The 144,179-nt window shown below is 45.0% G+C and overlaps 2 protein-coding genes across 2 annotated transcripts; one reads left to right on the top strand and one right to left on the bottom strand.

Moving 5' to 3' along the window:
• Positions 1–26,354: 26,354 nt before the first annotated feature.
• LOC308038697 (tau-tubulin kinase 1-like) lies at positions 26,355–50,921 on the top strand (the record flags this gene model as incomplete). Its single annotated transcript, XM_080341472.1, has 3 exons — positions 26,355–27,931; positions 49,873–49,947; positions 50,771–50,921. 3 exons carry the CDS (start codon positions 26,355–26,357, stop codon positions 50,919–50,921), a joined length of 1,803 nt encoding a protein of 600 aa, XP_080197598.1.
• Positions 50,922–64,845: 13,924 nt separating this feature from the next.
• Positions 64,846–131,855, bottom strand: SYNDIG1 (synapse differentiation inducing 1; the record flags this gene model as incomplete). Its single annotated transcript, XM_080341200.1, has 3 exons — positions 64,846–65,004; positions 120,854–120,991; positions 131,376–131,855. 3 exons carry the CDS (start codon positions 131,853–131,855, stop codon positions 64,846–64,848), a joined length of 777 nt encoding a protein of 258 aa, XP_080197326.1.
• Positions 131,856–144,179: the final 12,324 nt, after the last annotated feature.

Raw genomic sequence — 144,179 nt, 5'->3', positions numbered from 1 at the left:
GGAGAAATGTTTCCGCGGAAATGATGTAGCGAATGAACGGCAGTGTGCGCGGCAGTCAGGACTGTGCCTGAAAAGTGCCCAAACCAGCAGAGCCTGTGTTCAAAAGCTGGTGGCGATGTGACTGCATTGAGGCACGTTCCCGTGTCTGCGAGAGGTGTTTATAGACTGCTGTTTCATGTTCACACAAAGGCTCACGGTCCGCTTTTTCTTCTGTGCGAGCACACGCGATAACGTTGTCTCTTCCGAACACCGTTACCTCTGTGCATGCAGAAAGACGCGGTCAAACGCGTCTGCCTATGTTTTGGTAAACAATGGAGTGTACGTGTTCACACAGCGGCATCTCCGCAGACGTCTCCACAGACCCAGTTCTGAAAGCCCCGCACCCTTGGACTGAACGTAGAAACAAGCAATTGCATCGGTGTGCGCAACCACGTATTCAAGGCGGACGTCTTTAATCTCACAGAAGCACGAACGTATTTGCGTTCAAGCACGTATCCGAAACGATGTGTGATCAGATGAGCTGCTGGTATTTGCTCTGTTCGGCGTGCTTCGTTGCAGCTCTCTTGACGGTCGCAGGCTTATCGGCTTGCTTTGCACGACTATGTATAGGGATAGCACGAGAAAGCTTGCCTTTTGCCTACTTCAGCGCTGGAACCTCGTTGCTACGCCTTCCGTTTGTCCACGTGCACACACACCATTCGTCACCGAAAACCACGCAGAAACCTTTCCACAATCACCCAGCTGTGTGCACACGTCGCCACGTGCACGCACACGCAGCTGGAGAAAAGCACCTACCGTTTGACACACCGATGGGTAAAGCAAACGCCTGGCCACACACACGCACACTTCCGCAAGTGCGCCCACTCCCATCTCTTGACAGAAAGACGTACGTGAAACGTAGTGACACGCTCGAGGGTATACACGTGTGTTGATGTGTAGCGTAAAGCACACACGCGAGGTGGCTGCACGAGAATACACTTTTGGAGGATATCTGCAGATATGCGCCTGTTCCTGGACCACTCTGTGCGAGAAAGCATCTGTGCCTACGATCGTTTGTCTGTCCACATGCGTGTGCCTTGCTGCAGGCTCCGTTCATGCTTAAAAGCTGGAGGGAGTGCACAGCTGTGCTGTTTCTTGTCAAAGTTCCGCGTGTTGCGCAGTCCTGCATTTCTCATGCGGACAGATGCAAGGGAGCTCTGCTAGGAAAGGAAAAAAGACAGTCGCAGGCAGTACTGAATGCCGCTCCGTGGTACCTCTCCCTCTCCTATGGCAAATGCTTCACTTTCCCCTCAGGAAAGACGCTTAGCAATCGACCCGCAAGAGAAACGAAACAGATCACGCCATGACGCGAAAGAAGAGCACGGCGTCTCTTCCAAGATTACCCCTGATCTATAGCTGAGGGCAAACCCTTGTGTGCTTGTGGGAGATCATCTGTCTTTCCTGTAAGTGTTGGAGAGTTTCGCTTAGGTCTAGTGTGCTCAAGCTCGACAATCTAGGTGTAGGATACCTGCAGACCGGTCCCTGCTTGTGTGGAGACAGTGTGCCTGAAAGTCTGGGTTTCGTTAGCGCCTGCTCTATCTATCCGTCGTTCCATACGCGTGTGAGTCCATGTCTTTCTCTTCAAAAGCATGTGGGCGGATTTCGTCGCACATGTGCATCTTGCGCTAGTTTCGAGCTCAGTTGAGTGTGTCTCTTGACTCTTGGTGTGCGTTGGCTGTGCCTGTGTGTAACACAGCACAGTCATGAGTGCGCGAGTGAACAGAGAAAAGGAAAATCGCCTAGGTAGAAGCAACGAAGCAAAACCCATTCGCGATTGACGTTTGCTCGACAGAGACGGATTCCCCGCACGCTGACATTTCACAGTTACACGAGGAGAAAGCTGAGCGGTACATCAACCGGAGAAATGTTTCCGCGGAAATGATGTAGCGAATGAACGGCAGTGTGCGCGGCAGTCAGGACTGTGCCTGAAAAGTGCCCAAACCAGCAGAGCCTGTGTTCAAAAGCTAGTGGCGATGTGACTGCATTGAGGCACGTTCCCGTGTCTGCGAGAGGTGTTTATAGACAGATGTTTCATGTTCACACAAAGGCTCACGGTCCGCTTTTTCTTCTGTGCGAGCACACGCGATAACGTTGTCTCTTCCGAACACCGTTACCTCTGTGCATGCAGAAAAACGCGGTCAAACGCGTCTGCCTATGTTTTGGTAAACAATGGAGTGTACGTGTTCACACAGCGGCATCTCCGCAGACGTCTCCACAGACCCAGTTCTGAAAGCCCCGCACCCTTGGACTGAACGTAGAAACAAGCAATTGCATCGGTGTGCGCAACCACGTATTCAAGGCGGACGTCTTTAATCTCACAGAAACACGAACGTATTTGCGTTCAAGCACATATCCGAAACGATGTGTGATCAGATGAGCTGCTGGTATTTGCTCTGTTCGGCGTGCTTCGTTGCAGCTCTCTTGACGGTCGCAGGCTTATCGGCTTGCTTTGCACGACTATGTATAGGGATAGCACGAGAAAGCTTGCCTTTTGCCTACTTCAGCGCTGGAACCTCGTTGCTACGCCTTCCGTTTGTCCACGTGCACACACACCATTCGTCACCGAAAACCACGCAGAAACCTTTCCACAATCACCCAGCTGTGTGCACACGTCGCCACGTGCACGCACACGCAGCTGGAGAAAAGCACTTACCGTTTGACACTCCGATGGGTAAAGCAAACGCCTGGCCACACACACGCACACTTCCGCAAGTGCGCCCACTCCCATCTCTTGACAGAAAGACGTACGTGAAACGTAGTGACACGCTCGAGGGTATACACGTGTGTTGATGTGTAGTGTAAAGCACACACGCGAGGTGGCTGCACGAGAATACACTTTTGGAGGATATCTGCAGATATGCGCCTGTTCCTGGACCACTCTGTGCGAGAAAGCATCTGTGCCTACGATCGTTTGTCTGTCCACATGCGTGTGCCTTGCTGCAGGCTCCGTTCATGCTTAAAAGCTGGAGGGAGTGCACAGCTGTGCTGTTTCTTGTCAAAGTTCCGCGTGTTGCGCAGTCCTGCATTTCTCATGCGGACAGATGCAAGGGAGCTCTGCTAGGAAAGGAACAAAGACAGTCGCAGGCAGTACTGAATGCCGCTCCGTGGTACCTCTCCCTCTCCTATGGCAAATGCTTCACTTTCCCCTCAGGAAAGACGCTTAGCAATCGACCCACAAGAGAAACGAAACAGATCACGCAATGACGCGAAAGAACAGCACGGCGTCTCTTCCAAGATTACCCCTGATCTATAGCTGAGGGCAAACCCTTGTGTGCTTGTGGGAGATCATCTGTCTTTCCTGTAAGTGTTGGAGAGATTCGCTCAGGTCTAGTGTGCTCAAGCTCGACAATCTAGGTGTAGGATACCTGCAGACCGGTCCCTGCTTGTGTGGAGACAGTGTGCCTGAAAGTGTGGGTTTCGTTAGCGCCTGCTCTATCTATCCGTCGCTCCATACGCGTGTGAGTCCATGTCTTTGTCTCCAAAAGCATGTGGGTGGATTTCGTCGCACATATGCATCTTGCGCTAGTGTCGAGCTCAGTTGAGTGTGTCTCTTGACTCTTGGTGTGCGTTGGCTGTGCCTGTGTGTAACACAGCACAGTCATGAGTGCGCGAGTGAACAGAGAAAAGGAAAATCGCCTAGGTAGAAGCAACGAAGCAAAACGCATTCGCGATTGACGTTTGCTCGACAGAGACGGATTTCCCGCACGCTGACATTTCACAGTTACACGAGGAGAAAGCTGAGCGGGACATCAACCGGAGAAATGTTTCCGCGGAAATGATGTAGCGAATGAACGGCAGTGTGCGCGGCAGTCAGGACTGTGCCTGAAAAGTGCCCAAACCAGCAGAGCCTGTGTTCAAAAGCTGGTGGCGATGTGACTGCATTGAGGCACGTTCCCGTGTCTGCGAGAGGTGTTTATAGACTGCTGTTTCATGTTCACACAAAGGCTCACGGTCCGCTTTTTCTTCTGTGCGATCACACGCGATAACGTTGTCTCTTCCGAACACCGTTACCTCTGTGCATGCAGAAAGACGCGGTCAAACGCGTCTGCCTATGTTTTGGTAAACAATGGAGTGTACGTGTTCACACAGCGGCATCTCCGCAGACGTCTCCACAGACCCAGTTCTGAAAGCCCCGCACCCTTGGACTGAACGTAGAAACAAGCAATTGCATCGGTGTGCGCAACCACGTATTCAAGGCGGACGTCTTTAATCTCACAGAAGCACGAACGTATTTGCGTTCAAGCACGTATCCGAAACGATGTGTGATCAGATGAGCTGCTGGTATTTGCTCTGTTCGGCGTGCTTCGTTGCAGCTCTCTTGACGGTCGCAGGCTTATCGGCTTGCTTTGCACGACTATGTATAGGGATAGCACGAGAAAGCTTGCCTTTTGCCTACTTCAGCGCTGGAACCTCGTTGCTACGCCTTCCGTTTGTCCACGTGCACACACACCATTCGTCACCGAAAACCACGCAGAAACCTTTCCACAATCACCCAGCTGTGTGCACACGTCGCCACGTGCACGCACACGCAGCTGGAGAAAAGCACCTACCGTTTGACACACCGATGGGTAAAGCAAACGCCTGGCCACACACACGCACACTTCCGCAAGTGCGCCCACTCCCATCTCTTGACAGAAAGACGTACGTGAAACGTAGTGACACGCTCGAGGGTATACACGTGTGTTGATGTGTAGCGTAAAGCACACACGCGAGGTGGCTGCACGAGAATACACTTTTGGAGGATATCTGCAGATATGCGCCTGTTCCTGGACCACTCTGTGCGAGAAAGCATCTGTGCCTACGATCGTTTGTCTGTCCACATGCGTGTGCCTTGCTGCAGGCTCCGTTCATGCTTAAAAGCTGGAGGGAGTGCACAGCTGTGCTGTTTCTTGTCAAAGTTCCGCGTGTTGCGCAGTCCTGCATTTCTCATGCGGACAGATGCAAGGGAGCTCTGCTAGGAAAGGAACAAAGACAGTCGCAGGCAGTACTGAATGCCGCTCCGTGGTACCTCTCCCTCTCCTATGGCAAATGCTTCACTTTCCCCTCAGGAAAGACGCTTAGCAATCGACCCGCAAGAGAAACGAAACAGATCACGCCATGACGCGAAAGAAGAGCACGGCGTCTCTTCCAAGATTACCCCTGATCTATAGCTGAGGGCAAACCCTTGTGTGCTTGTGGGAGATCATCTGTCTTTCCTGTAAGTGTTGGAGAGTTTCGCTTAGGTCTAGTGTGCTCAAGCTCGACAATCTAGGTGTAGGATAACTGCAGACAGGTCCCTGCTTGTGTGGAGACAGTGTGCCTGAAAGTGTGGGTTTCGTTAGCGCCTGCTGTATCTATCCGTCGTTCCATACGCGTGTGAGTCCATGTCTTTCTCTTCAAAAGCATGTGGGCGAATTTCGTCGCACATGTGCATCTTGCGCTAGTTTCGAGCTCAGTTGAGTGTGTCTCTTGACTCTTGGTGTGCGTTGGCTGTGCCTGTGTGTAACACAGCACAGTCATGAGTGCGCGAGTGAACAGAGAAAAGGAAAATCGCCTAGGTAGAAGCAACGAAGCAAACCCCATTCGCGATTGACGTTTGCTCGACAGAGACGGATTTCCCGCACGCTGACATTTCACAGTTACACGAGGAGAAAGCTGAGCGGGACATCAACCGGAGAAATGTTTCCGCGGAAATGATGTAGCGAATGAACGGCAGTGTGCGCGGCAGTCAGGACTGTGCCTGAAAAGTGCCCAAACCAGCAGAGCCTGTGTTCAAAAGCTAGTGGCGATGTGACTGCATTGAGGCACGTTCCCGTGTCTGCGAGAGGTGTTTATAGACAGATGTTTCATGTTCACACAAAGGCTCACGGTCCGCTTTTTCTTCTGTGCGAGCACACGCGATAACGTTGTCTCTTCCGAACACCGTTACCTCTGTGCATGCAGAAAAACGCGGTCAAACGCGTCTGCCTATGTTTTGGTAAACAATGGAGTGTACGTGTTCACACAGCGGCATCTCCGCAGACGTCTCCACAGACCCAGTTCTGAAAGCCCCGCACCCTTGGACTGAACGTAGAAACAAGCAATTGCATCGGTGTGCGCAACCACGTATTCAAGGCGGACGTCTTTAATCTCACAGAAACACGAACGTATTTGCGTTCAAGCACGTATCCGAAACGATGTGTGATCAGATGAGCTGCTGGTATTTACTCTGTTCGGCGTGCTTCGTTGCAGCTCTCTTGACGGTCGCAGGCTTATCGGCTTGCTTTGCACGACTATGTATAGGGATAGCACGAGAAAGCTTGCCTTTTGCCTACTTCAGCGCTGGAACCTCGTTGCTACGCCTTCCGTTTGTCCACGTGCACACACACCATTCGTCACCGAAAACCACGCAGAAACCTTTCCACAATCACCCAGCTGTGTGCACACGTCGCCACGTGCACGCACACGCAGCTGGAGAAAAGCACTTACCGTTTGACACTCCGATGGGTAAAGCAAACGCCTGGCCACACACACGCACACTTCCGCAAGTGCGCCCACTCCCATCTCTTGACAGAAAGACGTACGTGAAACGTAGTGACACGCTCGAGGGTATACACGTGTGTTGATGTGTAGCGTAAAGCACACACGCAAGGTGGCTGCACGAGAATACACTTTTGGAGGATATCTGCAGATATGCGCCTGTTCCTGGACCACTCTGTGCGAGAAAGCATCTGTGCCTACGATCGTTTGTCTGTCCACATGCGTGTGCCTTGCTGCAGGCTCCGTTCATGCTTAAAAGCTGGAGGGAGTGCACAGCTGTGCTGTTTCTTGTCAAAGTTCCGCGTGTTGCGCAGTCCTGCATTTCTCATGCGGACAGATGCAAGGGAGCTCTGCTAGGAAAGGAACAAAGACAGTCGCAGGCAGTACTGAATGCCGCTCCGTGGTACCTCTCCCTCTCCTATGGCAAATGCTTCACTTTCCCCTCAGGAAAGACGCTTAGCAATCGACCCACAAGAGAAACGAAACAGATCACGCAATGACGCGAAAGAACAGCACGGCGTCTCTTCCAAGATTACCCCTGATCTATAGCTGAGGGCAAACCCTTGTGTGCTTGTGGGAGATCATCTGTCTTTCCTGTAAGTGTTGGAGAGATTCGCTCAGGTCTAGTGTGCTCAAGCTCGACAATCTAGGTGTAGGATACCTGCAGACCGGTCCCTGCTTGTGTGGAGACAGTGTGCCTGAAAGTGTGGGTTTCGTTAGCGCCTGCTCTATCTATCCGTCGCTCCATACGCGTGTGAGTCCATGTCTTTGTCTCCAAAAGCATGTGGGTGGATTTCGTCGCACATATGCATCTTGCGCTAGTGTCGAGCTCAGTTGAGTGTGTCTCTTGACTCTTGGTGTGCGTTGGCTGTGCCTGTGTGTAACACAGCACAGTCATGAGTGCGCGAGTGAACAGAGAAAAGGAAAATCGCCTAGGTAGAAGCAACGAAGCAAAACGCATTCGCGATTGACGTTTGCTCGACAGAGACGGATTTCCCGCACGCTGACATTTCACAGTTACACGAGGAGAAAGCTGAGCGGGACATCAACCGGAGAAATGTTTCCGCGGAAATGATGTAGCGAATGAACGGCAGTGTGCGCGGCAGTCAGGACTGTGCCTGAAAAGTGCCCAAACCAGCAGAGCCTGTGTTCAAAAGCTGGTGGCGATGTGACTGCATTGAGGCACGTTCCCGTGTCTGCGAGAGGTGTTTATAGACTGCTGTTTCATGTTCACACAAAGGCTCACGGTCCGCTTTTTCTTCTGTGCGATCACACGCGATAACGTTGTCTCTTCCGAACACCGTTACCTCTGTGCATGCAGAAAGACGCGGTCAAACGCGTCTGCCTATGTTTTGGTAAACAATGGAGTGTACGTGTTCACACAGCGGCATCTCCGCAGACGTCTCCACAGACCCAGTTCTGAAAGCCCCGCACCCTTGGACTGAACGTAGAAACAAGCAATTGCATCGGTGTGCGCAACCACGTATTCAAGGCGGACGTCTTTAATCTCACAGAAGCACGAACGTATTTGCGTTCAAGCACGTATCCGAAACGATGTGTGATCAGATGAGCTGCTGGTATTTGCTCTGTTCGGCGTGCTTCGTTGCAGCTCTCTTGACGGTCGCAGGCTTATCGGCTTGCTTTGCACGACTATGTATAGGGATAGCACGAGAAAGCTTGCCTTTTGCCTACTTCAGCGCTGGAACCTCGTTGCTACGCCTTCCGTTTGTCCACGTGCACACACACCATTCGTCACCGAAAACCACGCAGAAACCTTTCCACAATCACCCAGCTGTGTGCACACGTCGCCACGTGCACGCACACGCAGCTGGAGAAAAGCACCTACCGTTTGACACACCGATGGGTAAAGCAAACGCCTGGCCACACACACGCACACTTCCGCAAGTGCGCCCACTCCCATCTCTTGACAGAAAGACGTACGTGAAACGTAGTGACACGCTCGAGGGTATACACGTTTGTTGATGTGTAGCGTAAAGCACACACGCGAGGTGGCTGCACGAGAATACACTTTTGGAGGATATCTGCAGATATGCGCCTGTTCCTGGACCACTCTGTGCGAGAAAGCATCTGTGCCTACGATCGTTTGTCTGTCCACATGCGTGTGCCTTGCTGCAGGCTCCGTTCATGCTTAAAAGCTGGAGGGAGTGCACAGCTGTGCTGTTTCTTGTCAAAGTTCCGCGTGTTGCGCAGTCCTGCATTTCTCATGCGGACAGATGCAAGGGAGCTCTGCTAGGAAAGGAACAAAGACAGTCGCAGGCAGTACTGAATGCCGCTCCGTGGTACCTCTCCCTCTCCTATGGCAAATGCTTCACTTTCCCCTCAGGAAAGACGCTTAGCAATCGACCCACAAGAGAAACGAAACAGATCACGCAATGACGCGAAAGAAGAGCACGGCGTCTCTTCCAAGATTACCCCTGATCTATAGCTGAGGGCAAACCCTTGTGTGCTTGTGGGAGATCATCTGTCTTTCCTGTAAGTGTTGGAGAGTTTCGCTTAGGTCTAGTGTGCTCAAGCTCGACAATCTAGGTGTAGGATAACTGCAGACAGGTCCCTGCTTGTGTGGAGACAGTGTGCCTGAAAGTGTGGGTTTCGTTAGCGCCTGCTGTATCTATCCGTCGTTCCATACGCGTGTGAGTCCATGTCTTTCTCTTCAAAAGCATGTGGGCGAATTTCGTCGCACATGTGCATCTTGCGCTAGTTTCGAGCTCAGTTGAGTGTGTCTCTTGACTCTTGGTGTGCGTTGGCTGTGCCTGTGTGTAACACAGCACAGTCATGAGTGCGCGAGTGAACAGAGAAAAGGAAAATCGCCTAGGTAGAAGCAACGAAGCAAAACCCATTCGCGATTGACGTTTGCTCGACAGAGACGGATTTCCCGCACGCTGACATTTCACAGTTACACGAGGAGAAAGCTGAGCGGTACATCAACCGGAGAAATGTTTCCGCGGAAATGATGTAGCGAATGAACGGCAGTGTGCGCGGCAGTCAGGACTGTGCCTGAAAAGTGCCCAAACCAGCAGAGCCTGTGTTCAAAAGCTAGTGGCGATGTGACTGCATTGAGGCACGTTCCCGTGTCTGCGAGAGGTGTTTATAGACAGATGTTTCATGTTCACACAAAGGCTCACGGTCCGCTTTTTCTTCTGTGCGAGCACACGCGATAACGTTGTCTCTTCCGAACACCGTTACCTCTGTGCATGCAGAAAAACGCGGTCAAACGCGTCTGCCTATGTTTTGGTAAACAATGGAGTGTACGTGTTCACACAGCGGCATCTCCGCAGACGTCTCCACAGACCCAGTTCTGAAAGCCCCGCACCCTTGGACTGAACGTAGAAACAAGCAATTGCATCGGTGTGCGCAACCACGTATTCAAGGCGGACGTCTTTAATCTCACAGAAACACGAACGTATTTGCGTTCAAGCACGTATCCGAAACGATGTGTGATCAGATGAGCTGCTGGTATTTGCTCTGTTCGGCGTGCTTCGTTGCAGCTCTCTTGACGGTCGCAGGCTTATCGGCTTGCTTTGCACGACTATGTATAGGGATAGCACGAGAAAGCTTGCCTTTTGCCTACTTCAGCGCTGGAACCTCGTTGCTACGCCTTCCGTTTGTCCACGTGCACACACACCATTCGTCACCGAAAACCACGCAGAAACCTTTCCACAATCACCCAGCTGTGTGCACACGTCGCCACGTGCACGCACACGCAGCTGGAGAAAAGCACTTACCGTTTGACACTCCGATGGGTAAAGCAAACGCCTGGCCACACACACACACACTTCCGCAAGTGCGCCCACTCCCATCTCTTGACAGAAAGACGTACGTGAAACGTAGTGACACGCTCGAGGGTATACACGTGTGTTGATGTGTAGCGTAAAGCACACACGCAAGGTGGCTGCACGAGAATACACTTTTGGAGGATATCTGCAGATATGCGCCTGTTCCTGGACCACTCTGTGCGAGAAAGCATCTGTGCCTACGATCGTTTGTCTGTCCACATGCGTGTGCCTTGCTGCAGGCTCCGTTCATGCTTAAAAGCTGGAGGGAGTGCACAGCTGTGCTGTTTCTTGTCAAAGTTCCGCGTGTTGCGCAGTCCTGCATTTCTCATGCGGACAGATGCAAGGGAGCTCTGCTAGGAAAGGAACAAAGACAGTCGCAGGCAGTACTGAATGCCGCTCCGTGGTACCTCTCCCTCTCCTATGGCAAATGCTTCACTTTCCCCTCAGGAAAGACGCTTAGCAATCGACCCACAAGAGAAACGAAACAGATCACGCAATGACGCGAAAGAACAGCACGGCGTCTCTTCCAAGATTACCCCTGATCTATAGCTGAGGGCAAACCCTTGTGTGCTTGTGGGAGATCATCTGTCTTTCCTGTAAGTGTTGGAGAGATTCGCTCAGGTCTAGTGTGCTCAAGCTCGACAATCTAGGTGTAGGATACCTGCAGACCGGTCCCTGCTTGTGTGGAGACAGTGTGCCTGAAAGTGTGGGTTTCGTTAGCGCCTGCGCTATCTATCCGTCGCTCCATACGCGTGTGAGTCCATGTCTTTGTCTCCAAAAGCATGTGGGTGGATTTCGTCGCACATATGCATCTTGCGCTAGTGTCGAGCTCAGTTGAGTGTGTCTCTTGACTCTTGGTGTGCGTTGGCTGTGCCTGTGTGTAACACAGCACAGTCATGAGTGCGCGAGTGAACAGAGAAAAGGAAAATCGCCTAGGTAGAAGCAACGAAGCAAAACGCATTCGCGATTGACGTTTGCTCGACAGAGACGGATTTCCCGCACGCTGACATTTCACAGTTACACGAGGAGAAAGCTGAGCGGGACATCAACCGGAGAAATGTTTCCGCGGAAATGATGTAGCGAATGAACGGCAGTGTGCGCGGCAGTCAGGACTGTGCCTGAAAAGTGCCCAAACCAGCAGAGCCTGTGTTCAAAAGCTGGTGGCGATGTGACTGCATTGAGGCACGTTCCCGTGTCTGCGAGAGGTGTTTATAGACTGCTGTTTCATGTTCACACAAAGGCTCACGGTCCGCTTTTTCTTCTGTGCGAGCACACGCGATAACGTTGTCTCTTCCGAACACCGTTACCTCTGTGCATGGAGAACGACGCGGTCAAACTAGCTTTGCTAGTAGGCCTTGGAAAAAGGAGAAATTGAAAAGTACTAACTAATGCAGGGTCAGCATGCCCTTGAAGAGGTGATAAACAACTTGAGAATGTAGGAGTCAGAAGAGTCCTGAATGGGCATAGTTAGCTAACTGGAAGTAGGTGGAGTGTGTGAATGTAACATTTTAGTGTTTAGCCTTTTATATAGAGACAAGTATGGTTAGTTATGGTATTTGGTATAAATACGCGCTATCTCGGGCAATAAAGTTGAGTCATGCTTTATCACTCACATTGAGTGCTTGCGTCGGTGTGTCGTCTCCGAGGACCTGAACTGAATTTAGGAGTTTGCCGTCTGCGTGGGCTACAGGGCAAGGGCTGCAGGTGGTGCCAGGTTTACAAGGTACCAAGGATTATAGGGTAAGGCACCTTTCTTTTGCCTAAGGGCAGGTATCAGGATATGGATAACGTAACTATGGATTTAGAAGTAGCCCTAAATTTATTGTAGCGCTTTTTAGAAAAGCGGGGAGTTGATTTTATCAAGCATTTAACGGAGTTAGTAATGTTAGGTAAAGTTAAGGGTTGTTTTCAGAATCCGGATTCTCTTTTTGATGTTAGTGAATGGCGAAAATTAAGGGATGTATTATGGGATATGGTGATAGATGATGATAAATCAGCGAAGAACCTCAAAAGACTGTTAATTTGGTGCAGAGGCAATGGGTATCCTGCTGATCTGTCAGGAGTTTTTCAAATAGAGACTTGGGAAAAATGGAAACTGTGTTGTGGAAGGCAATTAGTCACCGTGAAAAATATATTCTCGGCCTTGTAACCACCTGGAAACTGATAATTACTACAGTGAAGCAGTTAAAACCTGAAAAGACTGTTACGAGCATTAGTGACTCAAAACTTAAACTTGAACTTTGGGACGGCATGGAGCAGAAATTGTGGGATGGGGTCAGCGATGGAGATGGGGAAGCTAGGACATTGGTAACTGCATGGAGGCTTGTGGTCGCTACCTTGAAGGATCTTGGGGCTGAGCGGTCTGCTGCTGCCGGAATTTTTGCAGCATTGCAGCCTGATGAGTATCCTGAAAGTTGCTGTGAAGTTTAGCCGGTTTGTGTCTGCAATACCCTCCCTATTCCATCCCCTGCAGTGCATTTGGCACCCCCGATAGTTCAGCAGTCTGGGGCAGGGGGAGGAAAAATGCCGAGCGCGTGGCCTCCTGTACCATCATCTAACCCTGGTGAGAACAGCAAGTCCAGAGGATTGGAGTCAGACAACTTGCTCAAAGAACCTGTGAAAGCTGAGAATGCTAAAGTCATAAACAAGTGTACTATCAGTCCTTTTATCAATTTTGCCAATCTGCTTTTACTGCCTTTTGACCCTCTGGCTTCCACGGGACAACAGAGGAGGTCACTGGATGGGAACTGGACAACAGAACTGTGTGACAGATTAGATCAGCTAACAGCAAGTGAATCCGACAGTCGGCAATACAGTCATGATAATCGTGACGGGAAAGGGGGTGCTCCTGGGGACTCAGGGTATAAAACTTAGAAGTTAAGGAAGCATTGATGTTGAAATTAGCTATCAACGCGTTATTTGCGAGTTTTACAGCACATATTAAATGCTTCTGTGTATTGCCCCTCTGAAAATCAAGCAGCTTGTCAGGAATGTGAGTTAATTGTTTTACTAATTGTGGTTAGAATTGTTTCTTTGTGGTATAAGCGCGCCGTAAAACTTTCTCCTCATTTTTCCCAGTCATCTTCTCAAGGTTTTTACTTGCAAGATGGGGTCAGGAATAATGGTTTTCAGTCGTGTTCATAAAAAATTGGTATTGGGAGTTGTTTAAAAACATAGGAAAGCACTTGGAAATACGAAGAAGGAAGATCTTGTAAAATATTGTTATTAATGGTGGCTGTGGTATAAGTTAAATGATTGGGAAAAGTGTCCGGGGAATAGAATCTTGAAGTATAACACCTTGTTGCAATTAATGTTGGTTTTAGGGTGAGAAGAGTAGGACAAAATAAATCTCTACAAGAAATCATTAAATCATTTCAGACAATTTTACAGGCGGGGCGATTTGAACCTCAACAAGCTGAGAGAGAATTAGTTGATAACACACAGGTCAGAAAACTTGTTAAAGTCTGCAAGATGATTTCCTTATTAACCTGTTTTCTTTGTGGGTATCTGTTTAAGTATGTTGCAATTTTGGTAGGTCTGTGCTATATGGCACAGTAAGTTCACAGACTGTTAAATCATGAGAATCAGTTGACTCAAAAGGTGCGTTTTGTGATAGTACAAAAGATCATGAGTAATTTAGTTCCTTACTGAGTGAACGTGGTGTTAAGATTTTGTGTGTAGTAGCTGGTTTGTTTTTTTTTTTTCCTAGCGTACTAGCTTTATTCCAATATCCAGACTTGCGCAACTCTGTAACAGGCTGTCTCTCATCTCGGTACACTAAATTTGGCGTTTTTGTATGCACATCAAGTAAAGAATCCTGGTTTTAGAATAACAGTTGTAGCGCACCAGATGAGACACTAATAAAAGCTTTGCCCAGTTCAGCTTGCTGCGGCGGTGGGGGGGCAGGTGCCAGTTGGGTTTCAGCGCGCGCTGACCCATTTTGTCAGGGAGACCCAGCGGCACCGCTATCTGGCCGAGTGGTTCAAAGGCGCAATGCAAAAATTGAGATATTGTCTTAAATTGGTGTAACTGTGATCTATCTGCATATTTGACCTTGGTATTTGGTTTTCACATCTGAGCTCAGTATTTTAATTTGCATATTTATAATGGGAAATGGTTCCATTGCTAAAATTCCGCCTTGTTTCCCCTTAGGATGCATCCTTACACGTTAGAGTAACTTTGAGGGGAAATAGTCTGAAAAAAGAAAAACTTGAAATGATACTTTACTTGAATGTGACTTGAATGTAGACTTCTGGGGTTTAGTGATGTATTGCAATTAATGTTGTTATGTAGAACTTTGGAAAAAATTTGGTGAAGTGTGGTACTGTAAGTTAATTTGCCAATTTTGAGACCAGAAAAGAATTTAAATTGTTAAACTCTGCTTTATCAAAAAACAAAAACAAAACAAAAAACAAAACAAAACAAAACAAAACAACAAACAAAAAAACCCCACTAAATGCTATAGTGGATGTGAACTTGGTATTGTATGAAGTTATGAAGTCGTATTTAAAGGTTACTGGAATGCGAACTGATTTGGATCGGGGAAAATGGAATAATGGATTGAATGGATTGACGTTTAATATACTGTATTTTGACATCTGTAAATTGTAAAAGGTAAATGGAGCTAAGGAATGTAACTACTATTTCTGAGCTACTTGAAATTGCATATAAAGTGTAGTTGGAATGAAATGGGAACACAAAAGAGCAAAATATTCCAGGCCTGTGTGCAGCTCATTGTAACTGAAGAGTTTGCCAGAGCCTCCCACTTCGTACCAGCTGCATGGCATGACTATATCTGAACTGTGGCGAGAAGATAAAGAAGAAAGAAAAAAAAAAGGAAAAAACCTGTTTTCCCACTGCTAAGGAGAGAAAGGGGCGGCTTTACTCCCTCCGCTCTGTCTCTTTTTTTTTTTTTTTTTTCCTGGTGTTGTCATCCATTCTTGTTGTGGCACTGTGTTGCTTTTCAGCTTTGAATCAAGGGTTGTTGGTGTTGTTTATTTTTGCTTCTCTCTTGTTTCCTAGGATTTGGCACATCTGGGGAAAGAGCTCATAGTTTTACCTCCTTGCTGAAGTAAGTCTTTTCACACTAATCAGCTTTGGGGGGGGGTCACAGTGTTCAGTGTTTCTCTGGGTCAGACTGGTGCTGATTTGGGTGTGGAGTGGAGCCAGGTTGGTTTGATATGGAGTTCAAACTGATGTCTTTTCATGCTGGGCTGTGCATCTTGCCATCTCAGATGGGGGCGAGAGGGAAGTTTTATTCCCCCCCCGCGCCCCTCCCCCAAGCAATGTTACTGCTAGAGAGCTGTAATACTGCATGAAGGAGTCTGAGGGTGAAATTTAAAGGCATCACCAGTGGATCCATAGTTCTAATTAAACTGGAAAATTAAACCAAATATTTGCTAATAGACTTATTCTATGGTAATTAGTTGTAAGAGACTTCTTAGTAAATTCACCATGCAAGTTTTTGAGGTCATATGAGAGAACGAAAGAAAGGCCATTTTTTGAGACCAATGGAATGCCAAATTTGGTACAAAGTTTTAATACATGAATTCTCGTAGTTGCCGGAAAGTCCTATACCTCTCTTAGGTTAAGATTTGTTAAGTAAATTGTAAGCTCAAATAACGTTTTCTGAGAATTCTGTTTAGTTGCATGTCCTGCAAGAAGATGCTTGGATGGTGCAGATCTGCTTGTGCAAGAGAGAAATCTCCAAGGAAATTTTGAATGCTGTATTTCCACTAGTATTAACAGCCAATGTTTCGATGAAGCAAATAGTGCACTGATAGAACTGAAACAGTACTTCGATCCGGTAAGGGAAAACAATATCCAATAAATATGACAGCCAAAATGGAGTTAGAAACTTTGAGGAATAAATTTATGACAACCTTACAGGCCGGCTGCATTCGATTGGACTTGCAGATTTGTCTATAGCTACAATATAGACACAACCTATGGCTGTTGTGGGATAGTATGATAAGATTGCTAGCAGACTGATATACTAATTGTTACTCTGATCAAGAAAAACAGGGAATGAATTTAAGTTTCAATAGGCCATGATCCTTTTGTCATATATGTACCATTTGTGAAATTTAATTCTGATTTTTTTATTTTATTTGTAATCTATGTCTTTATAAATTGCACTAGCTGGTTTTCTTAACAGCACACATTTTGACACGCCTAAATGTAAATTGATGCAGAACCTGAAAGTCCTTAACATCAGGTCATAGGCCATACTTGTATTTGGTCTGATCCTACATACTTGCAAAGTTTTTGTTGATGGTTCTGGGAAGTCTCATAAAGCTGCAGTGGTTTGGCATGAAGGTAATGATTGGCATCATTCTGTGAAAATTATTGAAGGTTCAACCCAATTAGCAGAACTTGGCACAGCTTTACATTACTTAGAGCTTTTTAAGGAGGAACCTCTAAATTTGATTTGTGATTCTGAGTACGTAGTCAAGGTCCAATGCACATATCTGCTTCTGAACTGTGTTTTTTGTTTTGGTTTTGTTCCTTTTTAAAACAAAAAGGGGGGAGAAGTAGGGAAAACACCATGTCCTGGTTTTGTTAAAAACAAGTTTCTCTTTCAGTGAATTTTGCCTGTCAGCTACAGCCTTCATATTAACTGCATTTTCCTGGAGAACCAGACACATTTTTTAGTAAAACCTAGCAATGGAATGCAAACTTATTGATAAGCATGGATGGACATCTCGCGAGAGGGGAGATGAGAAACAACTGACCAACTGTGTATAACATTCCATTCACGTGAATACTTCATATAAAAGTGGGAGATCACGAGGATTTCGCTCTCTTATTCTTATGGCTGACATTAGGAGAGGACCTTGCTAGTCATCCCTGCAAACTGAGGCCTAGTGAGAGACTGAATCCAGCTCTGGTTGGCTGTGGAGTCTAATCCAGGACTTTGGGTGCTGACTCTGCAGTTGCTGAGACTTTCAAGATTGGTTTTGTATATTTTGTATTATTTTTTCTATTCTTATTAGTAGCATTAGTAAAACATCTTTAATTTTTTCCAACTCTCCTCTCTCTGTTCTTCTTTTCCTCTCAATCGCCTCTCCTTAGTGGAAAGGGGGGAGAGGGAGGGGCAAAAGGGGGAAGTGGGGGGGAAGAGGGGGTTAACAATACATCTGCCAGAGTTTTATTGTCACCCCACAATCTTAACCCTCGACACACCACAAAACCAATTGTCAAAAGCATTGTATGTGATGAAATACTTTGCAAGTGTGACCCAAAACCATGCTAAATCAGAAAGAACCTACATTAGTTATGGCCAAATCACTAGTTAATGGTCAATGGAAAAGGCCACATCAATCAATAACCTGGGGGAGAGGTTATGCTTGTGTCTTTACAGATCAAGGGCCACAATGGTTGCCCGCACGAAATGTGAAACCTTCCTGACAATGATTGCTGCATCTGTTGCATTTTGGATGCCTGCACAGACAAAGACTAACATGTGGATTACTTTAGCCAACATGACTGACCAGGACTCCATACGCCTAGCTATGACATCTCCAGAAAACCCGTTCCACACATGCTTGGTTGGCATCCTCCTTGATGACTACAGCAGCAGCACACAACTGTTTCAAAATAGTGGTCGGTGCAAAGGCATTGCAAGAAACTGTAATAATATCAACATGGCTCTTTGAATTAATTGCCTCCTGAAGCAGATATTGAACCACAGGAACTGGAATTGCTGGCATCTATGTCCATGGATGTTTGTATCCAGACGGTTTGTGAAAAGTGTCAGAACAATATACAAGAACATGAATGGATAAAACTGCAAAATGTTAATACTACCCTTGGTAACTACAGAAATGAAACTCCATGGTGTAATGCCTCACAGAAGAATCCAAGGGATGTCATTGATAATGTGGGACAGCGACCCAAAAACCTCCTGTATGGTGTATTTTTGATCTGTGAAGATAGAGTCTTACCAGGAATTCCTTCTAATGCTGTTGGAGGACTGTGTATTTTGGGACTATTAACTCTCTTAACGCCCAATGTATCTATGATAATAGGTCAGAGAAGAGCAAGACGAGAAAAACACTTTTTGCGTGTATATGAGTCAAAATGTGATGATAATGTAGATTTTTGAGGATCAGGGTTAAGGGTTTTAGGATCTCTTGTATCTGGTGTTGGCACAACTAAAGCTTTAAATACTTTAGAAAAATTAGGATGCTGGCTAGTTAAGCAAACTAACAGAACTTCTAAGGCTTTAAGTGGACTTTTTGTTAGATGTAGATTCGGTAAGACACGCTACACTGCAGAATACAGTTGTAGGAGACTTTTGTTATTAGCTCAAGGATATGGGTGTGAAGGATGTGATGGTCTCTGCTGTATGGACCTAAAAGATAAATAGATTTCAATACATAAGGAAATTCAACAACTTATGGACCACTCCCAAAAGATTCAAAAGGATATGGGGTTTTTCGGCCTAGAAAGTTTAACGAACTGGCTGGGACTGGGAGGATGGGTCAAAGACCTTTTGCAAAGTCTGTTAGGTATTGTGATTATTGCAGTTATTGGGCTTTTGTGTTTAAGTTGTGCTTTATTTTGTATTAAGAGAATATTTGAGCACATGTTGAGACAAACTCTGCCCGTACAAAATGAAAAAGGGGGGAATTGTCAGGAATTGGCTCAAGGAGCATGGAGATGAGTCCACCGAGCAACTGTACGAGCAGAGCCCCTTCTAGTTGACATAAGTAGGCCTTAGATTGCTTTGCTAGTAGGCCGTGGGAAAAGGAGAAATGGAAAAGTATTAATTAAAGCAGGGTCAGTATGCCCTTGAAGAGGTGATAAACAACTTGAGAAAGTAGGAGTCAGAAGAGTGCAGAATGTGCATAGCTAACTGCAAGTAAGTGGAGTAAGTGAATGTAATCTTTTAGTGATTAGCCTATTAGCTAGAGACAAGTATGCATAATTATGGTATTTGGTATAAATACGCGCTATCTCGGGCAATAAAGTTGAATCATGCTTTATCACTCACATTGAGCTGGCCTGCATGTTTTCCTCAGCTGCGAACTAGCAAGTTGCTACGCCTTCCGTTTGTCCACGTGCACACACACGATTCCTCACCGAGAACCACGCAGAAACCTTTCCACAATCACCCAGCTGTGTGCACACATCGCCACGTGCATGCACACGCAACTAGAGAAAAGCACCTCCCTTTTCACACACCGACGTGTAAAGCAAACGCCTGGCCACACACATGCACACTTCCACAAGCGCGCCCACTCCCGTCTCTTGACAGAAAGACGTACGTGAAATGTAGTGACACGCTCGAGGGTATACATGTTTGTTGATGTTTAGCGTACAGCACACACGCATAGGTGGCGGCACGAGAATACACTTTTGGAAGATATCTGCAGATATGCGCCTGTTCCTGGACCACCCTGTGCGTGAAAGCATCTGTGCCTACGATCGTTTGTTTGTCCACATGCGTGTGCCTTGCTGCAGGCTCCATTCATGCTTAAAAGCTGGAGGGAGTGCACAGCTGTGCTGTTTCTTGTCAAAGTTCCGCGTGTTGCGCAGTCCTGCTTTTCTCATGCAGACAGATGCAAGGGAGCTCTGCTTGGAAAGGAATAAAGACAGTCGCAGGCAGTACTGAATGCTGCTCCGTGGTACCTCTCCCTCTCCTATGGCAAATGCTTCACAGTCGTCCCAGGAAAGACGCTTAGCAATCGATCCACAAGAGGAACGAAAGAGATCACGCCATGACGCGAAAGAACAGCACGACGTCTCTTCCAAGATTACCCCTGATCTATAGCTGAGGGCAAACCCTTGTGTGCTCGTGGGAGATCATCTGTCTTTCCTGTAAGTGTTGGAGAGTTTCGCTCAGGTCTAGTGTGCTCAAGCTCGATAATCAATGTCTGGTATACCTGCAGACCGGTCTCTGCTTGTGTGGAGACAGTGTCCCTGAAAGTCTTTCTGCCTTAGTACCTGCTGAATCAATCCGTTTCTCCACACGCATCTGAGTACGTCTTTCTCTCCACATGCACGGGTGCTTATTTCGGCTCCTGTGTGCATCTGCACACAGGTCTTGAGCTCAAGTGTGTGTTTCTCTTGACACTTTGTGTGTGTTGGTTGTGCCTGTGTGCAACAGAACAATCATGACTCCTCAAGCGAACAGAGAAAATGGGAATTATCTAGGTAGAGAAGACAAAGGCAAACCAAGGCAGGATTGAAATGTGTTTGATGTAGACGGTTTCCGTGCGCTGACACTTCAGAGTTATACTAGAAAAAATCTGAGAGGTAGATCTACCCGAGAAACCCTTCCAAAGAGGTCATTTAGCGAAAGAACAGCAGAGCCTGTGTGATATGGCTGCACGTGTAGCCATTCGCATATCAAACGGAGGCTAAGAGCACTTGCTATGGATGTCTTCCGTAGCCCTTTTTACTCCAAGATGAGACTGCATGGACAAGAGTTTCACATCATACTGATTGTTTCCTCACTCCAGCTACTCTTGTCACTCACGTGTGGGCATTGGCACTGCCTTACGCTTGTGCAGTATTCTCTCTGATAGCAGGAAAGTGAGGACTCTGTGCGCTCTAAACGGTGACCATCTCTGTGCCTGCAATACTATGTGTTAAAATGCATCTGCATATGTTTAGGTAAACAATCGAGTGTGTGTGTGTTCAGACAGTGCAATATTTTCAGACATGCCCACAGACATGCTTCTGAAAGCCCCGCACCCAAGCACTGAATATCTGTACAACCACTTGCACCAGTGTACGCAATCACAAATTTAGAGGGAAGTGTTTAAACTCACTGAAGCACCAAAGTGTTTGCCTTCACAAACAAGGGTGTGAACAGATGCTCTGCTATTTTTCCTCTGTGCGCTGTGCTTTGTTGCCTTTCTCTTTCCGATCGCAGGCTTAGCGGTTTTCTTTGTCCTACTAGGTCTACTGAAAGACAGAGATGGCGTAGGAAAATGTACCGTCTGCCTTCTTCAGTGCTGGAACCTGTTTGGTATCCCTTATCTTTTTCCAGGTGCACACATAGGATTCCTCACCTAAAAACACGCAGAAAGCTTTCCTTAAGAATCTAGGTATATGCACCCACCACAAGGTGCACGCCTACGCAGCTAGAGAAAAGCACCTACCTTTTCACACAATGGCATAATGAGCAAACCGCATGCACACTTCACATTTGGAGGGTAAGGGCAGGTATGCTCTGTTTGGGGATGAAACTGTGTGTGAAAGGCTTATAAATGCTTGTCTGTCCACAAGCATGTGCCTTGTTGTGGGTTCCATTTACGTTTAAGCTTGAAGGAGTGTACAGCTGTGGTGTTTGTTGGAACGCTTCAGCGTCTGTCCAGTTGCACAGTCCTGCATTTCTCATGTGGACAGACGCAAGGAAAGATGCTTAGCAATCAATCTACAGGAGAAACCAAACAGAACATGGCATAACATGGCAAGCATTTATAAACCTTTCACACACAGTTTCATCCCCAAACAGGAGAATACCTGCCCTTACCCTCCAAATGTGAAGCCCCGTGTACGTGTGTGTAGTGTCTTAGTCTTAAACCGACGTGTTTACCCTCCAGCATGAAAGTGCATTTGTCTTACATCCTCCTGTAAATAGAAATGAGAGGGCGTGCTTGCAGAAGTGTGCATGCGTGTTGCCATGCGTTTGCTCATCATACTAGTGTGAAAAATGGTAGGTGCTTTTCTCTAGCTGTCTGTGGGCATGTCTGAAAATATTGCACTGTCTGAACACACACACACTCGATTGTTTACCTAAACATATGCAGATGCGTTTTAACACATAGTATTGCAGGCACAGAGATGGTCACCGTTTAGAGCGCACAGAGTCCTCACTTTCCTGCTATCAGAGAGAATACTGCACAAGCGTAGGGCAGTGCCAATGCCCACACGTGAGTGACAAGAGTAGCTGGAGTGAGGAAACAATCAGTATGATGTGAAACTCTTGTCCGTGTAGTCTCATCTTGGAGTAACAAGGGCTATGGAAGATATCCATAGCAAGGGCTCTTAGCCTGCTTTATTATCTGTGTTTCTTGATTTCGGGCTAGGAGTTAGTATGGGTAAGATTTGTTTCATTATCTTGGTGTGCATATGTGCTCTTGGCAGGTCTGTGAGACCTTGGGATTTTGTGGCTATGTCTACATGTATAGCAAACAGTTTGTGTCTAATGGTGTTAGATCACAAGTGTCCATGTGTGTTCAGCTAGATTTGTGATTGCAACTATTGAATGAGCGTGTGTGAAACTTCTTTATACAAGAGCTGTAGCAGGTGCACAAGTGTGAGTATCCCAGGATCTAAGCCCAAGCAGGTTGGAAAAAAATGGTTCACTGCCCAAAACAGGCAAATGTGTCTTCTGAGATAGTGAGGAACATAGGCAGAGATCGGAGCTTGCTATATGTAAAGGCAGTCTTTTTGACTCAGATTTGTCCAGATCCAGGGTAGCTCTGCCCACTCACAGTCTTGGTAGCTTTTTAAAATGGGATGGTTGCCTCAACTCATGGCATAGTTCCTTCTCATAGTGGAGTGAGCCTAGCAGAGGGCCACCGTGATGATTAGGAACTGGAAACATATGACATACAGAGAGGCTGAGAGAGTTGGGTTTGTTCTGCCTTAAAAAGAGAAGGGTTGGGGTGGGATCTTATTTTTTCCTTGAATCACCTGATGGAAGGATGATGCCAGACTCTTCTCAGAGGATCACAATGAAAAAATGAGATGTGATGGACACAAGCTGGGTAAAAGGAAAATTAGACATAGAAATTAGATATAAAGAAAAAGTTTTTCAGCATGAAAAGCCTCAAATTCTAGGACAGGGTCCCAAAGAGGCTGTGAGATCTCTGTCTTTGAAGATACTCAAAACTCAGTTGGAGAGGACCTGGAGCAGACATCTCTGAGTTAGTCCTGCTTTGAGGGGTGGTTGAAGCAGAGACCTCCAGAGATTCCTTACACCTTTTTTTTCTACAATTTTAAGATGCAAGCTAAGACTCTCCACTCTTGATCTTCTGGCATCTTCCCACAGTTCCTCCCCATTGGCACAGCAGAACAGAAAAATTCTTCTCCAGCTTTTGGGAGAAAGTCCTAAAGCAGCTGAGTGACCTGTAGTACAGAAGAAACATGATGACTGCCAAGAGAGGACAAACTGGGAACACCTGGTCCGGCAGGCTGTTTGCTTACAGCTAGCTGCTGATTACATTAACTCAACAGTGAAGCCAATCTCATACTTTGATGCCCTAGGACATTCTTCCTTGTTAACAGCCTCAGGTGATGATAGCAATGAAGGTAATAAAATATGTGTTAAATTAATAATTGATCCAAGCAGCATTTCAACAAAGTTTCTTTTAGTTGAGTTTGTAGGTAACTTCTGTCCTCCATATTTTTTGGCATATTTATGCTCTTCAGATTTTCTCCATGGTGCATTTGCAGCAGCAAAACAACAACAGCTTCCGGCTTCTTTAAGGAAAGCATTCTGACAATTTTGGGGTATTGCATGCAACAGGTTAAGCAGTCCAAGTCTCCCACAGGTAGACAGAAGCCAAACAATCACTGTTGTGCTTAGAGTGCAGTGTCCATGCAGGGAAATAGAAAATACATGGGGAATTACAGACAGAAGGGCAGTTCATTTGCTAAATACCACAAAGAATTTGTACAGCCAGAGGTGGAAGTACATTATGATTAGAAAGGTATCTACTGCACAACTGAATGACAGCAAAGGGGTACCAGAGCAGAAGAAGGAAAGAAGCATTATTTTTATGACAGCAACATCATGATGTCCAGCTCTGTGTCATATCTTACTGCTTCATGTGAATCTCATCTCAGTAAAACTTCTGATGTCTTGCAAGGGTAAGAGCTGTTGAGGAAAGAGGGGTTGCTGGAGACAGGGCTGCTGGTGGGGCAGACTGCAGGACACATAAACCATATCTCTGACCTATAGAGGATGTACACTGCAGGACTGGATTCAGTTCTTCTTGACTAGAAAGTAGATGAGATGACAAGCTCATAGGAGCTGACGGGATGTATGAAAGTTTACATATGCAGAGAAACCAGTGATCACAAAGCTGTACCATCAATCACAGCATCTAGAAAATGGGATGAAGTAGAGCAGCAGGTGAACTGTTATTGGGGATCAGGTACTCCTTCCAGTGGGAGGCTCAGCACAAGGCAAGATGTTGTTCAGGGCTTCTTTAATCAGGTCCCAGTTCCACTGAGGAAGCGTGTCTGGTTAAGACTCCAGGATAGCACTGCAGGTATATGTCCTGCGAAAACCACATCCAGCCAACAGGCAGAAGCCAATTTTAGGCTGCTAATGTCCAAAAAAATGCCTGAGGGAGGAAGTCAAGTGGGTAATTTCCTTTGCAAAGGGTGGTAAGTCCCTCTTACCAGTTCAAGACCCAAATCTGTCATCCTAATAGAAAAGGTAGAGTGGGTCAGTGAAAGACTAAATCAGGCTAATACAGGGTCATCTTCAGCACCAGACTTCAGCTTTAATGAAATAAGAGACAATGATTTGGAGTCCAGAGGCATTGCCAACACCAACCTGTGTTTTAATTTATAAGATGTAAAAAGAAATATTAAATAGATAACAATTTTTCACCATGCATAACAGCTTGATGCTGCCCACTGAGCTATTTGAAATGTCCCTGTTATACATGAGCATAGAGATCTTACATTTTTCAGGCATACTAATAAGACAGTTGCTCTGCACAGAATAACATGCAGATTTACAGCACAATTTGAAATGGTGTCATTGGACTGAAAAGCTATTGAGGGCTTCTTTCCCCTCTCAGAGACAAAACGTTCTGTTCCCATAGCCAGATGAATGTGCTGACTGATGGCAGCTCTGTAGCCCAGGTAGTTAAATGGGTGCTTGTTTAGTCGTAGCCTCTGATACTGTCAAATGCCACTTGCAAACACAGATGTTTGGAGCCCTGCTGTTCATAATTAGGACTGAAAAGTAACGTGATGCATTATTGATTGGTTGAGTTTACAGAGAGGCTTTTGTTTCCCAGCCCTCTTAAAGAAGGGTGACTTAAATGTTTTGGGATTTGGTTTTGGTTTGGTTTGGTTTTTAAATTCATTTTACAGAGTGATGCTTTTGTGGTTTTAATTTCCAACTAATTGTTAATTAGACTAAACTTCAATGGACATTTATTTTGCCATTTTGCCTATTTATTTTGTGATTTTTTTGCTTATTTTGCTTATTTGTTCACGTGTGTGCATGTGTGTGTGAGTTGCTGCTTTTCTGTTGGTATTGTGATCATTTCACAACCTACCCCTGGTGCCTTATGGGCCATCTCTCCATCACAGACTGCTACTCAAGAAAGACCAGCTGTTCTGTCCTCCCATTGCTTTTAATTTTTGGACACCCCAGAGTCTAATAATGATACTTTATATGTCAGCTTTCATGACTTAACTTGCTAATCATTTTAGTGAAAGCTGAAGGAGCCTGTAAGAGTCAGAAGTATGAGTTGCTGGAGGGATGTGAGAGCGGGAGCGAGGCATGAATAGCATAGAGGGGAACGCAGGAGCACTGCAAGGGTATTGCCCCCAAGACAATGGTGGATAATATGGAAAAGTCATCAGCAAATGTAGCTGGCCCTGAGGGGCCTCTTGAGTTCACCATGGCCTAGGTATGAAAGAGAGTTGTTGAATGGTTCCAGTAAGGAAGAAGTGAATATGTAAATATTTAAATATTGCAATAAATATATAAATACTGAAGAAGACTGGTAAACATGAAAAAAATCCTGAGGAATTGCTTGCAAAAATCTCTTTATGTCCAGGTAAAGGCTGCTAACAAAGGAACTCCTTTGGCACATTTTTCTGCCTTCATTTATGAGTATGTGTGAATCTCTCTAAGGTTTGTATGAATTAAATGATTGAGTGATCACTGCTCAGGCATGTATTTTGAAAGTGTCATGGACTAGATCCTTTCGACTGATGCTTCCCACTGCTCTTGATTCTGATGTCTGTGTCCATGCTATGTCTGAATACTAACCCTTTTCTTTTGTCACATGTGTCTTCTTGCAGGCATATATGCTGAAGTCATTTGAAACGAATGGTCTGCCCAAGGCAGTGCCTTTAAGTTTGCCTTATCAAGACTTCAGAAAAGATATGTCGGACTACTGGGAAAAGCCTAAGGTATCCCAGCGGATAAAGAAAGTTGATTTCTCAAATGTTGTTTTGACTGCCCCTTGCAAACCTCTGGAACCTTATCTGGAAATAAATGGAAAAGAGGAGGAGGAGGAAGGAGACAATGAGGAAGAAGACGAGGATGAGGAAGAGGAGGAAGGGGATGAGATTGATATGCACAATGGTTCCAGCAGTGGCCTGAGTCAAAAAAGCACAGAGCGCAGCCAGGAGTGTACACCCTCCACACTCCTGGCTGATGACCAGAAGGGATCCAAAGGTCGCGCTTCCACTGCTGATGGGGACCTGGAGCTGGAGGAAGACTCAAGAACACTAGTGCTATTTTCGCCAGGTGATCTGAAAGAGTCTCCAGTGACCACAGACTTGGCTCCAGAAGTTGATCTGGGCACTCTTGCTGTACTGACTCCTCAGAGTGAGCGGCTACAGCCTATGGGTAGCCAACTGGATGTATCCGAGCCAGGGACCCTCTCTTCAGTCCTTAAATCTGAACCAAAGCCCCCCGTGACAGTGGCTACAGCTTCCTCCCCCTTTACCAAAGTTGAGCGCACATTTGTTCATATTGCTGAAAAGACCCACTTAAATGTCATGTCTTCCAGTGGCGAGCTGATGAGGCATGAGGAGAACTGCCCTCCGGGCCAGTTTGAGGAGGTCATTATTGAAGAAGAGCTGGAGGACAACCTGGTGCAGATAGAGAATGAAAGCATACACTCAGGACTGGAAGGGGCACAGACAGAGAGCTCTGCGCTTTCAGCTAATCACACTGAAACCACCTCAGAAACAGCAGGGGAGCAGCTGGCCCTTCCCAATGGTGAAGCAAAGCCTCTCAAAGACAAGCCAGAGCTCTCTGACAAAGTGTCACTCTCGCTGGATTTGGATGAGCCTGGTAAGGTGGTGACAAGGGACCCTGACCTTGAGAAGTCAGCACTGGTGACAGAACACCAGAAACAAGCAGAGATCCTCTTCAACACACAGCATAAAGGCCCCAGGAGGCCTCTTGGTTCCAGGTGTAGAAGTCGAATACCCATTTTGTTCTCTGAGGAGGACACTGGCTCAGACCTTTCAACATCACTTTCTGCCAAAGAGAGGCTTTATAAGAGAGCAAAGCAACCTGACTTGGCTCGCCTCGTGATGGAGAAGAGGCAAAACCGCCTTCTTCGGCTGGCCTCAGGGGCCTCCTCCTCAGCGTCCTCCAGCGATGAGAGGCAGCGGGCTTCAGAAACCCTCTCAGCCACTGGTTCTGAGGAGGACACACATGACTCTGATGACTCAGTCCCAAGGAAGGCTGGGAAAGAGAAGGCTGCCCCCCTGGGGAAAGAAGAAAGACCCATAAGCACAAAGAGCAGAATTCCTCGGCCCATCACACCAGTGAAAACAACACTAGAGGCGGCAAAGTCTGAGAGCTCCATGGCTGTTGCAATGGCCATGCTATGTAGCTCCCCACAGGATGCGGCTCTTGCCTACAGGTAAGACCAAAATGCTGAGCAATGCAAAATGTTGGACTTGTTAAGGAGGTGCAGCCAGGACTTTGCTCACCTCCTATTGCTTTACCTTTCACTTGGCTTGAATGAGTGGTCCATCCCTGTTTCCTACAGTAATTTCAGCTCACTGATGTGTGAAATTGCCACCTCTCTGCCTTCTTTGGCTCAGTCTGGCCAAAGGGCCAAACCCCTCTTCTCTTGCCCTGGCTTTGAGGCCTTCTTCCATTCCACAAGCTCATTCATTTGGTCTGATCTTGCTAATAGCAGAGCCCTCCCATGTTGAGCTCTCAGTTTTGCAGCATACTTGGCACAGTTGTGACTGACCTGGCTATTGTGATTAGAGCTCCAAGGGCTGCAAGGTTGCCAGTTGTGATTGCCTCAGAAGATGGCCAGCATGCAAAGAGGTGGAGAGAGGGAGATGTATGTGCATGGGCTCTGTCAGTGACCCAGAACAGCGCGGACCACCTCCACATGGTCTGAGTTCCTACATATCCCTGTGTCTTGGGATTTTTTTGTAGGTACCTTTTCTTCCTGAACTTGGGTCTGGAGGTCCAGCCCAGGAGCAGAGATGCTGATGTGCCTCTGCCACAGGTCCAGCAAATTCTGCTCTTTCAGAGGTGTGGGGTGAAAGGAGGGCATCTCTGTGGGTTGGTTTATCTACCAGTAGTTACTGTCAGAGGCCAGTTGGTGCAATCTAGCTCACCCCCACATTCCCAGATTGTACCTCCTACCTTGAAAGAAGTTGCTACATCCATGCTGCATGTCAAGAAGAGTCACAGATATGTGCTATTGGCCAAACCATGCCTGTGCATTGTCTCAGAGAGCACTGGATCAGGGCCAACACTAGTTAACAGCACGAGTGTTCAAATCAGTGCCCTGTCTTGTTCACAGCAAAACTGCTGTCATCCTGGTGCTGGAGACTTCTTATAATTGCTCAGCAACATTCATGCCAAACTTGCCAGGAGCCCTAAGCCCCTTGCAGAAATTCCCTTTCATCCTCCCTTTTCTCTTCCTCTGCAGGCTTCAGGCACAGAGACCAGTTGGAATTGTCCCAAACGAGCGGCGAACAACACAGACACAAAGTTGGCTTCCTCCTTCGCTGAGCTCCACTTCTCTTCCTCCACAAAGCAGCTCATGGAGGTCCAGCTGTGGATCTCCCCTCAGAGCCCTGTCCTTCCTTCAAGAAACCTCAGTGCTTCTCCCAGAAGCCTGCTGCCACCTTGGAGGGAAAACACTTCTCCCTGCCAAAAGCGAGTTTCTCCTTCCCCCCTAGGCGTGCAGCTCAGGCCCTGCGGCTGACAGGGGATTCCCTGACCTCTCCTGGTGTGGCCAAAAAGCAACAAAGAGCAAAAACCCAGACTCAGAGTCCAGCAACCAAAGGAAAGCAAGTGTCCCTGGAGAGTAAGGCAACTGCCAGATAATGGTCTTCTTCTGCCAGCCCTGGGTAACTTCAGCATATAGTATACAGCTGAGATGCTGCAGCACAGCCTTCCGTGCTGGACCCACGAGTGTATAGCAGTAGCTGTAGTTCAATGCTTCACACACTCTCACCCCACACAGTTGTGATCAGCTCCCGAGGGTCTGAGAGCATCTGAGCCACAGAACCTTCTTCAAGGGAGACATCCAGCCTGCATCTCACACTTGCTAATGCACAGCACCAAGCAGCAACCCAGGCAGCCTGCCTAGTGCCTAAGTCCCCTCCGTCCACAGACATTCCCCTCTCTCTAGCAATACCAGTCACCAACACCAACCCTGGCTTTGAAAAGAGGAGCAGAGATGATGAGAGGAAGGTTTGCTGGACAGGAAGGCTCCTGTTCTGCAGGGAGATCCCTCCTCTCTTGTGTCTGGGAAAATACTAGCCTTGGCCTCCACCATCTACCTGAGTGCTGGCTCACTTCCTGTCACCTGTGTTAGCAAAGGATTGTCACCAGCTTAGCCAGGAAGGATGAATGCATCCTTGTGTGCTGAGATAAGAGCAGGGGCAGGCTGGAGCAGGGGGTCTTCTTTCCAGGGATGCCTCTGCAGGTGAGAATAGGAGACACGCAGGTCTTGCTACCTGCTCCAGTGTGTCCCACAGAGGAGGCCATCTGGCATTTCTGCTCAGCGACACGGCTGCTCTTTCAGTAGATTCCTCTGTGGTGAACAGTTAGATAGAAGTAGGGCGGTATGGGCAGCTTGCTGGGAAATCAAGAGTGCTTGCTAATTGATGTAGAAGGGAGCACACTGCAGCTGCTTCTGTCTCCGATACCAAACTGTGATCTGTGGAGACCATACCTTCCAACATGCGTGGTTCCTCTCGACCTGAGTGTGGTTGGTGCCATAGGACTATAGGTCACCAAACACAGCTCCATGCTGAAGATGCAAATAGTCACCGGATGCCTTTGGCTTAGGTGCCCCTTGCACCTAAATTCCTTGTGCTATTATTGTCATGATCTTGGTGTTTGTGAATTTTGGCACTGTGGTTTCAGCCACAGCTCCCCTACAGGGAAGGGTGGGAAATTATCCTGTAGCACAGTCAAAAGCTGCTGCTTGCTGAGGAGGTTTGCTAGCATGCCATGGGAACCTTGTGCATTTCTGTCTAAGAGTACAGTGGGTTGAGTTGTGGAGGTCACGTTTATGTGTTTCCCAGTGCTCAGCTCTTCCACACAACAATTGGAATGTAAAAGCAAGGGCTGTATTCTTCAAGTAATATTATCAGAGCAGAAGCTTAGTGTTCCACTAGAAATAAATTAACCAAGGTTTTAGCCCCCAGACTAATTAGGAATGTTTGAAAATGAAAGCCAAGGTGACTAATACCTGTCTGAGCTTGGTGAGACCTTGTAGCCACAAAATTTTCTCAATGTCTTGCAGGGGTAAACACTCCAGACCCAAATACTTTGGATTCCGCACCACTGACTTGCCTAAAAGAGGTTTTACATGAGGCAGAACAAAAATATGACTGTTCTGTACACCCATCCCCACAGCTGCATATTTACTCTTTGCAGACAACAAAGCTTGATGGGGTGTCTGGACAATAATAACCTTGATTCATTTGAACATATATACAAACAGTCACACTGATGGTCATTGAATCTGAGGAATCCTGAAGCTGTTTACATCTACAGGAACTGTTCTGGAAAGGAGCATGAGAGCTGTGATGGGGTGGCTGCGAGAACAGGGTACTCTGTGGACATCTGAACAGATTCCAGAAAGCCAGTGAATTATTTCCAGCACAGAAAACATCATCTGTTCCTAGTGTTGTTTGACAGGGCTGGGCTAATGGTGCAGCTGGCTCCACAGAGATCTGGGCCTGGCATGAGTTGTCTCTCCTTGTGGTTGTGCTACCAGCCTCATTGATCCAGCACAGTCCTGCATCCCTGCTGTCCCTGGCACAGAGGGGAGCAGGAGAGTGTGTCAAAAGCAGCGTGCTCTCTCAGTTATTTCTGATGAGAAAGAGCTGTGATGGAAGTGAAAGCTGACTGACTGCAGCAATGATTCCTCCCCAGACAGCCTGTGCAGGAGGTACCAGGTGCTGTTACTACTGAAAGGCTTCTAAGGGTAATTCTTGCAGGGCCTGACTGTCCCCCTGTGTCCCACAGGCTTGGGTGTCCAGACCTGCTCTCCTTCCCAGTAGCAAGCGACGCTGTGATCCTGGTTGGGTGTCACATTGCCTCTTTCATTCCTTCACCGACGTTATTTTTACAGGAGTTTCAGTGCTGGGCTCTTCCAGTCAAGTGGACTTCAAGAATTTGGTAACAAGAGGTGTCCCACACAGCTGCATTTTTCTGGCAGACGTGGTCAGAGGGATGCTTGCAAGCCCCCTGTTAACAGCCCTGTTAGTGTGCTGCAGCAAGTGGTGCCTGGATCTTTATTTCAGGTGTCAGCAGAGGGACACAGAAAAGCCCCTGCCATGTGGATGCTGCTCTGGATCTCCTCCCTGGCTCTGATTTTCAAGGTTCTGCCCTTCAGTTGCTCAGTGGTGAGTGTGAATCCATGGTACGCCTGACATCAGGGTGCACAGCACACCCTGCTTGCAGAAGTTCCCATTCCTCTTGCGTGTCTCTCTGGAGGGATTTTCTGGCAGGCATGTGGACCAGCAGTGATGCTCTCTGTTAACATAACTGTTTAAACTGGCCTGCAAAAGGGTCAACAACTCCTCCAGGTCCTCTCTTCTTCTTACCCCACCTTGCAGGGAGGCTAGGAGGACACCTGCCCTAGTTGGAGAAAACATGGGAGATCATTTTTAGGGACAGCAGGGGACAAGGCCTGTGATGTTAGGGTTAAGTGGTTGAGGTATGCCAGACAATTTAGTATGGCATCACAGGACTTGGTGGGCTGTCACATCACAGAAATGCAGGAGATGCAAAATCCTGCTGTTCCCTGCCCATGAAACATAGTGTGCAAGCTCCGTCAAGCCTTGAGGAAACACAAGGCTGCTCAAACATTGGTGTTGGTGTCTAGCTGCATCCTTGCTTCACTGCAAAGAAGAGAAGATCAAAGAGAAGACTGAGCTGACCAAAGCAGAGGAAATGGCTAGGAAGAATAAAGGAAACTGGGGTAAGAGGAGGAGAAGCAGACTTCTCAGCACTTTTCCATGTTTGCAGGAATTTCTGTGAAGAGCCTGACGCTACATGTGTTCCCCATGAGTGTGTTTGCTGCAGAATCTGTCATGGCCAATTGCAGATGCTTGTGCTCACGTGCGTTTTGAGGTGACCCCTGAGACAGGCTGCCACCGTGCCTGCGTCTGCGCATACATGTACATGGGTGGTAGGAACAGAGAGGAGGAGCACTGTAGGGTCGTGTGTTGGGAGCAGAAGTGTCTTTGGGACTGCCAGGTATCATGAGATACTGCAAATGCTCTGTTGAGATGAGAGTTTTTGTGTTTCAGTAGCAAACATTTCTGAGTCAGTTGTCTTTGGAATATGTGAGAGGCAGGAGACTTTGCTAGCCTTTTCTAAGTAAAGAGTATCATATATGTTATTATAACAATATAAATAGTGCTCATTATATACATACGCCCTAGCAGCACTAGGCTAGTTTCACAAAGTACCTGGGAGTTTGCAACCACCTTTGATTCTGTCTGTTTGACAGCTACTCAGTTGCATGCAAAGGAGTGAGCTGGGCTCCTGTACAGGCCCTTTTCCCTTTCTACTGGTCCTGGGTGGGTGCCCATGGCCTCACTGTGTGCTGGCTCTCATGGTCTCCTGCAGAACCCTGAATGGTGGTATTGCCCTTCTTCAGCCCGTCGCTGTGCTCCAAGGGGCTGGGACCATGCTGATTGTAACAGCAGAGCCAGTTGGCCTGAAGGCAGGTTGGCAGCATCTCCATGTGCATTGGGGTTGGTATCTTTGTGAGGCCAGAGAATAGCCCTGGTTGCAACACTGTGGTGAACCGTGACCCCAAGCATAGCCAGGATCCCATGAAATAACAGTGGTTTGTACACCATGACTCTCCTCTCCCCTGGTCCCTAATTTTACCTCCTCAAGCAGATCTTGTCTTCAAAGTCACTGTGTACTCCCTGCAGGTCAGTCCCTTTCTGACTGGGGGCTTGAAGCCCTCCTGGTTTTCTACAAAGCTTGAGGCAGACTTGTCCACCAACTCATGCAGCAGACCCTCTATCATGCAGACTGGTGCTCTAGGTTATAAGGAAGAACATTATCCCTTTTATTTTTGGAGCTGCAAATGTCTGGTAAGCAGGTTTGAAGTATGTATTGATGATGCCTTCTGTGCTAAAAGGAGGAAGGGAGCTGCCACAACAAATCCAGAGGTGGGTTCCTGTTAGGTACCAAGCTGAGAACTCGTCTTAGCTGTTAAACTAGAGGAGGCTGCAGGGGTGAGGTCTGACACGGGGTCGCTGCAAGGACGCAGGGGCTGATGTTCACTCAGCGCTTGGCTAAATGACTGTAGGGCTGCAAGGCAGAGGCTCTTGGACTGTCGCCTGCAGATGGTGTGAGGAGCTCTGCAGAACCGCGGGGCTTTAGGCAAGGAGCCCTGTGTGTGTGAAAACCAATGTCAGCAACACTGCTGTGCTCTGGGACCTGGGCTGCTGCTCCTCTGGACAGGAATTGGAGCTGGAAACACATGATTTGTGTATATTGCCTTTTAACATGATAACATGTGACTCTACACTCAGAAACATTGTATCTGGTGCACCCATGCCATTTTCTTTTGCCTCTGGCACAGTCTGACAAAGTCTTTTGGCCTGGAAACACGACTTCACTCCTTGGTACTGCCTGCTTGGAAATGTGACTGGCTCCCAAGGCTAAATCTCTCTACCTGTCTTCTTTTGCATTCTTTATGAAAGCAGCTGCAGAATGTTTACATACTGCAAACAGAATGTACAACTGCGACCAAGGAACCATAATCCGGTTCAAATGCATGGCAAATTTCTTGGCCATAAAATCTGGCATGTATCACTGAGGCCCTGTCTGTGTACAGATCCACCTGCCATTTGTCATAACTTCAGATCACATTTTAAAAAATACAATAAATGATGCGGCCATTTCTTCTTCCTATCAGACACAGTTGTCATTAATTTTGTTTTTAAAAGGGGATTCTTGATCATGCCATTAAAAACCTGTCTACCTTTTCATTGGTGTCTTCTCCCATTTGTTGGTGTTGCCATGCGAAACAGAAATACCACCTGAATTGCTGCCAAGGGACATTGGCTAGGATTGTCTCTACGTTTCTACATCATGACAACTCAGTTGGCTGCAACCAACTGTAAAACACAATCTGGCAAGGAAGAGGAGCCTTCCCTTTTTTCAAGAGGAGCATCAATGATGTGGCTCCTGCCTTTTGCATGTAAATAGGTATGCAAAAGCTTAGAGCTCTCTGAAGCCTAGATGTCACAGCCAAGTAACATTTGTGCATCTGTTTGCGGGAGCAACACCTGGTTGGTCCATGAGGATTTTCACTGAACTGCAGAGCTGTCCAGGGCCAGTGTTTTACATGACTGGACTCTTCTGCTTTATATGGTCTTCCGAATTTGAGCACTACTGGGAGCATTACAATATTTTACTGGCCCTATCTGTAGTCTTTGCTGAGACCAGCCAGCTGGGGCTGCAGGTGGACCTGTACATTAATATGCTGTAAGTGGAACAGAAGCAAACCAGTAACTTGGCATGGTTTGACTTTTAATCCCGTTTGGCAGTCTGACATATAAGCTGAGGACAGCTCTTGTTGTCCCAAAAACAGGGTTCTTAGCCAGTGTGCACGCAAATAAGCCAGATTTAGCACACAGAGACAAGATAGTGTTTACTATAGAGTTGTGCAAGTCTGGATGCTGAAATCAAGCCAGCACACCAGAAAGGAAAATAAAAGCCATTATATACAAAACCTTTTCGCTACATTCACACCCTCAGGGCAAGTCCTAAGAGCCAGTTGGTTACATATTTGCATATTGGTTACATAATCATTTTACCACTATGCATACTTGTTGAGGAAGGGTCCCAGGCTGGGCCTGGGTCTAGGGGTGTGTATTTTACTACTATAATGAGCATAGAATGAGCAAAGTTCAGCTAAAGAACACTTTAGCTAAGAGTTTTGAGATACATGCGAAGACTCAACTAATTGTGCTGGCGCCAGACAATCTGCACTGCAAGGACAGTATTCTTTGTAGTTCATGATTAGGCATTTTGCAAGTTACTCTACATTTGTTAGAGGAGCAGACTGACCAAAACTGAGAGGATTTACCTGTCTTTAGGGTAGCAATTGCTGGCAGGATTCATTTTTAGTAATAATGACTACACTCCTACAACAGTAATTTCACCATGTGCACCTTGCCTGGTGGCTATTGTGTGCAGACCACATCCAGGTATGTGTAGTATAGTTTCTTACCAAGTTTGGGAAGGACTGGTGGAAGGGGGAACAGGGTAGCCGTGAAAGCTCATTTTCATCAATTGGTAAGTTCATATGCTTTCATCACCTTCACTTAGGTACCTTTACTGAGCACAGGAGATTCTGCAGGCAGGACTAGACACAGCCTACAAGGAGACAGCTGTCGTTTGTAGCCTGATGTATGCAGTACAGGGCTCAAACACATTACTTGTCGAAACATTCATAAACTCGCAGCCACCTTGCAGGCACACAGCAGACGTCTTCTGGTAAGTTGCCGTCAGCTTCTGTGGCTTCCTGAAATAGGCTCATTCTCCTGTTGCTCAGTTGTCACCTCAATTTCTCTTCTGCTTTTTTTTGAGGGTCTTGTCTATGAGTTCTTGTGCTGCACAGTGGCATTATCTCAACGATTTTACCTTTGCTTTTTTTTTTTTTTCTTGTTCCTTTTTACTTTACGTTTTTAGATTTCCTCTCTGGCATTGCTTTAGCTTAAAGGCTCTCTCACAACAGTCTTTCCCACAACCTAAATATATTGTTGCTAAACTTGAACCAGGGTTTGGCATCAAAGATGGTCTTAGTTCCCAGAAGTCTGAATGTTTGGTTGAGGGTTGTGAGTTCAGCTAGCAAAAATAGGAGCTAAGATCCCAGTAAACACAAAAGTATTTATGCATCCTGTCCCCATGGAATGGGACATTAACCTAGCTTGATGCTACTAACATATTTGAGTTTCCTTGAAGCCACCTCGTCTCTGATTCAGATTACCTTATGTGTAACTATGCCTGTATTTCTATGCCTGTGACCCTGTTAATGTGATCAACACAAGCATATTTCACATGAAACTCCATGTAGTGGATTTGCTTGCCTTTTCTAAGTAAAGAATAAAAAATATCATATATATTATGATAAAAATATTACATATACATTACATATTATTATTATAACAATATAAGTAGTGCTCATTATATATAGTGGCTAAAGGCTGAAAACGATCCTGCGACCTTCAAAGAAGTGTCCTGATGCTGTGTGACTTCTGATGTGTGCAGGACTGATGGCTGTATACGATGGCTGTGGATGTAGGAATAGGGTACCTGTACAAAGCCCAAGAGAGCCTGAAAGGTATTGACAGAACCCGACTAAGCCCAACAGTGCCTGACAAAGCTTGACAGGGCCCAGCAGAGCCAGACAAATCCTGATAGAGCCCGGCAGATGTCCACAAAGCCATACAGAGCTAGACAAATCCGACAGAGTGTGACAGGGCCTGACAGAGTACTACAGAGCCCAACAAAGCTGGACAGAGTTCCACATTGCCAAACAGAGCCTGACAAAACATGACAGGTCCTAACAGAACCGTACAGAGTTGGACAGAGCCTGAGAGAGTCTGACAGAGACAGACAAAGCTTGACTGAGCCAGCTGGAACCTGACTAAGCCTGAAAGAGGCCAGCAAACCCAACAGAGATCGAAAAAGCCTTACAATTCTTGACAAATCTGACAAAGCCCTACAGAGCCCGACACAGACAGACAGATCCACACATGACTCATAAAAGCCCAATAGTACTTGACAGGACCCAACAAGGACTGACAGGGCCAGACAAATCACAAAAAAACCCGACAGTGCTCAACAGGGCCTGACAGATCCTGACAAATCTTAACAAAGACCTACAAATCCCAAAAGAGCTTGACAGAGCCTGAAAGGGCTTGAATGAGATGGCTCTTTATGGCTTTGTGAAGATCTGTCAGTCTCTGTTGGGCTCTGTCAGGATTTGTCTGGCTCTGTCGGCACCTGTCAAGCTTTGTCAGGCACTGTTGGACTTAGTCAGGCCTTGTCAATACCTGTCAAGCTGTATCAGGCTTTGTTGGCCTCTTTTGATCTGTGTTGAACTCAGTCAGGCTTTGTTGGGCTCTGTCAGGCTTTCTCGGGGTCTTATCGGGCTCTGCCAGGCCATGTCAGGATTTGTCGGATTTTGTTGGGCTCTATTGAATATTATGCAGCTCTGTCAGGCCCCACTGAGTGCTGTTGGGCTCCTTGAAGCTTTGTTGGGCCCTGTCAGGCTCTGTCAGGTTCTGTTGGGATCTGTAAGGCTCTGTAAAGCTGTGTCAGGCCCTGTCGTGCTCTGTAATGCTTTGTTGAGCTCTGTCGTGCTTTGTCAGGCTTTGCCAGACTCCGTCGTTTGCTGTCAAGCGCTGTCAGGATTTGTCGGGCCCTGTCAAGTTCTGTCGGGTTCTTTCAGGCTCTGTTTGGTCTCTGTTGGGCCCTTTGAGACTGTGTTGAGCTCTGCCAGGCTTTCTCAGGTTCCGTTGGGCTCTCTAAATCTTGGGTGAGGTCTATTGGTCTTTCTCAGGCTTAGTTGGGCTCTGTCATGCCGTGGCAGGTTCTCTCAGTTTCTGGTAGGCTCTGTTAGCCCCTGTCATGCTCTTTCAGACCCTATCAGGCTCTTTCAGGCCCTGTCAATTCCTGTCAGGTTCTGTTGGACTCTTTCAATCTCTGTCTGGCCCTTTTGGGCTCTGTTAGGCTCCATGGAGATCTGTAAGTCTCTGCCAACCTGTGTCAGGCCCTGTCAGGCTCTGTAATGCTTTGGTGAGCTCTTTTAGTGTCTGTTGCACTTTCTCAGTGTCTGTCAGGCACTGTTGGGATTTGTCGGGGCCTGTCGAGTTTTCTCAGGCTCTGTCAAGCCCTCTTGGGCTCTGTTGGGCTCTGGCAGGCTTTGTCAGGCTTTGTCTAGTTTTGTCACGCTCCATAAGTGCTGCAAGGACTGGACGCTCTTGCAATGCACACAATTATTGCATATTCATTTTAATTTGGGGCAATTTTTAACATACAAAGCATCTACAGTAAGAAAGAATTACATAAAGCAGGTGAGGTGCAGAAATGACCTTACAACCCTAGCAGCTGCAGCTGGCCCACAAACAGAGAGCAGCTCCCACTCAGGTACTTTTCCCACTGCGGAAACTCTGGCCACGTATGAGACGTCTCTCTACGGTTTACTGGCTCTCCGCCAAATGCAATTAAATGCAATTTTATTACAACATACCTTAACTGCTGTCGTGGCCAGGGGTCTTTTGTCTGCTCCCACAGTGAACAACAGAGGTGGAGATCTTTCAAAAAAAAACTTTGGGGCACGCCTAAGACGACCTCCTGAGTTTTCCAAGCAGCCAAGCAAAATGCCCTCCTGGCTGACTCACCAAAATGAGGCGTGGAAATGACCTTACAACCTCAAGGGTTGTAAGGAAGGTACGTATTTTACAACGTCGTACACACACAGGGAATAGCTTCACTCAAAATGCGTGTGTGTTTTACAGTAGTTGTGAGCTTGGTTGAATACAGTAAAGTGTTACATATTCATGAAAGTTTTTAGGAACGCCTATACATATTCATAACCTATCCCCAAGAAGGCGATTCATATTACAATGAGTTCCGGGAGACCATATCCATAGTCTACACCTCTGTCTCCCCCTGGTTGGAGCTGCCCAATGATCGTGAACCCAGGATCACTTTCTCTGTACACATTCACCTTTGGTCCAGTGTGATGACTTGGTTAGGTCTCAGACTGCTGAGTTGGTTAAAACTGGCGTATCTCCTGTCCTGTGTCCAAGTTTCTATCTTCTTCACCCAAGGATGCACCAAGGAGGCACCCAAGGAATACTACCTTTACAAGGCGTCAGTGAAGTCCTGTTTCTTGTACAATAAGTTACACAAAACTAAGCAAGGCTAGGGAATAGTGATGTAGGTTAAAGGCTTAACTGTCTAAGTGTCTTTAAGTGTTAGTAAGTTAATTGTTAGTTAATTAATGGTGAATTCCCTGTATCACGGGGTTAGACAGATTTAGTTATTTCACGGTCTTTGCTGCCATCTAGCGTCAATTGTAGAACATGCAGTCTGTTTCGGCAGAGATTCTGAGTCTTTTCACCTGTCTGATGATCTACCTCTCTCCACGTTGGCAGTTCTGCTCTGAAGTGCAACTGGTACACACATGGAGTAAATGATTAGTTCCTTACATAAAATACATCTATTAATTTCTAGTCAAACATAAGCTAAGAACCCTGCTTCTATACAACTTAATCTTCTGTGTCCAGCTTGTCACATGGGAGGATCTAAAATTTGAAAAATATCCCTTCATTAGGCAGGTGGTTAGAAAGCGTTTTTCTTGTCATTGGTTAATGATGGGTTAGTCCTTTGTACCTCATCAACAGTCTACATTGCTTTAGCAGCTTCCATTCATATCACTTCTGTGTCCACATGCAAGCAGGGGAGAGGTCAGCTCCATATATGCAGAAATTCCTCCCTAAAAACTCACAGTTGCGCACATGCTACAGCTCTTGTATAAAAAACATTCCAAAAAAACCGCACGAGCCTATACACCCCATGGAAGGTCTCACAAGCGTGTACAAACACAAGACCATGTCCAAAAGTTTGCACCCCTACCATGGTATATAAACGTACAATCAGATGTATATCTGTGCAGACTGACACATTTCTATGCAGATGTTTGATACACGAATGACTACACATGCAGGCATATCACACAGGCTCTGCTGGTCTTTCGCTAAATGACCTCTTTGTAAGCGCTGCTCTGGTAGATCTACCTCTCAGATTTTTTCTGGTATAACTGTGAAAAGTCAGCGCAGGGAAACCGTCTACATCAAACACACTTCAAATCTGCCTTGTTTTGCTTTTGTTGCCTCTACCTAGATGATTCCCATTTTCTCTGTTCACTTGAGGAGTCATGATTGTTCTGTTGCACACAGACACAACCAACACACACAAAGTGTCAAAAGACACACTCAGTTGGGCTCAACACCAGTGCAGATGCACATAGGCAAAGAAATTAACACCCATGGGTGTGGAGAGAAAGACATGTACTCACATACATGAGGGGACAAGGATAGATTTGGCAGGTGCTTCCGCACACCAGCTTTCAGGGACACTGTCTCGACCCGCACTGGGTCAAGTCTGCAGGTATCCTAGATGTTAATAGTAGTGCCACCACCTGTAACTGTGCAAAACTACCCGACAGTGACAAGAAAGACACTGGCTCTCACACAAGCACACAAGTGTTTGCCCTCAGCTGTATATCGGGACAAGCTTGTGAAGGGATGCTCTGATGCTCTTGCTCGTTAAGACACGTTTTGTTTCATTTCTCTTGTAGACTGATTGCTAAGCATATTTCCTTGGGTGACAGTGAAGTGTTTGCCATGGGAGAGAAGTACCATGGCACAGCATTTAGTTCTGCCTGCGAGCGGTGGAGGAACAAGCTGGGCCAACTCTATGTGAGTGATAACGCACTGTTCAACTTTATTGCCGTTAACAACACATACTTATAGGGGTTACAGTAATTATGCATACTTGTCACCTGCTGATTGGCTTAAGTCCAAAGGATACATTTGCCTTGACCCTCCTACCTGCGGCTAGCTGGCCGCCTGAGTTTCGCGCCTTTTCAACTCCCCTCTCCCTGGAGTTGTTTACGAGACTTGGCAAGGTCACAGTGTCCTTGCTGTTCCCTCATGATCAGCAGTCTCTGCTGAGGCCTATTGAGGCATTGAGGCCTGGTTATGCTAAGCTCCTAAAACATGCCAAACCAATAACTTATCAGAACACAACTCTTATTAGAACAAACATTAGAACACAACTCTTATTAGAACAAACTCTGATCGTGCAACTGCTCCATGGATTCATGTCCTTCATCTTTAAGCCACTCCCTAGCATCTGCTGATGTCTGTCTCTGATTCTGTACTAGCAGAGCTCCCTTGCATCTGTCCACAGGAGAAATGCAGGACTGTGCAACTAGACATACATGGAACCTTTCCAACAAATAGCTCAGCAGTACACCCACTCAAGCTTAAACATTAAAGTAACCTACAACAAGGCACACGTATGCGGACAGACAAGCATTTATAAGCACAGATGCTTCCACACACAGGGTCGTCCAAGAACGTGCTCATATCTCAGGTACCCTCCAAAAGTGAATTCTCATGCAGCTATTTAAACTTGTGTGCACTATCCCAACCATCAACAGACGTGTTTACCCTCAAGCATGAAAGTGCATTTCATGTATGTCCTCCTGTAAATAGATGCAAGAGGGTGTGCTTGTGGAAGTGTGCATGTGTGTGGCCACAGGTTTTCTTAATATGTCAGTGTGTGAAAATGTGCATGCTTTTCTCTAGCTGTGTATGCATTCATGGTGTGGTGGGTGCACATACCTGGATGCTTGTGGAAAGGTTTCTGCATGTTTTTGGGTGAGGAATCCTATGTGTGCACGTGGACAAAGAGAAGGGACAGCAACTAGGTTCCAACACTGAAGAAGGTAGACGGCAAATTTTCCTACTCTATCTTTGTCTTTTGGTGTACCTAGTCATACAAAAAAAAAAAAAAAAACCAAAAAAAAAAAGCTAAGCCAGCAATCGAAAAGAGAAATACAAGAAAACATGCTGGACAGAGAATAAAGAGCAGAGCATCTGTTGACAACTTTGTTTCTGACGTATGGTTGAAGGCAAACATTGGTGCTTGAGTGAGATTAAACGCTTCCATCTAAATTTGTGATGGCGCACACTGGTGCAAGTGCTTGTACAGACATTCAGCCCTTGTGTGCCGGGCTTTCAGAAGTGTGCCTGTAGACACGTCTAAATATATGCCACTCTCTAAACATGGACACTGGATTGTTTACCAAAACATATGCAGACGTGTTTCAACAGGGAGTTTTGCATGCGCACAGGTTGTCGCTCTTCTGAATCGACAAAGTAATCTCGTGTGCACACACAGCAAAAAGCGGACCACTTTGCCTTTTTGTGAACATTGAAATTCATACGCTGACCTCTGTATACTCACAGACACATGAACTTGCATACGTGCAGTCACATAAGCACTAGCTTTTTAAGACAGCCTCTTCTGGGGATATTTTTCAAATTTTAGATTCTCCTGCATGACGAGCTAGAGACAGAAGATTAAGTTGTATAGAAACAGATTGCTTATATTATGTTTTAGTAGAAATTAATAAATGTATTGTAAGTAAGAAACTAATAATTTCTTAATGTGTGTACTAGTTGCGCTTCCGAGGAGAGCTGCCAACATGGAGAGGTCAATCATCAGACAAATGAAAAGACCCCCCCCAAAGCTACACTTGAAACAGACTGCATGTACTCTAAAAAATGCTAGATGGCAGCAAAGACCGTGAAATAACTAAATCAACCTTACCCTAGATTTATGCAATTCTTTCTTAATGTAGATGCTTTGTATGTTAAAAAATGCCCCAAATTAAAATGAATATGCGATAATTGTGTGAATACAAGCATCACAAGAGGATCCAGTCCTTGCAGCACTTATGGAGCATGACAAAGCCAGACAGAGCCTGACAAAGCCTGCCAGAGCCAGACAGAGCCCAAGAGGGTTTGATAGAGCCCGAGAAAATTCGACAGGCCCTGACAAATGCCGACAGTGCATGACAGTGAACAAAAGAGTCCACCAGGGCCATACAGAGGATGACAAAGTGCCACAAAGCCAGAAATTCAGTACAGCATAATGGAGCCCAGTGGGGCCAAACAAAGATTGAAAGAGCCCAACAATGCCAAATGGAGCCTGACAGATCTCATAAATACCTAACAGGGCCCAACAAAACCTGACAGAGCCCTACAAATCCTGACATGGCCTAACAGAGCCCGATAGATCCAAGAAAGCCCGACAGAGCCCGACAACTCCTGAATAAGGGCAAGAATACCCGACAGATCTTGACAAAGACTGACAGAGTCCGACCCGGATCAAAAGAGCCCAACAAAGCCTCAGAGAGCTTGACAAGGCCCGACTAAGTCCAACAGTGCCTGACAAAGCTTGACAGGGGCCAACAGAGCCAGACAAATCCTTACAGTGCCCAACAGAGATAGACACATCCCTGCAATGCCTTAAAGAGGCAGACAAAACCTGACAGAGTGTGACAGGGTCTGACAGAGCACTACAGAGCCCAACAAAGCCAGACGGAGACCCACATTGTTAAAAATGGCCTGACAGAGCATGATAGGCTCCAAACAGATACCAACAAAGCCTGACTGAGCCAGATGGAGCCCGACAAACCCAGACAGAATCCGGCAGAGCCTGACAAGGCCTGACGGAGCATGACAGGGCTTTACAGAGCGTGAGAAAGCCTGGTAGGGCAGAAAGTGCCCAAAGGAGCTTGACAGAACCTGACAGAGCCTGAGAGAGACCGATAGATCTTGACAAAGCCACACAGAGCTCGACAAATCTCAACAAAGCCTGATAGAGCCCTACACGCATTGAAAGACCCCAACAAAGCCTAAAAGAGCCCGCCAAGTCCTGACAGAGCCAGACAGATCTTGACAGAGCATGAGAAATCCTGACTGAGTGCAACAGACATCCACAAAGATTGACAGAACCCAACAGGGCTTGACAGAGCACGACAGGGACAGAATGAGCCTGACAAAGCCTGACAGAGCCTGAAGAAGTCCGACAGTGCTCAACAGAGCTCGACAGAACCCAGAAGAGCCTGACAAGGCCTGACAGAGCATGACAGGGCCCAACAAAGCCTTACAGAGCCCAACAGAGCCTGACAGGGCCTGAGAAAGCCCAACAGAGCTTGACAGAGCCTAACAGAGCTTGATAGAGCCTGACAGAGCCCAACAAAGCCCTATAGAACCCAACAGAGACTGACATGGCCTGAAAGAGCATGACAAGGCTTTAGAGAGCCTGAAGAAGTCAGGTAGGGTAGAAAGAGCCCGAAGTAACTTGACAGAGCCCAACAGAGTCTGAGAGAGACCGACAGATGTTGACAGATCCTGACAGAACCTGACAGGGCCTGACAGAGCACGACAGGGCCCAACAATGCCCACAAGAGCCTGACAGAGCCAAATAAATCCTGACAACACCTGATAGCAAAAAATAGAGTTTGGCAGGACCTAACAGAGGCTGAAAAAGTGTGACACACTCTAAAAGAGCTCAACAAAGCATTACAGAGCCTAAAAAGGCCAGACACAACTTGGCAGAGTCTTACAGATCTCCACAGAGCTTGACAGAGCCTGACAGGGCCATACCGAGATTGAAAGAGCCCAACAGAACTTGACAGGAATTGACTGCACCCAACTAAGCCCGACAATGCCTGACCAAGCTCGGCAAGGCCCAACAGAGCCAGCTAAAGTGTGACAGAGACCGAAAGAGCATGATAGGACCTGAAAGAGCCTGACAGAGCACCTGACAGAGCACTACAGGGCCTAACAAATCCTACCAGAAACGGAGAGAGTCCACCATGGTCTGACAGATCCCTCCAGGACATGACAGAGCCTGAGAGAGCCAGACATTTCTCGACAAAGCTTGACAGAGCCCAACAGAAACTGACAAAACCTGACAGAGCCTGACACAGTCTCACAAGGCCCAAAAAAGCCTGACAGAGCCCAACAGGGCCTGACAGAGCCCGACAGTACCTGACAGAGAACAATAGAATCCAGCAGAGCCTGACAGAGGCCGACAAAGTGTGACAGAGCTCAACAAAATGTTACAGAGCACAACAGAGCCTGAAGCATCTTGACAGAGTCTAACAGACCCCAATAGAAGCTGACAGAGCCCGACAGGGCCCAACAAAGATTAAAAGAGCCCAACAGCACCCAATGGAGACAGAGAGAACTCCACAATATGAAACAGAGCCCAGCAAAACCCGACAGTGTCCTACAAATCCTGATATGGCCTAACAGAGCCCAATAGACCCCAAGAATGCCCAACAGAGCCCGACAATGCCTGAATAAGGGCAAGAAAGCCCAAAAAGCTTGACAAAGTTTGACAGAGACTGACAGGGATCAAAAGAGACTGACAAAGCCCAAAAGAGCCCGACAGGACCTGACAGAGCCAGCCAGGTCCTGTCAGAGCCGGAGAAATCCCCTGAAGTATTGTCATCCATTTTTGTTGTGGCACTGTGTTGTTTTTCGGCTTTGAATCAGGGGTTGTTGGTGTTGTTTATTTTTGCTTCTGTCTTGTTTCCTAGGTTTTGGCACATCTGAGGAAAAGAGCTCACACTTTTACCTCCTTGCTGAAGTCAGTCTTTTCACACTAATCAGCTTTGGGGGGTCACAGTGTTCAGTGCTTCTCTGGGTCAGACTGGTACTGATTTGAGTGTGGAGTGGAGCCAGATTGGTTTGATGTGGAGTTCAAACTGATGTGTTTTCATGCTGGGCTGTACATCTTGCCATCTCAGATGGGGGCGAGAGGGAAGTTTTATTCCCTCCTGTGCCCCTCCCCCAAGCAATGTTACTGCTAGAGAGCTGTAATACTGCATGAAGGAGTCTGAGGGTGAAATTTAAAGGCATCACCAGTGGATCCATAGTTCTAATTAAACTGGAAAATTAAACCAAAAATTTGTTAATAGACTTATTCTGTGGTAATTAGTTGTAAGTGACTTCTTAGTAAATTCACCATGCAAGTTTTTGAGGTCATGAGAGAGAACGAAAGAAAGGCTTTTTTTTGAGACCAATGGAATGCCAAATTTGGAACAAAGTTTAAATACATGAATTCTTACAGTTGTTAGAAACTCCTATACTTCTCTTCGGTTAAGATTTGTTAAGTAAACTGTAAGCTCAAATAACGTTTTCTGAGAATTCTGTTTAGTTGCATAGCCTACAAGAAGCTGCTTGGATGGTGCAGATCTGCTTGCTGCAAGTGAGAAATCTCCAAGGAAATTTCAAATGCTGTATTTCTACTAGTATTAACAGCCAATGTTTCGATAAAGCAAATACTACACTGATAGATCTGAAACAGGACTTCGATTTGGTAAGGGAAAACAATATCCAATAAATATGACAGCCAAAATGGAGTTGGAAACTTTGAGGAATAAATTTGTGACAACCTTACAGGCTGGCTGCATTCGATTGGACTTGCAGATTTGTCTATTTATAGCTACAACATAGAAACAACCTGTGGCTGTTGTGGGATAGTATGATGAGATTGCTAGCAGACTGATATACTGCTTGTTACTCTGATCAAGTAAAGCAGGGAATGAATTTAAGCTTCAATAGGCCATGATTCTTTTGTCATATATGTACCATTTGTGAAATTTAATTCTGATTTTTTTATTTTATTTGTAATCTATGTCTTTGTAAATTGCACTAGCTGGTTTTCTTAACAGCACAGGTTTTGGCATGCATAAATGTAAAATGTAAATTGCTGCAGAACCTGAAAGTCTTTAACATCAGGCCATAGGCCATACTTGTATTTGGTCTGATCCTACATACTTGCAAAGTTTTTGTTGATAGTTCTGGGAAGTCTCATAAAGCTGTAGTTGTTTGGTGTGAAGATAACAATTGGCATCATTCTGTAAAAATTATTGAAGGTTCAACCCAATTAGTAGAACTTGGCACAGCTTTACATTACTTAGAGCTTTTTAAGGAGGAACCTCTAAATTTGATTTGTGATTCTGAGTACGTAGTCAAGGTCCAATGCACGTATCTGCTTCTGAACTGTGTTTTTTGTTTTGATTTTGTTCTTTTTTAAAACAAAAAGCGGGGAGAAGTAGGGAAAACACCACAAAACCAATTGTCAAAAGCATTGTATGTGATGAAATACTTTGCAAGTGTGACCCAAAAACCATGCTAAATCAGAAAGGACCTACATTAGTTATGGCCTAATCACTAGTTAATGGTCAGTGGAAAAGGCCACATCAATTGATAACCTGGGGGAGAGGTTCTGCTTGTGGCTTTACAGATCAAGGGCCACAATGGTTGCTGGCATGAAATGTGAAACCTGTGACAATGATTGTTGCAGCTGCTGTGTTTTGGATGCCCTCACAGACAAAGACTAACATGTGGAGTACTTTAGCCAACATGACTGATCAGGACTCCATATGCCTAGCTATGGCATCTCCAGAAAACCCGTTCCACGCATGCTTGGTTGGCATCCCCCTTGATGACTACAACAGCATCACACAATTGTTTCAAAATAGTAGTCGGTGCAAAGGCATTGCAACAAACTGTAATAATACTAACATGGCACTTTGAATTAACTGTCTCCCGGAAATAGACATTGAACCACAGGAACTGGAATTGCTGGGATCTGTGCCCATGGATGCTTGTATCCAGCTGGTTTGTGAGAAGTGCCAGGACAATATACAAGAACATGAATGGATAAGACTGCAAAATGTTAATGCTACCGTTGGTGACTATAGAAATGAAACTCGATGGTGTAATGCCTCACAGAAGAATCCAAGGGATGTCATTGATAATGTGGGACAGCGACCCCAAAACCTCCTGTATGGTGTATTCTTTATCTGTGGAGATAGAGTCTTACCAGGAATTCCTTCTAATGCTGTTGGAGGACTGTGTATTTTGGGACTATTAACCCTCTTAACGCCCAATGTATCTATGATAATAGATCACAGAAGAGCAAGACAAGAAAAACACTTTTTGCATGTATATGAGTCAAAATATGATGCTAATGTAGATTTTTGGGGATCAAGATTGAGGGGTTTAGGATCTCTTGTATCTGGTGTTGGCACAGCTAAAAGCTTTAAATATTTTAGAAAATTAGGTTGCTGGCTAGTTAAGCAAACTAACAGAACTTAAAAGGCTTTAAGTGGACTTTTGTTAGACGTAGATTCTGTAAGACATGCCACATGGCAGAGTAGAGCTGCGATAGACTTTTTGTTATTAGCTCAAGGACATGGGTGTGAAGATTTTGATGGGATTTGTTAAATAAATTGCTTAGTGGTTGAGGGTTTTTAGGATGGTTGTTATCAGTAGTGAAAACAGGACTGATCATTTTGATGATTGTTGTGGTTGTGTTACTAATGTTGCCATGCATGATTTCTCTGCTGCAAAGGGCCCTGCAGCGGACAATGAGGGCAGCATTTTTAGCACAAAATTTAAAAAGGGGGAATTGTGGGAAACTGCAATGGGTCTGTGGAATCCTTGACAGAAAATATGAGAGTAGAGATCAGCCTTGAGATATTAAGATTTACCCTTGAGAAGGATGGGAGTAAAGGAGTATCCGGAGAGAGGAGAGATGTACCCGTGAGAGAGAAGGGGATAGAAGAATAACATGGATGATAGAAAAATTAACCAATGAGATGTTAGTGCTGTAACTTGTAACCAATAGTGAAAAGACACATGAACTGGCAGAATTGTATAAAAATGCACTTATAGCAATAAATGGCACTCTATTACTTTCATCTTGAAAGAACTTGGTCCATGTCGTTTGTCCGTCTCAACCGTGACAGTGGGGTGAGCTTGCATGTGAGGGGGGTCCCGCAGTGCAACTTGGGGGGTGGAGAGGGTTGGGGAGCCACCAGGAAAGCCATCGTAGCTGGTGGCATTGGGAGGAAACATGCCGCATGGGGCAGAGAGCCCAGGAGTGCAGAGGATCTCAGCTTTGATATGCTCAGACTGCTGGTGCCTGTGGCAGCTCACTCGTGGCCCTTTCTGCTGCAGCATTGCTCTCTGAGCACATCCTGGTTCTTGCAGGCTGATCCCAAGCAAGGGCCTCCCCTGGCATCATCTGGCAATGGAAGGGGACTTTGCCACTCATCAGCTGAGTTTTGGAAAGAAAGGCAAGGAGGTCCGATATGTCTGCAAAACTGAGGATGCTCCTGCTGCCCTTTGCCCAAAGGATGTCAGTGCCCATCACGCAGCAGCTGGAGAAAGCTGAGCCCTCAGGATGCTTTTGACAGTGCTGAGCACTTAAGGTGCTGCTGCCTCAGTTCTGTCTCAAGGGCTGGACAGATGGGTCCCCTCTCCTGGGCCAGAGCTTTGAGAAGCTGTGCTTACCTGTCCCGTGAATGTCACCATGCAGGTGTGGCACCCCAAGGAAGGACATCTGCTGGAAGAGTAAGGACACCTGCTGGGCAGTGGCTGCTGGATGTGGTTCTCTGGGGACATGGAGCCTCTGCTGCTGCCCACAGCTTGGAGGAGGGCAGGGCAGGGGCTGTCCCAGGCTGTCTCGGTGGCACATGGGCGCTCAGGAGCATCTGAGCCAGAGCCACTGAGCTGGAGCCCTGACTCCAGCTGCCAGCTCCCTGCTGTCCTGCTGCACCACTCAGCACTGCACTGCAGGCAGGGCAAGCAGGGCAGGGCAGGCTCTGGGAGTGCTGGCCTGGTGGTCTCCATTGACGGGCTCTTGCTCTGTTTTCCTTTGCAGCAGGAAGGAGGAGCAAGAGGAGGAGGCTGCCCTGGCCCTTTGCTCTGCGGCACAGCCCGACCACTGCCCGGGAAGGTGGGCTCCAGCTGCAGCAGGGTGCTCTTTGGCCAGCCCCTGGCAGCCGTCTGCAGGTAGGATGGCACACTGCCCCAGCCCATCCAGGTAACCAGCCTGGCCCCCTGTCCTGGATCTCCAGCCCTCCCTCTGGCTGCTCTGGAGATGTGGTGGGTGTCCCCCAGGAGCTCTGGGGAGGGGATTGGGCTTTTCACTCCCAGAACACATTTCTGGTCAGAGTCCCTTTTCTGGGCAAGAAGCTGCATGTGGGGCAGAGCTCTGGCCACCACCGTGGGACGGAACCTCCTCAGCCAAGCAACTGTCCTGCCATTCCTGCAGGATCTCCTGGCTGTCCTGTAGTGGGAAGAGCCAACAATGGAGGGAATATTCCACAGAGCTGCCAATGGGAGTTCTGGGAGCTGTGGGAGGCCCTGGACTGTGGAACAGGTGTCAACCTGGGGAGCCAGGCTGCGCTGCTTCTGGCTGTCATCTTGAGTGCTTCTGACTTGCAGCTGGAGGAGCTCCTGGCTGGCCTGGAGTGTTCAGTAGCTCACCTGGAGCCTTTGTCATTGCAGGACTTCCTCTGAAGCATCCCTGCTGGGCTCTTCCCAACTCACCTCTACAAGGACTGGAGGGCAGTGATGCAGAAAAGAAGCTAGGAGGAGAAGATTGAGGAGCTGAAAATGTAAGTGTGGGCAGCAGCCAGCCTGTCCAGCAGAAGCCTTGACTGCTGACAGAGAGCACCTGGAAAAGCTACACAACACAGCCAACCTACCTTAGGCAAACCTGGGGGATGACTGTGGGCAACATCTGCTTTATTAACCTTGTGTTCCTGTTCCCTCAGGATGGCCAAAAAGTTGCCTGCAGCTAATCTCCTGCTCCTGAAGTGGCTGCTGTCCCTCCTTCAGCACATGGGCCACAACAAGTTCACCAGCAGGATGAGCTACAGCAACCTGACCATCTGCATTGGACCATCTGCTGAGACCAGCCAATGAGGAGCTGCTCCCACTGGAAGCCGTGCTGGAGGTGGCTCCACTAGCAAAAATTAATGTTTTAGGCCTCCATTGCTTTGCCTCCACCATCCCTGAGACCATGCCAGATAACCTGGGATGAACAGAAGAAATAAAGAGCCTTTCAGAGGAAAGAAGGTAAAATAAGTCACCTTTGTTTAAATCTAGAACTGATTCCCATTGATCCTGGCTTTACCTGTCTAATAACACTGTGGGATGGAAAGGTTTGCAGGCATCTCCCAGGAAACTGAAAACCAAAGAAAAAGAAAGAGAAAAGAGGCTTGGGCAGAGGAGTGGGAATGCCAACAAGAATAGAAATGAAGGAAGAAAGAAATAGAGGCAAGAAGCCCAGGAAGCCCAGGTGTGTACCAGGTTCTGCTGCCCATATTTCCCTGCTTTCAACACTGCTCTAATCAGTCCAAAGGGATGCTGCTGTGCAGAGTTTGGAAATAACTTCACAGCAGCTCCCCAGGGGCTCCTGGTGGAGCCCTGCTGTGTGGCACAGGGGCACTGGGCATCTCTGCTCATGCACGGGTCTCTCAGGGCATCACCCATGGGGAGAAGGTGCCAGAATCAGCTTGTAGTCAACGCCAGCAATAGCTCTCTCTTTCTGGGCCATGAACAATTCCTTGTAAATGATGCTCCCCAAAGAAAGGAGAACCAAGTTCTGCCCATTCCTGCCTTTGTGGGTTTATCAGAGCTCTCTGACTCTGTCATTGTAGGTGCCAATTTCCTGTTACTGGCTGAACCTCTGTGACTCGTGAGCTCTCATTTTTAGTGTATATAATAAAATTATATTTTCTCTCTTCTCACTGTGTCTGTCATATGATATTCTGGACTAGGTAGATGATGTTTAGTGATGAATGGTGGTGAAGGAGTTTGGATAGTCCTTTATCCCAGCATCCTTTCCCTCAGGAATTGGGTTTGAGTTCAAACCAAAGCACAGAATCACACAGAATGGCTGAGCTTGGGAGTGACCTGTGACATCACGTGGTCCAACCCCTCTGCTCAAGCAGGGTCACCTAGAGCAGGTTGCCAAGGACTGTGTGCCCTTGGGTTTTTAATATCTCCAGGGATGGGACTCCACAATTTCCCTGGGCAATCCATTCCAGTGTTTGAATTCCCCAACAGTAAGTAGTTGTTTTATTGTTTTCAGCTGGAATACCATGTGTTTTAATTTGTGCATGTTACTTCTGGTCCTCTCAGTTGCCACTCTTGAGAAAAGCTGGCTACCTCATCTTCATTCCCTCCCAGCAGGTTTATGTATATACATATATAGACAGATAAGACACACACCACTTCAGGTGGTGCAGAAAGAATAAGCTAATTGGTCTAGATCTTTTCAGCTGGGAAAAAAAAAAAAAAAGGCTGACAGAAGAGATACCAAGAATATGATGAAGACTGATAAATGGCAAGGAGAGCCTATAAAGGGACTGGCTTACATTTCTACTTCCAGCAAAAGACCCAGCTCTTTTCTAGGTTGGAGTGAACACAAAGAGGTGGTTCTTCATAGAGTTAGTTAAACTAAGTGCTACCAGACACTGTAGAAGTTAAATGGTGTACAATCACAGGGGTTATTTTTGTTAAAAATCCTTCTGGAAAGAATTCTTCATAAAGGTAATTACACCTGTGAACTGTGAGCCCCCTTCCTCCACCTGATTTGGTAGAACTGTGTGTCCCTCACTGTACCAGCCTGGAGCAACAGCTTTTTTTCCTCCTCCAAGCCTGGGAGCTCATACAACTGAAAATCGAAAATGGGCTCATATTAAAACGTGAACATTTTAATTGATGTATCTGATTTATATTATGTTGTAATTAAATTATATTCCCATGGTGTGTATAACATCAGGTTGTGGTAATACAAATAATTAGCAATTAACTCTAATCAGATCAGTTAGCAAATGGCAGATTCCAGGTGAATAAGCTGGTGAAATTCATTTTCCAGAGAACTCCTCTGCCAAAGAAAACAGTAATGCAATCTTAAATATCCTTTAGGCAATAGTCACCACCCTACAGCTCAGTTCTTTGAAGATACTTCACTTGAACCTGTCACACCCTACCATGAGTCCCTTCCAAATGCTCATGCTTCTTACTATGCCTTAGTGCTGAATTAAATGAAGGGCCAGTACAGCAGCATACATAGAATACCTTCAGCCAAAGGGACCTTCCTGAGCTGCCCCTCAGCTGACAATGCCTTGATTATGACAAGGGATAATGGCACTTCTGTGCCTTACTCGGCGTACCAGTGGCACCTTGACTTGGGAATTTAGGAATGGGTTCCTCAGCAGTCGCTCCTACTAATCTCCAGGTATCTTCAGAGCTGCAGAGGCAACTTGGACCTTCAGAAACAGCTGGAGTAGGAAGGTACATGCATATGTGGTGGGAAAAGCAGTCTGAAAACACTCCTGGGTCCTTAGGAAGGACTACAGCACAGGTCATAGGAGAGTCAGTATCTTGATGGTGTTGCAGATGCACAGAGCCAAACTTGAACACACTAGAGTATGTTTCCCAAGGCTTCTTCTCTAGCCAGCAGAGAATCACATCCCTCCAACATGTATTATAATGCAGAGCATTAATCTTTTGTTCTGAATTTCCCTCAGGAGTCATTGATTTCTCTCTATTAATGACTGCAGGAGTCAGCAGAAACTAGCCCTCCTGGGATGAATCTGGGTCTCAGGAATCCCTTTCCTTGAATGAGTCCAAAAAGGAGTTCAATGTTCTGCTGCAGTACAAGCTCCAGAGATAACAGGCATGATCTTCATCTCAGCTCTAAAAATGCTGGACTAGTTCCTGATCAACATGACAGCTTAGCAAATAGATGCAAGTCTTCAGAGTTTAGGGTCTGGCAAGATCCCAAAGCCTGATGACATTGTGTCTAACCTTCAGAAGAAGATTGATGTCAGGACTGGATGGGAGCCTGTGCTGGTTTGACTGAAAATGCAGTTAGAAAGCTTTCTTTTTCATAGCTAGCACAGTCATTATTTGGACTTAGTTTGAGAACAAGAGATAACACCTCAGCACAGAGTTAATGTTCTTAATTGCTCTGGTTTGAGAGCCAAGGACATTCTGAGCGCTCTGCCCACAGGTGTGAGGCATCAAGGAAGGGGGACAGAGATGGGGCAGAGCTTGACTGACATCCAGACTGATCAATAAGAATATTCCGTCCAATTAGCATCATGCTTCATATTTAAGCAGAGTTGGGATCTTCTGGTCTCTCTCTTGGGCACTCTTGCTCTCTCTTGCCTTCTTTCTTCATTCTTTATGTTGGGGCCAGGGAAGTTTGGTTTGGGACATTTAGTTGGGCTTTTTGCTGTTTTGCAGAGGCCTCTGTGCCTTTCTGCCTTTTTCTGTTTTTTCTTTCTTCAGGATCAGCTGTTCAGGACCAGGTGCTTCTTCCTGGGACTGGCTGCTTGGTGTGGATGCACTTTGTGAGGAATTCCCTTGAGTATTTTTTATTCTATATTCTATATTCTATATTCTATATTCTATATTCCATTTCTATATGTATTTTCTAGTAGTGTTTGGTGTTTTGTTATTTTATGAAATTGTGTTTATCTCAATCCAAGTTTCTCCCTTCCCTCTCTCTACCCTATTTGGGGGCGGGGGAGAGGGGGTGAGTGAGCAGCTATTGTGGTTGTATTGCTAGCTCGGGTTAAGCCATGTCAGAGCCTTCGAAGCTGGCCATAGCAGAAACCCAGCTCCACCTCCCTGCTGAATAGGTGCACACAGCACACCCAAGGTCTGGCATAGATGATGTGGCACATTCACTGCTTTCTTCTTGGTGCAGACTTGTCTGTGTTAGTTCAACATCTTTTACTTGTCTTCTTTCTGCCTGACTATAGCAGGAGTGTATCCGTACATCAATCTGCTAGAATGTTCAATGCTTCATCTTCAGCATCATGATCTTCACTGAAGAAAAAAAGCAGAGTATGTGTTTCCTCAATGCACAAAGCTTAGGACAATTCTTCATGGGACGAGGGAGAATTTTCCTACAGACCAATGAGGTATGAAAGATCTGAGAGCGGGACTTCCTATGTGCCAAGCAATACTACAATCTCAACAACTGTTTCTGGCTTGAAATAGAGCAGAATATTGCACTTTTGCAGTGCCCTTAACAGAAATAAACAACCAAAATATTTGTTACAATTTCAGTTTGTATCTGTCAAACAAAGTTTCAATTAAAATAAAATTCAAGATGTGGTCTTGTCAGCTGGGTTGCACTTTGATCAATATCAAATAGAGACAAAGAATTTCAAAAGAAAATAGTCTGTGTTCCATCTCAAAAAGGTCAGTTTGAAAAATTCTGACATTGTGAAAGGGTTTAGCTTTTTATTTTCTAAATTATAAAATGTCCTTGAAACAGACATCTTCACGAAGCAAAGCTTTTATTTTGATTAAATGGCATTTTCTGATGGAAAATGTTTTAAGCAAATACAAAATGATTAGAAAATGTGACCAGTTCTAATTGCTGCTGTATCTAGAGTATGCCAGCCTGTCCTTTCTTGGAGGACTGGAAGGCTGGTCTCCCAGCCTTCTGACTGAAATCCAACAGCTCAACCCCTTCTGGTTTTCCAGTACTTCACAGAGGAGTAGAAACCAACAGTAATCACAAAAAGTTCCTGGGATCATCCTTCCCACAGGAATGCTGGTAGATTATTGCCTTAACCACACGACAGAAGATCCTGAGGAAAGAGAGTGGTGCAATAGTCCATACTTAAGAGAAACTCTGATTAGATGTAAGGAAAGCATTTTTTGTCATGGGAGTGGTCAAACAGTGTGGGATCTCTGTCCCTGGAAATATTCAAAATTCCATTGGACAACCTGATCTATTTGGCCTTGTCTTGAACAAGAGTCTGGAGTCAGACATTCTCTGCAACCTGAGTTGTTCTATGATCTTACATCCAGACCACCATCTCCAGTTTCTAGAGATTTCAGATGACAGGATGACTAGAGAGTTGGTAGACAGCTCTGGTGAGCTGCCGGTTCCTGGAGGGCAGTGCAGACTGTATTAAGGCTTAGCTAAACACATAGAGGAAATACATGCCCAAGCTAGATCAAGACACCCATTCCTAGGGGCTGGGTCCTTTCTGCTGCAGATTAGTGGGCAGCATGCTGCTAAGGATGTGCCAGTACCACTTCCATGCATGATCATCATCTTGCTCCCACTCAATGCTAGCAACAGATGCATTGGGCAAAGGTGGCAGGGAGGAAAAGCAGCAAACAGCTGACTCAAAAGCATATAGTAGGGAAGTAGCGAAACCTTGCTCTCATGATCCATTTTGTAGATGATTATTGATCAGTATTGTTGGGGTTTCTTTCTGCTGAAATCCATTGCAGCATTCTCCTTGATGGAGAAGAAGTCAATTGATTTCTGTCTGTCTCTGTGTTCAGTATCGCACAGATACATCTGTGCCAGATAAGTATATGCACATGTATGCATATGCATGCATGTATGTATGTATGTATATGGATGTATACACATGTATGTGCACATATATGGCACTAAAAAATTGCGTGAGTCTGAAAAAGGTGCAACACCTCTGAGTTTCCTGGAAAGACAAATTGAATTGGAGAGGTATGCAAATACTTGACCTTACACTGGGAAGGCTACTGTGACTGACCTGGTGCATCACTTCAGATGCTTTACCTTCACACAAATACTGTTATTGGTCAGAAAAGTCTGTAGAGGGAGGGTTCTAACCATAGGAAAACAGCCCACTGTAGATTTAGCAGCCAAGAGAAGGTGGCTTTCTCCCCAAGCACACGGCACTGTCATGTGCAATCATACATTGCATGTAGTAAATTACAGGCTCTCTCGTACCTACCACCTTATAAAAATCTGTGTCCCAGAGCCCCTTCCCATCCCTCTGCTTCTATCCACAGACAGCTCTACCCTGAAATATCTAGAGCAGCCTGTCATAAGTATACTTGGACATGTCCAAAGAAGCCAATGTGATGTCATGGACTAGCACCTACCACCTGACCACTGAATGCAGCAAGGGCACCAGAGCTGGTGCCCACATCTATAAATGTGAGACATATGTTGTCTTCACCATACCAACATAAAATACAGCATCATTGGTAGCTCCTGCTTTCATTCCCTTGACATGATCCTCTTGTCTGCAACACTGAGTACTGCCCATGATGTCTGATGCTTCCAGACAGCCCTGCCATGCCCTCTTCTTGCCTCAGCAGGGAGCTCTTGCAAAGTAGTCATACGATGGGTGTTGCATGGAAGATGGGAAAAAGTAATTTCAGACTGACAGAGCAGTAAAAAATGCTCAGGCTGGCAAGGTTCCCAAATGAAGGCACTGAGAATCAATGTAGAATCAGGGTATCATGAAATGCAATCAGATGGCAGATGTAATGTATAATTAGTCTCTGACCCAGCTGAGAGTCTCCTTGTTCCCTTGAGATGTGAAACTTTCACAAAGAGGATTTTTTTCTTCCCTCTCAGTGAGTCTCCAGCACTCCCTATGCATCTTTTGAGGTTAATCCACAATGACATCATATATTATACCATTAAGTTGGAGACTTCCAATCCTGGACTTTACAGCTTTACTTTCCTTGTAGTAAAACTTAGTTGTCTCTAGAGCTTCTCATCTGGTAAAGATATCAGTGCTACTTCTTTTATACCTTCTGATTGAGCAAATATGGGATGAAGGTCTCAATTCAGAACGGGAGGGAAGAATGAGGCAGCTAGAGTCTTTCAGAAACTGTCTTATCTCCTCTCTCTAGGGCGGCCCAGATCTTTCATAAACGAAATAGGATCTCCCTGCATCCGTACACAGGAGAGCAGAGCACTCTGCTATGCCAAAAGGGATGTTTGTCAAAAATAAAGTTGCCTTTAAGCCTGGAGAGAACATAAAAGGAGCAATGGCTTCTGCACAACAAGTAAAGCTCAGGCAAGCTCAGGAAGTTGTGGCTGGATGAATGGATGGTGAGATGGGTCATGAACCGGCTGGATGGCAGAGCTCAGAGGGTTGTGACCAACAGTGCAGAGTCTGTTTGGAGGCCTGTAGTTAGTGGGGCTCCCCAGAGGTCAATATTGAGTCCTCTTCAACCTGTTCATCAATGACCTGGATGAAGAGACTGAGTGCACCCTCAGCAAGTTTGCTGATGGTTCCAAACTGGGAGGAAGGGCTGACACACCAGAAGTCTGTGCTGCCACTCAGCGAGACCTGGACAGGCTGGAGGACTGGGCATGGAAGAACCTAATGAAATTCAACAAGGGCAAGTGCAGGGTCCTGCACCTGGGGAGGAATAACCCCAGGTACCAGTACAGGTTAGGGGCAGACATGATGGAAATCAGCACTGCAGAGAAGGACTTGGGAGTTCTTGTTGCCAATAGATTGACCATGAGTCAACAATGTGCCCTTGTGGCCAAGAAGGTGTGCATTAGGAAGAGTGTGACCAGCAAGTTGAGGGAGGTTATCCTCCCCCTCTGCTCTGCCTGGGTGAGGCCCATCTGGAGTATTGCGTCCAGTTCTGGCCTCCCCAGTTTAAGAAAGACAAGGAATTACTGGAGACAGCCCAGTGGAGAGCTACAAAGATGACTAGGGATCTGGAGCATCTTTCTTATAAGGAAAGACTGAGAGAGCTGAGTCTCTTCAGCCTGGAGAAGGCTGAGAGGGGATCTTATCCATGTTTATAAATATCTGCAGCGTTAATGTCAAGAGGATGGGACCAGACTCCTTTCAGTGGTGCCCAACTATAGGATGAGGCGCAATGGGCACAGACTGAACCATAGGAGGTTCCATCTAAATATGAGGAAGATCTTCTTTACTTTGAGGGTGACAGAGCATTGGAACAGGCTGCCCAGAGAGGTTGTGGAGTCTCTTTCTCTGGAGACATTCAAAACCCACCTGAACACATTCCTGTGAAATCTACTCTAGATATACCTGCTTTAGCAGGTGGATTAGACTAGATGTTCTCCAGACGTCCCTTTCAACCCTAACCATTCTGTGATTCTGTAAGTTAAAGGGGAGGTTCAACCTAAAGTGAATGACAGATAGTTAACTCAGTGTCAGAAAGCACCCTTGAAAAAGGAAAGTGCTTGTCAGGCCATGGCCTGCAGCCGTTTGGAGCTGGTCCTCAGGAGACAAAAGCTGGATGTGTGGTTTCTGTTGCAGCATGTGTCACACAGGCTGTTCTCGGTGAATAAAAGGACATGAATCTCATGCGGCTGTCAGTTTCAGAGCTGTATTTTCGAGCTTAAGCAACAGGGACTTGTGATTTCATTTGCACATAGACCCTCCTCCCTTCCACTGCTGAAAAAGGTTAGAAATCTCCCCAGGTGTTTGAAAAGCTGTTTCCTGACTTTGGTAGTTTAAGGTTTTCATCAACATCAAACAATGTCACAGGCAGCCCAAGGCATCATTCTTACCTTTGGTTCTTGCTGTTCATCTTGCTCTCAGACATCTTATGAGAGTACAAACCATGGTTCTCGCAGCTCTTTCTAGCTGGGCCCGTCAGGATGGCAGAACTTTATGCATCTCCCAAGTTGATGCAGAAAGAAGTACTGGTATGCAGTAGACAAATTTATTTCTTTCAGGAGTATCACTGCAGATAGTGAGATATATACACATCAAAAATCTGGGTGAGCCTTTTCTTCAGAGAGGCCATGTATACATGCAAACTTGAAAACATTTGATGTTTCCTGTGTGTGTGTGTGAATGTGCAGTGACTTCTTGTGAAACCATATGTCTTTGCAAGGTCACCCCAGTCACCTGCTCTGTTCCTCCAGTTCTGTGAGGGTCAAGCCCCTCTCTTCTAGGATGGCCCCACTGATGTTCTGACTGGAGGCTCCTGGCCCAGCACTCACCATAAACCTACAAGAAGATTTGTTTCAGGTGCACAGGTAAAGCAAAGATATCTCCTAAAGTCTGCCTCTGCAACAGGCTACTTCAGTGTCTCAGATAGGTGGTAGGTTATAGCTGCCTCCTCATCCTGGTGCAATGAAGTGATGTGGACAGGCAGCAGCTGAAACGCTGTATCAGCTCCTCCCACCCCACTGCGCACTGAGCTGAAAATGCCCTTGCAGGAAGGTAATCTTCCTGGGTGAATGCGTCCTCCTGCAAGCTGTGAGACAGTACCAGTGCCTCCCATGTGGTCCTCCTCACATAGTCCTTGCTTTTCCAACAGCTGTCCTTACTCAGAGGCAGTTTCTCTGTTTCAGCCACATCACAGCATGTGGCAACCCCAAAGCCTGAGCTGAGGAAACCCTGAGTCAAATGCTACCTCTACAGCATTTCCTTCAAATTTTTCCTTCCTTAATTAGAACGTTCCTGATGTTGAACAGCAAAATTGTCCCATCCAGCTTCAGAAGTCCTTCCTCAGCAGAAGCTCAGACTGTAACGTGATGTCAGTGGCACTTAATACCATAATCTTAATAATAATATCTTAATAATCTTAATAATCTTAATACCATAGATTTTTCTTTAGACGGTTGTATCTGTTCTGCTGGCCAGAGATGCTGCATCAGGCCATGCCAACCTCACTTACTTTGAGAGCCTGGTCAGCTCCTGGCTGACCCACAGCTGAATAACCATGCTGGTTATTCAGCAAACTGAAACCATACTAAGGCATGAAAACTATCAACAGGAGCTTTATCCCCACTTTGAGCTGCAGTGAGGCCCAGGTCTACCTCCCCAGGATGCAAGCCCGTTTTATGTTCCCTGCTTGCTTCCATGAACTGCCATGCCATGTGCATGCCCCATGTCGCATGGTGGGTTGCTCCAGCATGTGCAGCACAGAGGCACAACCTCAGCTTTCAGCCAGGCAATGCTGTCTGCAATACTCTTGCTAGGCAGGTCTTTCCCACTGTGTTGCTCCTGTTTTCTGTCCCCTGGGGGATCCTGGAGAGGTGCAAGACTGCAATCCCCAGTTTGGCATGTTGTTTTTACGGCTAGATGTGAAAGCTTTTAAGGCATTTTTCAGACTGCCCATCTGGGAAGGTTTCTTCTAGCTGCAAAGCTGGCTTTTGCTTCTCAGGTCAACGTTCAGCCTGCCAACTAACATCAAAAATTGTAAGGAAGATCCCTCAACTACAAGATTGTTTTAAAAATGGCATTATTATGATTATGATTATGATTATTATTATTATTACTATTAGGCATGTATAATGACCTTGGAGTCTCTATTTGCTTTCTAATTTTTTGAACTCCAGGTTAAATTCAGATCAGCACTAGGAAATATTAGTTCCTTTATTTTTAAATGAAAAATCTGAGTCTCTTCTTCAATACCATGTGCCCCAAAATTCAGATTTTGAGAGAAAAAGCTAATTCCCCACAAATCATGCTGACATAAGGGAAGAGCACATTACACATGGCAATTCATTTCCTTGGCAGCATGGTTCTTCAGGCTGATGTGAGTATCAGGGGCAAAGAACAGGAGCCCATGGTGAAAGCCAGGTCCTAACCGAAATGTGTCTGCTTGCCCAAATTCAAGCTCACCGGGCACCTGCATGTTGCAAAAGTGAACATGTGTGCTCATAGGTTTCATTGTTTATCTCACATGCTTCAGCATTTAGGGCCTTTACAAAGAGGTAGAGTGGTGTCCTGGGAGAGCTAGCTTGAACCCAAATCATCGCTTTCTTTTCTTGTGATGAACCACATCCCAACACACTTAAATCTGAGTTATTTAGCAAACAGACTAGTTGTTTACTAGTTGTTTATGGTGCTCAGCTTTGGGGTCTTGGGTTGGGCTTATATGGTCCTCAAAGATTCCCAAGGTGGTGAAGGATGAACAGGTGGGTTGTCACTCATGGGATGAGTGAGACGAGAGCTCTTCTGGCAAAGCATGGGGCTTTTGCTGTGAGATGGTCCCTCTCACTGATATGTAGCTCCCAAGGACCTCCAGTCATGCATATCACCTACCCATCTGACTAGCACAGGAGTCGCCATGTGGAAGGGCTGCATCTCTGCCCCGTAACAGTACGGGACCTTGGCCTGACTGCTGAGCAACATGGGGCAGAGGGAGATACCCACACTTGAATGCACAGAACCAGCCAGGTCTGCTGAAACATGCTGGACCCAGAATGGGTCCTGTGCTGTACCCCAGATGAGACAACCATGGCAGTACTGCTAGGAGTACAGCTGAGGGCGATGTGCTTCATAGTGCTGTACTTCCTTTCCCCCAAGTCTTCATGAGTATTTTAGATTAAAAACAAATGGGGAAAGGCCCAGATGGAAATGTCTCAATTTAAGTTAAATAAATAGTCAGTATTTTCAGTCCTTGTATTTTCTTGTCACATAAGGGCCTTCCTAGCCTTAGATAAGGACTTCCTAGCCTCAGGCAAGGTTTTCTCTCAGACAAGGCATTACTACACTATGAACTGAGGCAAAATAAGATCTGGACTGAGATATAAATTTGACTATGCTTTGCATACATGACCTTGTTATCATCCAAGTCTAGCAATACTTCACCCTTAAAAACAACCAAGAAAGAAGCTTCTTATTCTTCCTGAATGGGAAGAATAGTTTGAAATGGGGCAAATGTGAAACAAAACGGTTTCAGCCACCTAATTTCCAGGGAGAAGTGAGGCAAGGACTGCAACACACATCCCAGGTTGGTTTTTAAAGCCATGACACACCGTGTTAGAAAGCCTGCTGTAAGCACCGTAGCTAGAAATCCTGTGCATCCTCCTGGAAAGATAAAGAGGTAGTAAATCGTGCCCTTGTGCCTCACCTACCCAAAACCAGATACTGCCCACTAGGGCAAATACAGACTCTAATTTGCCCACTCACTACTGCCTTGCTTTAAAGGGAAGGGGCTTCCATGACAGTTGTTAGAAAAAAAAGTTGAAGGGGAAGAACCACAGAATTGACTTTACTGTAATAGATCAACCTGGCCAAAGAGCTGCATTCAGTAGGCCCTCAGTTTTAGCAGTGGCTGAGAAATGATGAAGATGACTACAAGTACATTGCTAATCTCCAGGCTTAGTCTGAAGCCCAACAAATCAAGGCAGAAGATGAATTGTCAGTGACTGCAATAAGCTTTTGGGTCAGTATGGGATGGTCCATATGGATACTTCTCCGGTTACCTGAACTCAGGGTACTGGGGCAATTTTCACTCAATGTAACCCTTCACATCTGATCAAAGAAAGTGTCACACAGAGTATCAGCAGCTGCATACCATGTGTTTTAATAAACTTTATAACTAGCAGGAAAATTAAAAATTAAAAAAACCCCTCAAATTAAAACCAAAATAGTGCCAATCTGAAAACAGAAGGAAAAAACTGTCCCAGAGCAAAGCTGACACACAATACAGAGTTGTAATAAAAGGCCTAAGATGACAGTTTAGGGTAAAGAAATAATGTTTGTAAAACACAGGGTAGTGAATAATAAAATGCTTATTGTTTTGATCAGTTTCTCTCTCTCTGTATATATATATGTAGGTACATATATATCTATGTTGATATACCCTTGTTGGGATGGAATGGTACATCTGTAATACATCAAAAATAAAAGGGTGACTGTGGGGAAGGAGTAAAGAAGAAAATAAGTGTATCATTTCAGTTAGTGAAGTAAGGACAATGCTCAATTCCCTTACAATGTACCGTTGCACTGCTCGTTGAGGGACATGCTCGTCTCTCCATGGCTATGCTGTGTCCCTCATCCATGGATGAGCTGTGAACTTGTAATGTAAGTGGTCTCCTTGACTGCTCTGTGTATGAGCAGTACTTGCGTCTGAAGCATTCCTTTCCCTGGTGAATTCCCATGCTTTACCACATTTTTAAACTTAAAACTGGTTAGTATTTCAGTTTGCAGGTTTCTTGCATTGACTACTCTGCAGGTTTCCACAGTAACGCAGAGCAACCCAGATGAGCAATATGCCATGGGAATGTGCCCTTATCATGATGTGACAGGATAGAGGACTTAATTTTACAGCAGATCCCATGCTACTTTGACCTCACAGTCTGCAGAGCCAAGTCATGCGGTGACCTCAGCTGTTCTGCATTGGGTGGGCCTGTGGGTCACATCTTAATCCAAAAACAAGGATAGGAAAGAAAAAAAAAATATTTCTTTTTCTCCTTCCATTAAAACCTATCCACATAAGTAAAGTAGGCAATACCATTCTACACTGAGGTCTCTGCTTCACTCTTAGGCAAATGAGTCCTGCATTCAAAAAAACCACATATTCTTCCTCCTATTGTTATATTGCTCTTTGAGAGAACCAGCTACTGTCCATGCTTTCCCAGATTTCAGTGCTGTGCTTAACAAGCAAACTAAGCACAAGCTCATGCTGGCTGCAAAGTTCAGGTGACCAAGAAGGTATTAAGAAAACAGCTCAGTTTGCCAGTTTGTAAACACCACACCACAAAGAAGGCAAAGGCTAAACATCCCTCTCCACACCTCCCCCAACTGCCTTCCTTCTTTTTTTTTTCCCCTTTTCTTTTCTTTTCTTTTCTTTTCTTTTCTTTTCTTTTCTTTTCTTTTCTTTTCTTTTCTTTTCTTTTCTTTTCTTTTCTTTTCTTTTCTTTTCTTTTCTTTTCTTTTCTCTTTTTTCTTTTCTTTTCGTTTCTTTTCTTTTTGTTTCTTCTCTTCTCTTCTTCTCTTCTCTTTTCTTCTCATTTCTTCTCTTTCTTTTCTTTTCTTCTTTCTTCTTTTTTTCTTTCCTTTCTTTTTTTTTCCTCCTCTTTTTTTTTTTTTTTTTCCTCTATCCTTCTTTATTTCTTGTACAGGGGTTCATGAAGAGAAGCAAGACTTGTGCATCACAAATGATGGAACTACCCCCACCCCAGCCAATTTCACACCCTACAATAACTCACAGGCCTATCTTATCCTGTACCTGCCCCCAAAAGGTGTTTGTTTGTCTCTTGATCTTTTTGGAAAATAATGCAGTCTGATCTGCTGGGGAGTTCTGCAGTGTGGGTGCCAGGTGGCTGGTTCTCTCCATTTCCTGAAGCTCATAAGTGATTGTTTTTGGACAGATAGGCGATAAGAGCCACAGCCACCCCAACGTAGATGCCAGTTCCAATTGTGATGGACAGGACAGCCAGGAAGAGTGCTCGCCGGGAGCTGGAGCTTGCATGGTGGAAGTCCCCCTTGGCTATTGCTTTGTTAGTCTGCAAGATATACAACAACAACAATGCAATATATTTATTTTTTTCATTTGGAAATGAAGATGTGATGTTCGTTTCTTGACTGAAACATGGTCCTGGAATATGACAGTTGGAAATCAAATACTTTTTCGTTAAATTAGGTTATTTGAATAATTAGGATGATGATGGAACCGATGGCATCTCAAGTAGTACTTTTAAGTGCCTTTAAGCTTAAACATATCCTAGGATTTAATATAACGCATCGTAATGACTCCTGAGGTGGCTCAGCCTTCCCTGAGAACATGGACAGATGGGCTGTGAGCCAAGGGTCTTCCATCTCACTTTCAGACACAACTACAACCCTGCTTCCATGGGGTGGTTGGATTCCAGCCTGGCTGGGAAAGGTAACAAAGGAAAAGACCTTTAAACATGAGACTTGCAAAAAAATGTGCTTCCAAGTCAGCTCAAATGGTTGATCTATTCTTACCTGCACAAAGACAGGAAGGGCTGAATTTTTCCTTCTAGTGCAGTGCTTTTGAGCGTACTGACTAGGTGGAATGACTGGCCCAAATTCAACGCTGCAGAGAGGTCAGACACCACCAGTTACCTTGCAGCCACTTTAGGTCTGAGCTTTAGTGCAGGACAAACACCAAGGAAAACAGAGCTAGTAGACACCCTTTCCGCCTTGATTCAGGTGAGCACTTATGCATATGAGCAGGGCAGTTCCCTTGATCATCAGAAGGGTGCTTAGTGGGGCCATTAGTGTTGGAGCCATGGTCTTCTCTGTTGGAGGTAGTGCATTCAGCTGAATGTGTCAGTTGGAGGAAGGGTTTCATTTTGATGGCTTTTGTGTTTCTTGCTATTGTTCCCAGTAGCTCAGAAGACTAATCCAAAGTTCTGGTAATGGTATCACATCTTCATGTATCTTTGAGTACCCAAGCAGGTACCTTGAATTTAACCTCATCAGCTGGAGTTCCCAAAGTTATATGCAAGATATTTAGGCTTGAACACAATGAACCTCACAAAGTTTCAGCTTATTAGTACAGCTGTCAATAATGAACACAGAAAGCAGAATCACAGCTGGATGGGGATCTCCTGTGATGATCGCACAGTTGCACTTGACATCAATGGGATAGTCTCTCCAGAAAGCTATATCTGGAGTTTGAGAAGTATTCAAATACTGATTCTTCTAATAGACCTTCCAGGCACCTTCAAGCCCAGGAGCCAAGGCAACACAAAATCCTTGTTCAAAACAGATAAAAGAAAGTTAAAATTGGACACGACTGATCTACCCATTGATAAGAACCACCTAATACCATTTCAGGAGGTATCAGTCTTCCAGCATGATGAAAGGATGATGCCAACACAGAAACCATCCCCCATAAGTGCAAGACTAGTTTGAAAGGATTTGCTTATCACTAAGAAAATTCTTTGTTGGTATTTCCTAATTAGCAAAACAATTCCATGACTCTCCAGTGTCACTGTATGCAAATTACAGCATTCCTGCATGTTTAAGCTAAACAGGTCTCGAAAACACTTACTTCAGAAAATCCAGTTGAGGTCAATTTTAATAGGTTAGCATCTGGCAACTAATAAGCATTTTTTCTTGAACTTTTTTAAAAAAGTGTATCAGACCTTTGGTAACTGTGCATTTTGAGGAACTCCTTTGGTTTTGGCACTGAGCCAGCAAGTTATAACCCAGAGTCTTTGATCCCTGACGCAGTGACACTCTGGAGGCTTCCACATCAGGAATGCCTGTACTCTGGCAAACTCCATATGGCAAATTAGGACAAAAAATGACTCGTATAGATCAGAGACCCCAGTGAGACCCAGTCTCACAGGTGTTTCCTTGTTGTGGCAGAAAAGGTAAAAACAATGGTCATTAAACCTAAAAAGAAAACAAGGCATCTAAATGCAGGCAATGGCCAGGATGTTCACTTGTCTTCACAGTGTCTGTATCTTGCGTACTGGTAGCTTAAAGATAAAACTTTTCTACTTAGACAAGTCCAGTCTCTACTTAGGTCTGGCCACCTATACCCTGTGATCAAACATCACAGAAGAAGTAGATGCAGTGGTTCAAGTCTCAAGAACCAAAATAGGTGCAAGTACAGAGAGTGATATCTGTTGTGAACCCTTCTTAGTAATTCTGTCAACCATAATGCTGGGACCTCAGACATCAAAACAAACTCAGTCTTCCTTTACAATACATGTGTTTGGGTTGAACAATAAATGCTTTCACAATGCCACTGTGGTTAAAATTGCTCAGAAAAGTAAATCAATTTTAGCTAATTAAAAAAAAAAAAAAAAGAGATTAAAATATTGAGGAAGGAAAATACCCCACAAAATTTTGCTTAGAAATAGGATCACATCTATGGCACGCTAGTCTGCAATCTAGTGGAATGCAGGACATTTTAGACTGATGGTGTCTCCACTTTCATTAAACAGCCCCATCCTGGGTGGGATGGATATGTTTTGTGCATCCCTGCGTGCCACAGACATCCCAGTCTACTGAAAAGCCTGGCCTGAAATGACAAAGCCCTCCATCCATCCATCCAGGCATTTCTGCTCAATTAGAGGTGGGGATGGTGTAACGTGCACCACCAGGGCACTTGCTCAACCCCTGGAGCTGGTGTGTCAAACGGTACAGAGGCACCATTTGTCCAGCCATACATGTCCATCTTGGAAGTGGATTTCTGTGGGCCCTGTGGGAAACTGCAGCGGGTCTGTGGAATCCTTGACAGAAAATATGAGAGTAGAGATCAGCCTTGAGATATTAAGATTTACCCTTGAGGAGGATGGGAGTAAAGGAGTATCCGGAGAGAGGAGAGATGTACCCATGAGAGAGAAGGGGATAGAAGAATAACATGGATGATAGCAAGTTTAACCAATGAGATGTTAGTGCTGTAACTTGTAACCAATAGTGAAAAGACACATGAACTGGCAGAATTGTATAAAAATGCACTTGTTGCAATAAATGGCATCTATTACTTTCATCTTGAAAGAATTTGGTCCATGTCGCTTGTCCGTCTCAACCGCGACAGGGCCCCTCTTGACAGATTCAGCTCCAGCCTCACTAAAGCAATCTTTGCTTTTCCTACTTCTTTCCCCTGAAAAGTAAAGCCCCAGCTATGAATATTACTCTGCTGAATACTTAGTTGGTATTAATCAATCCATCATGCTGGACTCTGAGAGTAATGCAGACAGGACTGGTGCAAGAATGAAGATTTGAATGCCCTACTAACAAAGAGCCTGATTCACTACAGCATCTTCAAGCTTAATATAAGTGGTAAGGAATACAGTTATTCTAACAGGCTTCAAAGTTGCTGCAGAACGAAGCACTTTTCCTAATCAGAATGATATTATCTGTGGAGTTTTACGGTACTTCTATCCAATTATTTCCAGTCTTCCCTGGTAAGACTGTGGCTGGCAGCCAGATGATTGATGAACCAATTTAATACAGTCTTTGGGAAACAGCCAGACCAACAGGTTTGATAAACAGAACAGAGGATGAGTGCAAGTCGAGATGAATTGTGAGTGGGGGATAATTTATCATATAGCATCAGGCAAATTCCCTCACTGCAGTAGATGACATATGTTTCTTGCAAAGGGTTTGTACTGCTGGACTATCCACGTCTCTTCATTTTCCTTTGGTCTGTGTCCTCTGGATGCTCATATGTGACTATCAACTTGCCAGCTTCTGGCTGGATACTCCGAAGCTAGAAACAGGCGCTTGAAAAAATACCAGACTCAAATCTCTCTTTAGAAGATTTGAAAGTAAGCCAGGAAAGTAAGGAGAGGAGAGGCGAGAAGGGTTAAGGAGATCTGGATAGTTTATCTCACTTTGTTTAACTAACAAAATGAATGTCTTGTTGTTTAGAAACACTTTCAAGGAACTTCCCTGGAGTTTCCACTTCAGCTTCTGCAAAACATATTAATCTTGTCTCTGGGCTGCACGTTTTATAGGCTGAGAGAAGATGAATACTGTACCTCCATAGCTGCAAGGCCAAAAAATTCAGCTGCATCTCACAGTGGCCCATATATCATACTCACAAAATACCTCCTGGTATGCTGTATCTGGAAACAAGAAACCCACTGATCACAATTATTAATCATGCCTCATCTCCCTGAAGCTGGACAGCAGAAATGGCTCCCTATAGGAGGAGACGAGAGTATCCTGATCCCTTTGGTGAAGTGATGGGAGGATTTATTTTCACTTCATGGGAAGAAATGGCCAGCAGGGAGCAGGGATGCACAGCCTCCATGCAGCTACTGGCCAGACCCCGAGTCTTACTTCTTTAAGTGGCATGCAAAAAAATGCTAGAGAATGAGGAGTAACTCATGCAGAAAATGCTTCTGTATCTTCTCCTATCTCTTTTCTAGTCAAAAGCTCTGGCTACTGCTTTTAACTTGCCCAATTTGTACATCTGCTGATCTCAAATTTCTGGGTAATATCTTCCACCCTCAGGCTTATACCACTTTTTTTCACTAGCGATGAGAAAAAGGCTCCAGAGCCTATGCTAAGGGTACAGATGGGAAAAGAGTGAAGTCAGAATTTGCCTCTGAACCATGAATGATAGCAGAGAGGTGCCAGTCAGCCGGCGAAAGCATGGGACTGGCAGACACCCAGTGCTGGGGTTGGGCTATGGCAGGAGAGTTTTCAGTCCCGAGAAGAGCATGAAAGGGACTATGAAGTCCCATCAAACAGCTCCACAGGCAGAAATGGTGATCCAAATAAGTGACAAATGATTTTTTGCTCCATTAGGCATTTGCAAATTCCGTTGTGCCCATAGTATAGTAGAAACTTTAGCCCATGGCTGTCAGGGACCATATTTTGAGTTAAGTGTCTCAAAGTTTGTTTGCTCCTGTCTCTGCTGTGAATGATGATGTCACTCCCCAGAAGTCTGCCCAGCTATGAGACGCAGGAAACCTGCCTAGCTACAGGCAATAGGAGACCTGTCCCACAGGGAACCTGCCCCACAGGGAACCTGCCTGGCTGCAAGCAATGGGAGACTTGCCTGGCCACAAGCAAATCACCTGCCCCACCAGAGTATACACGGTACTACATGGGACTGGCATGCCAGGACCGAGAGCCTGAGCAAAGGTGCAAACCAGGCAGTATGTGCTGTTGCCAGGGGAAACCACATCCCAGAATATACCCCAATGCCTTTTAAAACACCGTACAACCACACAGCATGCACGACCTGGAGATCCGCAAGCCACCAACCAGTGCCACATGTGGACCTCTCAGTGAGGTAACAAGCTACCTTCCTGAGACACACCACCCCACCTGCTGAAGCCCATTGGATCCTGGATGGTGGTAGAATTTCTCTTGCAAATGTGTTCCTACTGCTTTCCTGCCTTTTTCTCCCTGTCCTATCACTATCTTCTTCACAAGTGTTCAATAAAGCTCCCTAGTTAAGTGACATCTGACCTTGTTTGTGTCTTAATCTCACTCCAGGCAGTATTAAAGAATATCTCCAGCTCAGGGCTTCCCAGACCAGACCCCAACAATGGCAACTTGCCTTTCAGGTACCAAAGAGCTCTTCTGGAGGTTTCCACCATTTCTGCTGGGAAGTTGGCCCAGAAAATGGACATGAGTTTCAAGCAGCCATTCCCTGTCTGAAACTTGCTGTGGAAACAGTTGGGAGCAGGTGTCACCTGAAATGCAGGCACTTCTAAACAGATATACAAAACTCTTAGACTCAATGCTGGACTTAATCTCTACTGATGCTTAAATTTCTTTTCTTCTTCAAAGGAAGGCATCCAACCTAGTCTATTCTAGTCTTCAGACTGCAGTGTCCAAAACCAATTGCTGAATCATCTTCAGGAAATCCCCATCCACACTCCAGTGTTGATAGGTAGAGACTAGATCACTTGCTTGCAATTGATGTCTTTCCTTCAGTGAGGGTTCAACCCCATCCTGAGCATTAAGGAGATAAAAAACATAAGATCTTGACCATAACCTGCTCTCTTACTGTCTGGTAGCACTGGGATCCAGTTGGGATGGCTGTTAAGGACCTTGAGACACTAAATGCCGAGCTCACATGGAACTTCCCCTGCAGAAATGTTGAGATAGTATGGGTATTTGGGTAGCAGTGACAAAAGGATGATACAAGGATATCACCAGAATTTCATTAACACACAGAGAAGGGATAAACTGGCATTTGCAGCTGGTGCTGCTGCTTTTCTCAAGGCTTTGCTAGATGTCCTAAGTGTTCTGATGTACCTCAGAGTGACAAAACAAAATCCAGTGTGAAAACTTAGCTCTGAAGGATTTATTTCAACAATGAATCCTCATTCTAGTAAACAGGCTTGTGCCATCAGTGGCCCAGGTATAGCTCTGTCCGATGTGAGTGCATTGTAGTAGACACTTGCTGCTTCCCATCTACAGCCTCACTGTCCTGCCTCACCCCCTTCCTTACCTTGACTGTTCAGGAAGGCAATGAAAGAAACAGGCTCATCACAGTGGAGGCAGGAACAGCCACCTGTGTGCAGGCAGTGAAAAGGACAGGCTGGTGGCCATCCTGTGTCTAGGGTAATCTCTTGTATTGCACTTCAAGGACAAGTGCAGTTCCTGAGAGCAGACCTGCAGAGAAAGGACTTACGAGTACTGGTGGATGAAAGGTTGGACATGAGCCAGCAACGTGCACTTGCAGGCCAGAAGGCAAATTGTATCTTGGCCTGCATCACAAATAGTGTGGCCAGCAGGTCAAGGGAGTTGATTCTGCCCCTCTGCTCTGGTGAGACCCCACCTGGAGTCCTGTGTCCAGCTCTGGAGCCTTCAGTACAGAAAAGACATGGACATGCTGGAAAGGGGCCAGAGGAGGCCTCAAAAATGATCAGAGGGATGAAAAACCTCTGCTATGAGGACAGGCTGAGAGAGTTTGAGTTGTTTGGTCTGGAGAAGCGAAGGCTCTGGAGAGACCTTACAGTTTCCTTTGAGTACCTAAAAGGAGCCTATAAGAAAGATGGGGGCAGACTTTTTAGCAGGGCCTGTCGGCATAGGTCAAGGGGTAATGGTTTTAAACTAAAAGAGAGAAGAATCAGGCTAGACATGAGGAAGAAATTTTTTCCAATGAGGGTGGTGACACACTGGCACAGATTGCCCAGAAATGTGGTAGATGCTCCATCCCTGGAAACATTCAAAGCCAGGCTGGACAGGGCTCTGAGAAACCTGATCTGGTTGAAGATGTCCCTGCTCATTGCAGAGGGTTGGACTAGATGATCTTTGGAGGTCCCTTCCAACACAAACCATTCTATGATTCTGTGATACTGTAATTCTATGACTCTATTCAAATATTACTCCAGCAAGCCCTTCAAGTGGCATGTACTCCTTTGTGAGCATCACCTTCTTTGTTCTGCAGCAGCATAAGGACCTCTAGCCTGGACAAATTTACAACAAGATCCTGAACAGTGATGAGGCAGATTAAAACAACTGGCCTGAATAAAGGGATTTCTACTGCCAACAAATTAAATCGTGGTGTGTTGGTGGACAGAGATGTACTGGGAACAATATTTACTCCTGAAAGCCCATGAAAGGCTCAGGAGAAGAGAGTGTGAATGGACACCAGCATGAGTCTGGTGCTTCTATTTGATCGACTTTCATAACATCTGGGTTTGAGCCATTACATCATTTTGGTATCGATGTTTTCTGCTGGAATTTGAAAACATGTAGACGAGTATGTGATTCAGCCCCAGTATGGTGCTGCCTGTGGTGTTTGATTGTGTATTCAAGTGCAGATAAAATGATAAAACTATGAATGTCCGAGTGAGCTTTTGGCACTTGGAAAAACAAGAGCATAATAATGAGAACAGCAAGTGTAAAAGGCCTGAACGAGCAGAATGCAGAGAGATGTTTTTAGACAAGCTCCACAGCAGCAGCAGTTCCTTTAATTGCGAGAATGAGACTTCAGCCTGCAACATGAGGGCAATTCTGTTTTCCTGGCATATACAGGAATTTGTATGTTTGTGGTGAAGGTGATTTTGCCCCTCCACATCATTTCTAGCCCTCAAGCAGATATTGCCATTTTGTGATGAAAGAAAAGAAAACTTGGGAAAAGTGATGTGTGGTGAAGCCTAGTTTACACACACACACAGATGTGCCCACACACACAGAGAGCTGACTATTTGTCTATGTCACCAAGAGGCTGTGGAGTCTCAATTCTTGAAGATATTCATAACCCCACTGGACATGGTCTTGAGCGACCTGCGCTATCTGATCCTGCCTGAGCTGGGAGTATCGTCTAAATGACCTCCAGAGGCCATTTCCAACCTCAACCATTCTGTGATTCTGTGATTTTGTGGAGACTTGACAGCTGTACAAAGTTGTGCAAGGTGTTATTCAACTGTCAATTTGTTTATACACAAATATTCCTGTAGAAATTCCTCTCCCTGTTTCACAGGCAATAGCAGGGCTTTTAAAGCCCTGTGACGTCTTTGTTAGGGCTTTGCTGAAGGACCTACTGGAGATTATAGGTTTTGGAAAAAGCTGCACTCATATCTTTCTACCTCTATCTTGTTATATAAGGTTGGTGTAGAGACTGAATTTCACATCCAACTCTACTGCCCCATGATCCTCCAGCTCCATTTGTATCAAGACGCAATGTGTGGTCCCAGCCTGGGTAGTTGTGGATCTTAGACCTCACCGTTGGGACTTTATCTATCCATGAGGATAGTCACATGATTTCACACCAAGCCATGTGGGTATGTGTCTCATGTAAAAGTGGTATCAATCCCCAGTTCCAAGGTAGGGGCTCATAATTTTGGCCCAATTTGCTATCCCTTGGAGTAGATGAGCAGGCCATTATGTAGTATCATTGGAATTCAAAATGTCCACAGTACCAAGTGCAAGGAACTTGGTGAAGCACCAGCTTTGTGCCATTTGGCATGACCTGACTTTCTTTTGCTTTGGTTTCTTCTATCTGCCCCTGTTCTTCTTCCTCATTAGTGATGGGAGGAAGACCATGTCAGTGGGTACTTCACATTCACTGCAGCGGCCCTGATCTCTCTTCCCTCCAACATGAGTCACACTGCAGAGTAAAGGGTAAAAGATTCTGCCCAGTGCTGCCAGAGAGGATCTCAGCTCTGGACACCCACCTCCCACCCTGGGAATAGACAGGGTTCTGGGGCAGGTACATGATGGGGCTTTCTGTCTCGGGCACCTCGGGTCACATTTGGCAGAGGACGAGATTGGGGAAAGAGAATTAGAGACACTGCATGTTTGAAGTTGTCTCTGAGGTTTCTTCTCCTTACAGGAACAGATTTGATCAGAGAATGAGTTCTGCTCATTCTGAACTCTCATTTTTTTCACCTGCAAATGTCCCTATTTGAGTTGAAACTGAAACTCTGGGTTTTAAGTGAAAGATACAGTCTCCTAAATCATCAAGGACCTTTTGAGGTAAGATTAAGAACTCTTAAGAAGATATTCACCCTTGTTTATTGATATCAGTAGCTTTCTCAGCTTTGTGTCACAATCACCCATGATTTCTCTATATGTAAATTGTGTTACACTGTTCTTTATCTACTCCCAATTTCATGCGTTGAGGACACTCAGATTAGCTCTTTCTGGTCAGTTGTTGGCAGACCCTGGTTTCCTCAGGACAGTTGGGTTTTTTTTCCCCCAGCACTTGGGGTAGACATCACATCAGTTACATGAAAGTGTTTCCTGAGGATTGTTTCTTGGGGTGTCATTTGCCAGTCCAACCTGCAAACTCTGCAAATCTCTGATTCCCACCGATGCTGTGGTGGCATCTTTCTAGGCAGGAGACACAATCCAGGCTATTTCTGAGAAATGTTTTGTCATTTGATATGTTAACTACTGGGATAAAAAGTTATCAGGCACGATGAGCTCTGCAGCATCTGACAGTGAATATGAGGTAACTTACTTCTCTTTCTTCAAGGGGCATATTTGCCTTGAACAAACTCAACTTTTAGACAGGGTACTTCAGGCACATCCATAAAGTCACCAGAGATCAAATTATGAAGACTATCCCTTTCATGTGACAAGACTCTTTTTTTCTATTTCCATTCCTTCTGCTTTCTTGAAGCTCACAATAAACACAGCATTGGGAACAAAAACAAAAAATTGTATTTTTTCTTGCATCACTTGTTTGTTCTCTTTAAAACTTAACGCTTTTTTCTCCCCTCCCCCTGGAGAGGCAACATAAGTGATGCAACTGGCTTTACCAGACAGACACAAGGGACTGCATGAGAGAGGGTTGATTAATATGGAGCAAAAACCTTCTTCTCCAAGATGCTCCATGGATTGTGTTGAGTGGGATATGAGGAAAACAACTGACAAACACATGCTGCGAGAAAGCTCTTTGTGGGTTCCCATCACATTTAATTCAACAGACAAAATCCTGGGGCCAACCAAGACCACAGGCTGCCTATGTTTTAATATACCATCTCTTCAGTATGTCAGAAAGTTTAGGGGATTTCCTTTATAACTGGAGACAATAGCAAGCAATCAATATTATGATGATCCCGTAGCACTCTTGCAAGGAGAATAAAGGTAGTGGAGATATACCCCTCTTAAAGTCTAGTCTGAATAAAGCATCAGAAGTTTGCCTTTCTTTCTGTACAGGAAAGAGACTGAAATGAGTTTTCTGCCAACACCAATAGGCCAGGTTCCTTTAATTTCTTTCTGGACAGGAATGAGACCGAACTGAAAGAGTTTCCTGCCAACACCAATAGGTCAGGTTCTCAGTCCTTTGGAGACACTGGAAGGATTCATCTTGATCCAATGTGTTTACAAAACATGGCTGAAAATTACAATGTTTCTGAGTTTGCAAGATCCTCTGGAGAGACAGCTGTGTCTTTCGCATACCTCTCATTGGAAAATGCTATTTTATCCTTAGGAACAAATGCCCACCAATGTCCACCGTATGAAGGAAGCTGTTCTTCCCCGTGAAGAAATACTTTGTTTTTGAAAAGAGGCAATTAGCTTCATTTTAGAAGCCCCCGGAACAAAATGACTCTTAATTAATGTGGGATCTGCTGTTAGAAGGGGGCATCTGACGGTGGGAAACCCTGAAGGGACCGTGCTCAGACTTACCTCATAAGCAAAACTGGACAATGTATTGAAAAGCTGACAGTAAGGGCTGGTGGACAGATGGACAGGGAGACAGGTAGTTACAAAGGCCACAAGCAATTAATATAAGCTGTGAATTTCCCTAGTGTATAGGTTATGCCTGTATGGTACCAGCAAGGAAATGCTTAGTCTTGATTTGCTATTGATTGCATTGGGAATGCCCTCGCAGATGACAGAGCTGCAAGACAACTAAATAGCAGTGAGCTGGAAATTCAGTTCCTGCAAACTGCTGGTGGTCTGCTTTCCCAAGTGCAAGTAGAAAATGCCAGGCATGGCCCTACAGAGCCCAGGGGAAAAAAAGCATGACACAAACTTCAATCCCTTCTCCTTCTACCCACCACCATTCCCCGACACTAGCAGCAGCTCTCTATTCTCATAGTCAGCACTTTCCCGTCTCCTGATTCTGCCTCCAAGCCCAGATGACAGCAGCAAACCCAGCAGAGTGTCATGGAAGTCTTGTTCCAGGTGTCTCAAAGCTCTGGGATCCCCTATGAGCTCTGCAGAGAATGGCCTCGGGCAAAATCAGCTCTTTCTGGCAGACACATAGGTGTCTTGCTCTGATTTAAAAAAATCTATGTGTTACCTTTCTCTTCTGTTAAAATGATTAACATTTCCTCTCTGCATAAAGCAAAATGTCTTGGTTTGGTCAAGTAAAACATTTCCTTTAATTTCATGGGGTGGCTTTTTGGTAGTGTTTTTTTGTTTCTTTGTTTTGGTTTGGTTTTTTTTTTTGTTTTTTTTTGTTTTGTTTTTAATGCTTGATTCCCTGAAAAATGTTGAAGAACATAAAGAACTCTGTCTTCTCCATATACTGCTACCTCTGACACTGGAGATGTGAAACTGAATTTACTGTATTTTTTTTGCCTTTTGAACTCAGCAGCAAAGTGCTTTCTTTCAAGAAACTGTCTCAAAGGGGAAATTCTAATAGATGCTGTACTTCTGAATTCATCATTAAAATTTTATCAATGAACAGATCATGGATATTATTTGGAAAAACATCAGAAGTATATGCTTGCTCTGTTCTTAAAATCCTCTCTTCCTATCTGCTTACACCACCAGAGAGAGGTTACTGGGTCAGATGGACCCCAGTCAACCCAGAATTTTCATCTGTTCTTAGGAGGGTTCAGCTTTGTTGGTTTATCATGCAGAGTGATACATTGAGTTAATGCATTATGCTAATATGCTTTTTCTATATTTATTTAACAAAGGACTACTGATTTTGATGACAATAAAAATGCACTTATTTAGTAGAAGAGCTGTAGTCCCCACATTTTGATCAAAAAGATCTGTTTATTCCTGATTGAAATACATCAAAACCACTGTGAACTAGTGGGTCCCTTAAGCTTTCAGCTCAGATTTCTGTTCCCATTTTTACTGTAAACTTCTGAGCTGTTAAGAAGCTCAGGGAATAAGACAGTGGATTTTGGCCTTTTTGGTAGACATACTTCTCCAAAATAAAAAATGTAATGAATTTCATTTCTCTCTCTTCCCCTCCCCTCCCCTCCTCTCCTCTCCCCTTCTCCTTTTTTTTTTTTTTCTTCTTTTAATGTTATCACTGCTTTTACAATACATTCTATATTTGCATGGCAAAAAAGGTTGACTGAAGTCCTGTCAAAAATACAACTGTGACATTCTAGAAGATAGAACCTCAGGAGGAAGGTTTTAAAATCTCCAGAGGAGAAGAAAGTTAGAAGGAGAGATCTTTTAATAATTTTAAAACAACTCAAACCGTATTCAAGATTGAATAGAGATATAGGCAAGGGACTGAGCACGAAAAGTGATAGAAACCACGGCAGAAAACAGTGTCAAAAGTGTGTTGAATACAAATATGTGCTATCAGTTTTTTTAAAAAAATCATGGAAATTAATTTAAGTACTTTATATACATAGTTTTGAAATACTTCATGTTGGTTTTGAGCCTTTTTTTTTGTTATTTTTTTCTGTATTTATACATTAAGCAAGCCTTTCAGATGAAAAATTTCTTTCCAGTTGAAAAAAAGGGATTTGTTTTGTTCTCCTCAGAAATGTATTGATATGGAATGTTCCAACCTTTTCAAAATGTTTTTGAAAACCTTCTGAGACAATACATTTCTCAAAACAAGTATTTTCTAAAATGCATACAATATGTATGTATGCACACACAATCTTAACAAATCAACAAAACTTTGGTGCATAAATTTGTCCTGGTTTTGTTAAAAACAAGTTTCTCTTTCAGTGAATTTTTCCTGTCAGCTAAAGCCTTCATATTAACTGCATTTTCCTGGAGAACCAGACACATGTTTTGGTAAAACCTAGCAATGGAATGCAAACTTATTGATAAGCATGGATGGACATCTCGCGAGAGGGGCGACGAGAAACAACTGACCAACGGTGTATAACATTCCATTCACATGAATACTTCATATAAAATGGGAGATCACGAGGACCTCGTCCCTTCTTTTCTCTTGTTCTTATGGCCGACATTAGGAGAGGACCTTGCTAGTCGTCCCTCCGAACTGAGGCCTAGTGAGAGACTGAATCCAGCTCTGGTTGGCTGTGGAGTCTAATCCAGGACTTTGGGTGCTGGCTCTGCAGTTGCTGAGACTTTCAAGATTGGTTTTGTATATTTTGTATTATTTTTTCTATTCTTATTAGTAGCATTAGTAAAACATCTTTAATTTTTTCCAACTCTCTTCTCTCTGTCCTTCTTTTTTTCTCCCAATCACCTGTCCTGAGTGGGAAGGGGGGAGAGGGAGGGGCAAAAGGGGGAAGTGGGGGGGGAAGAGGGGGGTTAACAATACATCTGCCAGGGTTTTATTGTCACCCCGCAATCTTAACCCTCGACAAAATTCTCATTTGGTTCCGATATTGGTCATTATGTATCCAATTTTTAATTGCTTTTCAGTAACCAACATGCATTGCTTCTTCGTAAATATGACCTTTTCTTAGGAAGCTACTCCTCTTGTTGAGGCTGGAATGCCCTGTGGAGTAGTGATGTTCCTGAAAAGAGATGATCTGGATTTACGGTATATTTTGCCCCTTCTGCTGGATGTAGACCTGAAGTTGCCTTGGAAAACACCTAGGAAGGGGATACTAAGGAAATTATTCCTGGCTAGGCTGCTTGCTTTGTGGGAGAGACCTGGAAAGTGCAGTTGGCAGGTGGCATTATCACTGCAGTACATAGAAGATATTATCCATCCTTTGTGCCTAGCCCCCAAAACTGTCTTTGGATGGGAAAAGAATGAATAAGGAGAAAAAGATATGCTATAAGGCAGGCATCCTACCTAAACACCCACTAGCATCTACTAATGCCAGCAACACCTCTGCACAGGCTGAAGAAACTGGAGGGCATGTTCATTTCTTGACTCAATTCCATATTCAGTAGAGGAGGACTCAAGAAGATCTCATTTTTTACTGTGTGGAAAGTTCATCCACTGACCTGGAACAATTAATTTGTATTTGTCACCATTGCTGTTGGTATGGAAATAGAAGGTCTAACCTTGTATTAAGGTGTCAATACCCTGAAATAACTGCTCTTTCCTGTGACTCAGCATCTGCAAGACAAGAACTCCATGTTCTTCAGCAATAACACATCACAGTGTTGTCATGTCAGCAGATATCAGCCCCTAATATCTTGTGTACATACGTCCTCTCTCCTACAACTACAGTACTTCCAGGCAGGTGGCTCTGTGCAGGGCCTGTATGTGTGGGGATTCTATCAAAGGGCTTTGTCTCAGCCCTTGCTCTTCTCCTGTAGGCTTCTTCCCCCTTGATCTCCTCCTGTAAGTAATTTCTGCTCCTCTTGTTGCCCTTCTGCTCCTAGTTCACCCTCTCTTTCTTTTATCCAAATAGAAACCCTGCCTTTGTGTTTTGTGGACACTATTTCAACCCTTTAAAAGGGTGCAGGATGTCTGAAGGGTGGAAGATGTGGTATAGTGCATTCTTATGCTGAGTGTTCCAGCAGGAGAAGAGCTCTCTGCAGAGCTGGGATGTAGGAGTAGAGAAGACATCCAGGAAGCAGCACCACCTTTCCAGAGGTGTGCAGCTGGATGGAGCCCAGCAGCAGCAAGAGTGAGCTGGAAAGCCTTTGCTCATCCTTCTGCTGCACAGTGAGCAAGGCAGAAAGAGAGATCAGGGGAACTCTCCAGAAAAGCTGCTGTTGAGGAGTGAGTCACCTGCCTGAGCACGAATAACAGCCTTTACCAACCCAGTTTGTCTGGTGACATCACAGAAAGACCAGCGAGCTCCCACATGTGCTGTGCCTTTAGCAAAAGAGGGAGAGACCCCTGCAGGTCTTGCAACCCAGAACTGCTGTTTTCACCTCCATGATGCAAAGAGCATCCTGCTAAAATGTACTTTCATTATGCCTGAGCCAGCTCTTATTCCTGCCCTTGGGAAGAAAGCAAACTGGCTTGAGACATGCATCCCCAAGGATTCTCTAGCTTTGTTACTCTCTCTTCATCCAGCATCTTACTAACACCTGCAATAATTCTGCTTTCTTGCTGTGGGCTTGCTCCCTTAATCTCCTATTGCCATACTAAGAGAAAGGAACAGGATGGAGCAGAACTGCAGCAATTCTTCCATTGGTGTGCTGGGACAATTTGATTTTTTATTCTTGGGCCCCTCAGCCAGAATATTTGCTGCTTTGACGACAACTGGTGGAAGGAAGAGGCCATCCCAAAGTTCTCTCCTCCCTTTAACAAACTGCTCCACAGGGCTAGGACTCTTTTTCAGTGGAAATGTGTTAGCATACAAACATAAGTCCTGATTGTCCAACAGGGAAAGTACAGGTTGCTAAGGATCCTTCTTAGTGGCTCTGAGGGGTCATCAACAACCTGGCCAAGTTTTTTAATATCAAATTATACTAGAGTGTACAAAAAACCACAAAGTGTTATTCTTTTCTCTTTCCATCTCCTTCATTCTGTTGAATAGGTAGAGAAAGTACCTCACTCTGCATTTGGTGCTGCTGTGTCTGCCAAAAGTAATGAAAATCAAAAAGCTCCCCTCTCCAGCTAGTTAGCTTGTTTAGCAACAGGTGGGTCAAGCCTGAACAGCGATTGCTGGGGATGCCCGGTCCCCATCAGCAGGAGGGTGGTGTATTTTTGTGCATGTCCCTGTCTGCTTGTTCTCCAGTGAGTGGGACCACTGCAGAGAGGCAGGGAATGCACAAACACATTTACTGGGGAAGGATGCGATCAATATGCCACACTCTTTCTGTGAAGGGGGATAAAAGCCTCGGCAGGATGCCCTGGTTGAACACAGACTCTTTTGGTGAAATACAGACCTCAGGAGTCAGACCAGGCTCCTGTTGATTTGAAAGGACTTTACTTCTTGCTCTCCAGTCCCTTCCCTTTAAGGTACTGGGAGCAGAGTGTGCTACCCTGAACATCTGGCAGTATGACAGCTGCTATGTAGAAAATTCCTTTCACATGTAAGTCCCTTTAGGTTGGTCGTCTCATGTCTGTCCAGGACTACTCCATCACATGCAGGCAGGCAGAGGAATGCTATAAGCCCACCTTTGCTTTTCTTGCAAAACTCAAATGAAAACCCTTCATGCCTATTAAATACAGGAGACCACTTTTTGTGGTAGGGATCAGCATGCCATACCACTACAGCATGAGTTGCCATCCATCAGCTGAGCTGCTGACAGTGCACAAGACAGTGCTCTCTGCCTACCTCAGTTTGGAATAACAAGTGCACAGGGACAACAGCCTCCACAGCAGCTGAGCTAATGTGCTTCACCTCAATCTCAAGCAGGCTAAGAAACAGTGTGCCTTTGGATCTGACAGCGTATGGGCCACCTATCTTAAGTTTACTCTTACCAGGGTTTTCCCAGGAGCTTAGCCAGCTGAGGACAGAGAGAGGGTGCAGGCAATGGCAGACTGTTGTTAAAACCTGCCTCCTGGGTGAGTCCCCAAGTAAGAGGAGAGTAGTGTAAAAGATCTGGTCTGCCCCTGGGGGTCAAGTCTTCAGAACTCACTGAGACCGATTTCAACTGTGTGGTAAGGGTAAAAAAGGGGCAACAGACCCATCTCATTTATGCAGCAGAAGTTTTATACAAAAGGATATGGGAGAGGATGGGCCAATTCCAGAGGTGACAGCAAGTGAACGGGGTGAAAATCTGGATACAGATATAAACCAGGTGGATGCTTAAACAAATTCCAAACTGCAACAGTGGAGCTACAAACAGAGAGCTGCACTAGTGAGGCACAAAGCCTGTCATGGTCTGAAATCTCTGCTGCATTTGTCCATCAGAAGATTTCAGCAGGAAGTCATTCACATGGGGATGGCCTTGATAATTAACTGTTTCAGAGCTTGCTTACTCTACTCCTCTTGCTTCTTTCCCTCTCTTTCATCTCTCTGCCCCGCTGAGGTAATACATGCTTCACAATTGAAATACATCCTTTTTGAAAATATTCCACTAAAGTATTAGTGAACGACTGTTTTTATTATTTGCTGAGTGTTTCATGATATCTATGCAGCCAGATGTCTAAAGCAACTATCTGTGGTCATGACCAGTGCTTCCCCACTGTCTCCTGCTCCCTCTCAGTCTCACTTTTTCTAGGCTCTAAGCCCTTGGGGACAGGCTCATGCATTTTTCTTGTCATTTCCAAGGTGTTAGATCTGATTTGTAGAGTACCTAGCACAATAGGGATCCTCAACCTGGACAATTACTGGCAGCAGTAAAAGAGATACTGACATTATCAAGAGCATCCTAGCAACACTAAGTTAATTGTGCACACCTTTGTCCTCCACTAGAAAATGGCACAAGGCCATGCTCTAACCCTTTTTGGAACAAGATACAAATGTTATTACTGGGTGCCCTCCAAGCCTTCATTCCCTTTCAATTTAGAGACAAGGTTCTCACAGCAGCAAGGGTGCTAACTGCAAAAACACTCTGAGTATCAGATAAGATATGTTGTACTTTTGCTTACGTTTCTACCTTCCACTACAGAAAAGGAATGATTTATTTCTAGCATAATTACAAATAGAGCTATTCCTGCTAAGTGGAGTTACCTTGTGGTTCCTTGTGCAAACAGCAGCACCATATGCAAAATTTTCAGAGATGGGAAATCTCTCTCACAAGGCACAGCTCCACCACTCCTGATGGGACTGTGTCCTGAATGACTGTGTCCCTGACTGCCTCAGCAAATGCCTCTGTGACATTTCAAACCTCCAGCTGAGACAGATTTAAGATGTGCTGTGTGGTGTCTGCATGCTGGAGGGTGATCAGAAGTTGAGAGAAGTATCAACCTGAAGGAACCATTTCAGTGGATGTGAGCAGATATGTCCCACAGGCTGGTACTGGACAGAAAGAGGGACTTCAAGTGTCCAGAGACATTGGGCATGATGGGGAAGGACTGAAATGCCAGAGAATGGGAGATTTGGATGCCAGAGGGCCTCCTGACATCTCTGGAAACTGGTGTGGAACAGTCACAACTGTGATTTTGACAGCCTTGGGCAGCAGGACAGATAGCTAGTGGTGTGCACACCACTAGAGATGCCTTGGTCTGTGTTGGGCTCTAGAGTGGATGTGGCCCCTACCTCTCCAATGTGCTGTCTGCCCTCTTGGGCAGGACCAAAGACAGAAACTTCCCTTCTGCAGTTCAGGGTTAGGTAACACAGTGAAGAGCGCTGGGCAGGGGAAAGGGGATGTTGTGGAGACTGATGACTGCAACCTGCAGAAAAAATATTCTGTATAGCTGTTTCTTCAGTGCCTAGCACAAGGGCGTCCTAAGCCCAAGAGTGAAATATCAATGAGGTCAGGTCCCTACTGTGACCAGATGACTTTCATGTGCCCATAGCTGGCCTAGGTAGACAAGGATGATGAGGGCCCACCAGTTCATTTGGTAGGAAATGAATAATCACAGTCAAGCAGGGGCTGCCATGCTGAGCAGGACAATATGTGTCTGAAAATGTGATTTTACTGCACAGTGCAGGAGGAGCTGGGTAAAGGAGAACAGCATCAAGCTTTGGAGCATAACTTTGCAAGAAAGGGAACTTGGTCTCTTTCCCAGCGCTCTGTCCTGGCTCAGAGCCACCAAAACTCCTTGCTCAAGTACTGTGGTGCTTTTAACTTGGGCTAGCTGCTGGAGCTGCCAAACTGTCCATGGAAGAGTACTAACAACATTTCTATTGTTTCTTCTTCTGAGAAGGCCCAGCGTGGGTAATACTTTCCCTGGTGGGAAAGACACACCTGGAGCTTGACCTTAGTGGAGCACAAAGGAATGCTCTCTAGGCTCCTGGGAATGCTGACAGGAGACTCAGCCCCAGACAAGGCCAGGGGTGTAGTAATGGACATGAGTGATCAAGTTCCATACAATAATGCCTTCTGCTAGATGAAAACCTGGATAAGATATTGGGCATGCAGGGTCTTCATGGGGAATGAGAGAATGAATGTGTGGTTTTGTGGATCAGCCAGGCAGCAAAGGTACACTGCTAAGCTGTTCACTGGGTGATGAGTGTCAAACAGGACAACTCTAACCTGATGTATGTACAAACAAGGGGAGCTGCTTTCTGACACATCTAGGTGGGCTTTTCTATGGTAATCACCACTTCTGGGCTGGACAGTGTTTGAACTGTGAACCAGCTGAGATGCATGGCTCCTCAGAAGGAAAAACATCCATGCTGGAAATAGAAGCCGCTGTGTCACCAAGCTGGAATGAGTCCCCTTTCAAATGAGCCCTTCACTAGGGAGAAAGAGTGGTTTTATTATTTGCAAGCATGTGGCTTAGAGCAAAGTACCAGGTCGCAACAGCAATATTGAGCATGTTTCAGTTACCATCACTGCTGCTGGAAGAATTAGACTGAGTTACTTCAGTGCTCTTTAAAAATTATCTTGTTTCCTCTTTAACATCATGTGAGAGAGAACCAAGATTCTGGCCCTTGCTCGCAGTAAGGAAAGTAATGAAATGGATGTCTGCAGCAATCTGAGGCTACCTTACTCTCTGCATTCAGATTCCTAGTGCTTTTGGAGAGCTTCAAATTATTTCCACAGGAAAACACTGCCTTTCTGAAACACTGGAGTGCTAGTGCGAGGGTATACCTTCTCAGACAGTTCTTTGCTTTGTTTCTTCCTCTCTCTTTGGTCCCTAAAGGTTTTGATATTTCAGAAATGCCATTAGGAGTGTAAAGCAAGGGAGCTGTGCTTATCTGAGTGGAACAAGGCTGATTTACATCCATTGTTCTGTTGTCTCCCTTCTTTTCATGCAGCAGCACTTGACACTCCTGTGACACTCCTGCACACAAGTGGGATGGAGAGATGTGAATCACCAGTCCCACAGCCTTTGAGGAATGGTTGCTCTTTGATACTTGCCAGCAACAAGGCTTGTGAGGTCTACTGACTGGCTCCAAGTGGGGTCCCAATCTCATGCCTTTTCTCCTGGATGTCCTGATCAATTCTGGCTTTGCTGGGGTCTGATCTGAAGCTGAGTGAAATGGATGGGACACTTCCTAGTGGTTTAAGAAACTTTGAACAGGTTCCTTAGAGAAGCCCTTTAAATCTGATTCCTTAAATAAGTCCTTTATATCTGAATTCCTGTGTAGGTTTGTGCCAGATCTTTCAGTATCTCCCAGCTTCAGTCTGGAGAATCACTGTTTAATCTGGCTGTGTGGCAGAGAGGAGCTGGCTGAGTGTACATAGGAAATGATAATCCTCTTGAAGCTGTCCATGTGTGACTTCTTACAGTCTAGGATTATACGCTGGTGAAAATGCCTTTGGTCTTTAGCTCTAATGCTAATTTCTCCCTTATTCACTTCAGCTGCTTCTTTCTAACACTGCATTTCCTACTTCAGCAACTGCAAAGGCAGACCAACTTGCAATTTCCAATGAAATTCTGAAGTTTTCAATGTCTTATCTAAAGAATAGAGATGTTTGAGGAATATACTGGGCTGGGAAGGGGAGATCTAACACTTAGATGAACACCTCCATATACTAAGTCCTAGTGAGCACTTTTTCTGTAATGTACAGGCAGATGAGGTGGGACATGCATGCGATATTGCACAGGATGGGAAGCAAAGTGAAGCGATGGCTACAGTGAAGTATAAAAACTGAAATGCATTTCATGAGGTCCTGTTAGAAAATGAATATATATTTAAAAGAGAATGTAATAAGTACAGAATATTGGACATGGGCACGGCTGAAATTATTGAAATCCAAGCAAAGAAGGTTATAAAGACATGTGCAAACCCAAAAGTGGTAGGTGACAGTAGTGACCTTTATGGCCCAGGGTTCCACCTACTAGCATACCTGTCCCTCTTGCACTAGGTACTCTGTAGAGCAGAGAGATACTCTCTCCTTGGAGCACTTCTTGTCAACAACCACCAGTTTAATCTTGCTGCAAGAAAGGCAGGAATGTGTTCATGCCTGAACTTCTAAGGGCCAGAGTAATTTCATATTTGGAAGAAAGCCCTGGTGTTATCCAGATCTGATGCAAGCTTGGTTTTTATGGGGATGCAAATGCAGGAGACCACTAGCACACCCAACATAGACTAAGGGCAGGTGAAAAGTAAACTAGGTTTCATAAGACAATTATAGAAGCTAATTTTCAATCAATGTGCACCGAAGTGTGCCACTCTTGACCTTGAATAAAGCATCCATATTCACATTCTGTATCAGTGCAAGTCTATGTGCTTTTAATATGATTCAAATTAAGCAGGGAAAACTTCTCCTATAAGAAAAGAAACTATCCTCTCAGTGCTGCCATCCTAAAGCTGAGTGGCAAAACATCATTTTCCACATGTTGCAGGATGGGGATGGACTTGGAAAAAGCATCTGCACAATAGTTTACTGAAACATACTGAGCAGTCAAAATATGGCCACTAATACCGGGCAATATTTAAATATATGTTGTGGTTTAACCTCAGCCAGCAGCTAAGCCAAATATTTGCAAAATCATGACTTGTTTATGTGTTCTTTTAACTGACGGTTACCAGCATTCTGTGGCTGGCTGAAAGTTAAGACCATTGCTGCAGTTTTGACATACAGACTGATCACTGGTGTAGAAACACGAGTTTTAAAAGCAGCATTTTTTAAGAAGACGAGAGAGCTCATGATTCAAATTACAGTGAGTGGCTGGAATTTCAATAATTTATGTTATCCTTTTCTCCAGTTTTTACAAAATACATACACTTGTATAGCTGTGGCTTTCAAGGGTAGAAGGCGTTTTTAACCAATGCTGGGCTCCAAATGGTAGAAAAACTACATTTCATAGAGTACTGAATTCAGGCCAGCTATACATGAGAGTAATGTCTGGAACATTCCTAGGTCAGTATCTTACTTAACAGTCTCAGTTTTTATACTCACTTGCAATATATAAAAATGAATAATGTATCTATGGAAAGAAGGAACAGTTTAGATCCCTTTAAAGGCAATGCCTGTCTTCAAGTGAATGGATGAGTGACAGATATATGAGCAGTGTCAAACTGGTGTCATTGTAAATATTGAGCCATAGCTTTAATAATACAGTTGGTTAATAACACATATTGGTTTCCTTATTGAGAAGGATATATTTAAGTTGCAACTTTTGCTAAAATTTTTAATTATTTTAATTGACTTATTAATTCCAGGCAAGCTCTTGTCTAGCTTGTAAAGGGCCAGAGCACAAGATGTACTTTTCTTTACACGCTACAGGAAGACAGGTGAGAAAGAATGCAAGCTCTTGGAAGGGTTCTCCAGAGTCTAAAGATGCACAATCTGCCAGATTTCAAAATTTCTGCTATTAAAAATAATTCAAAATTACCTCAGTAATATAATTTCTTTTGGCATGCCAGGTGCTGCAAGATTGCTGAGGAATATAAAGTAAGTGGCATTTTTGGAAAATGCATGCCCTCCTTCTCTCTCAGCAAGTCAGGCTTTTCATCAGCTTCCGAGAGCAGGGCTGCATGACAGCTATAAAGTCATGCTTCAGCAGCACAGCCTGACTATGTGGAGCCAGCCTGAGCATCCAGGACATATGGCTGCAAACCAAAATCATGTGAAGGTCCCCCAAGGAAATTCAGGGATGTATAGGCTAGAAATCAAGGCTGATATCCTGGTGTGAGAAAGCAGAGTATTTTTCTGTTACCAGAGATTCTATTGAAATCAGGTGGATGAGTTAATATGGTGGATGGGTGACAGTTACTGCATTGGATCATGGTCTTGAACCCAAAGATGTTTAAAACCTGTTGCCTTACAGGCATTGTGAAGCTTTTTCTGCTGCATAGGAATACCTGTCTAGCTCTAAAGCAGAAAGATGGGTGACTGAAAAGTAGCCTATTCACAACAATGTGAATAATCAGTCATACAGATCTCTCTTCATTGCTAGTCCCTGAGTGGATATGGGTTTATCTGTCTCAACGTGCCAAACCTGGATATCGCCCCTTGCAAGCAGAGTTGAAAGGAGAAGTTGGAAATCTTGCTGACAGACATCCCACTAACTTGTTGGTTGGCTTGTGCTGTTTACTCCACTATTCTGGAACAAACAGGGACTGCAGCTGCTGAGCGTCTGGGAGAAGAGACACTAAGCAAGAGAATTCAAGGATGTTCCCTGAAGACTAAGCTTGCATTTATACCAGTCATTCAGGTCAGTGATATTTACCGTTCACATCCAGACTCAACAGTTTGGCCATCACTGATCTCATGGGCAGAGTCATCTGGGATACTCAGGACATGGCCTGCATGCAAAGTTCACAATCACATCAAATTTTTAAGTGTGGATAACTTCCTTCAGATACTCCTGTGCTTGATTCTTCAGAGTGGGTCATGGGACACATCCAACCCTTGCTTGAATTAATTGCAAGGGCACAACTTGGGTGCATATGAACCTACACACGCTTGGACACACACATAATCTCTGATGTAAATAAAACTACTTTAAATCAGATGCCACCTTTGAAAAGAGTTCTAAACACTCTGGATCAAGTTTTGAGTGAGGAACATTCATGTTTTTAGGGAAGAAAGTACATCTTTCCTGCCACTGTCAGCTATGTCTGTGCCAAGTCAGGGTGGCATTCGCGTTTTGCAAATGGGTCTGGGCTATTTGCAAGGAGCTGTAGATTTTCTCACTGTTGTCAAGCTTCCTTTGAAACCTTCTGAAACATTTTTTTTACACTTGCCCACCCAGAGAATGACACACTCCCAAAGCTGTTTGGGGAACTTAGCAACACACTTCTGCTGGGAAGCCACACCAGCACCAGCAGCCGATCTGAAACGCCTCTCAGTGTCTGCACTAGCTCTTCCCCTCACCTTCCCTTAGACAACTGTAAGGATACTAATGTGCCTCATCAGGGGTCTTGCCTCAAAGAACAGGATCTATCTTTGGCATCAGCCATCTTAGAGTGCACTGCATGGAAGGACTGGAAACCAAAATCTCAGATCACGCAGCAGAACCAAGAACAGCCTTGGCTCCCTCAGTCCCAACCTTGAGCTGGGTGGCTTGTTCTTTTTCTGGTTGGTATTTAAGCATAAATTGGTGGAAATGGCAGCTCCTTGGAACAAGCATACTTGGTGATGAAGCACATCTGCAGCTGAGACGCAGTGCAAATATGGTAAAGCACCAGCCTAACCTGCACTGGAGCTTGACCATGTCTTCAGTGCGCAAAGCAGAGATGCACATTTATCAAGCTCCTTCTATGCACACAGAGTTCAGGACAGTCTTCTGCAGAAGGGGAAGGCAAGTGGAGGGCCAAAGTGCAGCCAAGTCTTTCAAGAGACCTGACAAAGTGTGACTCAAACCAAATTAAGATCCCCTAAGACCTTAAGCAACATTGGCAGCCACATACAGAGGATGGCCCTTTCATGGTCCCTGCTAAGGGAAAGCAAAAGTTGAGTTCTTATGGGATAATAGAAAACCTACAAGAGGTTTGGGGAAGACAGAGGGAGGAGAGGCAGACAGACTTTGCAGGTGAACCAACCATGACAAACCTTCCTCTTTCCCTAGGCTCTCCTCTGGCATCCCTCACCTATTCTGCACAGCTGGTGGAGTGAGTGCCTCTTTAAAGCAGTAATCTCCCAGAGAACTCTGCCAGTGCCCCCTCAGTTTCTCCAGTGGTACAACAAAGATGTGCCATCTGTGGGGCAGGCTTGAGGTAGCCCAAGGACAGGACACATCCGGGCAAGTTTGATTTTGTGTTCCCATCTTACAAAACAAATCCCAAAGATTACTCTGGCTATTTTTTTGGTACCCAAGAACCCAAGTGAGCCTTGAATGTAGTGATCTCATTTCATATGTGTTGATCTGAATGCATCTGAATCCTTGGGAATCTCATCTATAATGCTGCCAGGTTTGGAGAAGAGACTGCTCTCTGACACACAAAAAACCTGGAGGTCACTGCTTGCTCCCTCAGCAGTACTGCTGTCCCTCAGCAAGTCTGAACCAGGAAAAACTAAGAGCTTGCATAACATGAAATAGCAGACACAACAAGTAAGGCAAGGCTCCCCTAATCCTAGTCTCCAGCACTGGGATCCCCTGGAAATTGTAAAAGGGCAGGGCAAGGACATGTTATTTCCCCTAAACAGACCGCTAGCGTTTAAGGAATTTTGGCAGGGAACAGCAGTGATTTAGAGATCTTAGATCCCTTTGTTCATTTTGTTCGTTTATTCACTTCTTGTTGCAGTGAAGATCTCAGCAGAAGCATCACCCTGGCTAATACAGTGACTGACAGATCTTAAACATTAATAAACATATCTGCTTTCTGTAATTTGAAGCAACGTTCCTGGTAGAGGTGCTGCAAAAGCAGCTGTTTGCTTGCATGATCTAGTTGGAGAGGACGTGCACATCAAAAGGGACAGATGCAGAATGCAGAATTTGCAAAAGAGGGTTATTAAAATAGCTGTGACTGCTAGTGGAGCACACAGTAGCAGTGCTCCTGTTGTAAATGGGTAAGTTGCAATGGAGGAGATAGCTGTCAGCTGGCACAGATATATAGCCCAAACAGCCCAGAAGAGCAGATCCCTGAGGGGGAATTTGTCATGGCCCTTTCTTCACCAATAAACTTGCAAAGCCTAGATTTACAGAAGCAAACAGCAGGGTCTGGCTGGGAATTTTCTCTCAATTTATTTTATGTTTGTTTGTCTGTATATGGAATTTGACAGAACATGACTGTTCTCTCTGAAGATTTTCTGTATTTGTAAAAAAGTGCTGAGAAAAGGCAAATACTTCATCTGCAATACTCTGATGCAGTGCTACTCCAAGGCAGCTGCAGTTTGCCTGCCAAATATCTCACTCTCATCTGAGGACCAGTGTCCCCACTGGGACTGCCATGTTGCACTGGGACCAGGAAGCACCAGGATGCTCCTACAGGGAGTCCTGTTAACACTCAAGAACATGAATACAAAGCAAGATAGTAATTATGTATGGAGACATGTAGTCTTTTAGCTGCAAACTTGGGTTTTCTTTTGTTTTGCTTTGCCTAGTGCATTCTCATAAAAATATTTTTCTTGCTGGATGAGCCACCAAAGCTTTTTTGATAGCCATAAATATATCAACACAGCCTGCTAGTATGAATTGATAACTATTTTTAGTCATCCAGTACGTGTTTACTGAATATTAAGAAAGCCACATGACAAACAGTTTTCTTCCTGCTGGAGGAAACTATCTTTACTTTTCAGAGTGTAGGGAGTTAATGTCATAAAGCACCAAATAAGTAACTGTTACTCAAAAAATACAGTTTTGAACTCAGCAATCCTGCAAAAGCAGTTAGCTCATCATCTAGGAAAGCTGCCAAAAGAGTACATCATATGTAGTTTCTTTATGACATCTGACCAAGATCCAAGCAAGTTACAGATGTGACAGAACTCTCTTGTCAGTTCAGTGAGGTTACCTTCACCAATCAAAGGACATAAAAGCCGCAGGAAGAAGTGAGGCATGAGAGTACCATGCAAAGGTGAAACAGGGAATTAAATGAAGTCTGACTGTATAAATGGCACAAAGAGCACCTCACAGATAACCAGAATAATTCAGAAGCAACCAGCCCAGAGTCCTCGTCTGTCCCATTGCTCAGAAACTGAGTGTAGAACTTAAGTCAGAAACGAAACCCTAGAATCTTAAATGCACTTTTTAAAGGCAAATGGAGAACTGTTGCCTGGTAAGACAGAGTCTCCAGATCTGCAAACTGATTTTTAACCATCAGACCCACCTTTTTCCAATCTCTTATTGAAAAGCATTGAAAGTTCAGAACTAGAATTTCATGCTAAGGCATATTTTGGTAGTCTTGAAAGACCTCTCAGAATTATTATTTTTTTTTTTTAGCTCTAGTTGATGGCAAAGTTACTGTTTGGACAAGGCAGGCACCAGGTCTTTACTGCAAACTCTACCTTGATCCTTGAAGAAACAAGTTACTTTTCAGTCCCATTTACCCGCTTCTGTGGCTTGAAAGAGTGCTGGCATTAAGCTTTCTAACAAAGTTGAGAGGCAATCTTGACAGGATTAGTAGCCCACATAGAGATTTGTAAATAGGCTAGTTCTGAAAAGGCTGCAGATGCACCAGTTACAGAATCACAAAATTATAGAATCACAGAATGGCTGGGGTTGGAAGGAACCTCTGGAGATCATCTAGTCCAACCCATCTGCTAAAGCAGGTTCACCTAGAGCAGATTGAACAGGAATGCATCCACCTGGGTTTTGAATGCCTCCAGAGAAAAAGACTCCACAACCTCCCTGGGCAGCCTGTTCCAGGGCTCTGGCAGCCTCAAATAAAGAAGTTTCTCCTCATATTTGGATGGAATCTCCTATACTTCAGTATATGCCCATTGCCCCTCATCCTATCACTGGACATCACTGAAAAGGGTCTGGTCCCATCCTCTTGGCATCCATCCTTGAGATATTTATAAACATTTATAAGATCCCCTCTCAGCCTTCTCTTCTTCAGGCTGAACAGACTCGGCTGTCTCAGCCCCTCCTCATAAGAGAAATGCACTAGGCCTCTAATCATCTTTATAGCTCTCTGCTGGACTCCCTCTAGTAATTCATTGTCCACCCTAAACTGGGGAGCCCATAACTGGACACTGTACTCCAGATGTTGCCTCACCAGGGCAAAGTAAATGGGGAGGATAACCTTCCTTGTCCTGCTGGCCACACTCTTCTTAATGCACCCCAGGATACCATTGGCCTTCTTGGCCACAAAGGCACATTGTTGACTCATGGTCAATCTGTTAGTGACTAGAACTCCCAGGTCCTTCTCTGCAGTGCTGATTTCCAGCAAGTCCACTCCTAACTTGTACTGGTGCCTGCGGCTAATCCTCCCCAGGTACAGGACCTTACAATTGGCCCTTGTTGAACTCCATCAGGTTCTTCTCTGCTCAGTCCTCCAGCCTGTCCAGGTGTCGCTGAATGGCAGCACAGCCTTCTGGTGTGTCAGCCCTTCCTCCCAGTTTGGGATCATCAGCAAACTTGCTGAGGGTGCACCCAGTCTCTTTATCCAGGTCATTGATGAACACTGATGAACAGGTTGAACAAGACTGGACCTAATACTGGCTCCAGGGAGCCCCACTAACTACAGACCTCCAACCAGACTCTGCAAGTAGCCAATAAACCAATCCAAGGCTGAGAGGGATTGCTACAGTGTGAAATTAAACATTATTATGCTTTTTTTTTTCACTGAAGTTAGATATAACAGAGCAGAGGCACATTAATAAATCAGTTCCACTGTGATCAAACCAGCATCAGAGAGGATTTTAGTAAAAGTAATAATAAGCTTGTAGAAATCTTAAGCTCTGCCTATAAAAACTGCAAAGCCATTCCTTACTGTTCATCTAAACTGTTCTCCATCCTCTGCCCATGTGAACTGATATTGTATTTCCTCTTCTTTACCTCTAAAAAGCTTTTTCTAAAGCTGAATCCAGACCCACCTCACTGCAGTCTGGTGTTGTCATTACCACCTAACAAAACAAATCTTGTCTGCAATTGCTAACCTAAAGATACGTAAATCCTTTCAGTTTTAGGTCAGTCCACTCATCTAACAAAGACTTGCAAAACACCTAATCAGAGAGACTGACCTTGCAGCTTTAGACATTCTGAAGCCCACACAATTAGTTGAGGCTTGCTTTTACACATATCTCAAGACTATGGGATAAAGCATCCTTTAGCTGAACATTGCTCATTATACACTAAAAGGATGATGTAATTTAATATGCAAATTTGCAGCCAATGGGCTCTTTAGGGTGTGAATGTAGTGATAAGGTTTTTTATATAATGACTATTTATTTTTCTTTCTGGCATGCAGGCTTTATTCTAGCACCCAGACCTGTGGAACTTTGTAATAAACAATTTCTTGTCTCTTTGTACTACAATTTGGCTGTTTTGCACACTGGGTGACAGAACCCTGGTTTTGGGACAACACTAGGGCTGAGGTTTTTTAGCTATCCTGGAGTGGATGTGAAAAAGTTTATCTCTCCCCATTTGCATCTGCCTATCACACACCTCACACGTTTCTGCGTTTCTTCTGTTCACTTCTTCTCCAGGCTTTTCCTCTGCTCTGATCTACAGCAACAAGGAGCCTTAGCTAGCATTCAGGAGCTGATAATACTGCTATACGCTGCAAATATGTGCAACAGCAAGAAGGAAAGACTAGCACAGGCAGAGATAATAATATGTATTATGCTGAATTTTATGTCATGACCAGAAGGCTCTTTATTACATAATTTTCTTCTTTACAGCTTCCAACAGAGCAGCAAATGCATATATTGTAAACCTCTACAACGAAATCTATGTAAATCACAAATATAGAGCCATGTAATGGTTCCCTCATGGTGATCCAACATCAGCATCATCAGCACTGTCAAAGCCAAGGGGAATGCATTATTTCCTTTGCTGGCTTGTCTTCACTAGCAGAGATAACAGAAAGGATTTCTCCCTTGCTTGGGTTGCATCCCTCAACCCAAGTGGCCTAAACAGCCACTGCTGACTAAGTGACCAGCAGCTCATTATGTTGCAGAGACACTGGCATGAAAGCTGACTCACAAGACTGTGCAAACAAGGCCCTGCAAAGTCATCCCAAGAAGTTCCTCAACTGTCACTTGGTGGAGGTACCTGGGAGCTGGAGAGTGGGAATCCCAAGTGCTTGTGTGGGAGCCCCAATGCTTGCAGAATGGCTAGCCAGTGGTTACTGCTTGGAAATTTCCTTGCTGTCAGGAGAAACTGAAAGGCAATTCAGTAAAAGGGGTTTTCTGAGGATGGGGAATAAGTAGTGGAAGGAACCAGGGATATCTCCTGGCACAGCCATTCCTAATACAAGGAGACTTAATCAAGAAATTTTATAAGATGAACAAAGGAAGTGCAAGACAAGGGTTCCCCTTGAGTTGGGAGTGAAGGCATAACACAATGTGTTTAATGATCCCAGAGGACTCACCTTTATTCCTAGCTGGGGTTTTGCACCAGAAATGAGTTCCCTGCTCCTAACCTGTGCACAAACTGCCCAGTGTTGCTGTGTCAACACCACCAGGGAGGAACAGCTGGTGGAGTTTGTCACTGTGTCACTGGCTTCCCCTCTGAGATGGCAGGTCATTGTAAAACAGTCTTGAGTTTTGGGGAGACCCTAAACTGGCCTTCAGCCCGTTTCTTGTCCGTTTTCCTACCTGGAACTTGAAAAGAGGTGTGGAGGAGGCAAAACAGAGGTGTGTATACAATTGCATGGGAATGCTTGCAATACAGGATACAAGTGGCATGCTGGGGGTGTTTGTGCCTCTTGCAGCACCTGCAGGGAAAATGTTCAAAGACAACTCTTTGTTTCATGTTCACCTCTGAGGAAGCAGATTCACTTGGTGTTTGAAGATGTTTCACTAGAGGAAGTCTGGCCTTTGAACCAATCAAGAGACCTGGCTGCTGAAATGAACAGTGGCATGTAATTTCATGTTAAGAGGCATTTGCCTCCTGAGGGCCATGTTAATGGAGTCTGACTGGGTGTTGATTTGGTTATCCTTTGCTGATAGGTATACAGATATCACTTTCCACAGTCAGGGAGGCTGTATGTTAATGGTCCTTCCTTGCAGGGGTGCAGAAGCAGCAAGCTCTCACAGAAGTCCCTGGCACAGACAGCTCATCAGAGAGTCGTGGCATCCTCGTGAGGGAGGCTCAGTGGGACGCCGGCTGTCCCAGTCACTCCTGCTACAGAAGGAAGGCTTGGAACATGTCAACATGCTGCTGAGGCCACAGTAGAAGTGATTCTGGGAGCTGAGGAGTGAACTCATCAAGCGTCCTGAGAGCAGAATTGATGTACATCATCAGATATGTATTAGGTCTTCAGATGTCCTGTGGATAATGATGTCCAGCGGCTTCTCTTGATGTTAGAGAACACATGTGGTCAGAAAACAAACGAGGTAAAAATGTAACTGTCTAAATGTACATACTGGCATTTGCTGATGCAAAGCCATATTGCCAGCTCCTGCAAAAATGCTCTCAGGATAGCAGCCAGAGGAACTAGGCTCACAGTCAAACAGGAACAGCAGTGATGCCAGAATAGCAATAGTGAATGAGTAAGGAGGAGATGCAGAGAGTATGACTAGCTTGTGTGTGATTACGTTAGACACAAGGAAGAAAATTTTACAATTAGGGTGATGAAACACTGGCATGGGTTGCCAAGAGAGGTGGTAGATGCCCCATTCAAGGCCAGGTGGGTAGATCCCCATTCAAGGCCAGGCTGGACGGGGCTCTGAGCAACCTGATCTGCTCACTGCAGGGGGGTTGGACTAGATGACCTTTGAAGGTCCCTTCCAACCCAAACTATTCTATGTTTCTATAATTTCAGCTCCTAACTGAGAGGTACTGCTGCAATGCACCTGCTGAATAAATATACCACTTGTCTGTACTGCACATAGGAGCCCCAGATGTGAGTTGGTATGCCACAAGGCCATAGCCCTGAAGGATGGTCTCTGCCCCACCCAAAGGCAATGGTGTGCAGGGATTTGACACGTGTGCCTCAGCCTTGTCTCAGGGGCACCAGGGTCCAGATATGCCAGGTTCTGTACAAAAGTATGATAACAGACCCTTTCTTCTGCACCAGCTTTTGTTTCCATGCTTGTCTCTCGTAACTCTGGATTTCCAGCAGATTGCCTTTCTTTCTAGAAGCTGTATTTTTGACTACTGAACCTGGGATACCTCCAGTCACAGATGCCCCCTGCCCCCATATGGGATGCTCTGGGGCTTTATTGTTCCAAATGAGTTCAAGCAGTGGTTAAAGCAAACCAGTAGCTTTGAAAATTAAACACTAAATCTAAAAGGAAGTCACCAAAAGAGGCATATGAGAAGGCAATGGTCGGAAGTGATGTAAGCAAGAAGACACAGATGGAGGAATGGGTAGGGATGGAAACAAGCTCTTCCCCTGTGGAAAGTCTCTTTCAGCCCAGAAAAGTGAGATTTGCTTCAGTCTCATTTGACGCCATGTGGTGTTGACTTCATTTGCATTGACTTCATGGCCTCTGGTCTCAGACCCAGGGTGGTATACACAAATGACCAAAGAATATCTTAGTACTCTCGTTCTTTAAGAGAACATTGTGTCTGTCTCCAATGTGATTTTCTTGTTTACCATTCTAAATAATAACCCAGTGTTGGCAGACAGATAGGGAAGATGAACTTAAAAGTCTATGGCGTGCCTAATATCTAGGATTTTGTGAGTCATTTCAGTTAGAAAAAGAGGAGATTTAATGTTTGATTGACATGACATCATGGTTCTTTTTCTTTTATTTGGAATTAGTAATAAACTGAATTATGGTCAGCCACTTATCATTAACAAAAAATCTTTAACCTACTTTATGCAAAATACATTTCCCCTTTCTCCTAAATCAATTCACCAGAGAAAAGCAAGAGTCTTTCTCTTGTATATGCAAAGTAGAACAATTTGGTCCTCGAGTAAGCAATAGAATTTCATGCATCACAATCAAATCAGCAATGTCTTGGCCATATGGACATCCAAACAGCAACTGAAATACCTAACTGAGGCCCTTAGCAGCACTTTTTGTTCTGGCTGCTTAGCTGAACATCCTGTCCTGCTGGGCTGGCTAAAATGCCCTAGTGAGATCCTCTTGGCATGGCTCTTTATGCCTTTCAGAGTACTCATCTCTTTAGCTTATTTCATTTTAAAGTGAGAAGTCAGGATTTTCCTCAGTGGACTTTATGGCACAGTGAAACGCTCAGTGACTGGTGACCAATGATAGGATCCTAGGGAATGGCAGGAGGACGTGCCAGGTTCAGGTCAGATATTAGGAAAAGGTTCTTCAGCCAGAGGGTGGTGGAGCACTGGAACAGGCTCCCCAGGGAGGTGTCACAGCCCCAAGCCTGACAATGTTCAAGAAGCAATTGGACAACACGCTCAGACACATGGTGTGAATTTTGGGGTTTTCCTATGCAAGGACAGGAGTTGGACTCTATGATCTCTGTGGGGCCCTTCCAACTCAGGATTTTATGATTCTATAATAATTTTGCATTAAGTATTTTATGATTCTGTGATTCTAAGTGATATTCACCTGCAAAGGGGCCTGAGCTGGTTCAAGGACTTCATATCATTCATAAACGTTAGATGAACATGGACTCACCTCCCTCCCAGCATGAGCCTCTCTCCACCTCATTGGAGCACAGGAGCCCTTCCTCCCAGCACAACCTCCTCTGTCCTGATACCTCCTAACCCCAGCCCTGCCCCACGTCTTTGCTGCAGAAAAGGAGGATCACAACCTGCCAAGGGTGATGGAAGGAAGAGCATTGCCCATCTTCTGCTTCTCCCATGCCCCTACACTGGTTGAATCACTGCCTGGGTAAAAGAAGGACTTTGAGACAAAGACACAACAGCAGATGATGGCAACCAGCTAATGAGATGCAGTTTCATCTGTAAATGCTTGCTGTGACAGTACAGGTATATTGGAATAAAATTCACCTTCTCTTGAGAGACTATCCCTTCACTTCTGACAGCCCAGTGACCTTGGGACTTTACATGAGGGAAGAGGAGATGGAGCCTTGCAATGCAAGCACAGGTCGTGTTAGCTGACTTGCCTCTTTTATAGTGAGTAAAATGCTGGTAATAAGGAAAGAACTTTCAGCTCGTGTCAACATTGCTGTTTGATTTTTCTTCTTTGCTTGTCTCCCAATACAGACTCCCTGGTTCTGCAGTGTGCACCATGCAGACAATAAATAAAAATAGAAACTATACATAACACAGTATTTGCTTCTGCAGCTGCAGGACTGTAAAACCAACCCAGAGATGTCATACCTGAACATTACATCTTATCCAGTCTTCCTGTCTTCCCTACAATGCCAGAGCTTCCTAATCAAAATGGACAGAAATCCCCTCCCCACACATGATCAGATTTTCCTTTTCTCCTTACAGAATTCTCCCTTTGTCCTTGCTGCTTTGCACCACTTACACCAGTGCCCTTCACACCCTTCCAGCACTGTCCCTCGTTGTTCAGTTATTGCACAGCCTGACCCCATCTCTCCCAGGTTTTCTACCACAAACTCTACTGCTCAAGCTAAAAAAGTAGTTTGTTTTCAGGTATTCACAAGCACAGATTGAAAGTAAAAAGCAGACACCAAACTTTGCAAGGCATCACATTAATCTACCTCTGTGACCAAGTATGAGGATATACCAAAGGGGCAATATAGCAAGCAAGTCTCCTGTTTAAAGGAATAGATGGCTATTTGCTCCTGCTGCTGAATAACTTTCCTGAACTACGCAGACCATGTAGGTTTAGGGTCTTATAATATATGTCATCTTGTAAAAGTCCAGACTTTACAACTCACCTTATCTGTACCCCCCTAAACACAGGAATGCCTTCCCAAATTAGTGAACCATGTCTCCAGGGGACCTCATGCTCCAAATATCATTTCTTTAGTCTCTGCAAAGGTAGAAGGGTAGGTATCTGTTGTCAGGGCTTTGAGTGGAGCAACAGGCTCTACTGTAGAGCTGTGCTTAGGTTCTGTGGGACTGCTCCCTGTGACGATGAGGACACTGCCCTGCCACTCTATCAACCCCAGGCTCCCTGTTCCCCTTCTCTTGTGGGGTGGCCCTGATCTTGCTGCTCCCTGCTGCCTCTGAGCAAGCAAGATAACCTAGAAACTGTTTTCACGGGATGAATGGAAATTTGTGTGGAAAAAATGTATTATATAGCCTACCAAAGTTTTACCTCAGATTGATCTATGTTTGTGGTATCAATTTGAGATTATTCTCAGTGTTGATATTAGTTGATATTATTCCTTGCTCTGTCTGGTCACCCTAAAATAGAAGCTCTGGGATCCCTAACCTGGATGTCCCAGAAAGACCTGAACTAGACAACATTTCCATCTCTGTTTAGTAAAAGAAATACCAGGCATGGTATCTGGTTGTCACCACTTGTAGTAGCACTGCTGCCTTCAGTGTCTCAATTCTCTCCTGATTAATCACGTAATCACACCCAGGCAGTGGTACAGAGCCACATCCCTGCAGGAGCAGTGAAAGTACACATCCTCCCAACTGTTATATCAGACGTCCTCAGACAGCACACCTAATAGGATAAGCAGATCACAGATTTGTCAGAGTTTACAAATGGTGGCCTTTCTACATTTCACCCTTGATCCTCAACATAGCAATTGGTAGGAAGAATGATCTTTCTTGCTTTGCTAACAGATGCAAGCATATATGGTGAAGACTCCAGGTTGGTGAGTTATGGGCTGATAGATTAGAAGAGAAGCTAAACATACTGGAAGGGTGATTTAATGCTGACAATACTGTCACCACCCTGTGCTCATACTGGAGATGGCAGATGATGTACATTCTGCCAAAGAGATTTCATAGAGGTTGTGATTTTCCTTTGCACAGAGCTATGACAGCAATCTTGCAACTTAATTAGCCATTGCCAAAATATGTCACACTTGGTAGGAGGTAAATTATTTTGGCCTTGTCAAACCATTTTCAAGCATGCTATTTCCTTAGTGGTCACAAGAGCGTTACAGCCTCAAATCCCCAAGGGACCTGCTACATAGGGGAAGGAAAAAAGTTTTTGTGATAATAGGGCTCTGAAACAACCAGTGAATACAAGGAAACAGGTTTCACTATGACATTGCTGACTGAGAGATTGTTTAGGTCTGGCTGATTTCCCAAAATGAGTGGAAGCAGCTGTTTCCCCCAAATCAGGTTATGGAAAGCAATAAGTCAACTTCATATTCACACGTCCTATTTCAAAAGCAAAACAGAACCTCCCCAGCTCCAAGTGGAGCTGCAAGCCTGATCTGCAATGTTGAGAGCAGTTCAGATTCCCACCACCTAACCCTTTTTTCTTCCAAAGACATCTTGCATTTCCCCAAAGACATCTTTGTTGCCAAATTGTGACGTTTTTAACATTTAAAGCTACAAATGTAAGATATCACTGACACCTGCGTTGGCAAGCCTGGCCTGCCCTGTACAGAGGAGATGGCTGTTTATCTTCCTTCCCAGTGTTCACTTTTTTAAGAACTAGCTTGGACTTTTGGTCGTTGCATTCTCATGAATGACCCGTTTGAATGCCTTGATTGACTTTGCTATGCAGAAACGTTCCTGAATCCCTGTTAAACACCACGCCACTGACTGATCCTTTCCTCTTCCTTTTCTAGGGGGCCCTCTCCGATGGGCCAGGTCCTCAGAGAGAACAAATATCTCTGACCTTCAGTGGGTTTGCTTTGGACACTTTTTGCCTATGAAGTAGCTAATGAATACAGGGTTGCTTTTCCAATGCTGATGGATAACTCAGCATCTAGAATCCCACTGGCTTTCAATCTGATCCATATTCCTCTGCTTCTCTGGGGTTTAAAGATAAACAGGAAGGTCCCTGGCACCAAATGGCATAAAATTATAGAAACATTTTGGTTGCAAGAGACCCTCAAGATCATTGAGTCCAACCATTAACCTAACACTGGCACTAAACTGTGTCCCTAAGAACCTCATCTAGGTGTCTTTTTAAACACCTCTAGGGAGGGTGTCTTAACCATGTTCCTGTGCAGCCTGTTCCAATGGCTGACAACCCTTTCTGTGAAGAAATTTTTCTGAATGTCCGATCTACACATGCACTGGTCTCAGCACTGCAAGCAGCATACTTCCATTGACGTTCCCTGCCATGTCTGCTCCTCACATGGTGCTTCAGCTCCACAGGGCTGTTCTGCTCATTTTCCGTGAAAAAAACCATCTTCCTGTGTGCAACACATCATTAAAGGCAGGTTTATGTCCTCTCTGACACCTCTACACTCCAGTGTCCCCATTCCAGCTCTTCCAGCACTGCCATTCATACAGTTCTCACCCATCACCCCATCAGCATCCAGGATGTCACAAGGGAAAAGTTCAACCTACAGCTTGGCAGTGGTATAACTGCACCCAGCAGGACACTGTTTTCTCTTTTGAGCTAATTGTAGCAGAGTGTGCCAGTATATTTGTGCTTCCTGCAGGACAGATTACTCCCTTCTACACATTCCCTTTTATCTGGGAAGTGTTTTCTGGGGTAAAGGAGATTGATACTAAACCTGCATTACAGGGATGGGCTGCCTGAAGTGTGCTGCTTTAATTAAAACAGTATAACTTCTATTTCTAATTAATCCCTAATGGGTTTTGAAGATTGAATCATTCATTTATCCTGGGCCACAGAAAATGGGAAATCTCCAGTTCAAGGATCATAGGACCCAGGGGAGAGACAGGGCAACGTCAAAGTGTTCAGAGCCTGACTGCAAGGACAGTAACACAGGAAAAGTGAGGCTCTACCATGGCCAGAGTGTCTTAGTCATGGTCCCCTTCCAAAGCCAACCTGTACATGCCCTTCCTCTTATCATCTGCAAATGGAGAGGAAGCAAGACTCAGGCTTGGCCCTTTTTGAGGCAAAGCTATGCCACAGGCTACTACCATATCAAATCTAGCAGAGTCATGGGCAGCCTTCAAATGTACTTACTGTTGCTTTATGTACTGACATATAAAAGAAACACAACTGAAACCTGTGCCATTATTAAATGTATTACAGGTCAAATCACCATATAAATTCAGGAGAGTACAGATACTTCCAATAGCAAGAGAGTGCTGTTATTGCAGTATTCCTACCACAGCTTGTTTCTGCTATCAGGAGGAGCAATGTCCCCTCTCAGCATGTTGGAAAAACTGCTTGATGAGATAAGGAATCTCCAGTAATAATGAACATTGCAGAAATTCACTGGTTTTACTCAGCTGCTTCTTCTTGAATACCAGAAGTGGTTATCTGCCCGAGCATGGGGCGTCCAGGGTACCCAGTGGTTATGAATGCGAGGGATCCTAGATAAAAGCATCATCTGCAGAGGGCTGCAATATCAGGAGATGCAGGAATGCTTTTATAGCCTTCCCAAGATGAAGGCCTTTCTGCTCCTGAGACCCCAGTTCCCTCAGTGAAGGGGAGTCACTGTTAAGCCCCATTTAGACATAGAACATATGGAGCAAGGACTGAGTTTGGTTTCATGTTCACACAGGAATATAGGAACCCTAAACTAAGACACTCATCCCATGCCACAATGAAGAGTTGCTCCTGGACCTTACCTTGAATTTTGCTTAAATGCCACTTCATTCTTCTCTGTTTTCTGCATTTCTGCCGAGCAACTTTGAGAAATGTATGGAGAACATGAACGTCCACTTGCAGTTCATGAGCAAAAACCAGGCAAATAATGTTACCACTTTCTCAGGCTGAATTCAACACCCTGAAATAAATTGAAGTTCCTTGCTGTTAACAAAGAAATGAAGGGGAACTGAGGCTGCTCATTCCTTTTCCAGCCAGAGTGTATACATGAGCTGGAAATATCTATGATGATATATTTTCCAATCAGCAGATATATAAAGTGTGTATTATGGTTTTGTTGTTATATATACAACAGAAAAGTTATTAGAAATGGGGGGGGGGGCACATAAGGCATCATTTCTATGACACATTTAGAATATCTGAAAGCTCGAAAAAAGGTTGACAGGGGGAAAATGCTAATGTGTTGACAGAACAAAGTGAGATACAGAAGAATAAAAGCCAATGCCCATGTGATTTAAATATTCAGTACTGACATGGAAATACTGAAAGCCCTGGGAAACAAGAAATTTGTGTTCACCACAACTTAGGGAAGTAACTGAATGTTACAGGACAAGATGGTCTTCACCAGGAAAGAAGAAAATCTTTTAAATATAAGTGAGACATTGTGAAAACACATAAGGAAAGGCCCAGATGATGTTCAGGGTGAGTCCAGCTTAAGCTGAGTTGACCTGTCGCAGATGTGGTTCAAACTGAGACTAGGTGGATGCACTGAAACTTAAGCAAAGACAACTTGGACAGTCTTTGGACCAGCTCTGTGGCAAGGTCCCATAAGGTCACTGAATTTATTGCTTTAGAATAGCTTTGGTGTAAGTGCAAGCTCCTAATTAATTCCTTAATTAGTTGTATTCTGTAGAAACCTGTCTAGAACAATGCCATCTGTGCAACAAGGTCAAGCAATGAGGACACATTCAGCACAACTACTAAGTGTGGTGTCTTGAATGAAATCCAGAAAACCCAGGCTGGGACAATTACTGTTTAAATTAGTTCAGAGGCCTGCATGTCTCTGGACACCACGTTGTATTTCCTCAATTATCATACCTGGGAGGATTTAGAAGTTACTCTGCCATTATCAGCCCAAAGACCATCTTCGGTTTTTGTAGCATGTCCTTGCTACAGGGAAGTGCTGTGAGCAACTACTGGGCTCTGGACCATGGACAGGGAATTCTCCACCAGCTATTGGTCCCCATTATGAAGAGAGGACATGATGCCTTCCAGAGATCCCCCATCAGATGACTGAGCAACAAGAAGTCCAAATCATAGCCAGAGATGGCTGCCTGAACAGACCTGAGAAGAAAAGATTTGGTCTTTCCTGCTCCCACCATCACATTTCTACACCTCTTGCCAGAGACAGTAGTTGTGAGGAGAGGCCACTCATGGCAATATACCTCATGATGCTGGGATGGATGTTAACATCCATTGGCCACCTGGGAATTCTGGCTAACAGCTGGCTTGAATTGCATAGTTTCTCCTGGAGTTCATGATGGCAAACTATTCACTCCAAGAAAGGCAAGATGAGGAAGGTGACTGAGGAGGGATTGCCAATTCCATCTCTCCTGCTCAATGCTGTGACCTCTCCTCTTTTATCCCTGGCCTCCCTCACCATCTCGGAGGAAGCTGTGTCCCTCTGTGAACATGCGTGGACTTGTATTCACCCAAGCAACCATGACTCTTTCACACTTCTTGGAAATAATACAAGCAATGCCAAGATGTGGGAATGTCATTCATAACTCATTGCGCATCATGTGCCATAATGAGTGCATTTTAATACTAAAGTGGCACGGGGGAAGGGAGAAGAAAGATTTTCATTATATGAAAAAGCTGATGTTTTCCCCCCCAGCACATAAAATACTGCATTAGTTTTATTTCCAACAGTACATTAAGATCATGTGTCTTGATAGATGCATTTTAATGTCCTGCCTACCTCTATGGATACAAGTGGAGGCAAAGAATCCAGCAAATGCTATTGTTTAGAGTAGTAAATGGTGTTTGCGAACAATGCAATAATATTAGATGATCAACTAATCTTTTACTTCTTAAAGAAAGAATTCAAACATTTTAGGTTGAAACAATGGCTGGAAACAGGGTACCACAGAGATTGGTAAGAGTTAGGGTGAAGATCATTACAGGTGGACACCAGAGTTATTGAAGGGGGAGAGTGCCTGTATATCTGAATGCCCCCAGCAGCCTGAACTTCTAGTGCCTGCCTCAGGGAAGTTGTTCCTGCTGGACTCAGTATTTTGTCATGGGAACAGAGTGCAATCTGCTTTCATGGGACAGGTTTATTTCTTGCGGGTCTTGTTGGCTCTCTAGCGTTTTGGCTGGTACAGAACTTTACAGAGGTCTCCCTGGACACTGTTGCTAATAACAGAAAACCTTTTACTATGTTGCCTTCCAGGACCCCATGACATGACTTCCTTGTATGTTTTAGTTTTCACTTGAAGAAACCCTTGCACTCAGCAGGAAGGTCTGTAAGCTCATTGCTGGGACAGCTGTAGTGACCATTTGCCATGTGGGAAAATCTCAGCACATAGCCACTGGGATGCTAAGGAACAACAGCTGAAAATGGAGAGTCTTCTCCTTTCTTGTCTCAGATATTGTATCAGTTTATACAACAATTGCCTTCCTTTCCCAGGTTCTACCATGCAGTGAGTCCTAAGACTCATCTATTTTGATGTAATGGATAATCCAGTATCTATTTTAGGCTGCAGAGAATAGTTGTTACTAGTGAAAATGCAGTGCCCAGTTTTAGATAGAAATTGCACAACTGCAGGTATGTCGTAGTCCCCTCCTTTTTAGCTGGTTCTTGTAGTTCATCCCAAAATAAATATATAAAAACTGTATTTATTTTCATAGCTGGGAAGTCAATCAATTCAATGAGGAGTTACAATTGTCTGGCAAGGATCTTTGGGTGCCAAGCTCAGTAAACTCAAGTCTTCACTTCAAAGTGTTTTTCTGCAGCCCATTTATAAGAGATATGTAGACTGTAATCAGAAGTGATCAATTCACTTTACTGTGCATCCAAACAAAGTAGTAATTCAGTAGCTCTAACCAGAACAACTGGTGAGAGATAGCAAGCTGCATATTCAGTCTTAGAATATAGCCCTGGGTCTCAGATATATGATATTGATCTCTGAGAAGAAGAAAAAATACCTGGGTATTCTGCAAACTGCTAAAAGTTTAACCTCAAGTGTTTGCTGTTGAAAACATCCATTCATTTACTGCTGCATACATTAAACATCAGATGTGAGTTCTTCCTTTCATTTGTTTTTGTTTTGGAAAAGAGTGCTGTCACAACGTGAGACAAAAGAAAAGGTCTGTTATATAAATGGCACCCAAAGAACTGCTCTAGACACACACTTTGTCCTCCTTGCCACAGGATAATTCAAGGGAGATCATTTACTACCTTGGATATGAAGAGCTTCATCACACCACCAGGGTTCTGCAGCAGCCATTGAAGAAGCATCCAAAGCTTTTTGAGTTTTTTGACAACTGAAGTAGATGTTGGGATGGCAAGAACAAGGGGACCATGCTCCATTCCCACATCTGCAAAGAGTCTCATCTTATGCTTCCTTCAGCAGGGCAACCTAGCAGGGAGGTGCAAAATCATGTGCCCTGTTTTCACCCTTGGATTGGGAGCATGCTCCTTCTGTGTCCTCTCCTGGACTGTAATCCACCTTGGACACTCCAGCTTCCCAGAAGTGAAAAATCAAGTATTTAGCTGGCACATGTGATGATTGCTAACAAAACTCCCTCCATGTCCCTGCTAACAAAATGCATCCTCACTATCTAAGCTCAAAAACACAAAAATACCCACTTCCTAAGACTGAAAAGTTATTTAAACTTAGTGAGAGTCACCTAAATGTCAGGGGGCCTGAACCCCCTGACCAATTGCTGTGGAAGTTTTATTACCTTGCTCTTCAGATGCATTCACCAGACAGGCCTCTGAGTGATTTTGTGAATACTACAGACACACCAAACTTAGTGGCAAGCGTGCAAATAAGCTGCTGAAGGTGCAATATCGTGCACTGAGACAAACCTTACTGTCTCGTAGGCCCGTGAAATAATGAGCCAATAGAGTAGCAACAAAAAATAACAACAGGACAAAAAGAGGATGCCAGGAGGGAATAATGCTTTATACTCTTGGAGCATGACTATATTGATATGTCTGTGGACTATGGCTGGCTCAGTGTAATGTGTGAGGCATAAATGTCTGGCACAGAACAATTAACGTACAAAGTTTGCCATTGTATAGGGTGTTCTTGCTAATAAAAGAGGGCACTCATCTCCTCAAACATTTTGAGTTGGTCTCTCTTCTGTCCCCAAGCTTCCTTGTAATTAAACACGTGCCTAATGAATGAAAGTCTCCAGAGAATGTTATTTGCGAGCTACCTTTACAATTATTAAAAATTAGCCTAAGGGCAAAAGCAATCAGGCCATTCATTAATCTAATCCTGTTTTGTAGCTGTAGTTCGTGACTTGGAAATGTGACCACAAGATCAAAAGGACAAAGATGAATGAAGAGGAAATTATACAAGACACTTACAAAATTCCCTGACCCACAGCTCACTGAAATCAGCAGCTGTCAACACACAACATACTCTAAATGGCCATTTTCTTGTGTGCACAAACATATCTCTTCTCAGGGTATGTGTACCCTGAAGGGAAAAGTTGGTATGAGCAAAGTCTGCCCACGCTCAAACCACTGGCTGGGAGCCAGCTTCTGCTTGGGAAGCAGAGAATTAGAGATCCTGGTAGTTAATAAACCCCACTTCAGAGCAGCTGTCATGGTCTGAGGCAAACCCTGAGGAATCAAAGGGCCATAAGACATTCTCTGCCACTCTGCCCAGGACTAGGCTTTCCCTCTCCTCTGAAAGGAGCAGAATATACAGAATCATGTGATGAGCTTTTTGCAAAGCCAAGGGATGTCACCCAAATCCCTAACCAGGGCCCAGGGACATCCATTTCACAGAATCACAGAATGTCAGGGATTGGAAGGGACCTCAAAAGATCATCTAATCCAATCCCCCTGCCAGAGCAGGAACACCTGCTCTGAGGTTACACAGGAATGTCTCCAGGTGGGTTTTGAACATCTCCAGAGGAGAAGACTCCATAACCTCCCTGGGCAGTCTGTTCCAGTGTTCTGTTACCCTCACTGAGAAGAAGTTTCTGCTCATATTGAAGTGGAACCTCCTGTGTTCCAGTTTGCACCCATTGCCCCTTGTATTATCATTGGTTGTCACCGAGAAGAGCCTGGCTCCATCCTGGTGACACTTACCCTTCATATATTTATAAACATAAATGAGGTCACCCCTCAGTCTCCTCTCCTCCAAGCTAAAGAGACCCAGACTGTACACTTGGCCTTGTTATATTGCATTAAACTTTTCCCTGCCCAACTCTCCAGCCTGTCCAGGTCTCACTGGATGGCAGCACAGCCTTCTGGTGCATCAGCCACTCCTCCCAGTTTGGTGTCATCAGCAAACTTGCTGATAGTACGCTCTATTATTTCATCCAAGTCATTGATGAATATATTGAATAATACTGGTCCCAGTACTGACCCTTGATGGACTCCACTAGATACAGGCCTCCAACTAGACTGCCCCATTGACCACAACTCTCTGACTTCTTTCCTTCAGCCAGTTCACAGCCTACCTCACTACCTGATTGTCCAGACCACACTTCCTCAGTTCAGCAGCAAGGGTGCTGTGGGAGACTGTGTCAAATGCTTTACTGAAGTCAAAGTAGACCACATTCACTGCTCTGCCATCATCTATCCACTTTTTTATGTCTTCATAAAAGGCTATGAGGTTGGTCAAGCATGACTTCCCCTTGGTGAAGCCATGTTGACTGCCCCTAATAACCCTCTTATCCTTGCAATGCCTTGAGATGGCACCAAGGATAAGTTGTTCCATCAGTTTTCCAGGGATGAAGGTGAGGCTGACCGGTATTTTAGTATTATAATGAGCATATAATGAGCAAAGTTCAGCTAAAGGACACTGTATCTAACAGTTTTGAGATACATGCTAAAACAAGACTCAACTAATTGTGCTGGCTCCAGAGAGTCTGCACTGCAAGGATGGTATTCTTTGTAGTTTGTGATAAAGCATTTTGCAAGTTACTCTTACATTTGTTAGAGGAATAGACTGACCAAAACTGAGAGGATTTACATATCCTTAGGTTAGCATTTGTTGGTAAGATTCATTCTTTTAAGTGATAACGACTACACATCTGGTCTGCTTGATGGGGCCATTATCCCTGAGGCTTTGCATTTCACTCTAAGCCTGCAGAGTTACTTGGTGTCAAGGGAGAGCTCCAGTGCCCCACAAAACTGTCTAGTTAGGACAGAGATTATCACACCAAACAATTTAGTGCCCGCAGCTGCTGCTACTTGCCTGGTGAACATGCCCACTTGTAAGTCACAGTAGGCAGAGAAAGCCACTTGCAGTGTTCATGCAGTCCTACATTTAATCCTTCTTAACAGGGGAATTCTCTTAACCCGCCTATATTCAAGCAAGACCTACCTGGAGGAGTAAGTTGGCACTACCCAAGCTATCATATCTCATGCTATGCTCCCAAATTAACTCTGCTCATCACAGTCTCTCTCCCACTCTCAGTTTCCCCATACAACACATCATATTTCCTGCTCCTTGATGCCCTGTATTCTTCCCTAGAAAGGCTGAGGGATCCTCAGTCTCCCTAGTGGGCAGACTGGGTACCTGAGCCCAAGTACTGGATGGATCCACGTTGCACAGATGTGTGCATATATGTGTGTGTGTATATCTATCTATCTATCTATAGATATATATTCTCACTCGTGGACCTCCATCCTGCTCAGACAGACAGAGATGCAGGATGAGGTTGTTGGTGGTGTCCGTGTTTGAGGGCTCCGAGTGTCTTTCTATGATCAGTGTGGCCAGCCTGTATATATGTAAATACATGGTGTACATGGTGTATATCTGTGCTCTGTGTGTGCATGCCCGTGTGCTGGTTCGACTGAAAATGAGTTAATTTTCTTCATGCAGTTAGAAAGCTTTCTTTTTCATAGCTAGCACAGTCATTATTTGGACTTAGTTTGATAACAGGAGATAACACCCCAGCACAGAGTTAATGTTTTTAATTGCTCTGGTCTGAGTGCCAAGGACACTCTGAGCACTCTGCCCACAGGTGTGAGGCATCAAGGAAGTGGGGCATGGATGGGGCAGAGCTTGACTGACATCCAGACTGATCAATAAGAGTATTCCATCCTATTAGCATCACCATATTTAAGGAGAGTTGGGATCTTCTGGTCTCTGTCTTGGGCACTCTTGCTCTTTCTCCTGTTATTCTTCACTCTTTTTGTTGGAGCTGGGGGAGTTCGGTTCAGGACGTTTAGTTTGGCCTTTTGCCATTTTACAGAGGCCTTTGGGCCTTTCTGCCTTTTTCCTTTTTTCTCTCTCTGGGATCAACTGTTTGGGACCAGGTGGTGTTTCCTGTGACTGGCTGCTCAGTGTGGACAGAGTTCATGAGGTATTGCATTAAGTATCTTTTATTTTACATTCTATTTCTATTTTATATGTATATTTACTAGTAGCATATTAGTATTTTGTTATTTTATTAAACTGCGCTTACCTCAATCCAAGTTTCTCCCTTCCCTTTTGTCCCTTTCTCCTATTGGGGGAAAGGTGAGTGAGCGGCTATCATGGTTGTATTGCCATCTTGGGTTAAATCACAACACCCTGTCCGGAGAGCATCTTCAGCCTTGCTGCTGGTTGAGCCTGCAGGCATGGAGTGGCAGCAGCTTCACCCCTGAATCTGGCATGACATATTTTGCTCTGGCAGATTCTACCTCTGTGTCTAAAGAACATGCATGGTCAGCAGTTTACTGGGCTTGTGTCTGTTGCTCATGCACCAACTGATGCTGCTCAGCCCAGGGAGACCAGAGTGCACAGCACTGCTCCTTCCCCCAGGGACAGACCCACCTTCAGGTTAGTATTGGTCATGTACACAGACCTGTCAAGGGCAAGATGCCTGTGACATACAAACCCCTGAGTGTACAAGGTAGACAAGGGGTAAAAGCCATCAATGAGTCTGTAGTCCATAGGAACCTAGAGGTAAAGCCATGTAAGCATGGCCTGTCCTAGCATTGGTCAGGCAACCTGACCCCCTGGGTGAGTACCTGGCTTAGCTCCCTCCTCAATAGGACAGAGTTGGCAAAGACAGATCTTTCACACAAAGTGAGTGGGGAGGGAGTGACTTCTACCAGCTGAAGAGCTGGCATGTCAAGAAATAATAAGTATTAGCTAAACAGAATCTGTATTTATCAGCTATTAAGACTGAAACAGGCTCAGAGAAATCCATAAGTTACAGTGTCTGCCATTCACCTTGCAACTGGGACACAGTTTGGTGAGTGGTGGACCTCCCAGGGCTGGGGCTCTTGTGCAAGAACAGCAGCCATACCATTAGCCCATGGCCACCTCAGCAAGACAGTGGAATACATTCACATGTGCTGAGCACCTAATCTCTGTTCTCCAGTAAAGGTTTAAGTTCATACTGTTTTCTCCCTCCCAGTAGAGTTACAAACATTATCACCCTTTACACCAGTGACCACTGAAAGGTGTCAAAAACCAGTTTTTTCAAAGCCTCTATCTCCAAAAACTGAATAGAAAGTAAAAAAAAAAAAAAAAAAAAGGTTCAGAAGTTATTATGAAGAAAGACAAGCTGCTCCTTTGCCTGATGATGTATGCCTCATGTTTGTATGAAAACTGTAAAAAATCCTTTTACCCAGTGTGCAGTCTCTACCTTTCTTTAAAGATAATCCAGGTGATGGCATGTGGAGCTGTGCCTGCTCAAACAATCCGTGGGCTGGGAAAATAATTACAGAGCTGTGCATTCCTTGATCACCGTGTGAGGGAGGTAATTATGGTGCGGGGTAAGCGTAGCAGATGGGAAGTAATTGCTCTTGTATGCCTGGATTGCAGTCCTGGCGGGTCCCACATGCTGCTGGGGAGGAAAGTGGGTTTGAAGGCTATTTGAGAACCTAAGCATGCCGAGAAGTGTCCAGTGCGATTTTTCAGGTGTTTGTCTATGCCAGCCTGATGGAGGTTGCATGGAAGCTGGATAGAGAGGTGTTGTACATACTGTTGTTTCTCTCTGGCACGGCTGGATGCTTTGGTGGGGATTTACCAGGGGTGAAGGGCTCCACATAGAATCATAGAATCATTTTGGTTGGAAAAGACCATTAAGACCAGAGAGCCCAACCGTTAACAAAAAAACACTGTCAAGTCCACCTCTAAATCATGTCCGTAAGAACCTCATCTATGCATCTTTTTAACACCTCCAGGGACGGTGACTCAACCACTTTCCTGGTCAGCCTGTTCCAATGCTTGACAAACTTTTCTGCAAAAAAATATTCCTAATATCCAACCTAAACCTCTTCTGGTGCAACTTGAGGCCATTTCCTCTTGGTCTGTCCCTTGCTACTTGGGAGAAGAGACCAACACCCTCTATGCTACAACCTCCTTTCAGGTAGTTGTAGACAGTGATAAGGTCTCCCCTCAGGCTTTTCTCCAGGCTAAACAGCCCCAGTTCCCTCAGCTGCTCCTCATAAGGCTTGTGCTCCAGACACTTCACCAACTTCATTACCCTTCTCTGAACTTGCTCCAGCACCTTAATGTCTTTCTTGTAGTGTGGGGCCCAATACTAAACACATTATTTGAGGTGCAGCCTCACCAGTGCCAAGGACAGGGGGAAGATCACTTCCCTAGTCCTGCTGGCAACACATGTCACAAGACAGCAGGTACAAAGTGAAACTCATTCACACCAGCACATACTTTTTGATAATGAATTTCTTTTTACAGAGGGAAAGAATGGATGGCTATGTCCTTTTCAGAAAAGACAGGCCAGCCAGGCATGGTGGTGGAGTTGCTCTCTATGTGAGAGAGCAACTACAATGTACTAAATTCTGCCCAGGAGTGGATGATGAGCGAGTTGAGAGTGTATGGGTCAGGATCAAGGAAGGGGCAGGCTGTCAGGGGTGACACTGTTGTGGGCGTCTGTTACAGGCCACCAGATCAGGCTGAGGAAGTTGATGAGGCCTTCTATGGGCAACTGAGAGTGGCCTCACAGTCACAGGCCCTGGTTGTTGTGGGTGATTTTAACTTCCCTGATGTTTGCTGGAAGGACCATTCAGCCAGCCAGCCGCAGTCCAGGAGGTTCCTCCAGTGCATTGATGAGAACTTCCTCATGAAGATGGTGGAGGAGCCGACTAGGAGAGGTGCACTGCTGGATCTCATCCTCACTAACAAGGAGGGTCTGGTCGAAGCAGTAAAGGTTGAGGGCTGCCTGGGTTGCAGTGACCACGAGATGGTGGAGTTCAGCATCTTGTGTGGCAGGAACAGAATAGCAAGTAGAATTGCAACCCTGGACTTTAGCAGGGCTAACTTTGGCCTTTTCAAGGAATTGCTGAGGGAAATCCCATGGGCAAGACTGCTTGAAGGAAAAGGGGCCCAAGAGAGCTGGATTGCATTCAGAGATTGCTTCTTCCATGCTCAGGATCAGAGCATCTCCACACGTAGGAAGTCAAGGAAGGGAGCCAGGAGGCTTGCGTGGTTGAATAGGAATCTGTTGGGTATGCTCAAGCAGAAGAGGAGAGTTTACCGGTCATGGAAGCAGGGGCTGGCCACTTGGGAAGAATATAAGGCTGCTGTTAGAGGATGTAGGAAGGCAGCTAGGAGAGCCAAGGCCTCCTTAGAATTACAGCTGGTGAGAGGTGTCAAGGACAGCAAAAAGAACTTTTTCAAATACATAGCAGATAAAACTAATACCAGAGGCAATGTAGGCCCACTGAGGAATGGGGTGGGTGCCCTGGTGGCAGAAGATACAGAGAAGGCAGAATTACTGAATGCCTTCTTTGTCTCTGTCTACTCTGCCGGAGGCTGTCCTGGGGAGCCCTGTACCCCTGAGACCCCGGATGAAGCCAGGTCAATGGAAGAGTTTGCTTTAGTTGATGAGGACTGGGTTAAGGAGCAATTAAATAGACTGGACATCCATAAATCCATGGGTCCAGATGGGATGCATCCGGTGGTGCTGAGGGAGCTGGCTGAGGTCATTGCTGGACCGCTCTCCATCATCTTTGCCAAGTCTTGGGAAACAGGAGAGGTGCCCGAGGATTGGAGGAAAGCACATGTCACTGCAGTCTTCAAAAAGGGCAAGAAGGAGGACCTGGGCAATTATAGACTGGTCAGCCTCACCTCTGTCCCTGGGAAAGTAATGGAACAGCTTATCCTTGGTGCCATCTCAAGGCATATCAAGGATAAGAGGGTTATTAGGGGCAGTCAGCATGGCTTTACCAAGGGTAGGTCATGCTTGACCAACCTCATAGCCTTTTATGAGAATGTAACAAGGTGGATGGATGATGGCAGAGCTGTGGATGTGGTCTACCTTGACTACAGTAAAGTCTTTGACACAGTCTCCCACAGCATCCTAGTTGCTAAGTTGAGGAGGTGTGGTCTAGACAATAGAGTAGTGAGGTGGGTTGCAAACTGGGTGAAGGAGAGAAGCCAGAGAGTGGTAGTCAATGGTGCAGAGTCTAGTTGGAGGCCAGTATCTAGTGGAGTACCTCAGGGGTCTGTACTGGGGTCAGTATTATTCAATATATTCATTAATGATTTAGACGAGGGAATAGAGTGTACTATCAGCAAGTTTGCTGATGACACTAAGCTGGGAGGAGTGGCTGACACGCCAGAAGGCTGTGCTGCCATCCAGCGAGACCTGGACAGGCTGGAGAGTTGGGCGGGGAATAACCTGATGAAATTTAACAAGGAAAAGTGTAGAGTCCTGCATCTGGGCAGGAACAACCCCAGGTTCCAGTATAGGTTGGGAAATTACATATTAGAGAGCAGTGTAGGGGAAAGGGACCTGGGGGTCCTGGTGGACAACAGGATGACCATGAGCCAGCACTGTGCCCTTGTGGCCAGGAAGGCCAATGGCATCCTGGGGTGTATTAGAAGGGGAGTGGTTAGTAGATCAAGAGAGGTCCTCCTTCCCCTCTACTCTGCCCTGGTGAGACCACATCTGGAATATTGTGTCCAGTTCTGGGCCCCTCAGTTCAAAAAGGACAGGGAACTGCTGGAGAGGGTCCAGCGTAGGGCAACAAAGATGATTAAAGGAGTGGAGCACCTCCCTTATGAGGAAAGGCTGAGGGAGCTGGGTCTCTTTAGTCTGGAGAAGAGGAGACTGAGGGGTGACCTTATTAATGTTTATAAATATATAAAGGGTGAGTGCCATGAGGATGGAGCCAGGCTCTTCTCGGTGGCAAACAATGTTAGGACAAGGGGTAATGGGATCAAGCTGGAACACAAGAGGTTCCACTTAAATTTGAGAAAAAACTTCTTCTCAGTAAGGGTGACAGAGCACTGGAACAGGCTGCCCAGGGGGGTTGTGGAGTCTCCTTCTCTGGAGACATTCAAGACCCACCTGGACATGTTCCTGTGCGACCTCACCTAGGCGTTCCTGCTCCAGCAGGGGGATTGGACTAGATGATCTTTTGAGGTCCCTTCCAATCCCAAACATACTGTGATACTGTGATGTGTGCTATTGTATTGCTCTCTTTCATAAAAATAAACGCAGAGGGAAAAAAAAGATTCAGACAAAAAGATCTTGCAGGATTGTCAAACCCCACCAAGCAGAAATCCTGACAGGCCACAACAAATCATGTTATAGTTTTAATGGTAAATTTGAGAAGACAAAAAGATTTTTTTAAAATTTCTTTCTCTGGCTTACAAAGCTTCAGATTTCCCTGCAATCTAGAAAGCTAAAAACTTCTACAAAAATTAAGCTGAGGTACCTGCATGACTCCAGAGGATGGAGATGGATGAAAAAATAAACATAATGAGGGTTTTTTTTTAATCAGACGCTGTTTGTGGAGAAGAGTTTTATGGTGAAAGGCATAGGAAACCTACATGTTCCTCTGCAAAGGTTTCCCCGCAAAATGCACAAAAATCTCTCTGAGCCATTCAGACTCAGCTAAGGAGGTAGATAAACCAAAACATTGTAAGCATAAAAACTCATATAACCTGTTTGTAGACAAGTGGAAAATTAGCCGATAAGCACTGTCTGCTGTTAAAAATCAGGTACTCTGAGACGTTACACCTCCTGAGAGGTGACCCTAAAGCAGTGGCCTCTGGACAGGTCACCTGAATGGCTCATGCGTGCATGTACACATGTACATGCTGTAGCTCAGCTATGACAGTTCAGGCGAAAGGGCAATCTGGATACCATTTAGCATGAGGCCAGTGTGACCAGGAGGGCACCACATGCCATGTGGCAATGGGAGCCACATCCTGATCTCACAGTCTGAAGAAGCAAGCATTCTGCTCTGGTGAGGGTCCACCTCTAGTACTGTGTCCATCTCTGAAGCCCTCAGTACAGAAAAGACATGGACATGTTGGAGACAGTCCAGAAGAGGGCCACAAAAATGATCAGAGGAATGGAACACCTCTGATGAAAGGTTGAGAGGTGTGGGGTTGTTCAGCCTGCAGAAGAGAAGGCTCCAGGGAAACCTTATTGTGGCCTTTCAGTACTTAAAAAGGAGACTATAAAAAAGATGGGGACAGACTTTTTAGCATGGCCTGTTGTGATAGGACAAGGGATAATGGCTTTAAACTGAAAAAAGGTAGATTGATATTAGATAGAAGAAAGAAATTTTTACAATGAGGGTGGTGAAACACTGGCCCAGGTTGCCCAGAGAGGTAGTAGGTGCCCTATCCCTGGAGACACTTAAGGTTGGGCTGGACGGGGCTCTGAGCAACCTGATCTGGTTGAAGATGTCTCTGGTCATTGCAGGGGTTTGGCCTAGACGATCTTTGAAGGACCCTTCCAACCCAAATTATTCTATGATTCTGTGATGAAAGATCAGATACATGGGAAAGAAAATGTCCCTGTCCTGACAGTAATTTATTGGTACCTGACAGAGAGAGCAGGACTGGGCAGCCATGAGTAGTGCATGTGTCTTTTGTGAAGAAAAATACAGATTAAAATAGAAGCAAGTAAATGAGCAAGTGATACACAGTGATAGCCTCGAGCTGTTTTACTGAGAGAAGATGAAAACCACCAACTCTGAGTGTTGCTTGGGACAAGAAGATCACCAGGTGATGCCTTATTCATGAAAATCGGATATCTCAATGGAAAATAACTCCTTTTGCTTTCATAAAGCGTATTTCTAAATCCACTGCTCCTCCCTCCTAGTTTAACTAAATGTGATGTACATTGTCATTTCCACCATCCAGGCAGATTCTGCTCGGCTGCATTGCTTGATACAGGTGGCCTACAAGAAGCCCTAAATCAGCAGCACATCAGCAAGAGCCTTGGTGGAAAAACTAAGTCCCATACACAGCAGAAACAGCCCCTGCGAGGAAGCACATTGCTTTTATGGACCATAGGGAAAACTAATCTATTTGTAAAGAGCATCTCTGAAAACTTGCAACATTGATCTTTGTATAATTCTTTTGCGCCATCACATGGACATATACAGCTTAAATGTACTGCCAGGTGCTACAGGAATAAACTGAGAGCACCGGTCCCTTTGGAATGAGCTGTGTTGTAAGTATATCTTTTACAAATCAGGCCTTCATCTGTAAATGTATTGCATGCTTACAGGAAACCAGTTTTTTAAAAAATGTTCACCACAAGTGCTAAATTCCAGCACAATGAATCCATCCCCTGTCTTTAAGTTCCTACATGTTACAATTTTTACCGGACTGGGCCTTTTTAGTATAACTACCCAGGAGATTTTTGAAAACATGAAATTTTCAGTAACTCAGGGAACTGAAAAAGAAGGTTTGAATGCAAGTGTCAAGTTTTGATCTTTAGTTATTGTTCTGACTTTTGACAAAGGACAGGGAATATTAACAAGACATCTCAAATGTTTTTCAGGAGTTTAAACTAAAAGGCATATAAAAATAGATATCACATGCTAATAGGACATAATGTTTTACTATCTCATATATAAAACATCATTCTGAATGGTTTATGCTCCAAAGTATGAGTTGATACCACTGTTGATATTAGTTTAAGTGCAGGTTTTCAGTGGTTTATAGCACCTATTTTAGTCAGTTCTTAGTCACAGAAGGTTTTGGCCTTAATTTGAGCTTAATTTTTCCACCAGAATGTGCCAATTTGTTGGACATGGGGTTTTGAAGAAGTGCAACTTTCAGTGAAGGTGGGTGATGAACCTTCTGGAGAAGAAGGCAGGCAGCAATGGTACCTGCCTGGGAACTCAGGGAACAGACAGACTGACATGCCTGTATTGGACTGGGACGACCAGAGACTTGAACATCTTTCTGTGAGAAATATGGAGAAAGGAATTCTCAGCTGATTCAGCTATTGGAGAGAGCTATGAGGAGAAATGGGAGGAAAGTATCATGCAGGGGTGGCATTATTATTACATTTCTTTTAGTGAGGAAAGAAGAAAAAATTCTACTTCTGATGCAAATACAAAAGCAGAAGTCAAAATTCCTCAGACAGTCTTTCTTCTGGCTGGGTTTAGCCACAACTTGCCTTAGTGAATCTAAAGGGTCAATTAACAAAGATTAATTTACCGCCTTTCAACATAATAAAACAAAAACACCTGCCTGATCTTTCTTGCTGGCAGCTCCTGGTTTTAGGCAGTCACATCCAGCAGTTACCCATCATTATGTTAAACAAAACCAACACTCAGGTCTCCATTCTCCAGGGCCTAAATCCCTCAGCACAATATCATCATCTTTCACTGCCTTCATGTGACCTTTTCCACCTTCCTAAAGCTCCTATTGAGGTGGTAGGGTCTTATGGGATCAGTTCACAGCTCATGTGGATGCCATATCCGTCATATACTGGCTCTCAGTACATTTAATTTCTCAGCCTTACTGGTTTTTAGTACCTAATTATGCTGTTTGTTTTATATTTATTGGACTGTGCTGTGCTTTCATTTCTTAGAGAAAACTGGCTTGCAATCCCCAGGCCTCCTGAAGCAATGTTACTGCAGGAAATTAATGAATGCACTATTTTCTCCAGCACAGAGCTAACACATTGCCACTGGTAACAAACTCCCAACCCTTCCTTGGCTGCAACATTGGTGAAAAATCCTGCTTAGTTCATGTATGTGAAGAGATATGACCATTAAAACTGCTAATGAACAGCTCTGCCTGAAGGAGGAAACGGCAGGACGCTAAAGCACGTGTGGATCCTACCCCGTGTTTTACTTTCTGCTGTCATTGTCATCAGGCAAATCTCTTGACCTAAACTTGCTAAATCAATAACACTCAAACAAGGAAACTTGTTATTTTCCACTGGACAAACTTTAATTGTCTCAGATGCCTTCAAGTTCAATGACAGACACTTCATTTAAAGTAAAAAATAGTAGTGCTATGTCTCCTTCTTTGATGTTGAAGACAAGGACTCTTCAGATCTGAAGTGCCTGCTCTGGCTTGACAAATACCTAGCACTGGTAGATGTTTAGAGGAGGCAGAGGAGAGGGTGAATGATTTTGGTGCTATGGAGTACAGACAGTAGCTTGCAATTCGTACTGCTACCACCAGTAGAAAGAAATACAAGCGACTGTTTCCTTGCAGTCACAGATGAGACTTTCAGTGTGACTCTTTGTCTGTCATGTTACATTATCTGCTATGCTGGGAAACTCAATAATTACTCTGCAGGCACTTACAAAGACCTACTTGTTGAAACAAATGATGAAGCATGAGGTGACTGTTTGGCACAGGCTGGAAACCAGCAATCCGAAACACTGTCGCTTATCTGGTAAAAAATATCTTTGTATTAAAATTGGACAAGAAGAACAGACTAAGCATTTTTTTCAGGGGAAAAGGAAATGGTTCATGGAAAACAAATTCACTCTGGCAGAACAGAAATTATTTTTCTGCTCCTGGAAGGATACTAACTGGTCTGCTTTCACAGATGATCAGCTTAGGAACCAATATATCAGTTATCCCAACAGGAAATCCAAATGTTTGAGGTAGCAAGCATGTTTTCCATTCAGAACTCATGGCTACAGAAAATTGCTAGCTGGACATTGTATAACCTGATGTGGAACTTGACCATTGCCAGATAAATCCCAATATATTTTGTAGATTCCTCCCTCAGCAAAGTATGTCACAAGACAATGACCACTACCATAAAAACATTTTGAGGTGGGGAACACACTACCCTGTTTAACCACCTCCCACTACCCTGGAGAGTGTCTTGCCCACATTTATGTCTTGGTGAACTTTCCTTTATAGTGTGGGGTGATGTCTACTCCATGGATGCAAAGCTCTGAATTAGCAGGAGATGTTTTACGATTACCTCATGAGACAGGTAAAAGGCAGCAATTCCCAATGGCCAGAAGCAGCAGAGCATGGAGAATACAGTGAGGCCGAAATGATCTCTTGGTGGCATCATCAGGAAATTGTCTTCACTTTCAGTGTCACTTGAGTAATCGCTCTGGAATAGCAAGGGAGAGAGAAATGTAGAAGTGCTGGTTAATGATATCACTATTTCTCCCCTGCCATGGGCCAAGGTTGTGATCATCTGCCCATAAAACTCCTCCCACTTATGCAAGGGCAATTCTGCAACATCAACATAGGCCTCCAGCACTCATGGTGGAAGGCTTCTGATAACCTACCCTGGGGTCTCTAGCATACAGAAGTCTCTAGTCAGGGCTAGCTCTGGGGGCTCTTGTACCCTACTCATCAGGGCCCATGCACCCTTTCTGCTCTGCTGAGGCACCACAGTGATGGGACCACAGGAGTTACCCTGCCCTCCTGCAGTGTTCACACGAGCCAGTGGCATCCTTCAGGAGGACTTCAGGATTGGGACTATGGCCATCGCATATCTCCCTCCCTTCCCTGCTGAAAGTATCACCAGGACACTAACCCCCTGTTTAGCAGGACCCCGAGGCAAAGCTGAGAAACCCAAACCCCTATGTGTACACCAAAATCAAACAGGAGAGAAGTGGGAGCAGAGCTTAGTGTCAGGGTGTTATCTCTGCAAGTGACAGGTTGGGACTGCAGCTGCCTTGTTGTCACCAATGCTTGGCGAAGCCACCTCAGAAGGCAACTCAAAGTCAGCATCTTTTTCTTTCCTACTGTATGCACAGGACTGGCTATCAGATGTTCTCCTTACAAGAACCAGGGGAATCTCTATTCACCAACTATGTCACAGCCTCCATCACTGTTGCATGAACTTGAAAGCAAGAAATGAGAAATCATAATCATAGAATACTTTGGGTTGGAAGGGACCATCAAAGGTCATCTAGTCCAACCCCCCTGCAATGAGCAGGGACATCTTCAGCCAGATCATGTTGCTCAGAGCCCCGTTCAGCCTGGCCTTGAATGTTTCCAGGGATGGGGCATCTACCACTTTTCTAGGCAAGCTGTGCCAGTGTTTCATCACCCTCATTGTAAAAAATTTCTTCCTCACATCTAGCTTGAATCTCTCCTCTTTTAGTTTAAAACCATTACCCCTTGTCCTATGCCTACAGGCCCTGCTAAAAAGATTGTCCCTGTCTTTCTTATAGAAATCTCTACAGGGAGCTGAAAAGTGCCCATTTTATGTGCTCTTCTTTCGTGAATGAAAGAAAGTGAGTCTATAGCCAGATGAACCAGGGTGAACCTGGGTAGGCTGGCACTTCAGACACATAATGTCACATATCTAGTGCATAAGTAGTTGTAGGCATCAGGTGCTCTGCATCTCCCAACTCAAATGCTAGTCTTCTGCAAGGTCACTGTACAAGTGCCAGGAGAATGTCAGCCAGACCATACCCAATGGGGACAAGGTGACAAATGTGGTGCAAACCTAAGCATAAGGAACCAAAGTGACAAAAGCTGAAAGAGAAAAAAAACACGAGTTGCTCCAGCAGCAATGGGATACTGACAGATTAAGTGTGCAGGCAGAAGCACCTGCCCAGGCGTGTTTCTTAGATATCCCAAGGTAAAGTTTCAGCAACCCTGACCCAGCAGAAGTTTCTTTTATGGCAATTGCTAGGACTGGTCCACAGGGAACCTGACTACCTTGCAGCTGTAAGTGCCTACATGAGTAGATAATTTCTGATCAGAGACAGCTCTTTCATTTGTCAGAAAAGCAGAAGAAACCCCAGTGACTAAAAGCAGAACAGATGAAGAGCAGACACAAGGTGAAGGTTTTTAACAGAGATGGTGATGAACACTTTCCTGCAGCTGTAATGGATTTTCTATTACACAAAGCCCTTTCCTAAATTGAGGCTAGCTATCCCTAAAAGCTATGTGCTTTCCTTCAATGGAGACATTATGAGTTAACAGAAGCTCTGCAGGCAGCCTGCTGTGGGCTGCCTGTGACATACTGGAGGCTGGACTTGATGGCCACATAGTCCCTTCCAGTATTAAAATGCTAGACACATAGGAGAAATCAGACAACAAGGTCTGCTGTGAACCACAACTGAAAGCAACCTCTGATGGATATTCAGGAAACAACCCTATGGTATTACTCTTTTTTTCCAACAAAGAGACCAGCAACACACATACACTGCATACAAAACTGATTTCTGGTATGGCTCTGTGCAATCTGCTTCAAATCCAGATGGTCCAGTGGTCTGCTTTTGACAATGACCAACACATCATGCAACTGTAAGATAATATATGTTCTGTTTCCCTCCAAACAATGCCTGTTTCAGTCATGCAGTTAGACACAATGCCCTATTCTGACCAGCAGTCTTTGCTCTTCTGTAAGCAGTCTAAGTTCATCTAAATGCAGCAGACAGCAAAGGCAGCATGCTGGATGGTAGCTGTCTCACTAAGGGCTGTAGCTTATCACTGTACTGCCACTTGCCACTGAACAGCATCTGGTTGATGCTTGCTTAAGAAGTGATGTCTCTCAAACCTGTTGCCATCATGGATTCTTTGTTCTGGTGATGCTTCATATATTTGTTTTTGCCTTTTTTTTAAATGATTTTGAGTTTTGTAGTTTCTCCCCTTTGATTTTAAGGTATCCATAACCCATTAACCCCGACCTGTCCATCTCCTCTTGTTTCCCCGGCTCCCAGTCTAAATTGCCTTGTCAGTCGAGCAGCCAGCCTTGCAGAACAGGCTCACAGAGGTTCCTCCTTTCTTAGAAAGCTTTTCATATATAAACTTGCAAAACCAAAATGGATCAGGGCCAGAACTCCTGGAGGTAGCTGTCCAAGACCATTCTTCCCTGGGTTTTGATCATCTCCCTTGCGATGTTTTCTGGATACCAATGGACAGTTTACCTATAGCTCATCAGTAACTTGCATTCTGCACATTGCCACTGTAAGGGAATTACTGCAGTCAGCAATAAAAAGATCTATGCTAAAACAGACCAGCTGCCGGAGTCTCCTAAATCACATGGCCATAAAGTATAATAAATATCCCTAATTTCTGTGTGAGTGACAGGAGCTCTCACCAACCCTTTGCATTCATGGGGAGGGCCCATGTGTATCACAGCATGCTCATGCCTTTGCAGGTGGGCCAGCAGCCACTGCAGAGAAGTGGCTCTCAGCAGCTTACAGTTGTTGACAAGGGTAAAGCTGCAGTGAACGCAATGCACTTCATCAATGTTCATGGCAGAGGGCATCACTTTAGGGCTCCCATTCAGGAAGACCTCTACAGTCTGCAGACACAAAGGTTATGCCAGGAGCAGAGCAGGTGGTCCATGCAGAGCAGACCATCTTAAGATGAGGAAGATGAGAAAGATGAGGAAGATACCTCTCCACGGAGCCACTTCACAGGAAGACTAGCAGTATACACTTAAGCTAGGGGAGTGGCCCTTCATGATTGTTCTCCTTGTGCTTTAGAGCTGACAGAGCTTTCTGTGTGGTCCAGTCCTCGAAGCATGCCCCATCTCCGCCTTCTGCAAATGACAGTGTGCAGCTCCTCCAGGGCCCCTGCTGCTTACAGGTTAGATGGCAGGGTCTTCACTGCATAACGTCAGTCTAAAAACTCAGAGAAGTGATGATGAGAAAGGGAATTGCTCTGGGCCCTGGCTGCTATTAAACAAGATTCATAGAAAGGCATTTGGAGACTGCTGAAGGTGACATCCCAGCCATGCTCACTTCACTTAGGGCTGACTAATAAAGGTTAATATCCCTTGTCAGGGCTCAGTATCTCCAGACTCCAGTGGCTTCTCCTTTAACAGAGAAAAATAAATTGAATGCGAATGAAGTGTAATCACTCTTGTAACCTTTTAATAATGTGTCCAGGGACATAAAGTGTGTCCTATGGGGTCAGACCAGTGGTTCATTGAGCCCTGTGCTGTCTCTGACAGCAGCAGCAGGATGTGACATAAACCTGTACACTTTGCAGTCCATCGCTTGTGCTCCCCCAGCACCCTCAACTGTTGTGTTGGAAAGAAAAGCTTTGCCAGTTCCTCTTAATATGTTCATGGATTCCTCCACCATGCCTGGTCCCTTTTGAACTTGCCAATTTACCATAACCTCTTGTGGCAGCAAGTCAGCAAGTGTTCACTACCCCAAGTGTGAAGAATGATTTTCTGTTACCTGTGTTAAGCCAACCTCTTACTAGCTCCCCCAGGTGTCCCCTGCTATTGTAGGTTTGGCAAACAGCAGCTCTGCATTCACCTCATCCTTCACCTTCATGTCTTGTGCAACTGGCTCATACACCCCTCGGCCTTCTTCTCAACAAAGTGGAAAGTCTTAACCTTTTTCACTGTTCCTTGTAAGGAGGCTGCTACTTCCTCTTGATCATTTTCTTTGTCCTTTTCTCTCTTCACAATGTCCATAAAAAGTGAGGACCACAATTGCCCACCCTGTTTAAGAAAGTGTGTAGCACCAAGTTTCAATACAGCAACAAAATGTTGCTGGCACCTTGTCTTGTTCTCAAAAACATGCTTTAAGATATCCAGCGTTATGTTGACATATCACCTTGCCCTGCACACTGTTCTGTGGGACTTCACAGCCTGACAATGATTTCTCCACGGTTGTAGCTCACAGTTAAAAGCTTAGTGTTGAGTTCACATGGATTAGATTATTTTTCCACAAATGTACCAGTTTATATTTATTTACATTGAAATGCATTTGCCACCATTTTGCCAGTCAGTTCTATGAAGTCCTTCCAGAGTTCTCCACTGCCATACCACCTGAGTATTCAGAAGAAATTAACACAATCCACAAATTTGAACGGGTCTACGTGTTTCCAGAAATAAGAGTCCAAATGGCTTCATCTTTCCCTGTGACCTTATCTCACATCCCTGTTTTCTTCTGGGCATGTGCCACAGGACAAAAGAAACAAAAATGATATTCTCAGATCCACAACACATCCCTAGGAGAGCTTGAGCGAGACATTTTTTGCACCATTTTCTTCAGTTCCACAGGTGCAGAATGGAGAAAATACTGTTTTTGCACCATGCAAGAGTGCTAGAGAGACCACTCAGTTCCTTAATGAATAGAAGGTGCAAGACCCTGAAGTAAAATGGCCAGATAATCAAGTACCTAAAGCATGCAAGACCTGCCTCAGATGTCATCCATACTGCAGCTTCCCACATTTGCACTAGACTGCCTCTTCACCCATGCTGCAGACCTCTCTGGAAGGGGAACCCCACTGTGCTCAGCTCTCCAAGGCAGTGTCCAAATATGCTTTCTGGACCCCCACTCCCAGGGGAGGCTCAGGACACAGCAGCTCAGCTCTTCTGACCAAAATACAGGACCGTCTGTGCAAGCTGGCCATATTGAGAGAAAGCAAGCATGTTGTGTGGCTTGACATACATAAAACCCCCTTCAGGTCCTTCTCTTCGCATTGCAGAACAGATATGGCCAGGAGGTGCTTGGGAATGGTGAGAAGAGGGGTTAGATGGAACAGGATGTGGGTTAGGATCCACATTCTGCCTTTAGACTTTTATGGTTACATTGAAGGGATGAGTTTCACAGCAGCATCCAGCAATTTGTAGGGGAAAAAAAAAAAAAAAGGAAGGGAGGTTTAGCTTGAAAGCACTACATTTCCTTTCTTCTTTCACTCCCCATCATTTTCAGACACTGCTTCAGACATTGCTGGGAAAAAGAAAAAAGGGGTTTTAAGAGAGAGCTCAGACGTATTCTTTTATGCGACATATGAATAATTCAATTTGCTGCCATCAATAGCTTGCGTTTCTCTAAATAAGCCATCTATCTAGGGGTTAGGAGGAAAACTAGCAGGAGTGTAATATGACAAATGATGTTTCTGGATAAAAGATGGCACTGCATTTACACATGAACTCTAACAGGAGGGTATCTCAGCTAGCAACTTGCAATATTTCACTGTCGCCACATTTGACAAGTTGTCTGTCCATTAGTCGTGGCATAAAGAACTCATAAGATATTTATAAGCATTCCAGAGATACCTAAATAGGGAATCATATGATTTCAGGGTTGGGTACTGAGAAGAGAAGTATAAAGGTTTGACAGAATGCGCAGATTTCTGCTTTCATGGCTGGTAACTGCTGGAGCAAAGTGGGGTTGTATATGCTAATGAGAGCTGTTTCAGAAATGTTTTTCCCTCCAGACAATTATGATTTTCATAGGCAGTCTGAATAATATTACAACAGGACCTGAGAAACACTGCTAGTTTTAAAAAAGAAAAAAAAGTTAAACACGTACGTGTTGTTGCAGTGATGTGCAGGACACCTGGTTAGGATGTCACCTGCTTCTCTGCCAGATCTCCCAGGTTCTTTAGAGTCCCCAGGCTTGGGGAGGGAAGAAGATGCCTGCTTCAAGGCAACTTTTCAGAGATATTGGTGAGCTGGACAGACCCATTCTGAAGAGCATGGCAGGCAATGGAGCAGCAACCCCTACAGCCTGGCTGGGTCAGCTCTTTAAACAGAAACCAAGTCACTGTCGACCCAAATAGCTAGTATTTTTCAAAAAATTCCTCTGCAGCAAAGTTTTCTACAGGAAAAAAACAGCCTTTCTGGTTAGCAAGAGCCAAACTCTCTTCAAAAATGAAACCCTGGCAGAAGTGCACTGACCTGCAGGGTCCATAAAAGCTGTTTTCTACACGTGTCCATGGACCCCTGTGAGGGTTGAATGGAGGCAGTCACTACAAAGGAGTGAGTTAGATTTTTCTGCATTTCTAATAAATTGAATACCCAGTCCTGAAAACCACTAGGCAGGCACTTTGCAATAACACAGGCAGTACCAGAGAGATGTGGGTGAAGAGAAATGACTCACAACCCCAGGGTTGTTCTGTCCCCCAGAAGGCATTTTACTGAGATGCCTGAGTTGGGAATCTGCTTGCCTTGCCCTGACACATAGAAAACAGGTAGTAACTCCCAACTTTCAAGAGACAACAGCTCCTCTGCACAAATCTTCCCTCTTTGTTCATGTTTGCATCAAGGAGATATGTTCAGAGTTTTCTCCCAGAAAGAAGTGCCAAAGCAGATACGTTACAACAAAAAATCCCTTACAAGAACTGAGCCCTGATGTGCTCGTATACTACGCAGGTCCTGTCAGATGAACTGTAGCATGACAGTCAATGTGGCAAGATACCCAGCAGTGTGCTGTGCATCCTCGATGACAGAATCAAATCCTTCAAGCTTCTCTCAGTGTGGAAGCAAAACCTTGCACCTCTGTTGTATCAGCCCCTGTCACTATTCTGCTCCCAGTCCTGGTACTAACCCTTTCCATCCTACTTTAGGTCTATTAATAATTTAAAAAAAAATTCGCTTCATGTCAGTAACTGGTGAAAAAATGCATTTTAGTGGCCCAGACTTGCACTGCATGATTCAGGTGCTATTTTTCTCATTTGGACAGACAGACAAGCTTTTATATAGTTTACAACTTACCATGGATCACTCCCCTATTCAGTGACTGCTGTCCTCAAATACTTTTCTTTCATTCCTGGAGTCTCAACACATTAAGCTATGTTCCTAATGCACCTTTGTACTGGCCAAGCCCAGGGGGCCTTCAGGCATTTGGCCACACAGACAGAGCATCTGTTCACGTGGGAACCAGAACACCACAGCACTGCAGTCACCTTTTTTGCTGGTCTTCTGCTGTTAAATGCATCTCTCCTCCCCATCTTTTTTTGCATGACCAGCTGCATCTGCAGAGTCTGGATCTTTCTGTGATGGAAGTCCCCATGCTGAGACCCCTCATGCTGAGTACAGCTGCTCAACAGGTTGGTCAGAGTAGTATGAAAATTGCAGCAGTCCACTGGGCTGGCCAAGTAGCACAGTGACGGAGACTAATACTGGGCTCGAAGCAGAGACTTCTAGCAATGCATGTGTTTCGAGTCAGGTAGATCCTTCCCCAGACCTTGCCTCATGTTCTTCTTCATTTCTCCAGTCTGCTCATGGAGAAGAAGCCCCAATACAGAACACAGGATTATGCACAGGTGTGTACTTAGAATCATAGAATAATTTGGGTTGGAAGCGACCTTCAAAGGTCATCTAGTCCAACCCCCCTGCAATGAGCAGGGACATCTTCAGCCAGATCATGTTGCTCAGAGCCCCGTTCAGCCTGGCCTTGAATGTTTCCAGGGATGGGGCATCTACCACTTTTCTGGGCAAGCTGTGCCAGTGTTTCATCACCCTCATTGTAAAAAATTTCTTCCTCACGTCTAGACTGAATCTCCTCTCTTTTAGTTTAAAAACGTTACCCCTTGTACTATGCCAACATGTCCTGCTAAAATTCCTGTCCCCATTTTTCTTATAGGCCCCTTTAACTTACTGAAAGGCCACAATATGGTCTCCCAGAGCCTTCCCTTCTCCAGGCCAAACAACTCAAACTCTCTCAGCCTGTCCTCATAGCAGAAGTATTCCAACCCTCTGATTAATTTTGCAGCCTCCTCTGGCCCCTCTCTAACAGGTCCATGTCTTTCCTGTACTGGGAGTTACAGAGCTGGATGCAGGACTCCAGGTGGGGCCTCAACAGAGCAGAGCACTTTATGAATGCTGTCCTCCTCTCAGCACTTCGTATGTGTAGGTCAGGGCAGCTGTCCATACACCTCGCTGTTTGTTAGCACAGTAGCACCTTGCAGGGTTCAGTGGGACTAGGAATCCCATGGTGCCAGATGTAGTACATTCACTTAAGAAGGGATGTGTATGACCTCACGAGGCTGTAGTCCATAGAAACAGGTCAGAAATAAGGAGGAGACAGCAAAAATTATGCACACACTGTCACAGCATGGTATAAAAATTTGCAACGACACAAGTAAAGAGACTCCTTCTCCCTTTGAGATCTGGGGAGGGTAAAGATGAAATTCCTTTCCCCAGAGCTTCAGTTTTACAGATGGTTTTCTAGAAACATATTCTCTACAAAGAGCAGATCAAGCTCGTGTGGTACAACTTTGAAGAGACACCCTAATCGAGGGCCTTCCATGGCAAAGGAACCTTAAAAATCCCACAAGAAAAGGGAAAATACTTTTGGTATAAAATTTTTTTCCTTGTCCTGCGTATTTTCCTGGCCTTTTTTTTTTGCCTATTCTCCAACAGCTGGCTAAAGAAAGTCTTCCTGGATGTGGATTGACAAGAGGAAATTTTTTTTTTCTGCTTAAATGTCAGGTCAGATGTGTCAATAGCACCATTAGGCAAACACATGCCTGCTGCAGTCACTTGCATCCCTACTGCATGAGAGAAATTAGGGCAAAAAGGCAGCAACTAGGGATTCTGGTTTTATTAGGAAAATAAGGCTTCCCACAGCCAATTTTGACATGCTGTATAAGGGTGTAATTTGAGCTAACACCCTTACATGCCTCAGAGAGAAAATTTTTGCCTCCCTGCAGATGCATTGAATACTGCATTAGTGACACACATTGGGAAAAGCACCTTTCTCTCCCTACCTTATCAATACAGAGACAAAAGAGAATATAAGAGAGGTTGGGCTCTTGTTGGGCTGCCCTCGTGCTGATCACAAGGTGATAAACTGGTATTACAGGAGGTAAAAATAGGAGGTTTAGGACTTGTTAGGTCTCAGTGGAGAAAACTCCTGCAACAGACACCAAAAAATCATATCATGTCTTGATCACAGACATTCAAGTAAAAATTGTGCCTTTGCTCCATATAGCCAGTCTTTGCTAGGGTAGGAGTCTGTGATCAACACTGGAGAAAGTTTTGGGATCAGTAGCACTATGCGCACTCTCCATTCCCACACACACTGGCCAACACAAATCTGTGCCACACTAGGGCAGCTGATTTCAGCCAAGAACAAAAGATTTTTTAAAAGCAAAAAATGCATTATTTAAAGAAGAAAGAAGTTGATTCCCACAGTCTGCCCCATTTGGAGAACAAAATACATCTTACTTTACTGTGAACAATCAATGCAGCATAGGAACCTAAAAGAAAACATTTCATTTGGGATCTAATGAAGTGTTTCACTCCATCAGAAAAAAGTAAAATCAGTGACACGGGATTCATTGCAGACAGAAATGTTTTGTGTTTGTGCCAGTATGCAAAACAATCCGCTTTATGCCCAGCTTGAGTCAGGGGAAAATAGAGATGATGTTGGCCTCCTGAGCAAGACAAGCTTCATGTACAGGGCAAATGCTCCTGGCCACAACATTACACAGGATTTAAGCACGTGTGTCATCTTCAGTTTCTGACCAGCCCTTTTAGGAAATGGGAGGGAGGGACTAACTTCATACAGCAGGAGGGAAATGCTGATTCCTGTTGGGGCCAGTGGGAATTTCACCATTAGTATCTACAGGGTTGGGACTTTACCCAACACATGAAGATGACCAATCACTCACTGTCTTGGCCAGAGGAGTGAGAGATAAAGCTGATACCATGCAGACCAGCTTCCAAAGCAGCTGGATCCCATGCAGACCAGCTCTTGGAAGCTGTACACTTAAGGCAAATATGCCCTTTTCCCCCCAGCCCTCCCCACATACCCCAAATGACATCTGACCTCTAGTTCCTGGAAATCCTCCTCTTCCTCCACATCATAGGAGAGAGTGTGAATCTTGATGTCATCCACTGTGAGATCAATGAACTTGCTGTCCGGGTACTCCAGGCTGTCTTTGGTGGGGGAACGGTCCTCGATGAAGGTGGTTTCACAGCACTCTGGGCCAATGCTGTCGCCCCAGGAGTGCAGCACATTCTCCGAGTACAGGATGATGTTGGGCCGATAGTGAGACTCCACTGTCTGCTGCAGCATGTTGGGGTCCAGGAGCTGCTGCACAGGGTCGTTTCTGCCATTCTCCAGGCAGTTTGGAGAGGAAAGGCTGCTTGCTCGGTGGCTCTGGTACTGGGGAGTAGGGTACACAGAGACCAGACCATCTCGGCTCTCTGCCACTAAGTTCCTTGTATTAATTAAACCATTCCTTTTCCCGGCTTCAGTGATCTTATTGTGCATTAGCACACTGTTTTTCTCAACCAAGCCATCCATACTTGGAGGTGTCTGAGGGAGTAGGATGAGTGGTCTTTATTTTGTTGTACCTTACAGTGGGTCACACTAGGGCAGCAGCTCTCATTTTCCTGATGAATAAAGGAAATAAGTTACCAAGCTGAGGACATAGGCAATGAATAACACATTAAAATACACATCAGCTTGTCTTTGGTATCATCTCATGAGAAAATATAGCCCCACAACTCTCAAAATGTATCCCCACTTGGAGAGGCAAAAAACCTGACCCCAAATCCATGGAGACAACAGCAGTTCAGAACAATGTGTGGTGAGAACAGAACAATGTGTGGTGTTCAGGAGAACAGAACAATGTGTGGTGACAGAGGACTTCCTGAGATGTCTTGGTAATGGTGTACCCTGTCAGAGAAGAGCTATGATGCTTCTTCTATCCTGCCAGAGTTATGCCACTGTCATTCTGGGGACAATGTCCCTTTCCTCTAAATGTTCTGATAAGAGAGGTAGGGGGAAGAATATAAAAGAACCATTGTCAGTTCTCCGAAATCTGCAGTTACAAAAGGCACACAGCTGGTGTGTTCAGCTGTCAGTCTCTACAGCTACCCTTCCCCCTTGGCAAGTGCTTTACTATACTTCGAAAACCAGATGAAGGAAAAGAAGCAGGCAGCACTCTTTAAAACAACTGAAAAAACATCACCTGAAGACAAGATCAGATCTGACCCAGAAGAATTAAATCTTCTCTGGATGGGGTCCCAACTTCCCTGTGTTGCTCTGGATGCCCTATTTCGTCCAATGCCTCCAAGGCTGCCCCAGGGAAACAGACTGAAGGGCGGTGATGAGGCTTGTCAGTGTGTCCATCCCCATCCAGATTCACCTGGAAGGCACAGAGGCACAGTTCCTTGAACTCTGGGAGCTGGTTGTCTCCTTTTGCACAGGAACAACAGCCATGCTTTGTCTCACCAGATCACCAGCCTGGTTCCATTTTGTGTGGATTGCACCAAGGTGTGAGAAATCAAAGGGACAGTTCAGAAAGCCAATAGTACCTTTTTCTAGCCCAAACAGTTTCACACCAGAACACTAAGTTTTATTCAGGTGCAGCCAAAGGAAAATGCTTTTTGAAAGGCAGGTGAATCCACCGTAGCATCAATGAGCTCAGGGTTTTGTTTAAGGGCCTGACCGTAGAAATCGCAGAAATGTTCCTGGCTTCAAAGAGCTTCATTTTAGATCCTAAGGCCAACCTCCTAAGGTAGAATTACCTGTACCCAGTGTGCTGCATAGAGGAAAACAAGAATTAAACATACATAATGGCAACATGATGGATCCTTACATGCTTCATTGGCTTCCTTAGAATTACAGCTGGCGAGAGGGGTCAAGGACAGCAAAAAGAACTTTTTCAAATACATAGCAGATAAAACTAACAGCAGAGGCAATGTAGGCCCACTGATGAATGGGGTGGGTGCCCTGGCGGCAGAAGATACAGAGAAGGCAGAGTTACTGAATGCCTTCTTTGCATCTGTCTGCTCTGCCGGAGGCTGTCCTGCGGAGCCCTGTACCCCTGAGACCCCGGATGAAGCCAGGTCAATGGAAGAGTTTGCTTTAGTTGATGAGGACTGGCTTAGGGAGCAATTAAGTAGTCTGGACATCCATAAATCCATGGGTCCAGATGGGATGCATCCGCAGGTGCTGAGGGAGCTGGCTGACGTAATTGCTGGACCGCTCTCCATCATCTTTGCCAAGTCTTGGGAAACAGGAGAGGTGCCCGAGGATTGGAGGAAAGCACATGTCACTGCAGTCTTCAAAAAGGGCAAGAAGGAGGACCCGGGCAATTATAGACTGGTCAGCCTCACCTCTGTCCCTGGGAAAGTAATGGAACAGCTTGTCCTTGGTGCCATCTCAAGGTATATCAAGGATAACAGGGTTATTAGGGGCAGTCAGCATGGCTTTACCAAGGGTAAGTCAAGCTTGACCAAACTCATAGCCTTTTATGAGAATGTAACAAAGTGGATGGATGATGGCAGAGCGGTGGATGTGGTCTACCTTGACTTCAGTAAAACCTTTGACACAGTCTCCCACAGCATCCTAGTTGCTAAGTTGAGGAGGTGTGGTCTAGACAATAGAGTAGTGAGTTGGGTTGCAAACTGGGTGAAGGAGAGAAGCCAGAGAGTGGTAGTCAATGGTGCAGAGTCTAGTTGGAGGCCAGTATCTAGTGGAGTGCCTCAGGGGTCAGTACTGGGGCAAATATTGTTCAATATATTCATTAATGATTTAGACGAGCGAATTGAGTGTACTATCAGCAAGTTTGCTGATGACACTAAGCGGGGAGGAGTGGCTGACACGCCAGAAGGCTGTGCTGCCATCCAGCGGGACCTGGACAGGCTGGAGAGTTGGGCGGGGAATAACCTGATGAAATTTAACAAGGAAAAGTGTAGAGTCCTGCATCTGGGCAGGAACAACCCCAGGTTCCAGTATAGGTTGGGAAATTACATATTAGAGAGCAGTGTAGGGGAAAGGGACCTGGGGGTCCTGGTGGACAACAGGATGACCATGAGCCAGCACTGTGCCCTTGTGGCCAGGAAGGCCAATGGCATCCTGGGGTGTATTAGAAGGGGTGTGGTTAGTAGGTCGAGAGAGGTTCTCCTTCCCCTCTACTCTGCCCTGGTGAGACCACATCTGGAATATTGTGTCCAGTTCTGGGCCCCTCAGTTCAAAAAGGACAGGGAACTGCTGGAGGCGGTCCAGCGTAGGGCAACAAAGATGATTAAAGGAGTGGAGCACCTCCCTTATGAGGAAAGGCTGAGGGAGCTGGGTCTCTTTAGTCTGGAGAAGAGGAGACTGAGGGGTGACCTTATTAATGTTTATAAATATATAAAGGGTGAGTGCCATGAGGGTGGAGCCAGGCTCTTCTCGGTGGCAAACAATGATAGGACAAGGGGTAATGGGATCAAGCTGGAACACAAGAGGTTCCACTTAAATTTGAGAAAAAACTTCTTCTCACTGAGGGTGACAGAGCACTGGAACAGGCTGCACAAGGAGGTTGTGGAGTCTCCTTCTCTGGAGACATTCAAGACCCACCTGGACATGTTCCTGTACGACCTCACCTAGGCGTTCCTGCTCCAGCAGGGGGATTGGACTAGATGATCTTTTGAGGTGCCTTCCAATCCCAAACATACTGTGATACTGTGATACTGTGATACTGTGATACTAGATAGGGAGGAACCTGTGGTGTTGCTCAGTCCTACCACAGATTTAAGCATCTATCTGGCCGGTGCTTACCTGCTGTACCTTTAAACCAGTCTTGTGCACCAATCTTGCAGACTCCAAGTGACACTTTTCCCCTTGGGATGGGGGAGGTGGGAAGGAAAACATCCCAAATGAGGCAGGGACAACACAGGAAGCATCCTTCCCACACACAAGATCTCCTCCAGTAATGGGACTAATGCATTGCTCAAGACATCCTCTCTGGAGTCCCACATAACAGTGCTGTTCACACGCTTCAGGGAAGGTCAGCAGAGATGTGGATGGCAGCATGCAAGCAAGGAAAATTGTTTAACCCTAGAGTCATTTCAATCTGTAGCTAGCTGGCTACCTTACCAGAGCTAGACCCTCCAAGTGTATTGCTTAATGGTAAGGAGCTGGCAAGACCCTTAGGCCTTTTCATTACAATACTTTAACAACAACAACAACAACAACAACAACAACTACTACTACTACTACTACTACTACTACTACTAATAATAATTGTAGTAATAATAATAATAAGATGGCATCAATTTTTCTTTTCTAGGTGAAATTCCTGAGTGGCTGGCCATTAGGTTTAAATCAATAGCGCCTTAATTGCCAATGCATTTTGATTAATAGCTGAAGCAAGGTCAATTGCTGTCTAGGGAAACTAAGAAACAGTTAAGGTACCCAGAGACACTTCATCAATAAAAAGGCAGGAATCAGAGTGTTGTCAACCACAAATGAAATTTCATGTTCTTATGGATAAAAGAGAACCTTTCTTCTTCCGATCCACTGGCTGAAGGGAGTTTAATCAGATTTCCAAGGCCTTTATAACCTCCTGCTACCTCAGTGGTGGTGGGAGAATTGGACTCAAAGGCTGGACTTCATTTCACTTACTGAAGATGCCCAAGGATGTTTCTTGAAATGAATCAATCTCAGTTATGCAATATGGACAGGACCAGTGGACTCAGTTTCCCTTTGAAGTAACAACACTCCAGTAAAATACAGAGGGGAGACCATCTTAGCTTAATGCTAACCTGCAGAGGAGTGAAGCAGGTAAAATGATTCTCCCAGGTCCAGATGGAGGAGCAACGGACAGTGGCACGTGGCCCTAAGTGATGCTTAGGGACAAAAGCCCCAGCTTTAGCCTTAATTCCAGAGCCCTCAGTACAAGAAAGACATTGGCTTGTTGGAGAGGGTCCAGAGGAGGCCACAAAAGTGATCAGAGGGATGGAACACCTCTCCTATGAGGACAGGCTGAGTTGGGGTTGTTCAGTCTGGAGAAGAGAAAGCTCCAGGGACACCTTATGGTTGCCTTTCAGTACATTAAAGGGGCCTACAAGAAAGACAGGGACAGACTTTTTAGCAGGGCCTGCTGGTATAGAACGAGGGGTAATGGTTTTAAACTAAAAGAGGGGAGGTTCAGGCTAGACATGAGAAAGAAGTTTTTTACAATTAAGTTGGTAAAATACTGGCAACTAAAAAAAGGTTGCCCGGAGAGGTGGTAGATGCCCCATCCCTGTTCAAGGCCTAGCTTGACAGGACTCAGAGCAACCTGATCTTGTTGAAGATGTCCTTCCTTATTGCAGGGGATTGAATTATATGATCTTTGAAGGTCCCTTCCAACACAAACTATTCTATGATTTCTCATTTCTTGCTTTCAAGTTCATGCGACAGTGATGGAGGCTGTGACAGAGTGAATAGAGATTCCTCTGATGCTCGTAAGAAGGACATCTGTTAGCCAGTGCTGTGCATGCAGTAGGAAAGAAAAAGAGGCTGACTTTGTGATACTATCTGAGGTGGCTTCACCAAGCATTAATGATGAGAAGGCAGCTGCAGTCCCAACCTGCCACTTGCAGAGATAACACCCTGCAACCTTTGAAGGTCCCTTCCAACTCAAACTATTATATGGTTCTTTGAAAAGGTAGCAAGTGCTTATGTAATAACTCAGAGCCATTGCTTGCGGGGATGTCTTGGAGGTGGATTCAGTCTCCATCCTTTCATTAAGGGCTTTCACTAACCTGACCTGGGCCAGGATAACATATCTGCAACTCACAGGCAGGTCCTAAAATTTAGATTGCCCCAGTTTGCAGCCCAGGGGATCTCAGATGGCAGCGGCACTGCGCAGATAACATCTGATAGACTAGCTGAGGCAAATGGAGGATGCCTTCTCTGCAGAGAATGAACAGGCAAAGCCAAAAAGAGCCACTTGTATTACCTAGGACAGCAGTGAGGTTTCAGAATTATGCTGACAGGAAAATGAAATTCATCAGAGCCCTTTAATAACTAAACTGTTCAGTCTGCTCCAAGATGCAGAGTTAATTTAACTGGTTTGATTCAGGTTTCATTTGTCTTTGCACAGTTTGAATTTCTCCCCACAAATCACTCACTGGTACTCAGGCTAACTAGAAATAATTCTGCACTTTCAGACTTGGGACTGGAATCAGAAGGGAAAACTACTTCAATCTACTGGGAAATAGTAGATCAAACTTCAGTCTAATTTTTACCTTGCAGATTAGACATTTTTACCCAGGTATCTGGTATTAAACGTGAAGCCATTAATTATTATAACTGTAATTCTTTCAAATTTCTTTATTTTTTTTTCTCTCCTTCTTTATTATTTTACTAAGAAGCTTCAACCAGTGCCAAGACATTTAGTCTGCAATGCTGTGGTTTGTTCAGCTATCACTTGTGCTGCAGGAGAGCCCAGCGACAGTAGCTGCAATGAGAGCTATGCTCTGCTGGGTGTTCTGCAGGCTTCTGCTATGGTGACAGTGGATGACAACCTAATTAAGCAAAGGGTGTGAGACAGAATTGCAAGCTGGAGAGAGGACAAGGAAAGTTAAACACTGTGCTCCGGGCTCTGGCAGACAAGGAGTAGAAGGCAACTCTGCCCCTGCCCACCATCCTGAAATTCCTTGGCTCTTCTGTGAGCTGGCAGGATGCTGTTGTCCTCCTACCTCCATGGGTTTCTCCACTTTTCACATCTCTAGCACAGCCTAGGGGTGTTTCAGCCTTCTGGAGACCCCTGCCAGGTACCACAAGTCCTGTGTGAACAAGCAATTCAGTTACCTCTGAAACACTAGGCTATGGTTGCAAAGCCCCAGCCCTTTCATCACAACAGATCAGAAAGACCTTCATCCAAGCAGACCAGACACCACCAGCCCTAAGGCTTGTTTTATTGGCAGAAAAACTTGGAGATGAAGGCCAGCCACGTTGAGGCTCAAGGCAGAGTTCCCATCTGCTATGATGCCATAGCCACTGCCATTCCCTGCAGATCTTGCAGAGCATCAGCCAGGAGAAAGTGCTCAAAGAGCTCATGTGCCTCTACATCGGGGTCTTGGATATAAGAGGAAATCTTTGCCACATGAAGACAGTCAAGCATTGGAAAAGGTTGTCCAGGGAGGCTGTGCAGTTTCCAGCCTTGGAGGTTTTTAAGACTCATCTGGATGAAGCTCTGAACAACTTGATGTGACCCTATTGTTTACCCTGCTTTGAGTATGAGGTTGGACTAGAGACTTCCTGAGGTTTCTTCACCTTGAGTTATTCTGTGGTCCAAATCTCTGCTCCTAACAGACTCTCACCTGTCACCCATGCTCCCAACAAGACATTCACTGCTCCCACATCCTTCTGCCAACCCCTTAGCGACTCTAAACCTAACCGCAGCATGGCAAGAAAGGACAATTACCACCCTTTGTAAGGCTGTGCCACCAGCAGAACATGATGCAGCCTCACAACTACCAGACTCAACAAAGTGCTTCTAGGTTTGATGCTGGTTCCCCCACTGTCAGCACACAGAAAGCAGAGAGGAGAGATCTGTCTTGAAGAGAAGGCAAGCCAAATGGTGAGAGCTGCAGCATGATAAAAAGCACACTTGTAAGATATTTGGAGGCTACAATTTTCCTGGTGCAAGCTTTCAGGTATGAGGGAGTTTTTAATACATAATGCAATAGGTGTCAACATGGTTTAAGGTATTTGAAACATCTAGAAAGTGTAACAACACATGTGGACTTTTAGCATGAGAAAAATCACAGGCAATGTACGGATCTAGAGAGCTGATTACAGAGTGAAATATTTAAGGAAAGAAAGGGAAAAACCTTCCCCACTTGTATTTTTGTTCTTTGATTTATCTGGGCTCATTAAAACAGGTTTTGTTTTAAGAGAATGCTGCTATTTCAGCAGCCGAAATTTGTTTTGACCTATTAAGTAAACTACAGGGAGTTTCATAAGGCAATACAACTAACTCACACAGGGAGAATTAGGAAAGCACGCATTAGTGATATCTAAATGTTTAATTGCTAACAGTGGAAGTAAAAAGACCTCTATGCTATTTTAGTATTACCAATATGTAGAAAATCCAGTATGAGACATGGGCCTGTCCTGTCCTGCCATGAAAAGGAGGGACTCAGGGTACAGTGAAATTCCCAAGGTCGCATCAGACACAGTAGCAGAGCTGGAAATAAAATCCAGGTCTCTTGATTGCCTGTCCAGAGGTATACTTAAATGTGGAAACAATTACCATATGCATATTAGGTCTGCCTGAATAATTGATTGCTTGATTTAGTAGCTGAACCAAAGAATGGAGAGGAGAAAGGCAAAACTACCTTGTGGTGACCTAAAATATAAAATGTTATCCCTACAACAAAATATTTTCTTTTGAGCAGATGGAAGCCTCTTGCCTGACCCAAAATGAAATGTAATGTTTCATTTATTTATTTTTAATTGAATGAAGTAGCTTTTAGTTCAATTTGCCTCAAGTTGCCTCCAATTAAAAAAATGACACTTTCAGGCTTTTCTAGCAGTCTTCCTTTCCAAATAATTCTGACAGCCTCAATTCTTTGTTGAGTTCAGTCCAGATTCACAACTTTTTTTCATTTAATGACAAAACTGCACTTTCTAGTTAATAAATAACTGACCTGAATAACAACACCTGGCTGTAATGTAAATAACCCTGGCTGTTGTGGAAGGCACCAGTATAAAAACACCTTGCCATCTTCGCAGCTCACAGCAATTACTTTGCAAAGTGAAAGCAGTCAAAAATCAGGCTCTGTACCTTTTTACGTGAGAAATTCATTTCACCAATGCCATTGGGGAAAGCTCAGTGTCAGAAAGCTATTATCAGTCACCTAACTGCATCTGGACACATGGATGCTGCGGATCAACCTTGGCGAAGTGGCTGGTCATCTCAGTGCAAACCTGTAGAACAGCTGGATCCTGTCCTAACTCTGCAGCTCCACATGAGCAAAGCCTTTCGTGCATATGCCCGACACACGCTTCTCTCATGCTTTCTCCTTCTGTCCTGCAAACACGCACCCTGCACTCTGGGCCTGACTATATGGTAGCATGCACAGCAAAGGGTGCCTGTGTCCTTTGCAGAGCTGCTGTTCAGAGGGTCCCCAATACCACAGGACTGGACCATCTGGCAACTCAAGAGGTACCCAGCCTCATCATACCTCTCTGAGTCCCTCACTCTCATTTCAAACTGGGAAGATGATGTCACCAGGAGTGATTCTATTTTTAAAAGCTGTATCTCTCCCAACAGAAGGCCAAACTTACATTTCTTCTCCCTCCCTCCATCCATCCCAAAAAGCTGTTCTGTAAAACTTTCTGATTATGTCCAGCACAATAAAACTAAACTTCATAACATAATAAATAGACAGACACATAATGAAGTAGTTCAGGTCACTGCCTTCAGCAGTGTGGTCAGGCTGAAGGATCTGTTTGCCAACTTGAAGAGCAGAAAATTGTGCTCCCTTTCACTTTTGAAGCAACTTAATGCAGCTGTTCTCTGGTGTGTATAATTGCATCCTTAATTGTTCAGAGTGTCCTCACCAAGAAAAGCTTCATCTAAAGAGAGTCCCTTGACTCTCCTGTAAGGCTCTGCCCAAGAGCTGCTCCAGCTTCTGAAGAAAACTTGACTCAGATGCACACTTTTCATGTTAAGTTTGGTGCCAGAACTATTGCTCTTGTATGTTTAACCATGACCTATGTTATTTAACACACAGCTGAACTGCTTTTTTGACTGCTTGTTTACTTGATAGACAAGCTGCATGCTCAGGTGAAAAGATGTGATGCTCCAGTTCTCTTGGTCCCTGCACCATAGAGCCTGGATAGTTTTGGAGTGTCAATATAAGATTTAAAGGTTGGGAAAGGACTTAGCTACCACCAAAAAAACCCTCTCTCTAATATTAGTGATGCCTGGTGTTGCAATAGAATTAAAACTCTCCAGCCTAGAAGAAGCTATCTGATGCTCTGCCCTGTAGAAACCTGCAGCAAAGCAAAGTCCGTGCTGCACACAACAGAGCATCTAAATGAACTCCATGAGGCTCATCCAGGAGTATCAACATCACACCATAATCTGTCCCTCTTTAACTTAAAATCCCTGGTAAACTGTGTTTATAACCAGGCTGGACTACAGACAGAAACACCCAGAGGTGGCTCCAGGACTGGAGGCAGATGTTTTAGCAGGGCCTGTTATGACAGGACAAGGGGTAATGGTTTTAAACTGAAGAAGGGAAGATTCAGACTAGACATGAGGAAGAAATTTTTTTACAATGAGGGTGGTGACACACTGTCCCAGGTTGCCCAGAGAGGTGCCCCATTGCTTGAAACATTCAAGACCAGGCTGGACAGGGCTCTGAGCAACCTGAACTGGTTGAAGATGTCCCTGCTCACTGCAGGGTGCTGGACTAGATGATTTTTGAAGGTCCCTTCCAACCCAAACTATTCTATGATTTTATAATTCTAACTCAAGTCTCACTCTTGTTGGGCAGCCAAGCACCCATACAGCCTGGTGCTTGTGTACACCCTGCTCATCTGGCTCTACTCACATTTATTTCCTACATCGTATACATGAAGCAAAGCAGAACAAGACACCTGTCTCACACTTGTTCTGCATGTAACACACCAATGCTATGCTCTATGCTGGTATTTGAGATATTCCTGAAGGAATGATAAATAAAGAGAGGACGGAACAGTAAAACAGCCTAGTGGTGCAGACCTGGTGCAAAAATGAAGGCTCCCGTATCTCCTTCCCCAAGCAAAACACCCCAGGGTTGTAAGTCACTTTGCTAGAAAAATGTTTCTGTGATACTGTAAAATTGCTAGTGCCAGTTCATCAGGGTGAGGATGATTAGATTAAACAGCCACTGCTGGGGCAATAAAATCAGTGTTGCTTCATCAGGCTCTAGAAGAATTGCAGAGCCAGGAAAATGCTGTGGGACAAGAGCTTTACAGAATAAGTCATTCAGACATAGTGAGACTGGTAGCTGGAGGCAGACAGGGCAGTCAGGGAAACACCAAAAAGTAGCATCAGTGGATGTAGATTGACCTCTACAGGCCTTTCTTAACCCCATGCTTATCCCCCCAGTAGAAATCAGACTTGAAACAAAAAATGGGGCCCATTAAACTCAGGGCATTGACAGAGCCTGAATTAAAATCCTATACCCTCTTCCCTCTGGGAGGAAAAGGAAGATAAGAGCTAGATTTCTGTATGGGAGGCACAGGCATTTGACTGGCAGAATATCAACTCAACATGCCTCTCTGATCTTGCAAGCCACATACAGTGGGGAGAAGGGACATTATTTTGTTGCAGAGAGCACAATAGGAACTGGAAGGTGGGTGTGTGGTGTGGGGACACCAGGCACTGGGAGAGAACTGGATCAGCCATTGCATGCAGCAGACAGCATACTGAGCACAGCTGTCCTGCAGGACCTGACAGCAGGCTGGAAGTTTCCTGGGACCTAGGATGGGCAGGTCTCACCTCCAGGAGCCGAACAGTTTGATTATGCCATAATTGTCTCCCCAGAAAATTATCCAGTTTCAAGCACCATTTCAGAGATTTTCATTCTCCCTGAAGCTTTTTAAGGAGTCTGAGCACTCAATCAAAACACAAAAACCCCATTAAACCACTGTTTGAATTAGGCCAAATTGATATGAACAGTCAGTTCATTGTTCTTGCGCCTCAGTGAACTAAAGTCTCAGAGCTTAAGGACAGAAATACTTTACAACACAGATTTGGGTGGGTGGTTAATGAGGGAACTTTGCCCATTCAGGTCTTATATAGATACATATACACAGATACACATCTATAGGGATGCCATATATAAAATTGGGAGTGTTATAGGCATGCAGGGACTCACACCTCTCATATAGTGCACCACTATTTTAAAATGCAGTCTTTGCTGGTGCAATGAAAATAACCAGAGTTCGTCACTCTTCCAATAGTACGTCACCAAATTCAAAGCACTAAATATTTAGATTCTTACGTACTATAAGTAGGACCAGCTCCACCCAAATCTGCAGTGTCACAGACACTGACATTTGCTGAGGAACATCATTGCTCGACGTAGTTTCCAACTTTTACTAGAGAAAGAATATTCAGGAACATTTGATTTGACGGCCAGAGGATAGGTATTCAGACATGACCAAATACACACTCGCACACTTAAACACACACACAGTTCATTCACATTGAAAAGTTACTGAACATAAAAAGTATTTTCCTCCTGTTTAAATCTCTGCAATTCTTTTTCACTTTTTTTTTTTTTTCCCAATGGCACTGTACAAACAATAACCTGTAAAATGTCCAGTCTTCAAATTGAAGAAAAAAAAATTTGGAAGTCACAGTATGTAATTTGCAATCTTAATAACCACATGGGAATGACTAAAAACTTTCCTGGACAAAAAGATTTATAGCTGTCTGCAGATATTAATTTACACTTGAGAGAAAGACAAAAAACCTTATCCAACTATGTTGCACTTTTTCTCTAATACTATCCTTACAAGTGAAAGCATTTTAAATCCAGAAAGAAGCCTTCATCGAGTTAAATGTGTTGTGGTGGGGCCTATATACACTAGTGCTGCATTACATCTGCATTTGTATAATGAAAAACCTTCCTATGCATGTGAGATTTATTCTAGAGCATACAGCACCAGTCATGTGAGATGTCTGCTTGCCCATTTAATAAAAGGAAACTTCATTTAATTCCTACAAATGCATTCATCCTACCTACATCTTGGCATGACCTGTAGTTACCAAACTGCCAACAAAATGTCACCTTAGTCAGTAAAATCAGAAGTGGCTTATTCTTTGGAGTGAGGTAATTTGAAACTAATATGGAAAGCATC

This window comes from Nesoenas mayeri (genome assembly GCF_963082525.1).
Source record: "Nesoenas mayeri genome assembly, chromosome: 3".
NCBI lineage: Eukaryota > Metazoa > Chordata > Aves > Columbiformes > Columbidae > Nesoenas > Nesoenas mayeri.
The sequence above is the reverse complement of the archived record's forward strand: the minus strand, read 5'-3'. Positions and strand labels throughout refer to the sequence as shown.